Below are 144,179 nucleotides of genomic sequence, written 5' to 3'. Positions count from 1 at the left end.
CGTATCCTTGCACTATGACCCTTGGTTCTGGATCCCCCACAATTAGAACATAGAACATTACAGCACAGAACAGGCCCTTCGGCCCACGATGTTCTGCCGACCAGTTAAAAAACAATGACCCCCTAACCTAAACCAATCCCTTTTCGTCCATAAACCTATCCACGGATCTCTTAAATGCCCCCAAACTAGGCACATTTACAACTGCAGCAGGCAGGGCATTCCAATCCCTCACCACCACCACAATTAGCAACATCCACCCTGAACCTCCACTGTCTAACGCTGTTAGAATTTTATAAGTTTCTATGAAATCTCTTCTCATTCTTCTAAACTCCAGTGAATATAATCCTAACTGATTTAGTCTCTCCCCATGTGACAGAGCTGCCATCCCAGGAATCAGCCTGGTAAACCTTCGCTGTGCTCCCTCTATGGCAAGGGCATCCTTCCTCAGATAAGAAGCCTAAAACTGTACACAATACTCCAGGTGTGGCCTTGCCAAGGCCCTGTATATGCAGCAACACAGCCCTCCTCCTGTATTCAAATCCTCACACTATGAAGGCCAATTTTTCAATTCTTTCCAAGTTGATAAAACCGTCTCCACATCTGCAACTTGCTCCTGTCCATAATCCTCCAGGATATCATTGCACCTTGATTTTTGGCATTGTGAATATTCCCAGTATTGACCAGTCCACCATTTGTGGCAGTTGTCTGGCTCACAATCTCCGGAATTCCTTCCTAAACCCTTCTATCTCATGACTTCACTTTCCTGCTTTAAGACACTCTGTCAAAGTGAGTAATCTGGTGATTGTTTGTTGCCTCTCCCCCTCTTATTGACCTTCCTGCCACTGGACAGTATCTCCAGATCGATTCGATTAAACCGGTGTTGATTTGGACATGGAGGTGATTCAGGGTTAGGTGGGGGGTAGAGCAGTGGAATGTGGTTAACTAGATAGCACTAAAGTGAGTTAGCATGAATTCAATGGGTTGAATGGCCTTTGCTGTGCTGTAATGATTCTGGTTTTTTAACAGGATGCATGAATGGAAGGCCCATGGTCCATGTCGCAATCAGAATATATCCCAGTGTGAATATTTCAAGACTGCTCTTGGTTACTATGAAAAGTAAGTACCAGATGTTGTTAGAAACGTAGAAGACAGAAGCAGGAGAAGGCCATTTGGCCTTTCGAGCTTGCTCTGCCTGAAAGGGCAGGAGATCATTTCCTGGGCTGGGATTTTCAGTTCTGTTGAGGAATTCCATGCTGAGATCATTCTCGGCCCTGACCCTGTGTAAGTGATTTGCTGTGATTTTAAAATACAAGTTTCGCTCGGGGTGAGATTCGAGCCTATCACTGTCTTGGGGAATAATCTGAAGGATGGACATCTTGCTGGAATTTCATTGCCTTGCCCGCCCGAGTCTCTAAGACCCCACCCAATGGAGAATGCTGTTGTGCGAGCCTCACTAGCCCCGATTCCGGGGCAGGCATGCCAGTAAAATTCCAGCAGGAGAGTCGGCGGGACAGACTGACTGGGTTTACTGTCCAATGATGTGATGGAGCCGATGGGAGCTCAGTGGCCAATGTTGTCTCAGATTGTGTTCTATGGGTGGGCCCTCTTGAGGCTTTACCCAATACAGTTACCCGATAAGGAGCCACTCGGAATGGTGAGTAGCAATTAACACCCTGTGACACAGTAAGAAGTCTCACAACACCAGGTTAAAGTCCAACAGGTTTATTTAGTAGAAACGCCACTAGCTTTCAGAACACTGCTCCTTCATCAGATGAGTGGGGAATTAGAAAGGCAGTGCCCTGAAAGCTCATGGCTTTTGCTACCAAATAAACCTGTTGGGCTTTAACCTATTTACTGTGTTTACCCCAATCCAACAGCAGCATCTCCTCATGCTGACACCCTGTGACACTCAGTGACGCCCCCAGCGACCCCACACTGACACTCAGTGACTCCCACTGACCCCACGCTGACACCCTGTGACACTTAGTGACCTCCCCACTGACCCCACGCAGACCCCATGCTGACACTCAGTGACCCCCACTGACCCCATGCTGACACTCAGTGATCCCCACTGACCCCATGCTGACACTCAGTGACCCTCACTGACCCCACGCTGACACCCTGTGACACTGTGACTCCCCCACTGACCCCACGCAGACCCCATGCTGACACTCAGTGACCCCCACTGACCCCACACTGACACCCTGTGACACTCAGTGACCCCCACTGACCCCACACTGACACCCTGTGACACCCCCACTGACCTCATGCTGACCCCATGCTGACACTCAGTGACTCCATGCTGACCCCATGCTGACCATGTTGAAGGGCATCTTGAAAGGGCTGAGGCAGTTGAAGAGGCAGCTGTGAGGGGGTACAGCGTCATCCCTCACGCCCTCTGCCATTCTGACTCGAGAGCTTAGCACGTAACAAGGCTGTGACATGGACACAGCAGCTGGAGACGAGCCACATCCAGAACAAAGACAGAAGGGACACTACCTGAGGCATTCGCTGATGGAATGGAGCATTGCTGCCTTCAACTCATCCACAACCATCGTCAGAGTGCCACACCCTTGGCTGCTGTTTCTAAAGTTTTATTGTTTATTAACAAGATAACTCATCGCTCTGGTTGAAGATAAGTTATAGTCTATCAGAGCTGAGGGGTTTCTGATTGAAGCATTACTGATTATAGAATCATACCGTGTAGAAGAGGCCCTTTGGCCCATCAGGTCTGCACTGACACATTCAAAATATCTGAACTCCCACCTAACCCCACCTGCCCGCACTGGGCCCATAGCCCTGAATGTTGTGATGTGTGAAGTGCTCACCCAGGTAATTTATAAAGGATGTGAGGCATCCCACCTCCACCACCCTCCCAGGCAGCACATTCCAGACCCTCACCACCCTCTGGGTAAAAAGGTTTTCCTCACATCCCCCCCTAAACCTCCTACCCCTCATGACTGATCCTTCAACTAAGGGGAACAGCTGCTCTTTTTCCACTCTGTCCATGTCCCTCATAATCCTGTCACCTCGATCAGGTCGCCCCCTCAATCTTCTCTGCTCCCACAAAAAAAATCCAAGCGTACACAACCTCTCTCCATAACTTAAACACTCCATCCCAGGCAGCATCCTGGTGAGTCCCCTCTGTCCCCCTCCAGTGCAATCACATCCCTCCTATAATGTGGTGACCAGAACTGTACACAATGCTCCAATTATGGCCTCACCAAAGTTCTATACAACTCCAACATGACTTCTCTGCTTTTGTAATCTATACCTCGATTGATAAAGGCAAGTGGCCCGTTTGCCTTTTTCACCATCCTACCAACATGCCCTTGCATTTTCAGAGACCTGTGGTCAAACACGCCAAGTCCTTTTGTTTCACAGAACTTCCTAGTGTCCTACCATTCATTGAATACTTCCTTGTCAAATTACTCCTTCCAAAACGTATCACTTCACACTTTTCAGGGCTAAATTCCATCTGCTGCTTATCTGCCCATTTGATCCTTCCGTCTATATCTTACACAGAAACATAGAAAAACTACAGCACAATACAGGCCCTTCGGCCCACAAAGTTGTGCCGAACATGTCCCTGCCTTAGAAACTACAAGGCTTATCTATAACCCTCTATCTTACTAAGTTCCTTACTAAGTACTTATCTAAAAATCTCATAAAAGACCCTATCAAATCCGCCTCCACCACCGTTGCTGGCAGCCCATTCCACTCACCCACCACCCTCTGAGTGAAAAACTTACCCCTGACATCTCCTCTGTACCTATTCCCCAGCACCTTAAACCTGTGTCCTCTTGCGGCAACCATTTCAGCCCTGGGAAAAAGCCTCTGAGAATCCACTCGATCAATACCTCTCAACATCTTATACACCTCTATCAGATCACTTCTCCTTGGAGAGATAAAGGATGAGAGAAGGCCGAGCTCCCTCAACCTATCCTCATAGGCATGCTCCCCAATCCAGGCAACATCCTTGTAAATCTCCTCTGCACCCTTTCAATAGCTTCCACATCCTTCCTGTAATGAGGCGACCAGAACTGTGCACAGTACTCCAAGTGGGGTCTGACAAGGGTCTTATAAAGTTGCAGCATTACCTCCCGATTCCTAAACTCAATCCCTCGATTAATGAAGGCCAGTACACCATACACCACCTTGACCACATCCTCCACCTGCAAAGCCGATTTGAGAGTCCTGTGAACTCGGACCCTTCTGATCTGCCACACAGCTAAGAGTCTTAGCCTTAATATTATATTTCTTCATCCCATTGGACCTGCCAAAATGGACCACTACACATTTATCCGGGTTGAAGTCCATCTGCCACTTCTCCACCCAGTGTTGAATCCTATCTATGTCTCGCTGCAACTTCTGACATCCCTCCAAACTATCCACAACACCACCAGCCTTCATGTCATTGGCAAACTTACCAATCCATCCCTCCACTTCCTCATCTAGGTCATTTATAAAAATCATAAACAGCAAGGATCCCAGAATAGATCCCTGGGGCACTCCACTGGTGACTGACCTCCATGCAGAAAAAGACCCATCTACAACCACTCTCTGCCTTCTGCAGGCAAACCAGTTCTGAATCTACAAAGCAACATCCCCTTGGATCCCATGACCCCTCACTTTCTCAAGAAGTCTTGCATGGGGGACCTTATCAAACGCCTTGCTGAAGTCCATATAAACCACATCCACCGCTCTTCCTTCGTCAATGTGTTTAGTCACATTTTCAAAAAACTCAACCAGGCTCGTAAGGCATGATCTGCCTTTGACAAAGCCGTGCTGACTATTTTTGATCATACTATACTTCTCTAAATGTTCATAAATCCTGTCTCTCAGGACTTTTTCCACCAACTTACCAACCACTGAGGTTAGACTCATGGGTTGATAATTTCCTGGGCTATCTCTACTCCCTTTCTTGAATATAGGAACAACATCCGCAATCCTCCGGAACCTCTCCCGTCTCCATCGATGACGCAAAGATCATCGCCAGAGGCTCAGCAGTCTCTTTCCTCATCTCCCACAGTAACCTGGGGTACATCCCACCCGGTTCCGGTGACTTATCTTGATGTTATTCAAAACCTCCAACACATCCTCTTTCTTAATGTCCACATACTCGAGCTTTTCAGTCCGCTGCAAGCCTGCACTACAACCACCAAGATCCTGTTCCACCGTGAATACCAAAGTAAAGTATTCATTGAGCACCTCTGCTATTTCTACCGGTTCTATACAAACTGTCCCACCGTCACATTTTAAGGCCCTATTCCTTCACATCTCATCCTTTTGCTCTTCACAAACTTGTAGAATGCCTTAGGGTGTTCCTTAACCTTACCTGTCAAGGCCTTCTCATGACCCTTTCTGGCTCTCCTAATTTCCTTCTTAAGTTCCTTTCTACAAGCCGTATACTCCTCCAGATCCCTAACATTACCTAGCTCCCTGAACCTTTTGTACGCTTTTCTTTTTGACTAGATTTGTTACAACTTTCATGCACCACAGTTCCTGTAATCTACCAAAACCTCCCTGTCTCATCGGAACGTTGTCATGCAGAACTCCAGACAAACATTCCTTGAAAATCTGCCACATTACTTCGGTACTTTTCCCCAAGAACACCTCCTTCCAATTTACTCCTCTAATTTCCTGCCTGATGGCTTCTTATTTCCCCTTATTCCAGATAAACACCTTCCTAGCCTGCCTGATCCTATCTCTTTCCAATGCTATCGTGAAGGAGATAGAATTATGATCTCCATCCCCGAGATGCTCTCCCACCGAGAGATCCCACACCTGTCCTGGTTCATTCGCCAGCACCAGGTCAAGTACAGCCTCTCCTCTCGTAGGCTTATCCACGTACTGTGTCAGGAAACCCTCCTGAACACACCTAACAAACTCCTCCCCATCCAAACCCCTTACCCTAGGGATATTCCAATCGATGTTTGGGAAATTAAAGTCTCCCATCACGACAACTCTAGGATCTGTTTCCCTATCTGCTCCTCAACTTCCCTGTTACTATTGGGCAGCCTATAGAAAACACCCAGCAAAGTTATCGACCCTTTGCTGTTCCTAACTTCCACCCACAGAGACTCCGTAGACAATCCCTCCACGGCATCCACCTTCTCTACAGCCATGATACTATCCCTGATCAACAGTGCCACTCCACCACCTCTTTTGCCTCCCTCTCTGTCCCTCCTGAAACATCTGAAACCCGGTCCTTGAAGTATCCAGTCCTGTCCCTGAGACATCCAAGTCTCTGTAATGGCCACCACATCACATTCCCAAGCAGCGATCCACAATCTAAGCTCATCCACTTTGTTTACAACACTCCTAGCGTTAAAATAGACATATCTCAAACCTTCAGTCTGAGCATTCCCCTTCTCCATCACCTGTCTAACCTCCCTCTCACACTGTCGACAATCCCTCTGTATTTGTGAGCTAACCTCCTCGCTCCCAGTCACTTCATTTTGATTCCCACCCCCCAACCATTCTAGTTTAAAGTCACCCCTGTTACCTTAGCCAACCTTCCCTCCAGGGTATTGGTCCCCCTGGGAGTGCTACCCATCCTTTTTGTACAGGTCACACCTGACGAAGCCATGCTGACTCTCCCTGATCAAGCTTTGCCTCTCCAAGAGGAGATAGATGCTCTTCTTCAGAAGTTTCTCCAAGTTTCCCTATAGCCCTTCTTAAGTAGCAGAATCTTCTTGTAGTCTAAGACACTGTACCTCACTGTTACCCACTGGCCGGTCTTTGTGTCATCTACAAACTTACTAATCCTCCCCCCACCAAGTAGCCATCAATGATATTTATATAAATGATGAATAATAGGGAGCCCAACACAGATCCCTGTAGTTTGCTGCTGGACACTGACTTCCAGTCACTAAAGCAGCTTCTGTTATCACCCTCTGTCTCCTACAACTGAGCCAATTTTGAATTCACTTTATCAAATTACCCTGTATCCTGTGTGAAATTACCTTCTTTACAAGTCTCCCACGTGGAACTTTGTCAAAGGCTTTGCTGAATCCATATAAACTACATCGACTGCACTACCCTCATCTACACACCTGGTCACCTCCTTAAAAAATTAAATCAAATTTGTTAGGCATGACCTCCCTCTGACAAAGCCAATGCTGACTCTCCCTGATCAAGCTTTGTCTCTCCAAGTAGAGATAAATGCTGTCCTTCAGAAGTTTCTCCAATAGAACAAAGAACAGTACAGCACAGGAAACAGGCCCTTCGGCCCTCCAAGCCTGCGCTGCTCATTGGTCCAACTAGACCATCCGTTTGTATCCCTCCATTCCCAGTCTGTTCATGTGACTATCCAGATAAGTCTTAAACAATCCCAGTGATTCCGACTCCCCCACCCTGCTTGGCAGTGCATTCCAGGCCCCCACCACCCTCTGTGTAAAATACATCCCTCTGATATCGGAGTTATACCTCGCCCCCTCACCTTGAACCTGTGACCCCTCGTGATCATCACCTCTGACCTGGGAAAAAGCTTCCCACTGTTCACTCTATCTATACCCTTCATAATTTTATACACCTCTATTCGGTCTCCCCTCATTCACCGTCTCTCCAGGGAGAACAACCCCAGTTTACCCAATCTCTCCTCATAGCTAAGACCCTCCATACCAGGCAACATCCTGGTAAACCTTCTCTGCACTCTCTCTAAAGCCTCCACGTCCTTCTGGTGGTGCAGCAACCAGAACTGGACGCAGTACTCCAAATGTGGCCTAACCAACGTTCTATATTGCTGTAACATCAGATTCCAGTTTTTATACACCATGCCCCGTCCTATAAAGGCAAGCATGCCATATACCTTCTTCACCACCTTCTCCACCTGTGCTGCCACCTTCAAGGATTTATGGACCTGCACACCCAGATCCCTCTGTGTGTCTATACTCTTGATGGTTCTGCCATTTATTGTCTCGCTCCCCCCTTCATTAGTTCTACCAAAATGCATCACTTCGCAGTTATCTGGATTAAATTCCATCTGCCATTTCTCCGCCCAATTTTCCAGCCTTTCTATATCCTGCTGTATTCTCCAACAATGTTCATCACTATCCGCAAGTCCAGCCATCTTTGTGTCATCCGCAAACTTACTGATCACACCAGTTACACCTTCTTCCAGATCATTTATATATATCACAAATAGCAGAGGTCCCAGTACAGAGTCCTGCGGAACACCACTAGTCACAGACCTCCAACCGGAAAAAGACCCTTCGACTGCTACCCTCTGTCTCCTGTGGCCAAACCAGTTCTCTGCCCATCTAGCCACCTCATCCATGTCCACTACTATCCAAAAGTTAACAGAATTGTGATCACTATTTGCTACATGTTCCCCTACTGAAACTTTGATGACCTGACTGGGCTCATTCCCCAGTACTAGGTCCAGTATAGCCCCCTCTCTAGTCGGACTATCTACAAATTGTTCCAAAGAACCTTCCTGTACGCATTTCACAAATTCCTCTCCGTCCAGACCGCCAGCCCTGAGCACTTTACAGTCTACACCAGGGAAATTAAAGTTTCCCTGGTATAGTTTCCCTACAACCTTTCTTAAATAGCGGAACCACATTTGCTGTTCTCCAGTCATCTGGAACCTTCCCCGTGGCTAGAGAAGAATTGAAAATTTGGGTCAGAGCCCCTGCAATCTCCTCGCTTCCCTCCCATAGCAGTGTGGGACACAATTCATCTGGATCTGGAGATCTATCCACTTTCAAGGCTGCCAACAGATGGGCTGAATGGCCTCCTTCTACACTGTATGATTCTATGATCTACGATACACACCTCCAATACCTTGTCCTTCCCCACATCAATTTGCTCAAGAACCTCCCTGAATTCCACACCATCGTCCTCATTCCCTTGGGTGAAGGTGGATGTGAAGTATTCATTTAACACTCTATTAATATCCTCTGGCTCCACCCACACATTGTCCCCTTGCTCCCTAATGGGCCCCACTCTTTCCCTGGTTATCCTCTTCCCATTGATATACTGAGATATATCTTATTTTATAATTCCAATAGTACAGATGAAGGCCACTTAGCCCATCAAGTCTGCACCGACTCTCCAACAGAGCATCCCACCCAGGTCTAATCCCAGCATCCCTACACACCCACCCCATGAACTCCTCCAATCTTGGGACATGGCACGTGGGAGGAAATTGGAGCACCTGGAGGAAAGGAACTCACACAGACACGGGGATAACAAACAGACTCCACACAGACACTGACCCAAGCTGGGAATCAAACCTGGATCTCTGGTGCTGTGAGACAGCAGTCTTAACCACTGTTCCACAATGTCATCCAAATTCTTGGAATTTTCCCTACTTTTACCAGCCTGAGCTTTCTCATATCCCCTCTTTGCTTTCCTAATTGCTTTCTGAAGTTCATTTGGCCTGGGCTTGCAAAATCCTACTAACTGTCCTGGCTTGGGACAATTCACATCACTTTAACCTGTGATTATCCCTACCCTCGTCACTCACACTGTCTGTACCTGTAAAAACTTGATTACCTGTTAAAACTCGCATTCCAGCAATTATCCTGTCATTGAGTTTTTGTCTATGTATACTCTGTCCGTGAACACAACTCTCCACTCACCTGATGAAGGAGGGGCACTCTGAAAACTCGTGCTACCAAATAAACCTGTTGGACTTTAACCTGCTGTTGTGAAACTTTTTACTGAGCCCACCCCAGTCCAACGCCAGCATCTCCATAGCATGCCTATCCCAGTTAATGTTGGGAAAGTTGAAATCACCGATAGTTATTGTTTTTACACCTCCACAAACTGAGCACAGATTTACTCCTCAATATCCTGCTGACTGTCTGGGGGTGGGGGTGGGGGTCTATAATAAACTCCTAATAATTATTTCTAAGCTGTACCCACACAGCTTCATTTGATGCCTTCTCCAAGATATCATCTCTCCTTCCTGCAGTAAACTGTCTCCTTACCTAATAATGCAATGTCTTATCCTCTTTTACCCTCTCCCTCATCTTGCCTGAAGATTCTATATCCCAGAACATTGAGTTGACAATCATACCCTTCCAGAGAACAAAGAAAATTCCAGCACAGGAACAGGCCCTTCGCCCCTCCAAGCCTGCACCGACCATGAGGCCCAACTGAACTAAAACCCCCTACCCTTCCGGGGACCATATCCCTCTATTCCCATCCTATTCATGTACTTGTCAAGATGCCCCTTAAAACTCACTATCGTATCCGCTTCCACTCCCTCCCCCGGTAACGTGTTCCAGGCACCCACTACTCTCTGTGTAAAAAAAATCTGCCTGGTACATCTCCTTTAAACCTTGCCCCTCACACCTTAAACCTGTGTCCCCTCATAATTGACTCTCTCACCCTGGGGAAAAAGCTTCTGACTATCCACTCTGTCCATGCCTCTCATAATCTTGTAGGCTTCTATCAGGTCTCCCCTCAACCTCCGTCACTCCAGTGAGAACAAACAAACTTTCTCCAACCTCTCCTCATTGCTAATGCCCTCCATACCAGGCAACATCCTGGTAAATCTTTTCTGTACCCTCTCCAAAGCCTCCACATCCTTCTGGTAGTGTGGTGACCAGAATTGAACACTATATTCCAAGTGTGGCCTCACTAAGGTTCTATAAAGCTGCAACATGACTTGCCAATTTTTAAACTCAGTACCCCGGCCAATGAAGGCAAGCATGCCGTATGCCTTCTTAACTACCTTCTCCACCTGCATTGCCACTTTCAGTGACCTGTGTACCTGTACACCCAGATACCTAACAATATCCTTAAGGGTTCTGCTATTTACTGTATATTTCCTCTTTGTATTAAATCATTCAAAATGTATTATCTCACATTTATCCAGATTAAACTCCATCTGCCATCTCTCCATCCAAGTCTCCAGCTGATCTATATCCTGCTGTATTCTCTGATGGTCCTCATCTCTATCCGCAAATCCACCAACCTTTGTGTCATCCGCAAACTTACTAATCATCCAGTTACATTTTCCTCCAAATCATTTATATATATTACAAACAGCAAAGGTCCCAGCACTGATCCCTGAGGAACGCCACTTGTCACAGCCCTCCATTCAGAAACACACCCTTCTACTGCTACCCTCTGTCACCTATTAGTAAGGTGGTGGAGGCAAACACGCTAAAGTTGTTTAAGAGTAACTTAGACAGGCACATGAGTGGGTTGGAGATGGGTGGATATAGGAGATTGTTTTAAATAAGGTTCATTAGCATTGGGACGTCCCTGGTAATGTAAAAGGATATGGTATGATAATAATGTTTTTACTCTTTTCATTCACAGGTTTTAAGTCGGTCCGCCTTGTTGTCCAACGAGGGGCATACACGCGATGGGTCGTACTGGGGCTGCTCTTGGATGTTCAAGATTGGCCTAGTGCTTCATGTCGTTAGTGTGTGCCTAAACTGGACCAGATACTGGGCAAGACAACAGCTCAGTGACTATCACTGTTTGCTGGATTTGGGCCAGTGTCTGTGGGAGTTTGCGCATTCTCCCCGTGCTTGCATGGGTTTTCTCCGGGTGCTCCGGTTTCCTCCCACACCCCAAAGATGTGCTGTTAGGCTGATTGGCAGGAATAAATTGTCCCTAAATTAGTTTCCCTCAATGTGGAATGCCATAAAACAATAGATAAAGGTCATGGGTGGAGGGGGGAGCTGGTAGTGTTAAAATGGCGGCGCGGGCTCGTTGGGCCGAAGGGCCTGTTTCCTGGGCTGTTTTTGTTCTTCTTTATTACCGAGCCAATACATGACAAAGATCACAAATAGGAAGCAGTGAAATTAATGTTACTGAATGTGATGTATTTGTGTTGTCACAGGGTGTTTAAAGTTTGTAAAAACACGCAGCAAAAGGTAAGAGATCTCCAGCAACAGTTTGTTTAAGGAGGAAAGAGTTAGAAACAGCAGTAGACCATTCAGCCCATCATTCAAAGAACAGTACAGCACAGGCACAGGCCCTTTGGCCCTCCAAGTCTGTGCCAATCATGATGCCCTAACTAAAGAAAAACCCTTCTGCCGTTACTCAGTTCGTATCCCTCTATTCCCTCCCTGTTCATGCACCCACCCAGATGCCTCTTAAATGTTGCTAATGTGCCTGCTTCCACCACCTCCTCTGGCAGTGCTTTCCAGCACCCACTCTCTGCATGAAAAACTTCCCCTTAATCTGGTTTCCAATGGGGGTACCATAAGCATAGACACGGGTCAAGGGTGGAGTAGGAAAAACACATTGTTAAGATGGCTCGTTGGGCCGAAGGGCCTGTTTCCCGTGCTGTGTTGTTCTTTGTTCTTTGCACATCTCCCTTAAGTTTTAAAGTTTATTTATTATTGTCACAAGTAGGTTGAGATTAACACTGCAATGAAGCTACTGTGAAAATCCCCTCATCACCACACTCCAGCGCCTGTTTTTCTTTTATTTATTTGTGGGACATGGGCATCGCTGACTGGCCAGCATTTATTGCCCATCCCCATAAATAATAAATCCCAGAATTTATTGACTTGTCCAGAAGGCATTTGAAAGTCACCCACATTGCTGTGCCTCTGGAGTCAAATATAAGCCAGACTGGGTAAGGGTGGCAGATTTCCTTCCCTAAAGGACATTAGTGAATCAAGTGGGTTTTTCCAACAATGGTTTTATGGTCATCAGTAGATTCTTAAATCCCAGATACTTTCCATTGAATTCAAATTCCACCATTTGCTGTGATGGGATTCGAACCTGAGTCCCCTGAATATTAGCTGAGATTCTGGATTAATAGCCCAGCAATAATGCCACTAGGCCATCAGCTCTCCCACTGGGTACACTGAGGGAGAATTTAGCGTGGCCAATGCAACTAACCAGTGCGTCTTTCGGACTCTGAGAGGAAATCGGAGGAAATGCGTGGGGAGAACATACAGACAGTGACCCAGGCCAGGAATTGAACCTAGGTCCCTGATGCTGTGAAGCAGCAGTCCTAATCACTGTGCCACCGTGCTGGCCCCCTCCTGCCCCACTTTCCCTCTCTCACTTTCTCCCCTCACCTTGAACCTGTGCCCCCAGTAATTGACACGTCCACCCTGAAAAAAAGCCTCTGACTATCCACCCTGTCTATGCCTCTGACAGAGGAGAGCCGGTGGATGTGGTGTTTCTGGATTTTCAGAAGGCATTTGACAAGGTGCCTCACAAGAGGTTATTGCAGAAGGTCAGGGGACATGGAGTTGGGGGTAGGGTGTTAGTGTGGATAGAGGATTGGTTGTCAAATAGGAGGCAGAGAGTGGGGGTCAATGGGTGCTATTCGGATTGGCGGATGGTGACTAGTGGGGTGCCCCAGGGGTCGGTGCTGGGGCCTCAGCTATTTACCATTTATATAGATGATCTGGAGGAGGGAACCGAGTGTATGGTGTCAAAATTTGCTGATGACACCAAGATTGGTGGAACGGCAAATTGTGCAGAGGGTGGGGAGAGTATACAGAAGGATCTAGATAGGCTGGGCGAATGGGCCAGGAACTGACAAATGGAATTTAATGTTGGCAAGTGCGAGGTGGTCCACTTTGGTAGGAATAATGGTAGGAAGGACTATTACTTACGTGGAGAAAAACTGCAGCAGGCGACGGTGCAGAGGGACCTCAGGGTCCTTGTGCATGAGTCGCAAAAACCCAGTTTGCAGGTGCAGCAGGTGGTCAGGAAGGCAAATGGGATGCTGGCCTTCATAGCGAGGGGGATTGAATATAAAAGTAGGGAGGTCTTGCTGCGGCTGTATAGGGCATTGGTGAGGCCGCAGCTGGAGTACTGTGTGCAGTTTTGGGCGCCGTACTTACGCAAGGATATTTTGGCCTTGGAGGGAGTGCAGAGGAGGTTTACTAGGCTGATGCCGGAGTTGAGGGGGTTGAGCTATGAGGAGAGGCTGAATAAACTAGGCTTGTACTCGTTAGAGTTTAGAAGAATGAGGGGAGATCTCATTGAGACGTATAAGATGATGAATGGGATGGATAGGATAGAGGTGGAGAGACTCTTCCCGCTCAGAAAGGACAGTAGGACTAGAGGGCACAGCCTCAAGATAAAGGGGGGGCGGTTTAGAACGGAGCTGAGGAAGAACTTCTTCACTCAATCTCTGGAATCTCTGGAATTCTCTGCCCGTTGAAGTGGTGGAGGCTGCCTCGCTAAATATTTTTAAGACGCGGGTTGATGGGTTTTTGATAAGAGAGGGGATTAAGGGTTATGGGGAGAGGGCGGGAATGTGGAACTGAGCCACGACAGATCAGCCATGATCTTATTGAATGGCGGGGCAGGCTCGAAGGGCTAGATGGCCTACTCCTGCTCCTATTTCTTATGTTCTTATCAGGTCTCCCCTCAGCCTCTGTCTTTCCAATGAAAATAATCCTAGTTTATTCAAACTTTCCTCATAGTCAACACCCTCGAGACCAGGCAACATCCTGGTGAACCTTCTTTGCACTCTCTCCAAAGTTCCCACATCCTTCCATAGTATGGTGACCAGAACTACACACAATACTCCAAATGTGTTTTTATATAGCTGCAACATGATTTCCCAATGCTTGGACTCAATGCTGATGAAGGTGAGCTTGCCATCTGCCTTCTTAATCACCTTGGCCACCTGTGTTGCCATTTTTAGAGAACTGTGGACCTGCACGCCCCGATCCCTCTGTATGTTAATGTTCCTAAGGGTTCTGTTATTTACAGTGTAATTCAAACCTAAATCTGATCCTCCAAAATGCATCACCTCGAGTTCAGATTAAACTCCATCTGCCATTTCTGTACCCAAGTCTCCAATCTAAATATAGATACAGATAGTCTAAGTGAGTGGGCGAGGATCTGGCAGATGGAGTACAATGTTGATAAATGTGAGGCCATCCATTTTGGTCAGAATAACAGCAAAATAGACTGTTATTTAAATGGTAAAAATTGCAGCATGCTGCTGTGCAGAGGGATCTGGGTGTCCTTGTGCAGGAATCTCAAGGAGTTGGTTTGCAGGTACAGCAGGTAATTAAGAAGGTAAATGGAATTTTATCCTTCATTGCCAGAGGGATGGAGTTTAAAAACAGTGAGGTTATGTTGCAGCTGTATAAGGTGCTGGTGAGGCCACACCTGGAGTACTGAGTACAGTTTTGATCTCCTTACTTGAGAAAGGATATACTGGCACTGGAGGGGGTGCAGAGGAGATTCACTAGGTTGACTCCGGAGTTGAGAGGATTGGCTTATGAGGAGAGACTGAGTAGACTGGGGCTATACTCATTGGAATTCAGAAGAATGAGGGGAGATCTTATAGAAACATATAAGATTATGAAGGGAATGGATAAGATAGAAGCAGGGAAGTTGTTTCCACTGGCAGGTGAAACTAGAACTAGGGGGAATAGCCTCAAAATAAGGGGAAGCAGATTTAGGACTGAGTTGAGGAGGAACTTCTTCACACAAAGGGTTGTGAATCTGTGGCATTCCCCGCCCAGTGAAGCAGTTGAGGTTCCCTCATTGAATGTTTTTAAGGATAGATAATACAGATCAGAAAATTCAGATGCATGAGATTGAGGGTGATTTAGCAGTTTGGATCAGGAATTGGCTAGCTGATAGAAGACAGAGGGTGGTGGTTGATAGGAAATATTCAACCTGGAGTACAGTTACAAGTGGTGTGCCTCAAGGATCTGTTTTGGGGCCACTGCTGTTTGTCATTTTTATAAATGACCGAGATGAGAGCATAGAAGGATGGGTTAGCAAACTTACGGATGACACTAAAGTCGGAGGAGTTGTAGACAGTGAGGATGGATGTTACAGTTTGCAGAGGGACATAAGAACATAAGAAATAGGAGCAGAAGTAAGCCATCTAGTTCCTCGAGCCTGCCCCGCCATTCAATAAGATCATGGCTGATCTGAAGTGGATCAGTTCCACTTTCCTGCTTTCTCCCCATAACCCTTAATTCCCTTGTCTATCAGAAACCTATCTACCCGCGTCTTAAATATATTTAGCGAGGTAGCCTCCACCACTTCAACGGGCAGAGAATTCCAGAGATTCACCACGCTTTGAGTGAAGAAGTTCCTCCTCAACTCCGTTCTAAACTGCGCCCCCCCCCCCTTATCTTGAGGCTGTGCCCCCTAGTCCTGCTGTCCCTTCTGAGCGGGAAGAACCTCTCCACCTCTACCCTATCCATCATTTTATATGTCTCAATAAGACATACAAATAAGACATAGATAAGCTGCAGAGCTGGGCTGAGAGGTGGCAGATGGAGTTTAATGCGGAAAAGTGTGAGGTGATTCACTTTGGTAAGAGTAACAGGAGTACAGAATATAGGGCTAATGGAAGGACTCTTGGTAGTGTCGACGGGCAGAGAGATCTCAGTGTACATGTGTGTAGATCTCTGAAAGTTGGCACCCAGGTTGATAAGGTTGTTAAGAAGGCGTACGGTGTGTTAGCTTTTATTGGTAGAGGGATTGAATTTTGGAGCCGTGAGATCATGTTACAACTGTACAAAACTCTGGTGTGGCCGCACTTGGAGTATTGTGTACAGTTCTGGTCACCGCATTATACGAAAGATGTGGAGGCATTGGAAAGGGTGCAGAGGAGGTTTACCAGGATGTTGCCTGGTATGGTGGGAAGGTCTTATGAGGAAAGGCTGAGGGACTTGAGGTTATTTTTGTTAGAGAGAAGAAGGTTATGAGGTGACCTAATTGAGGTATACAAAATGATCAGAGGGTTAGATAGGGTGGACAGTGAGAGCCCTTTTCCTTGGATGGTGATGGCTAACACGAGGGGACATAGCTTTAAATTGAGGGGTGATAAATATGGGATGGATGTCAGAGGTAGGTTCTTTACTCAGAGGGTAGTAAGGGCGTGGAATGCCCTGCCTGCAGCAGTTGTGAACTCACCAACATTAAGGGCGTTTAAACGGTCACTGGATAGACATATGGATGATATTGGGATAGTGTAGGATAGATAGACTTTAGATTGGTTTCATGGAACATTGAGAGCCGAAGGGCCTGTACTGCGCTGTTATGTTTTATGTGCCAGATAGAATTTAATCCTGAAAAGTGTTAACCTTAAAAACTTTGAAAGGAGTAATTTGACAAGGAAGTACTCAGTGAATGGTCAGAAAGTAGGAAGTTCTGTGAAACAAAGGGACCTTGGCGTGTTTGTCCACAGATCTCTGAAAGTGAAAGGGTATGTTAGTAAGATGGTGAAAAAGGCAAATGGGACACTTGCATCTATCAATTGAGGCATAGATTACAAAAGGAGGGCGGGAGTGTTAGAGTTGTATGGAACTTTAGAACATAGAACATAGAACATTACAGCGCAGAACAGGCCCTTTGGCCCACGATGTTGTGCCGACCAGTTTTTTTTAAAAAAAAACACTGACCCACTAATCTAAACCAATCCCTTTTCGTCCATAAACCTATCCACGGATCTCTTAAATGCCCCCAAACTAGGCGCATTTACAACTGCAGCAGGCAGGGCATTCCAATCCCTCACCACCCTCTGGGTAAAGAACTTACCCCTGACATCCGTCCTATAACTACCCCCCCTTAATTTAAAGCCATGCCCCCTCGTGCTAGCTTTCTCCATCCGAGGAAAAAGGCTATCACTGTCCACCCTATCTAAACCTCTAATCATCTTATATGTTTCAATAAGATCCCCTCTTAGCCTCCTTCTTTCCAGCGAAAACAACCCCAAATCCCTCAGTCTCTCCTCATAGGACCTCCCCTCCATACCAGGCAACATCCTGGTAAACCTCCTCTGCACCCTCTCCAAAGCCTCCACGTCCTTCCTGTAATGTGGGGACCAGAACTGCACACAGTACTCCAAGTGCGGCCGCACCAGAGTTGTGTACAGTTGCAACATGACGCTGCGACTCCTAAATTCAATCCCCCTACCAATAAACGCCAAGACACCGTATGCCTTCTTAACAACCTTATCGACTTGATTCCCAACTTTCAGGGATCTATGTACACATACACCTAGATCCCTCTGCTCCTCCACACTATTCAAAGTCCTCCCGTTAGCCCTATACTCGACACATCTGTTACTCCTACCGAAATGAATTATCTCACACTTCTCTGCAAGAGAAGGATAGGATGCAGGACTGGGCGGAGAAGTGGTAGATGGACTTCAACACGGATAAATGTGTAGTGGTCCATTTTGGCAGGACCAACAGGATGCAGGAGTACAATATCAAGGGCAGGAGTCTTAGCAGTGTTGAAGAGCAGAAGGATCTTGGGGTCCGGGTCCACAGGACTCTTAAATCGGCCTCGCAGGTGGAGGATGTGGTCAAGAAGGCGTATGGTGTACTGGCCTTCGTTAATCGAGGGATTGAGTTTAGGAGTCGGGAGGTAATGCTGCAACTTTATAAGACCCTTGTCAGGCCTCACTTGGAGTACCGTGCGCAGTTCTGGTCGCCTCACTACAGGAAGGATGTGGAAGCTATTGAAAGGGTACAGAGGAGATTTACAAGGATGTTGCCTGGATTGGGAGGTATGCCTTATGAAGTTAGGTTGAGGGAGCTGGGTCTCTTCTCCCTGGAGAGACGAAGGTTGAGAGGCGACCTGATAGAAGTTTATAAAATGTTGAGAGGAATAGATAGGGTGGATTCTCAGAGGCCATTTCCCAGGGCTGAAATGGTCACTACAAGAGGACACAGGTTTAAGGTGCTGGGAAGCAAGTACAGAGGAGATGTTAGGGGTAAGTTTTTCACTCAGAGGGTGGTGAGTGAGTGGAATCGGCTGCCGTCGGGGGTGGTAGAGGCGAACTCACTGGGGTCTTTTAAAAGACTTCTTCATGAGTATATGGGATTTAATGGCATTGGGAGTTACAGATAGTTCTATGGCCTGGTAGATGTGGATATGTTCGGTACAACTTGTGGGCGGAAGGGCCTGTTTGTGCTGTAGTGTTCTATGTTCTATCTTCTATGTTCTATATAACCCTATCAACCTGGGTGCCAACTTTCAGGCATTGATGCACATGGACACCGAGATCTCTCTGCCCATCCACACTACCAAGTAGCCCTATATTCTGTACTCCTGTTACTCCTTCCAAACTGAATCACCTCACACTTTTCCGCATTAAACTCCATTTGCCACCTCTCAGCCCAGCTCTGCAGCTTATCTATGTCCCTCTGCAAACTGTAACATCCATCCACACTGTCCACAACTCCTCCGACTTTAGTGTCACCCGCAAATTTACGAACCCATCCTTCTACACCCTCATCTAGGTCATTTATAAAAATGACAAACAGCAGTGGCCCCAAAACAGATCCTTGAGGTACACCACTTGTAACTGAACTCCAGGTTGAATATTTCCCATCAACCACCACCCTCTGTCTTCTATCAGCTAGCCAATTCCTGATCCAAACTGCTAAATCACCCTCAATCCCATGCCTCCATATCTTCCGCAATAGCTTACTTTGGGGAACCTTATCAAACGTTTTACTGAAATCCATATACACCACGTCAACTGCTTTACCCTCATCCACCTCTTTGGTCACTTACTCAAAGAACTCAATAAGGTTTGTGAGGCATGACCTACCCGTCACAAAACCGTGTTGACTATCCCTAATCAAATTATTTCTTTCTAGATGATTATAAATCCTATCCCTTATAATTCTTTCCAAAACTTTGCCCACAACAGAAGTAAGGCTCACCAGTCTATAATTCCCAGGATGGTCTCTACTCCCCTTCTTGAACAAGGGGACAACATTTGCTATCCTCCAGTCTTCTGGCACTATTCCTGTAGACAATGATGACCTAAAGATCAAAGCCAAAGGCTCTGCAATCTCCTCCCTAGCCTCCCAGAGAATCCTAGGATAAATCTCATCCGGCCCAGGGGACTTGTCTATATTCATACTTTCCAGAATTGCTAACACCTCCTCCTTATGTACCTCAATCCCGTCTAGTCTAATAGCCTGTATTTCAGTATTCCCCTCAACAACATTGTCTTTCTCCTGTGTGAATACAGGAGAGAGAAAGAGTGAGACTCGATACAGAGGGCGAAAGGGACTGGGATCAAGTGGAAAAGAGATTGGGATAGACAGAGAGAGGGAGACTGGGATAGAAAGAGAGGGAGACTGGGATAGAGAGAGAGGGAGACTGGGATAGAGAGAGAGGGAGACTGGGATAGAGAGAGAGGGAGACTGGGATAGAGAGAGAGGGAGACTGGGATAGAGAGAGAGGGAGACTGGGATAGAGAGAGAGGGAGACTGGGATAGAGAGAGAGGGAGACTGGGATAGAGAGAGAGGGAGACTGGGATAGAGAGAGAGGGAGACTGGGATAGAGAGAGAGGGAGACTGGGATAGAGAGAGAGGGAGACTGGGATAGAGAGAGAGGGAGACTGGGATAGAGAGAGAGGGAGACTGGGATAGAGGGAGAGGGAGACTGGGATAGAGGGAGAGGGAGACTGGGATAGAGAGAGAGGGAGACTGGGATAGAGAGAGAGGGAGACTGGGATAGAAAGAGAGGGAGACTGGGATAGAAAGAGAGGGAGACTGGGATAGAAAGAGAGGGAGACTGGGATAGAAAGAGAGGGAGACTGGGATAGAAAGAGAGGGAGACTGGGATAGAAAGAGAGGGAGACTGGGATAGAAAGAGAGGGAGACTGGGATAGAAAGAGAGGGAGACTGGGATAGAAAGAGAGAGACTGGGATAGAAAGAGAGAGAGACTGGGATAGAGAGAGAGAGAGACTGGGATAGAAAGAGAGAGAGGGAGAGACTGGGATAGAGAGAGAGAGAGGGAGAGACTGGGATAGAGAGAGAGAGAGACTGGGATAGAGAGAGAGAGAGAGAGACTGGGATAGAGAGAGAGAGAGAGACTGGGATAGAGAGAGAGAGAGAGAGACTGGGATAGAGAGAATGGGAAAAGAAAGAGAGAAAGACTAGGATAAAGAGTGAGAGATGCTGAGGGGATGAATGCTCGGTGGGGGAGGAATGCTGGTGGGGTGAGTGCTGGGACAGGGAATGGGTCATCTAAATGGCAGATGGAGTTTAATTTCGATAAACGTGAGATGATATTTTGGTAGGTCGAATCAGGGCTGGACTCAGTTAACGGTAGGGCATTGGAGAGAGTTATAGAACAAAAAGATCGAGGAGTACAGGTTCATAACTCCTTGAAAGTGGAGTCACAGGTCTAACTATTGGAGAAATTTCAGAAGGAGAGCATCTCTCTCCACTTGGAGAGGCAAAGCTTGATCAGGGATAGTCAGCATGGCTTCATCAGAGGGAGGTCATAGCTAACATTTGAATGTACCAGTTATGACTCCAACCAGTGGAGAGTTTGCCCCGGGATACCCATTTTTCCATAGTCAGTCTAAACTTCATGATCCAATGATCACCATTCCCTCAATGTTGCCCACTGACATCCGATCTACTCAGCCCATCTCGTTCCTAGCTCCTCCTGCCTCGCTCAACTGGACTCACTCTGCTGTAGAAAATCTTCTTGAATACAACTCCATCATAACCTCCCTGCTCTTATCTTCACAACCTCGGCTAATTAAGGCAAGTATCCCACATACCTTCTTCACCACCTCATCCCCCTGTCCTGTTGCCTTCAGGGATCTTTAGGCATGTAGCCCAAGGTCTCTCTGGTCCTCTGTACTTCCCAGCATCCTGCCATTCATTCTGTATTCCTTTGTGTGGTTAGTCCTCCCGAAATCCAGCAGTTCACACTCTGTAGGGTTAAATTCCATCGGCTGCTGTTCTGTCCATCTGACCAGCCCGTCTATATCGTCCTGTAATCTGAGGCTTTCCTCCTCGCTATTTACCAACAATATTTGTTTCTTCTGTGAAGTTAGTGATCACTCCCTCCGTATTCACACCTAGATCATTAATGTATACACAAACCGGGGGGTGGGGCCAGCACCGATCCGTGTGGAACACCACTGGACACAGGCTTCCATTCACACTAACAACCTCCTACCGTCTCCCTCTGCCTCCTGCCACTCAGCCCCGGGTTCCACAGGCTTTTCATCTTCTTGACCAGTCCCCATGCAGGATCTTGTCAAAAGCCTTACTGAAGTCCAGATAGACTACGTCACCTGCACTGCTCTCCTCTACACACTGCTCACCTCCACAAAAATTCAATCACATTTCTTAGCTCTGACTTCCCCTGACAAAGCCATGCTGACTCTCCTTGAGGTCTGAGATCTCTCTGACGTCACATACCAACCCACTCAAGAGCAGCTTCTTCCCTGCTGCTGTCATACTTTTGAATGGACTTACCTCACATTAAGTTAATCTTTCTCTACATCCTAACTATGACTGTAACACTACATTCTGCACTGTCTCGTTTCCTTCTCTATGAACGGTCTGCTTTCACTGTATAATGCACAAGAAGCAATACTTTTCACTGTATGTTAATACATTGACAATAATAAATCAAATCAAAACCAACATAAAACACAACTTTGTCCTTCTCGCGCCTCTGAACCCGCCCACTGCTAATGGGAGTGGGACGTGAACATAAGAGCATGAAACCAGGGCCTTTATCTCAGGCAGAGGAACATCTCACCTTAACACTGAGACCCATTAGTCTCCATGTCTTCTCTAACTTGACTATAACAGAGGACCATCATTCAGTATTAATTTTCATCTGTTATTTTTATAGGTGGAAAAATGTTTGGAAGATCAAGGGTTCAAACTTCAAGTGAGTTCAGCTGTTCAATGTTTAAACAGGACTCAGAGACTGAAACAGTGTGAGAGTGAGAGTGAACAACACCAGGGTCAGACGGCCTGGGCATGGGAGATTAGTAGTGCCTGGGAGGGGGGGGTGACAATGGATGGAAGGATTATTGGAATATGATTATAAAATGAGGAAAAAAAGAAATCTGATAATTGTAACTGTATTCTAGTGCAAGGACAAGTTATTTTTAAACTAGACATGAAACAAGTGAAATTGGCTGCACTGATGGAACGAGGGCTGGGATAGGCTCATGAGCCTAGCAACACTGGAAATAAATGAATAAGTGAATGCAAGCAGGCTTTTTCCACTGAGGCTAGGGGAGAAAGAAAACCAGAGGGCCTGGGTTAAGGGTGAAAGGAGAAAAGTTTAAAGGGAATATTGGGGGGGGCTTTTTCACGCAGCGAGTGGTGGGAGTGTGGAATGAGCTGCCGGATAAAGTGGTAAATGCGGGGTCACTTTTAACATTTAAGAAAAACTTGGACGGGTTCATGGATGAGAGGGGTGTGGAGGGATATGGTTCAAATGCAGGTCAGTGGGACTAGGCAGAAAAATGGTTTGGCACCGACAAGAAGGGCCAAAAGGCCTGTTTCTGAGCTGTAATTTTCTATGGTTCTAAATGTTTGCATGAGGCAAGTTGGTAACAATGGGAGCCGGAGCAAATTCTGCATTTATATTCTAAAAACTGAGCTCATATAATTAAGAGTAACTACTGAGAAGATTAGTTCAGATTAGAGGTGATCAGAAGGAAGAACAGTCTATCAGAGGCAAATTTACCCTATGCTAGGGAACTATTTTGAGAGGACAGCGGGAAGCTGTGTCCACTTCCAACAAGCTGTGACTGGAGAAAGCCTGATTGAGAAGCCAGCTGTCTCTATCCTAAATTGGAAGCAACTCCAAAAGAGAGAGGTGCCTAGTGTGGGAACCATTGCTGGATGCTGCCTATAGTTTTAAAACCTGAAGGATGTTGTTTGAGGAGGTGTAACTCTGAGGTTCGGGAAATACAGGGTTTTGAAGTGGATACTGTTTATAACTGTCAGGTGAGTAAAGTGTCTTTCTCATCAATTTTTGAGTTCTGTGTTTAATAAACGTTTTAGTTAGTTATCCTCCTCTGCTCTTCACACTGTTCTTCACATCACACTGATTCATTCAACATTGCTCAGAGCCTGTGCTGCAAACACCCCTTTCACATCAGCCCTTTACAATGGTACAATGGGCAGGAGGGGGGGTGCTATTAGGCTGATTGGAGGTAATAAATTGTCCCTAAATTAGTTTCCCTCAATCTGGATTGCCATAAAAACAATAGATAAGGGTCATGGGTGGAGGGGGGACTGGTAATGTTAAAATGGCGGGGCGGGCTCGTTGGGCCGAAGGGCCTGTTTCCCGGGCTGTTTCCGTTCTTTGAGCGTTGACAGCAGGCAGGAGGGGATCAGTGGGTAGGGGTGAGAGTGGGTGGGGGGTAAGAGTGGGTGAGGGTGGGGGGGTGACAGTGGGTGGAGATGAGGTGGGGGGGGGGGTGAGAGTGGGGGGGTGAGAGTGGGTGGAGATGAGGGTGGGTGGTAAGAGGGGGCAGGATAGGTGTCAGTGGGTGAGGATGGGGGAATGAGACTGAGTGGGAGTGAGTGTGGGTGGGGGGGTTATAGTGGGTGGGAATAAGGGTGGGGTGTGAGAGGGGGCAGGAGAGGCGTGAATGGGTGGGGATGACAGTGAGTGGGGGTGAGGGTGGGGGGGTGAGAGTGACTGGGGGTGAGGGTGGGGGGTGACAGTGGTTGGGTGTGAGGTTCGGGGGGTGACAGTGGGTGGAGGTGAGGGTGGGGGTGAGAGTGAGGATGGGGGGTGAGATTGGGTGGGGTGAGAGTGTGTGGGAGTGAGGGTGGGGCGGTGAGTGTGGGTGGGGGTGAGGGTGGGGGTGAGGGTGGGGCGGTGACAGTGGGTGTGGGTGAGGGTGGGTGGGGTGAGGGTGGGTGGGGGGTGACAGTGGGTGGGGGGTGAGGGTGGGGGGGTGACTGGGGAGTGACAGTGGGTGGGGGGGTGACAGTGGGTGTGGGTGAGAGTGGGTGGGGGGGTGACAGTGGGTGTGGGTGAGGGTGGGTGGGGTGACAGTGGGTGGGGGGTGAGGGTGGGTGGGGTGACAGTGGGTGGGGGGTGAGGGTGGGGGGGTGACAGTGGGTGTGGGTGAGGATGGGGGGTGACAGTGGGTGGGGGGTGAGGGTGGGGCGGGGTGACAGTGGGTGTGGATGAGGTTGGGGGGGTGACAGTGGGTGTGGGTGAGATTGCATGATCTGTGATCTGTGGGGTGGGAGCAATTCTCTCCCCCGGAACCTCCACACTCTCCCCCGGAACCTCCACACTCTCCCCCGGAACCTCCACACTCTCCCCCGGAACCTCCACACTCTCCCCCGGAACCTCCACACTCTCCCCCAGTTTCCATTCACAGAAATCCCCAAATCCTCAGACAGATTGATATTCATGTGTTCTTTGACAGATTTTGCCACTGATATTTCCCAGGAATTGCTGGGTATTTTCATCATGTTTTTACTTCTTGTTACAGGGAAAAAAAGGAGAAATTAGAATCTGGAATCTTACCCGCGGAAATAACTTGAAGCCCATCAAGTCCATCAAATGTCCCAAAATGGACAACTAACTGTGATGCTGCCATTGCTTTGCTGCAACTGCAAACTGAACCCTCACTGAAAACAGCGTGAGAGGGAGAGGGAGAGATAGATAGAGGGTGGACAGTGAGTTAGGAACAGAGTGAGAGACAGACAGAGAGAAGGGGGAAGGGAGAGAGAGACAGAAACCATAGAAATCCATAGAAACCCTACAGTACAGAATGAGGCCATTTGGCCCATCAAGTCTGCACCGACAACAATCCCACCCAGGCTCTATCCCTACATATTTACCTCCTAATTCCTCTAACCCTCATAAACCCACTAATCCCTCTAATCTACACATCCCGGGGCACAAAGGGGCAATTTAGCATGGTCAATCAACATAGCCCGCACATCTTTGGACCGTGGGAGGAAACCGGAGCACCTGGAGAAAACCCATACAGACACAATGAGAATGTGCAAACTACACACAGACAGAGATCCAAGACAGGAATCAAACCCAGGTCCCTGGAGCTGTGAAGCAGCACTGTGCTAACACACCACCCCTAATGGGGGAGAGAAGTGGGGGAGAGAGACACAAGGAGGAGAGAGAGGGAAAGAGAGAGAAAGGAGGAGGGGGAGGAGAGAGAGATGGGGGGAGTAATAGAGAGGAAGAGAGTAGGGAGAGAAAGAGGGCAAGAGAGAGGGGGAGAGAGAGAGATAGTGGGGGACAGAAGGTGAGAGAGTCAGAGACGTGGGAGACAGGGATACAGAGGGGTAAAGAGGGGGAAGAGAGAGAAAGGAGGAAAAGGGGGGAGAGAGAGATAGAGAGGGACTGTGAGTGAGGTACAGAGAAAGAGAGAGAATGAGGAACAGAGAGAGAAAGAAAGATGGAGGGAGAGAGTGGATGGACATTCCTGTGACCAGGGAGAGCTAACATTGATGCTTCAGCAGTGCTAGTTGCTTTGTTCGAATCTGAATAAAAAGTTGCATTTCTCTGTGGTGTTGCTGTCCTTTCACAATGATGGAGAGAACGGAGACCCTGGAAATAGGAATGTGAGACACTCAGAGGGATGGAGCCTCATGGTTAGTGAAGGAGAGAATCATATTGAAAAGGATAACAGGAGAATATACTGCACCAAAACTACAACAAGTTCTAGAAATCAGCAAAGAATGATTGAGGGAGAATTTGAGTCTGAGAGAAAGCTGGCCAGATATAGAAAAGCATTTCTTTAAAAAGGGAACGATTAGCACATAGAACATTCCAGCGCAGTACAGGCCCTTCGGCCCTCAATGTTGCGCCGACCAGTGGAACCAATCTAATCACCCTCTAACCTAAACTATTCCAATGTTATCCATATGCCTATCCACTGACCATTTGAACGCCCTTAAAGTTGGCGAGTCCACAACTGCTGCAGGCAGGGCATTCCATGACCTTACTACCCTCTGAGTAAAGAACCTACCTCTGACATCCGTCCTATAATTACCACCCCTTAATTTAAAGCTATGACCCTTCGTGTTAGCCATCACCATCCCAGGTAAAAGGCTCTCACTGTCCACCCTATCTAACCCTCTGATCATCTTGTATGCCTCAATTAGGTCACCTCTTAACCTTCTTCTCTCTAATGAAAATAACCTCAAGTCCCTCAGCCTTTCCTCATAAGACCTTCCCACCATACCAGGCAACATCCTGGTAAACCTCCTCTGCACCCTTTCCAATGCCTCCACATCTTTCTTATAATGCGGCGACCAGAACTGTACGCAATACTCCAAGTGCGGCTGCATCAGAGTTTTGTACAGTTGCAACATGGCCTCTCGGCTCTGAAATTCAATCCCTCTACCAATAAAAGCTAACACATCGTACGCCTTCTTAACAACCTTATCAACCTGGGTGCCAACTTTCAGGGATCTATGCACATGTACACCGAGATCTCTCTGCTCGTAGACACTACCAAGAGTCCTTCCATTAGCCCTATATTCTGTAATCATGTTACTCCTTCCAAAGTGAATCACCTCACACTTTTCCGTATTAAATTCCATTTGCCACCCTCAGCCCAGCTCTGCAGCTTATCTATGTCCCTCTGCAAACTGTAACATCCATCCTCACTGTCTACAACTCCTCCGACTTTAGTGTCATCCACAAATTTACTAATCCATCCTTCTACACCCTCATCTAGGTCATTTATAAAAATGACAAACAGCAGTGGCCCCAAAACAGATCCCTGAGGTACACCACTTGTAACTGAACTCCAGGTTAAATATTTCCCATCGACCACCACCCTCTGTCTTCTATCAGCTAGCCAATTCCTGATCCAAACTGCTAAATCACCCTCAATCTCATGCCTCCATATCTTCCGCAATAGCTTACTGTGGGGAACTTTATCAAACGCTTTGCTGAAATCCATATACACCACATCAACTGCCTTACCCTTATCCACGTCTTAGAACATAAGAAATCTAAGAACATAAGAAATAGGAGCAGGAGTTTGGTCACCTTCTTAAAGAACTCAATAAGGTTCGTGAGGCACGACCTGCCCTTCACAAAACCGAGTTGACTATCCTTAATCAATTTAATCAAAGAACAAAAACAGCCCGGGAAACAGGCCCTTCGGCCCAATGAGCCCGCGCCGCCATTTTAACATTACCAGTTCCCCCCTCCACCCATGACCTTTATCTATGCTTATGGCATTCCACATTGAGGGAAACTAATTTAGGGACAATTTATTACCTCCAATCAGCCTAACAGCACATCTTTGGGGTGTGGGAGGAAACCGGAGCACCCGGAGAAAACCCACGCAAGCACGGGGAGAATGCGCAAACTCCCACAGACACTGGCCCAAATCCATGTGTCTGCACAGCAAACAGTGATAGTCACTGAGCTGTCGTCTTGCCCAGTATCTGGTCCAGTTTAAGCACACACTAACGACATGAAGCACTAGGCCAATCTCGAACAACCAAGAGCAGCTCCAGTACGACCCATCGCGTGTATGCCCCTCGTTGGACAACAAGGTGGACTGACTTAAAACCTGTGAATGAAAAGAGAAAAACATTATTATCATACCATATCCTTTTACATTACCAGGGACGTCCCAATGCTAATGAACCTTATTTAAAACAATCTCCTATATCCTCCCATCTCCAACCCACTCATGTGCCTGTCTAAGTTACTCTTAAACAACTCCAGCGTGTCTGCCTCCACCACCTTGCTTGGCAGAGCATTCCATACCCCCACTACCCTCTGTGTGAAATACCTCCCTCTAATATCCGTGTTATACCTCTCCCCCTCAATCTCGCTAAGTTAGGGGTTCCATTCATAGACACGCAGGGTAGAATAGAACATAGAACACTACAGCACAAACAGGCCCTTCGGCCCACGAGTTGCGCCGATCACATCAACACCTACCAATCTATAGACCTATCTATAACCCCCAATCCCATAAAACCCCATATACTCATCCAGAAGTCTTTTAAAAGACCCCAGCGAGTTCACCTCCACCACCACTGACGGCAGCCGATTCCATTCACTCACCACCCTCTGAGTGAAAAACTTACCCCTAACATCACTTCTGTACTTGCCTCCCCGCACCTTAAATCTGTGTCCTCTCATAGCGACCATTTCAACCCGGGGAAATAGCCTCTGAGAATCCACCCTATCTATTCCTCTCAACATTTTATAAACTTCTATCAGGTCGCCTCTCAACCTTCGTCTCTCCAGGGAAAAGAGTCCCAGCTCCCTCAACCTATCTTCATAAGGCATGCCTCCCAGTCCAGGCAACATCCTTGTAAATCTCCTCTGTACCCTTTCAATAGCTTCTACGTCTTTCCTATAGTGAGGCGACCAGAACTGCGCACAGTACTCCAAATGAGGCCTGACAAGGGTCTTATAAAGTTGCAGCATTACCTCCCGGGTGTAGGTGTAGGGTGATGTGGCGGCGCGGGCTCGTTGGGCCGAAGGGCCTGTTTCCCATGCTGGGTTGTTCTTTGTTCTTTGTTCTCATCCTAAGCCCGTGGCCTCTCATACTGTGCATTTCTAACATAGGAAATAGCTTACCTCTGTTTACTCTATCTATACCCTTCATAATCTTATATATCGCTATTAGATCCCCCCTCAGTCGGCGTCTTTCAAGGGAAGAGAGCCCCAATCTGCTCAATCTTTCCTCATACCCCAGTCCTTCCATACCAGGCAATATTCTGGTAAACCTCCTCTGCACTCTCTCCAGAGTCTCCACGTCCTTCCGGTAGTAAGGTGACCAGAACTGGACGCAGTACTCCAAATGCAGCCTAACCAACGTTCTGTACAACTGCAACATTAGACTCCAGCTCTTATATTCTATACCCCTTCCTATAAAGGCTAACATACCATAGGCTTTCTTCACCACACTCTCCACTTGTACTGCCACCTTCAGAGACTTGTGCACTTGCACCCCCAGGTCTCGCTGCGATTCTATACTCCTTACGGGCTTACCCTTTATCATATAACTCCCCCTACATTATTCCGGCCAAAATGCATCACCTCACATTTATCCGGATTAAACTCCATTTGCCATGTATCTGCCCAATCAACCAGCCTATCAATATCCTGCTGTATTGCCAGACACTGCTCCTCACTGCCCGCCAATCCAGCCATCTTGGTGTCATCAGCAAATTTGCCGATCACACCACCTACTCCCTCTTCCAAATCATTTATATACACGACAAAGAGAAGAGGTCCCAGTACTGAGCCCTGCAGCACACCACTAGTGACAGGCCTCCAGCTAGAAAAGGACCCCTCCTACTACTCTGACTCCTCTTTGCAAGCCAGTTCTCTACCCATCTAGATACCTGGCCTTGTATCCCATGAACTTTAATCTTCTGTACCAGCCTACCATGAGGGATTTTGTCAAACACCTTACTGAAATCCATATAGACGACATCAACGGCTCGTCCTTCGTCGACCGTTTTTGTCACCTCCTCAAAAAATTCTACCAGATTTGTAAGGCAAGGCTTCCCCTTTACAAAGCCATGCTGCGTATCCTTAATCAGATCGCAATGCTCTAAGTGCTCATACATCCTATCCCTAAGAATCCTCTCCATCAACTTACCTACCACTGACGTTAAGCTCACCGGCCTATAGTTACCCGGGCTATCCCTCCTACCCTTTTTAAACAACGGTACCACGTTCGCTATCTTCCAGTCCTCTGGGACCTCACCTGTGTCCAAAGAAGAGACAAAGATTTGCGTCAGAGGCCCAGCAATCTCATCCCTCGCCTCTCTAAGCAGTCTAGGATAAATGCAATCAGGCACCGGAGATTTATCAGTTTTAGTGCCAGCTAAAAGCCCTAACGCTTCTTCCCTCGTAATCGATAGTTCCTTCAAATCTTTCTAGATGATTATAAATCCTATCTCTTACAATTCTTTCCAAAACTTTGCCCACAACAGAAGTAAGGCTCACTGGTCTATAATTCCCAGGGTTGTCTCTACTCCCGTTCTTGAACAAGGGGACAACATTTGCTATAGGGTCAGTTGAGGGTCAGTCAGGGGGTGAGGTCGGGGACAATCAGGAGGGAACATACCAACCTCGAGTCTCGCTCGTTCCCACAGACTCTCCGATCTGTCCCTTTAACTATGGAATCCCCAGTCACTAATCCTGTTCTCTTCTTCCCCCTTCCCACCTGAGCATCAGGGACAGGCTCTACTCCCGAGACCTGTACCCCATGGCTTACCCCCGTTGAGTTGTCCTCCCCAACAGCATCCAAAACAGAGGACTTGTTTTGGAGAGGAACAGCCACGGGGGGATCGCTGCTCTGACTGCTTCTTACCCTTTCTAGCAGTTACCCACCTATCACTTTGAGGAGTAACTACCTCCCTGTAACTTTTATCAATAACTGCCTCTGCTTCCGGAATGAACCTTAGTTCCTCCAGTTCCAGCTCCAGGTCCCTAACACGGTCCTCAAGGAGCTGGAATTGGATGCACTTCCTGCAGGTGTAATCAGCCGGGACACGACCAGTGTCCCTCACCTCAAACACCCCACAGGAGGAACATCGCACTGCCTGCACTGCCATCCCTGTTACGTCCCTTACCAAGGAGTGAAAGAAGCTTACCTGCTCTCACACCGAGTCTTTCTTTTAGGTTAGAGGAGGGGGGAGGGTGGGATACTCTACACGTGTACAGTATCGGGATTCTTCATCGTTCCAATTTATTGGGGGGAGAAAAAAAACACAAAAAAAAACTTTCCCAGGCCCCTCTGCGCCCTACTACTTCCAGTTTCCGGTTTTAAACTTCAAAAAAAATCTCTCCGATAAAAAGGTAAGTTAAAAAATCAAGCTCACTTGCCCTCAGCGCTCCTCTCAGTCAGGGTGTGAGGTCAGGGTCAGTTAGGGGGTGAGGGTGGGGGGGTGAGGTCAGGGTCAGTTAGGGGGTGAGGATGGGGAGGTGAGGTCGGGGTCAGTAGAGTGAAATTGGGGTAGTTGAGGGTGAGGTTGGGGGTCAGCCAGGTCAAAGAACAATACAGCACAGGAAACAGGCCCTTCGGCCCACGATGTTGCACCGACCAGTTACAAAACAATGACCCTCCAACCTAAACCAATCCCTTTCCATCCATAAACCTATCCACGGATCTCTTAAACGCCCCCAAACTAGGCGCATTTACAACTGCAGCAGGCAGGGCATTCCAATCCCTCACCACCCTCTGGGTAAAGAACCTACCTCTGACATCTGTCCTATAACTACCCCCCCTTAATTTAAAGCCATGCCCCCTCGTGCTAGCTTTCTCCATCAGAGGAAAAAGGCTATCACTGTCCACTCTGTCTAAACCTCTAATCATCTTATATGTTTCAATAAGGTCCCCTCTTAGCCGCCTTCTTTCTAACGAAAACAACCTCAAATCCCTCAGTCTCTCCTCATAGGACCTCCCCTCCATACCAGGCAACATCCTGGTAAACCTCCTCTGCACCCTCTCCAAAGCCTCCACATCCTTCCTATAATGTGGGGACCAGAACTGTACACAATACTCCAAGTGCGGCCGCACCAGAGTTTTGTACAGTTGCAACATGACGCTGCGGCTCCTAAATTCAATCCCCCTACCAATAAACACCAAGACACCGTATGCCTTCCTAACAACCCTATCTACTTGATTCCCAACTTTCAGGGATCTATGTACACATACACCTAGATCCCTCTGTTCATCCACACTATTCAGAGTCCTACCGTTAGCCCTATACTCTACACATCTGTTATTCCTGCCAAAGTGAATTACCTCACACTTTCCCGCATTAAACTCCATCCTCCACCTCTCGGCCCAGCTCTGCAACCTGTCCAAGTCTCCCTGTAGACTAAGATACCCTTCCTCACTATCTACCACACCTCCGACTTTGGTGTCATCAGCAAATTTACTAATCCACCCAACTATACCCTCATCCAGATCATTAATAAAAATTACAAACAGCAGTGGCCCCAAAACAGATCCCTGAGGCACACCACTCGTAACTGAACTCCATGTCGAATACTTACCATCAACCACCACCCTCTGTCTCCTATCTGCTAGCCAATTCCTGATCCAATTTCCTAGATCACCCCCAATCCCATACATCTGCATTTTGTGCAGAAGCCTTCCATGGTGAACCTTATCAAACGCCTTACTAAAATCCATATATACCACGTCAACTGCCTTACCCCCATCCACCTCTTTGGTCACTTTCTCAAAAAACTCAATAAGGTTAGTAAGGCACGACCTACCCTTCACAAAACCATGCTGACTATCTCCAATCAATTCATTACTCTCCAAATAACTATAAATCCTATCCCTAATAATTTTTTCTAAAACCTTGCCCACAACAGAAGTGAGACTCACTGGTCTATAATTCCCGGGGAAGTCTCTGTTCCCCTTCTTAAACAATGGGACAACATTCGCTAACCTCCAATCTTCTGGCACTATACCTGTGACCAACGACGACCTGAAGATCAGAGCCAGAGGCTCTGCAATCGCCTCCTTGACCATTCCTGCGCCAAACAGGAATAAATAACTTCTGGAGTTCAACTATTCATTCTTTCAATGCCTGCCATTGCCTGTCCATTGTCTGTCCTTTCAGTAACGTTTCCCAGTCCATCATGGTCAATTCATGCCTCACACCATCATAGTTCCCTTTACTGAGATTCAGGACCCTGGTCTCAGAATCAGCAACACCACTCTCCACTTTAATAAAGAATTCTACCATATTATGGTCACTCATCCCCAAGGGTTCTGTCACAACTCGATTGCCAACTAATCCACCCAGTCCAAGATGGCCTGCTCCTTTGTTGTTTCCTCAATGGATTGTTCCAGAAATCCATCCCGTATACACTCCAGAAATTCCTCCTCTATTGGACTGTGATTAATTTGACTCTCCCAACCTATATGCAGATTGAAGTCGCCCAAAATCACCCATGTTCCTTTAACATGTACATCTCTGATTTCCTGTCTGATGCTTTTTCCAACATTACCACTACAGTTTGGTGGTCTGTATACCACCCCCAACAATGTTTTTTGCCCCTTGTTGTTTTTTAACTCGACCCATACAGATCCCACATCATAGAACATAGAAAATAGAACATAGAACATTACAGCGCAGAACAGGCCCTTCGGCCCACGATGTTGCGCCGACCAGTTTTTTTTTTAAAAAAAACACTGACCCACTAATCTAAACCAATCCCTTTTCGTCCATAAACCTATCCACAGATCTCTTAAACGCCCCCAAACTAGACGCATTTACAACCGCAGCAGGCAGGGCATTCCAGTCCCTCACCACCCTCTGGGTAAAGAACCTACCCCTGACATCCGTCCTATAACTACCACCCCTTAATTTAAAGCCATGCCCCCTCGTGCTAGCATTCTCCATCCGAGGAAAAAGGCTATCACTGTCCACCCTATCTAAACCTCTAATCATCTTATATGTTTCTATAAGATCCCCTCTTAGCCTCCTTCTTTCCAGCGAAAACAACCCCAAATCCCTCAGTCTCTCCTCATAGGACCTCCCCTCCATACCAGACAACATCCTGGTAAACCTCCTCTGCACCCTCTCCAAAGCCTCCACATCCTTCCTGTAATGTGGGGACCAGAACTGCACACAGTACTCCAAGTGTGGCCGCACCAGAGTTGTGTACAGTTGCAACATGACGCTGCGACTCCTAAATTCAATCCCCCTACCAATAAACGCCAAGACACCGTATGCCTTCTTAACTACCTTATCTACTTGATTCCCAACTTTCAGGGATCTATGTACACATACACCTAGATCCCTCTGCTCCTCCACACTATTCAAAGTCCTCCCGTTAGCCCTATACTCAACACATCTGTTATTCCTACTGAAATGAATTACCTCACATTTCTCCACATTAAACTCCATCCGCCACCTCGTGGCCCAGCTCTGCAACCTTTCTAAGTCACCCTGCAAACTATGACACCCTTCCTCACAATCTACCACACCTCCGACTTTGGTGTCATCAGCAAACTTACTAATCCACCCAACTATACCCTCATCCAGATCATTAATAAAAATTACAAACAGCAGTGGCCCCAAAACAGATCCCTGAGGCACACCACTCGTAACCGAACTCCATGACGAATATTCACCATCAACCACCACCCTCTGTCTCCTATCTGCTAGCCAATTCCTGATCTAAGTACCTAGATTACCCCCAATCCCATACATCTGCATTTTCTGCAGAAGCCTTCCATGGTGAACCTTATCAAACGCCTTACTAAAATCCATATATACCACATCAACTGCCTTACCCCCATCCACCTCTTTGGTCACTTTCTCAAAGTGTCACTTTCTCATCTACGCTAATATCATTCCTCAATATGTGTCAATATCATCTTTAATCAACAATGTAACTCCACCACCTTTTCCTTTCTGTCTGTCCTTTAAATAATATTCCAATTTTTAAGTTCATGTTTCCCTGCAGTATATGCCATCTGCTACCTACTTACCCACTCACCAAACCTGTTCATCTTTGTGTCCACCCCACAGCTTACATTCCCATGTCCATCAGGAGCAGAGCCAAGTTCTAAAGTTAGGGGGAGCAAGCACATTAGAAAGGCACCATGACACATACCAAATAATTTTAAATTCGTTATACATTTTTATTTTGTATTTAAAATCAAAACATAATAAAAACACATGTTATTTAATTATTTTATACATTTTAAACATGAAATGAAAACAAAATGAAGCAATATGAAAAAGGTACGAAGCAACCACAACAGCCTCTTTCATCTAGGCTTCATTCTAGCAAAGTTATCGATGACTTTATTATAACCTACCTCCATTGTCTTTCAATGGAGATCAAAGCTAACCCAATCTATCCTCACCCATTGTAGATTGAAGGTAGGACTTTATGTGTTTGAGCCGGTGAAAGGATCGTTCCACAACTAGACTGGTTATTGGTAAGGTCAGAAAAATGTGATACAATGTGGACAGGTTAGGATAATCACCAAATCTATTCACTCAACCAATCTTGGCTGGTGGTGTCCATCAGCGAGGGACCTTAGTCTTGACTACCCGTTCATCACGGTGGCAGCAAATGTATGTCCTTTGTGGCCTCTGCAATTACCTCATGACTGCATGCCCTCTCGGGAGATTGCATGCCTTCCTCGCTGCCTGGAGTCCTCACATCCGTATCACATCCCACAATTGCAGTACACAGATCAAGGACTTCAGATCTCGGGAAGAGATCTGAGGGGCCAGTGAGGAACACCCCGTTGGAAAGGCGCTACTTTTGAGGAATGTGCTCAGGGGCAGCAGTCGCTCCCCCTTCTCCCCATCTAGCTCCGCCTCTGATATCCATACGGGATATCTGACATCTCCTCAGGAAATGCTAGCAGATCCCAATGCAGCATGGACTCAGCATGGACCTTGGGCCATTCCAACTGTAAAAGATAAATGAATTGATAGAATGGGATGTTCAGACAGGTCAATGGTTTAAATAGGTAGACTTTGTTTACATAGGACAATAACAGAATGAGGCCAGGACGTGTTACTGCGATTCTAGGAGCTTCCAGGGTCATTGGGCGTTCCAGTCTGACCAGCGTCTCGGTGAACCTTTGGCCTGAGGCAGACTGTGTTCATTGTCTGTCACCGTTAATGGCTTCTCCCACCAGTCTGGTCTGCTCAGACGGCAGTATATACAGGGCATGGTCACTCCCAATCTTCCAGATTTTAGTATAGTCCAGTCCAGAGGGCCGCAGTGGGTCCTCAGTCGCACTAGTCTTGGCTTCCTGTTCCTCTGGCCTCAATGCCAATGCTAACCCACAGCCCCCAGCTGGCACCAAGACATACTGCATGAGATCAATATCCAGTGACCAAGTGGACACTGCCTGCTGTATCTGCTCAATCCCGGAGCTCTGTTTGTGGACTTGCCCAGCCAGTTCTTGGCCAAAGCAATCAGCCTGAGCTCGCCGGTGGGGAACTGCCCGTGCGCTCTTGGCTCTCAGGACAGGAGATGAATGGGAACTCATTCCCATTGGCCTGGAGGAAGATGAGGAAAAGCTCTGGCTATCCTCCTTGCTCAACACGATGTCCTCTTCCTGCAGGTATGTTCCAGACCTTTCCATGGGATTTCTCAGCAGCACTGTGTCCAGACTGCTCTCTGGACAGAGGGTCACAGGGTCACAGCTCCCAGGTTTCGGACCCCAATCTGCATCCATGGGCTCCACCATCCTGCCCAGAATCGCATCACTTACACCTCCCTGTAATTCCACCATTGCCATGATGTCCTCCACCTCATCAACACGCTCTTCCTCAATGTCCTCCAGAAAGGTGAATGGCGGAAAAGAGATTCCTCCCAAAAAATCAGCACACCACCCAGTCTGGAAAAGACAGGGAATCAAATCAACTCAAAAAACAATCAACAGAGCGGCACTCCCTCAGCACTGACCCTCTGACAGTGCGGCACTCCCTCAGCACTGACCCTCTGACAGTGCGGCGCTCCTTCAGCACTGACCCTCTGACAGTGCGGCACTCCCTCAGCACTGACCCTCTGACAGTGCGGCGCTCCCTCAGCACTGACCCTCTGACAGTGCGGCGCTCCCTCAGCACTGACCCTCTGACAGTGCGGCGCTCCTTCAGCACTGACCCTCTGACAGTGCGGCACTCCCTCAGCACTGACCCTCTGACAGTGCGGCGCTCCCTCAGTACTGACCCTCTGACAGTGCGGCACTCCCTCAGCACTGACCCTCTGACAGTGCGGCGCTCCCTCAGCACTGACCCTCTGACAGTGCGGCACTCCCTCAGCACTGACCCTCTGACAGTGCGGCACTCCCTCAGTACTGACCCTCGGACAGTGCGGCGCTCCCTCAGCACTGACCCTCTGACAGTGCGGCACTCCCTCAGCACTGACCCTCTGACAGTGCGGCACTCCCTCAGCACTGACCCTCTGACAGTGCGGCACTCCCTCAGCACTGACCCTCTGACAGTGCGGCACTCCCTCAGCACTGACCCTCTGACAGTGCGGCACTCCCTCAGCACTGACCCTCTGACAGTGCGGCGCTCCCTCAGCACTGACCCTCTGACAGTGCGGCGCTCCCTCAGCACTGACCCTCTGACAGTGCGGCGCTCCCTCAGCACTGACCCTCTGACAGTGCGGCGCTCCCTCAGCACTGACCCTCTGACAGTGCGGCGCTCCCTCAGCACTGACCCTCTGACAGTGCGGCGCTCCCTCAGCACTGACCCTCTGACAGTGCGGCGCTCCCTCAGCACTGACCCTCTGACAGTGCGGCGCTCCCTCAGCACTGACCCTCTGACAGTGCGGCGCTCCCTCAGCACTGACCCTCTGACAGTGCGGCGCTCCCTCAGCACTGACCCTCTGACAGTGCGGCACTCCCTCAGCACTGACCCTCTGACAGTGCGGCACTCCCTCAGCACTGACCCTCTGACAGTGCGGCACTCCCTCAGCACTGACCCTCTGACAGTGCGGCACTCCCTCAGCACTGACCCTCTGACAGTGCGGCACTCCCTCAGCACTGACCCTCTGACAGTGCGGCACTCCCTCAGCACTGACCCTCTGACAGTGCGGCACTCCCTCAGCACTGACCCTCTGACAGTGCGGCGCTCCCTCAGCACTGACCCTCTGACAGTGCGGCGCTCCCTCAGCACTGACCCTCTGACAGTGCGGCGCTCCCTCAGCACTGACCCTCTGACAGTGTGGCGCTCCCTCAGCACTGACCCTCTGACAGTGCGGCGCTCCCTCAGCACTGACCCTCTGACAGTGCGGCGCTCCCTCAGCACTGACCCTCTGACAGTGCGGCGCTCCCTCAGCACTGACCCTCTGACAGTGCGGCGCTCCCTCAGCACTGACCCTCTGACAGTGCGGCACTCCCTCAGCACTGACCCTCTGACAGTGCGGCACTCCCTCAGCACTGACCCTCTGACAGTGCGGCACTCCCTCAGTACTGACCCTCTGACAGTGCGGCACTCCCTCAGCACTGACCCTCTGACAGTGCGGCCACCCTCAGCACTGACCCTCTGACAGTGCGGCACTCCCTCAGTACTGACCCTCTGACAGTGCGGCACTCCCTCAGTACTGACCCTCTGACAGTGCGGCACTCCCTCAGCACTGACCCTCTGACAGTGTGGCACTCCCTCAGCACTGACCCTCTGACAGTGCGGCACTCCCTCAGCACTGACCCTCTGACAGTGCGGCACTCCCTCAGCACTGACCCTCTGACAGTGCGGCACTCCCTCAGCACTGACCCTCTGACAGTGCGGCACTCCCTCAGCACTGACCCTCTGACAGTGCGGCACTCCCTCAGCACTGACCCTCTGACAGTGCGGCACTCCCTCAGCACTGACCCTCTGACAGTGCGGCACTCCCTCAGCACTGACCCTCTGACAGTGTGGCACTCCCTCAGCACTGACCCTCTGACAGTGCGGCGCTCCCTCAGCACTGACCCTCTGACAGTGTGGCACTCCCTCAGCAATCCCTTAGCACACAGCGAGGTAATGTTACAGCTGTATAAGGTGCTGGTGAGACCACACCTGGAGTACTGTGTACAGTTTTGGTCTCCTTACTTGAGAAAGGATATACTGGCACTGGAGGGGGTGCAGAGGAGATTCACTAGGTTGATTCCGGAGTTGAGAGGGTTGGCTTATGAGGAGAGACTGAGTAGACTGGGGCTATACTCATTGGAATTCAGAAGAATGAGGGGAGATCTTATAGAAACATATAAGATTATGAAGGGAATAGATAAGATAGAAGCAGGAAGTTGTTTCCACTGGTGGGTGAAACTAGAACTAGGGGGAATAGCCTCAAAATAAGGGGAAGCAGATTTAGGACTGAGTTGAGGAGGAACTTCTTCACACAAAGGGTTGTGAATCTGTGGAATTCCCTGCCCAGTGAAGCAGTTGAGGTTCCCTCATTGAATGTTTTTAAGGAGAGATAAATTGTTGAACAGTAAAGGAATTAAGGGTTATGGTGACGGGCGGGGTAAGTGGAGCTGAGTCCATGAAAAGATCAACCATGATCTTATTGAATGGGGGAGCAGGATCGAGGGGCTGAATGGCCCACTCCTGCTCCTAGTTCTTATGTTCTTATCTTTCCTCAGTCTTGTTTCAATATAATCTTTGATCAACAGTTCAACTCCACCAGCTTTTCCTTTATGTCTGACTTTCCTAAACACTGAATAACCCTCTAAGTTTGCACGAGATAACTTTAAATTCCAGATTTATTGACGGGACGAGGTTATAAGAACATAAGAACATAAGAAATAGGAGCAGGAGTAGGCCATCTAGCCCTTCGAGCCTGCCCCGCCATTCAATAAGATCATGGCTGATCTGTCGTGGCTCAGTTCCACTTTCCCGCCCTCTCCCCATAACCCTTAATCCCCTCTCTTATCAAAAACCCATCAACCCGCTTCTTAAAAATATTTAGCGAGGCAGCCTCCACCACTTCAACGGGCAGAGAATTCCAGAGATTCACCACCCTATGAACAGCCCCATGTGTGAGACGCAGCCCTGTGCATGAGACCAGCTTCCAAGCACAAGACATGACCCCAGACATGAGACCCAGCTCTGGGTGTAACCCGTGGTCTGGACGTAAGGTGCGGTCCTGGGCCCACTTCCAACATGTGGCCATTGAGCGGTGCAGTCTGGCTCTGACCCTGTGACAGAGAGTGCCCCTGACCCCAGGAGCTAGTGTTGGCTCTCTGACCCTTAACCTTGCAGCTGAAACAGGCAACTTGGTGCCCCCCGACCTGCGACTTTGCTGATTACCTCGATATCAAAGTCTTTAATCCTGGGCACGGGGATTTTGGCAGAAAGTAGCTTTTCACCCTGAAAATACAACAATCACAGAATGAACCGTGACATCCATCCTCTCCCACACTCAGCAACAGCTTCACACTCATCCAGATTCTCACTCCCCTCCACCCCCACCCCACCGCGCTACGCCCCTTTCTCCACCCCCTCGCTCCCTCCCCCCTCCCTTCCCCCCCCCACCCTTCCCCCCTCCTTCCCCCCCCCCACTCTCTCCCTTCCCCCCTCCCTTCCCCCCCCCACTCTCTCCCTTCCCCCCTCCCTTCCCCCCCCCACTCTCTCCCTTCCCCCCCTCCCTTCCCCCCCCCCACTCTCTCCCTTCCCCCCTCCCTTCCCCCCCCCCACTCTCTCCCTTCCCCCCTCCCTTCACCCCCCCACTCTCTCCCTTCCCCCCTCCCTTCACCCCCCCACTCTCTCCCTTCCCCCCTCCCTTCACCCCCCCCACTCTCTCCCTTCCCCCCTCCCTTCACCCCCCCCACTCTCTCCCTTCCCCCCCCCACTCTCTCCCTCCCCCCTCCCTTCCCCCCCCCCCACTCTCTCCCTTCCCCCCTCCCCTTCACCCCCCCCCACTCTCTCCCTTCCCCCCTCCCTTCCCCCCCCCCACTCTCTCCCTTCCCCCCTCCCTTCACCCCCCCACTCTCTCCCTTCCCCCCTCCCTTCACCCCCCCACTCTCTCCCCTTCCCCCCTCCCTTCACCCCCCCCACTCTCTCCCTTCCCCCCTCCCTTCACCCCCCCCCACTCTCTCCCTTCCCCCGTCCCTTCCCCCCCCCACTCTCTCCCTTCCCCCCTCCCTTCACCCCCCCCCCACTCTCTCCCTTCCCCCCTCCCTTCACCCCCCCCCACTCTCTCCCTCCCCCCTCCCTTCACCCCCCCCACTCTCTCCCTTCCCCCCCCACTCTCTCCCTTCCCCCCCCCACTCTCTCCCTTCCCCCCCCCACTCTCTCCCTTCCCCCCTCCCTTCACCCCCCCCACTCTCTCCCTTCCCCCCTCCCTTCACCCCCCCCACTCTCTCCCTTCCCCCCTCCCTTCACCCCCCCCCACTCTCTCCCTTCCCCCCTCCCTTCACCCCCCCCCACTCTCTCCCTTCCCCTGCTCTCCCTTCTTTCCCCCTCCCTCTCTCCCTCCCATGCTTTCTCCCTCCCCCCCCTTTCCCCCCTCTCTCTCTCTCCCTCCCCCCCCTTTCCCCTCTCTCTCTCTCCCTTTCCCCACTTTCCATTCTGGAGGAGCTGAGCCTGTGGAGTTCTCTACCACAGAAAGTCGTGGAGACCAAATCATTCAATGTATTTAAGAAAGAATTAGATAATTTCTAGGCTGTAAAGGTGTTGAGGGCTAAGGGGAGAGCGCTGAAGTGGGCTGTTGGGGAATCGTGGAGCAGCTCCTGCTTCCTGTTTCGATGTTCTATCAGAGGGTCAGGGGGTGTGACAGGGTCAGGGGGTCAGGGGGTGTGTCGGGGTTGGGGGTCAGGGGGTATGTCGGGGTCAGGGGGTCAGAGGGTATGTCGGGGTCAGGGGGTATGTCAGGGTCAGGTGGTATGTCGGGGTCAGGGGGTATGTCGGGGTCAGGGGGTATGTCGGGGTCAGGGGGTATGTCGGGGTCAGGGGGTATGTCGGGGTCAGGGGGTATGTCGGGGTCAGGGGGTATGTCGGGGTCAGGGGGTCAGAGGGTATGTCGGGGTCAGGGGTCGCTGACTGGGACAGTAAACTCGGGAGTGTGTGGTTTTATGTTCTCCAGTCAGTGGCTGCTCTCCACTGACCAATCGAATGTTGATCATTTACCTGTCAAACTTCACGATGAAGATAACAATGAGAGTGAGGCCGAGGAGACAGGGCACGATGGTGATCCCAGTCCGCAGAGAACTCAGTGTTGTACCCACAACTGTCAAGCAAGAAGGAGCTGATTAATATCCACACAGTCTCCGCTCAAACTCCCTGTTTTATTACCAGTTCATTCCCAAGATTTACACTGACCTCTGCACTTAGCAATTCTCACCTCAGTAAATCCCCTCAGTCTAACTTCACCAACTAGAACAATGTTAGAACTAATAATGTGAAAATAGCAGGCACCCAATCTCATCCAGCAGAATGGTGAAGCAGAAATCATATCCACCAAATTTACTAGTGTTTCTGAGAAAGTATCAGCAAGAGTTAGATAAAGGGGAACCACTCAATGTCTGCCCAGTGTCCCCCTCTCACACTCTCCTCAAGGTGCTGTCTGTCTGTCCCACTGTCCCTCTCTCACACTCTCCTCTTGTATGGGTGGGATTTTGAGAAATTGTACTCATTGAGTCATAGAGGTTTACAGCATGGCTTGCCCACAGAAGGCAGAGAGTGGTTGTGGATGGGTCTTTTTCTGCATGGAGGTCAGTCACCAGTGGAGTGCCCCAGGGATCTGTTTTGGGACCCTTGCTGTTTGTCATTTTCATAAATGACCTGGATGAGGAAGTGGAGGGATGGGTAGGTAAGTTTGCTGATGACACAAAGGTTGGAGGTGTTGTGGATGGTCTGGAGGGATGTCAGAAGTTGGAGCGAGACATTGATAGGATGCAAGACTGGGCGGAGAAGTGGCAGATGGAGTTTAACCCAGGTAAGTGTGTGGTGGTTCACTTTGGCAGGTCACATAGGATGGCAGAATATAATATTAATGGTAGGACTCTTAGCAGTGTGGAAGATCAGAAGGATTTGGGGTCTGAGTTCATAGGATGCTCAAATCAGCTACGCAGGTAGAGGATGTGATCAAGAAGGCATATGGTGTACTGGCCTTCATCAATCGAGGGACTGAGTTTAGGAGTCAAGGGATAATGTTGAACCTGGTCAGACCCCACTTGGAGTACTGTGCACAGTTCTGGTCGCCTCATTACAGGAAGGATGTGGAAGCTATTGAAAAGGTGCAGAGGAGATTTACAAGGATGTTGCCTGGATTGGGGAGCATGCCTTATGGGGATAGGTTAAGGGAGCTTGGCCTTCTCTCATCCTTTGTCTCTCCAAGGAGAAGTGATCTGATAGAGGTGTATAAGATGTTGAGAGGTATTGATCGAGTGGATTCTCAGAGGCTTTTTCCCAGGGCTGAAATGGTTGCCACAAGAGGACACAGGTTTAAGGTGCTGGGGAATAGGTACAGAGGAGATGTCAGGGGTAAGTTTTTCACTCAGAGGGTGGTGAGTGAGTGGAATTGGCTGCCAACAGTAGTGATGGAGGCGGGTTCGATAGGGTCTAATAAGAGACTTTTAGATAAGTACATAGAACTTAGTAAGATAGAGGGTTATAGGTCAGCCTAGTAATTTCTAAGGTTGGGACATGTTCGGCACAACTTTGTGGGCCGAAGGGCCTGTATTGTGCTGTAGTTTTTCTATGTTTCTATGGAAACAGGCCCTTCTTGTCCATGCTGCCTTTTATTTTGATGATTATACTAATCCCAATTTCCCACATTTGGCCCATATCCCTCTGTACCCATCGTACCCATGTAACTATCTCAATCCTTTTTAAAAGATAAACATTTGGACAAAATGGGAAAAGACTATCTACCTGTCAATGTCCCTCATTATTTTATAGACCTCTATAAGATCACCCCTCAGCCTCCTACGCTCCAGAGAAAAAAGTCCCAGTCTATCCAGCCTCTCCTTATAACTCAATCCATCAAGTCCCAGTAGCATCCTAGTAAATCTTTTCTGCACTCTTTCTAGTTTAATAATATCCTTTCTATAATAGGGTGACCAGAACTGTACACAGTATTCCAAGTGTGGCCTTACCAATGTCTTGTACAACTTCAACAAGACGTCCCAACTCCTGTATCCAATGTTCTGATGTGGAGATGCTGGGGTTGGACTGGGGTAAACACAGTAAGAAGTCTCACAACACCAGGTTAAAGTCCGACAGGTTTATTTGGTAGTAAACGCCACTAGCTTTTGGAACGCTGTTCCTTCATCAGGTGAGTGAGTGAGTTCTGGTCACAGAGCATATAAAGACACACTCAGTTTACAGAATACTGATTAGAATGTGAGTCTTTACAACTAATCAAATCGTAAAGGTACAGACAATGTGTGTGGAAGGAGCACTGATCACAGGTTAAAGAGATGTGTATTGTCTCCAGACAGTACAGTAAGTGAGGTTTTGCAAACTCAGGCAAGTCACGGGGGTTACAGATAGTGCGACATGAACCCAAGATCCCTGTTGAGACCGTCCTCATGTGTGCAGAACTTGGCTGTCAGTCTCTGTTCAGCGACTCTGTGCTGTCGTGTGTCGTGAAGGCTGCCTTGGAGAATGCTTACCCGAAGGTCAGAGGCTGAATGCCCGTGACCACTGAAGTGTTCGCCAACAGGAAGGGAACAGTCTTGCCTGGTGATTGTCGAGCGATGTTCATTCATCCATTGTCGTAGCGTCTGCATGGTCTCCCCAATGTACCATGCTTCGGGACATCCTTTCTTGCAACGTATCAGGTAGACAATGTTGGCCTTTATATGCCCTGTTTGTGATCAGAACTCTCCACTCGCCTGATGAAGGAACAGCGCTCTGAAAGCTAGTGGCGTGTGCTACCAAATAAACCTGTTGGACTTTAACCTGGTGTTGTGAGACTTCTTACAATGTTCTGACCAATGAGGTTTTAAGAAAATGAAACCTGCGATAAGGAGACGTGAATACCTATTGAAGGAAATAGATATGTAACTGAGTAATGAGTGGCTGTATGGAAATCCCTGAAGACCACCTCCAGTGTCAGGGCTGGAGGAAGGTGTGAACATTTCGAATCAGAGGCAGTGACACAGTGTAAAATGTGAGGGATTTGTGTCTGAGGAAACACTTCCTTTCTGATCCCCCGTTTTGGTTCCACATCAATTGTCAAGTTGTTGAGTTTATCTTAAACGAGTGTGTGACTGGGGTGACATTTCCTGGATTCTGATCGTTAAAATCTACATGGGTGTCTGTCCTCTGGTTTAATTGTTTTCTCGGAACTCTGCAGGTTTCTTGGTGAGGGTTTTCTACAGGACTCTTTTAATGATGTAATTCTAATCTTTGTGCTTAAGTTCTGTTTGTTTTTAATGTATATTTAAAACTCCTTAACGCTCGAAAGGAGCGACTGGAGTTCTGTGCTTTGGGGGGTCAGTGGCTCCTCCTCCTCATTTTGAGAAATAAAACAGGGTTATGATCAGTGAAACAGACCCCAGGCTGTGACTTCCTCAGCAATAATCTCAGACTAATCACATTACAGGAAATTTAGGAGAATCCACCACATCTAGGAGTGCAGGAGATTCCAGACACTCTATTCACCAGGATCACCCCCTATCTGTGACAGTTAGTGTAGATAATCAGTCTGACCTGGAGGGTAACTCACCACAGGGGGTCCTGATGCTGGCAAGGGGACTCCATTCACTCCAGAAGCCGTGATCGTCTTTGCAGCGAACTTGGACAACATACAGGGAGTCTGGCTGGAAACTGAAGATAGTGAACTGAAGCTCACGGCCAACATAAAAATACTGCGGAGGCAGAGGAGAGGGTGTTAGAGAGAGAGGAGGGGGTGTTAGAGAGAGAGGAGGGGGTGTTAGAGAGAGAGGAGAGGGTGTTAGAGAGAGAGGAGGGGGTGTTAGAGAGAGAGGAGAGGGTGTTAGAGAGAGAGGAGGGGGTGTTAGAGAGAGAGGAGGGGGTGTTAGAGAGAGAGGAGGGGTGTTAGAGAGAGAGGAGGGGGTGTTAGAGAGAGAGGAGGGGGTGTTAGAGAGAGAGGAGGGGGTGTTAGAGAGAGAGGAGGGGGCGTTAGAGAGAGAGGAGAGGGTGTTAGAGAGAGAGAGAGAGACACAGAGAGGAGGGGGTGTTAGAGAGAGAGGAGGGGGTGTTAGAGAGAGAGGAGGGGTGTTAGAGAGAGAGGAGGGGGTGTTAGAGAGAGAGGAGGGGGTGTTAGAGAGAGAGGAGGGGGTGTTAGAGAGAGAGGAGGGGGTGTTAGAGAGAGAGGAGGGGGTGTTAGAGAGAGAGGAGGGGGTGTTAGAGAGAGAGGAGGGGGTGTTAGAGAGAGAGGAGGGGTGTTAGAGAGAGAGGGGGTGTTAGAGAGAGAGGAGGGGGTGTTAAGAGAGAGAGGAGGGGGTGTTAGAGAGAGAGGAGGGGGTGTTAGAGAGAGAGGAGGGGGTGTTAGAGAGAGAGGAGGGGGTGTTAGAGAGAGAGGAGGGGGTGTTAGAGAGAGAGGAGGGGGTGTTAGAGAGAGAGAGAGACACAGAGAGGAGGGGGTGTTAGAGAGAGAGAGGGGGTGAGAGGCGATGATTTGGTTGTGTTTGATTTGTCTAATTCCCAGCCTGTTCTTTGAGCTGCAGCTGATGAATGTGAGCTGTGACAGGGAGCTGCGGGAATCTGCTGTGGGCTCAGACTCACCATCAACAGATCCAGGCAGCGGGTGACCGAGGGGATCATCCAGCCCAACACCCTGCCCCTCCACGGGGTTACATTCACAGCCAGCTCTCTGGGGTGGGGCAGAGGGTGGGGGTGGGGGTGAGGCAGGGGGTGGGGCAGGGTGAGGGGCTGGGGGTGGGGGTGAGGGTGAGGGGCTGGGGGTGGGGGTGAGGCACGGGGCAGGGGCAGGGCTGATCACGGTGATAGGCTGCTTTGAGCCGCTGGTTCCTGGACAATGTGAGTGGAGAATCCCGGTCGGCACCAACTCCCTCCTCGTGTGGTCACTCTCTGGGCAATCTCTCCCAGAGTTTCTCTCTGGGCTGTAACCTCTGTGAGAAACTCAGCATCGCTGTTCTGTTAGTTAACCAGATCCATCCCAACCCCAGTCACATCAATGCAGACTGTCTCCTTCAGCAGGTTGTGGATGTGACCACTCAGTCAGTCTGCTCACACTACAGCCTCGGCACAGAGGGATCTGTGTCCCGGGGGGGTGGGGGGGAGCAGACACAGAAAGAGAGTGAGATCCAGGGGACATTCTCCACAAGAGAACCCAGGGTGACTATGTCTAACACTGGGGGATCAGGGACAGGGTTTCAGGGAATTCCTGTCTGTTTTATTACTTACTCAACTCTGCTTTATCCAGCTTATTGTTTTATAAATAAGGTCTAACAGAGTATCCTTACTAATCACTAACTGCACCTCAACAAGGATCTCCACTTCCCTGTTTACTTTAATCTGTGCTGCTTCCTAATAGCACACAGGCTTCACACTGCTGATTCTGTCAAAGATGTGCAGGTTTGGTGGATTAGCCGTGGTAAATTAGTGTCAGGGGATTAGCAGGGTATAAAAGGTTATGAACATAACCCAATCCCATCACACAAACCAGCCTCCCATCCACTGACTCCGTCTACACTTCCTGCTGCCTCGGGGAAAAGCAGCCGGGATAATCAAGGACCCCCCACACCCCCCCCCCCCACACACACCCCGGACATTCTCTCTTCCACCTTCTTCCTTTAGGAAAAAGATACAAAAGTCTGAGGTCCCGTACCGACCGACTCAAGAACAGCTTCTTCCTGCTGCTGACAGACTTTTGAATGGACCCACCTCACATTAAGCTGATCTTTCTCTACACCCTCGCTGTGACTGTAACACTACTCTCTTATTTCCTTCTCTATGAACGGTATGCTTTGCCTGTACAATGCACAAGAAACAATATTGTTCACCATATACTAATACGTGTGACAATAATAAATCAAATCAAATGAAGTATGTGGGGTTTGAGGGATAGGGTCTGGGCTGGATTGTGGTTGGTACAGACTTGATGGGCTGAATGGCCTCCTGCACCATCACGATTCTATGATTTCCCGACAGGGAAAATTTAAACCAGCCAGTGAGACAGAGAGAACAATACCAGAGAATGATTAAACATTGCATCGAGTTCAGAGACAGCAGGTAGATTAGAGTGAGGTTTGGAGGTTTATCACTTGTTACTGGGTTGTGTTACTCACTCACTGCTGACAATGGACAGACACACAGAACAACCTTTACCTCCCATTCACTCTGCTGGTTGGCTGTCAGACGTAATTCATACTTCAGGTTCATCCAACCGGACAGCAGGTCAGGGAGAAGCGGGGGTGACCACCGAGCCAAGGGGGAGGATTTCCCATTGCTTTGCTTCATCTCCACACTCACATTGACTGGAGGGTCGGGTTGAACTGTAAAGGAGGTGCAGAGACTCAGGGACGAGTTTCCCACCTCATCGCGCCCCATTTCCACTCAGGTGAGTCATAAACCCGGGAATGAGCGGATGAGCGGGAACGCTGGCCATTTTCACACCCATTCCCATCCCATGGTCACTCCATCACTGGAGGCATTTCATTGTAATCACCACAAAAACTCACCTCATCGTCCCTCCGAGCTTCAGGGTTTAAAACAAAAGGGCAGCATGGACAAGTTGGGCCGAAGGGCCTGTTTCCCTGCTGTAAACCTCTCTGATCTGATCACCTCACTGACTCAAACAACTCCATTCATAGCAGCTACAACCAGTGGGGAGGTGGGTCCCGATGCCCACAGGCTCCGTGCCGTGGGGGGGGGAGGTGGGTCCCGATGCCCACAGGCTCCGTGCTGTGGGGGGGGGGGAGGTGGGTCCCGATGCCCACAGGCTCCGTGCTGTGGGGGGGGGGGAGGTGGGTCCCGATGCCCACAGGCTCCGTGCTGTGGGGGGGGGGGGGAGAGGTGGGTCCTGATGCCCACAGGCTCCGTGCTGTGGGGGGGGGGAGGTGGGTCCCGATGCCCACAGGCTCCGTGCTGTGGGGGGGGGGGGAGAGGTGGGTCCTGATGCCCACAGGCTCCGTGCTGTGGGGGGGGGGAGGTGGGTCCCGATGCCCACAGGCTCCGTGCTGTGGGGGGGGGGGGTAACAGAAGAATTGTTGCGTTCTGGGTTGGGTTGGGGGGGGTGGCCTGCGTTGTCCTGTCGGGGAGGAAGGACAGTGTGAGGCCTGTGTCTGAACACGGGTCCTTGCTCTGTAAGCAATGGTGAGGCAGAGTTCATACGGGTGAGGGGGGGGGGGGTTAGCAGCACAGCCTGGGGGGGGCAATGGGGGTGGAAGGGATGGGGGCGATGAGTGTGATGGGGGTGGGGATTGGGGCAGTGGGGACAATGGGGTGGGAGGGGTGGAAGATGAGTGTGGCGGGGGTGAGGGGTGGGGATGGGGGCGGTGGGAGGGGCAATGGGAAGTTGGGGGGGGTGTTGAAAATGAGACACTACAAAAGCTGGGGTAGGAGTGTTGCAGGTTGCTGTCAGGGCTGTGGGGGTGAGGGGCACTCTGCGATCAGGGGAGGGAGCGTGGGAGGGTGCTGGCGGGGGGGAGGGAGCGTGCCCGGGGGGGGGGGGGGGGGGGGATTGTGGGAGGGTGCCGGGGGGGAGGGAGCATGCCCGGGGGTGGGGGGGGAGGGTGCCGGGGGACGGGGGGGGCGGTCCTTGCAGAGGTTGAAACTATGGGGGAGGGTCTCCAATGTCCATGGAGGGTACGGCGAGGCAGTGTCTGGGGTGGAGACGGGGGAGCTGGCAAGACAGCTGCTGTTTATAACGAACATGCACACGCGCATTGGAGCCTCTTATGCAGACTGTTGGCTCTCGGGCAATCTAGGCCCCAGAGCATGCAACCTACTGGATTTTATTGTCTATATGGATAGCATCGCAGATTAGAACTCACCCAAAAACTCCATCTCAAACTCTCTCACTTTCGTGTCCACCTTGGACTTTCTTTGCGAAGATCAACTCCTCAGGCTGACACTGAGGGAGCGCCGCACTGTCAGAGGGTCAGTACTGAGGGAGTGCCGCACTGTCAGAGGGTCAGTGCTGAGGGAGTGCCGCACTGTCAGAGGGTCAGTGCTGAGGGAGTGCCGCACTGTCAGAGGGTCAGTGCTGAAGGAGTGCCGCACTGTCAGAGGGTCAGTGCTGAGGGAGTGCCGCACTGTCAGAGGGTCAGTGCTGAGGGAGTGCCGCACTGTCAGAGGGTCAGTGCTGAGGGAGCGCCGCACTGTCAGAGGGTCAGTACTGAGGGAGTGCCGCACTGTCAGAGGGTCAGTGCTGAGGGAGTGCCGCACTGTCAGAGGGTCAGTGCTGAGGGAGCGCCGCACTGTCAGAGGGTCAGTGCTGAGGGAGTGCCGCACTGTCAGAGGGTCAGTGCTGAGGGAGTGCCGCACTGTCAGAGGGTCAGTGCTGAGGGAGTGCCGCACTGTCAGAGGGTCAGTGCTGAGGGAGCGCCGCACTGTCAGAGGGTCAGTGCTGAGGGAGCGCCGCACTGTCAGAGGGTCAGTGCTGAGGGAGCGCCGCACTGTCAGAGGGTCAGTGCTGAGGGAGCGCCGCACTGTCAGAGGGTCAGTGCTGAGGGAGCGCCGCACTGTCAGAGGGTCAGTGCTGAGGGAGTGCCGCACTGTCAGAGGGTCAGTGCTGAGGGAGCGCCGCACTGTCAGAGGGTCAGTGCTGAGGGAGCGCCGCACTGTCAGAGGGTCAGTGCTGAGGGAGTGCCGCACTGTCAGAGGGTCAGTGCTGAGGGAGTGTCGCACTGTCAGAGGGTCAGTGCTGAGGGAGTGTCGCACTGTCAGAGGGTCAGTGCTGAGGGAGTGTCGCACTGTCAGAGGGTCAGTGCTGAGGGAGTGCCGCACTGTCAGAGGGTCAGTGCTGAGGGAGTGTCGCACTGTCAGAGGGTCAGTGCTGAGGGAGTGTCGCACTGTCAGAGGGTCAGTGCTGAGGGAGTGCCGCACTGTCAGAGGGTCAGTGCTGAGGGAGTGCCGCACTGTCAGAGGGTCAGTGCTGAGGGAGTGCCGCACTGTCAGAGGGTCAGTGCTGAGGGAGTGTCGCACTGTCAGAGGGTCAGTGCTGAGGGAGCGCCGCACTGTCAGAGGGTCAGTGCTGAGGGAGTGCCGCACTGTCAGAGGGTCAGTGCTGAGGGAGTGTCGCACTGTCAGAGGGTCAGTGCTGAGGGAGTGCCGCACTGTCAGAGGGTCAGTGCTGAGGGAGTGCCGCACTGTCAGAGGGTCAGTGCTGAGGGAGTGCCGCACTGTCAGAGGGTCAGTGCTGAGGGAGTGCCGCACTGTCAGAGGGTCAGTGCTGAGGGAGTGCCGCACTGTCAGAGGGTCAGTGCTGAGGGAGTGCCGCACTGTCAGAGGGTCAGTGCTGAGGGAGCGCCGCGCTGTCAGAGGGTCTGGGTAACCTCTCAATTGGAAACAAGGTCTAATCAAAGTGGACCGGGAGCTGATATTTGTTGGAAAATCCAGAGCAATAGGAGTCATTCCGAATGGGAATAGGGAGAGTACAATCCCACCATTTTCCCATGGAAGTGAAGGGCGGGAGGAAAAAGCCCAAAGAATGCAGGATGTGACACGATAGACAGGGTTTGTTAAACACTGAAATGGGAGACTTCTGCCAGATACAGGGATCTTAAAACAGTGAGTACCCCGGGAGGAGTATAGAAAGTGTAGGAAGGTACTTAAAGAATAAATAGGGAGAGCAAAGAGGAGGTATAAAAAACACTGGCTCGCAAATTAACGAAACCCCCAAAGTGTTAATTATATTCAGGGTCAGAGTGTAACCGGGGAAAGACTCGGGCCCCACATGGCGATGTGTGTGTGGAGCTGGGAGATGCAGTGAAAGTTTAAATGAGGAGGACACTTTAGGTGTAGAAAGCAGGGTGGGGACTGTGATCTAACTGAGCAGATTAGCATTGAGAGGGAGGAGGTGTTAGTGTGTTTACATAAGAACATAAGAAATAGGAGCAGGAGTAGGCCATCTAGCCCTTTGAGCCTGCCCCGCCATTCAATAAGATCATGGCTGATCTGTCATGGCTCAGTTCCACTTTCCCAGCTTCTCCCCATAACCCTTAATCCCCTTGCCTATCAAAAACCTATCAACCCGCGTCTTAAATATATTTAGCGAGGCAGCCTCCACCACTTCAATGGGCAGAGAATTCCAGAGATTCACCACCCTTTGAGTGAAGAAGTTCTTCCTCAACTCCGTTCGAAACCGCCCCCCCTTTATCTTGAGGCTGTGCCCCCTAGTCCTACTGTCCTTTCTGAGCGGGAAGAGTCTCTCCACCTCTATCCTATCCATCCCATTCATCATCTTATACGTCTCAATGAGATCTCCCCTCATTCTTCTAAACTCTAACGAGTACAAGCCTAGTTTAGAACATAGAACATAGAACATTACAGCGCAGAACAGGCCCTTCGGCCCACGATGTTGCGCCGACCAGTTACAAAACAATGACCCACTAGCCTAAACCAATCCCTTCTCGTCAATAAACCTATCCACGGATCTCTTAAACGCCCCCAAACTAGGCGCATTTACAACTGCAGCAGGCAGGGCATTCCAATCCCTCACCACCCTCTGGGTAAAGAACCTACCCCTGACATCCGTCCTATAACTACCACCCCTTAATTTAAAGCCATGCCCCCTCGTGCTAGATTTCTCCATCAGAGGAAAAAGGCTATCACTGTCCACCCTATCTAAACCTCTAATCATCTTATATGTTTCAATAAGATCCCCTCTTAGCCACCTTCTTTCCAGCGAAAACAACCCCAAATCCCTCAGCCTCTCCTCATAGGACCTCCCCTCCATACCAGGCAACATCCTGGTAAACCTCCTCTGCACCCTCTCCAAAGCCTCCACATCCTTCCTATAATGTGGGGACCAGAACTGCACACAGTACTCCAAGTGCGGCCGCACCAGAGTTGTGTACAGTTGCAACATGACGCTGCGACTCCTAAATTCAGTCCCCCTACCAATAAACGCCAAGACACCGTATGCCTTCTTAACAACCTTATCTACTTGACTCCCAACTTTCAGGGATCTATGTACACATACACCTAGATCCCTCTGCTCATCCACACTATTCAAAGTCCTCCCGTTAGCCCTATACTCGACACATCTGTTATTCCTACCAAAGTGAATTACCTCACACTTCTCCACATTAAACTCCATCCGCCACCTCTCGGCCCAGCTCTGCAACCTGTCTAAGTCTTCCTGCAAACTATGACACCCCTCCTCACTATCTACCACACCTCCGACTTTGGTGTCATCAGCAAACTTACTAATCCACCCAACTATACCCTCATCCAGATCATTAATAAAAATTACAAACAGCAGTGGCCCCAAAACAGATCCCTGAGGCACACCACTCGTAACCGAACTCCATGATGAATATTTACCATCAACCACCACCCTCTGTCTCCTATCTGCTAGCCAATTCCTGATCCAATTCCCTAGATCACCCCCAATCCCATACATCTGCATTTTCTGCAGAAGCCTACCATGGTGAACCTTATCAAACGCCTTACTAAAATCCATATACACCACGTCCACTGCCTTACCCCCATCCACCTCTTTGGTCACTTTCTCAAAAAACTCAGTAAGGTTAGTAAGGCACGACCTACCCTCCACAAAACCATGCTGACTATCTCCAATCAACTCATTACTCTCCAAATAACTATAAATCCTATCCCTAATAATTTTTTCCAAAACCTTGCCCACAACAGAAGTGAGACTCACCGGTCTATAATTCCCGGGGAAGTCTCTGTTCCCCTTCTTAAACAATGGGACAACATTCGCTAACCTCCAATCTTCCGGTACTATACCAGAGGCCAACGACGACCTGAAGATCAGAGCCAGAGGCTCTGCAATCACTTCTCTTGCCTCCCAGAGAATCCTGGGGTAAATCCCATCCGGACCAGGGGATTTATCTATTTTCAGACCCTCCAGAATATCCAGCACATCCTCCTTATCAACTGTAACATTGTCAATTCTACTCCCCTGCAACCCAGTGTCCTCCTCAGCTATATCCATGTCCCCCTGCGTGAACACCGAAGAGAAATATTGGTTCAATGCCTCTCCAATCTCTTCCGGTTCCACACATAATTTCCCTCTGCTGTCTATAACTGGCCCTAACCTTGCCCTAACCAACCTTCTGTTCTTGACATACCTATAGAACGCCTTAGGATTCTCCTTAACCCTATCAGCCAAAGTCTTCTCATGTCCTCTTTTAGCCCTTCTTAGCTCACTCTTCAACTCCCTCCTAGCCAATCTAAAGTTTTCTAGTGCACTACCCGAGCCCTCTCGTCTCATCCGAACATAAGCCTCCTTTTTCCTCTTAACCAACGAAAAAACTTTTTTGGTGCACCACGGTTCCCTAGCCCTACCAATTCCACCTTGCCTGACAGGGACATACCTATTACGGACTCGCAGTAGCTGCTCCTTGAAAAAACTCCACATTTCAGACGTTCCCAGTCCCTGTAATCTCCTAGTCCAACCTATGCTTCCTAATTCTCTCCTAATAGCCTCATAATTACCCTTCCCCCAGCTAAAACCACTAACCCGAGGTTCATTCCTATCCCTTTCCATCACTAAGGTGAACGTAACCAAATTTATTCAGCCTCTCCTCATAGCTCAACCCCCTCAACTCCGGCATCAGCCTAGTAAACCTCCTCTGCATTCCCTCCAAGGCCAAAATATCCTTGCGTAAGTGCGGCGCCCAAAACTGCACACAGTACTCCAGCTGCGGCCTCACCAGTGCCCTATACAGCTGCAGCAAGACCTCCCTACTTTTATATTCAATCCCCCTCGCTATGAAGGCCAGCATCCCATTCGCCTTCCTGACCACCTGCTGCACCTGCAGGCTGGGTTTTTGCGACTCATGCACAAGGACCCTGAGGTCCCTCTGCACCGTCGCCTGCTGCAGTTTTTCGCCATGTAAGTAATAGTCCTTCCTACCATTATTCCTACCAAAGTGGACCACCTCACACTTGCCAACATTAAATTCCATTTGCCAGTTCCTGGCCCATTCGCCCAGCCTATCTAGATCCTTCTGTAGACTCTCCCCACCCTCCGCACAATTTGCCGTTCCCCCAATCTTGGTGTCATCAGCAAATTTCGACACCATACACTCGGTTCCCTCCTCCAGATCATCTATAAAAATGGTGAATAGCTTTGAAAGTGGATAAATCCCCAGGGCCAGATGAGATGTATCCCAGGCTGCTGTGAGAGGCACGGGAGGAGATGTTCATTTTTAATTCCTCTCTAGCTAAAGGAGAGGTGATGTGGTACCATTATTCAAGAAGGGAAGTCGGGAAAACTCAGGTAATTCCAGTCCAGTGAGTCTAACAGTGATTGGAAAATGATTGGGAAACATTCTGAGGGACAGAATTAATCTCCACTTGGAGAGACAAGGATTAATCAAGGAGAGTCAGCATGGCTTTGTCAGGGGAAGTCAGAGCTAAGAAATATGATTGAATTTTTGTGGAGGTGAGCAGTGTGTAGAGGAGAGCAGTGCAGGTGACGTAGTCTATCTGGACTTCAGTAAGGCTTTTGACAAGATCCTGCATGGGGACTGGTCAAGAAGATGAAAAGCCTGTGGAACCCAGAGTAATATAGGAACATAGGAATTAGGAGCAACACCTCACACTTATCTGTATTGAAACCCATTTGCCAATCCTTGGATCATTTCTCGAATGAGGAACATAGGAATTAGGAGCGAGAGCCGCTAATTCAGCTCTTCGAACCCACTCTGCCATTCTATATGATCACGGCTAATCTCCATCTCATCCTAAATCCACTTCCCTGCCTTTCCCCATTGCCCTTCATCCTGCTTTTGATCAAATATTTATTTATCTCTTCCTTGAATCCACTGATTGATTCTGCATCCAGTGCTCTCTGGGGCAGTGAGTTCCACAGACTCACAACCCTCTGTGAGAAACAACTTCTCCTTATCTCTGTCTGGAACCTTCCCCCTCTTACTCTACAACGATGATCTCTTGTTCTAGACTGTTCCAGAAGGGGGGAATATTTGGATAACATTGACTTTATCAATCCTGTTGAGTATTACATATGTATATATAGATATTTAACTATATTTTATATTTTCTATATCTGAATCAAATCCCCCCTCCTTATTCTTCTGTATTCCAGCCCAACTTACTCAATGCTTCTCATATGACAGCCCCTTCAATCAATCGAGTGAACCTTTTCTGAACTGCCGCCAGTGCCACTGCACCCTGCCTCAAAACTGAACACAATACTCTAAGTGTGGTCTCACCAATGCTTTATACAATTGGAACAACACTTCTCTATTCTTATATTCTCGACCCTTTGCAATAAATGCTAAGGTTCCACTGGTCTTCTTTATAACATAATGTACCTGCATCCCCACTTTCTGAGATTCATGCACGAGGACACCCAAATCCCTCACAGACACTTTTTGAACCTGTTTCCCATTTAAATAGTAATTTGCCCTTTTATTTTTCCAGCCAAAATGGATTTATCCACATTAAACCCCATCTGCCAAATTCTAGCCCATTCCCCTCGCCTGGCAATATCCATCTGTAAACTTCTAATCTCCTCCTCACAGCCTGCTTTCCCACCTATTCCCATGTTGTCGGCAAATTTCATGAGTCTGTAGTTTTCCGAGTGTTAGGAAGTTGCTTCCATTGGCACGGGAATGCAGCAATGTAACAGGCATGCTGGGTTTCTGAGGACATGGAAAGCTAGGGGTGTCATGCTGGGTTTGTCTGTGGGATAGTGGGACCTTGCTCCTAGGATTCCTGAATGAATTGGACTGTGCGTCCAATCCTCTTCTCCACAGCCACAATCCTGAGCACCCTCTCCTGTGATCTCTCTCTTCCTCTTCCTCTCTCTCTCTCATGCTGGTTTGATTACCTCTCACTATTCCCTCCTGGTTGCTGGAAATCTGTCCTGGTTTTACCAGTTGGGAAACTCCACTTTAAGGAAAAGCTGGAGAACAGAGCCAGGGATCAGCGCCCAGTTGATCCACTGAGATATTGTTGTGGTTGTATTTGCTATTCCCAGCTGTGGTGATAGCACACCAGCAGTAACACTGCCCGTTCTGGGAACAGTCACACCCTGGCTCATTCCCCGGGCCTTCACCAATCAGAGGCAACCTGCTTAGCTTGGATTTGAACAGTTTGGGCAGTTAACTGTTCCATGCTGCATTCTCTATGGCAACACCTCCACCAATCAGAGTCCACGTGCCAACCAATCAGCGTTCTCTTCTCACAAGCAGAAATTGCTGTATCCCTTTTCCATTTGAAAGATATTTGTGGCTGATCTGATGAGTGCAAGATGGAAAACTTTGACCTGTCCATTCTTTCAGCCATACTCCAGCTCCGTAAGACCAAATGACAAAAAGAGAAGAATAAAATAAAGAACAGGAGATTCAGCTGCTGAATAAATACACTTGGAACAATAAGTGATTAGAAAGGAGACACCTGGGATCAGAGAGGAGCTAAACCACTCAACAAAGGGGAAATATGAACTTACTTTATAAAGTAACAGAGATCAGAATGTCCAACTATTTCATAAGGGTTTGAGGAACAAGGGAATTAACCATGAAGGGATCAGTAGGATAAAGGTGCCAGGTGAGCCTAGACTGTGATTTAACCACTCCCCAGGCGAGGGACGAGGCAGGCTCTTCCTGAGTAATCCCAGCTGGTGTGGGAATTGAACCCACGCTGGCACTAACCAGCCAGCTGAGCTAAACCTACCCCCCGTGCTGCATCACCCCAATTAACCCAACATCACGGACACTGGAGGAGAAATAGCAGAAATATGAAACCAATAATTTTCTGTGTTATTTACCAGGTGAGTGCAATAAACCAGGTACTGAATACTGAGAAACCCAATCAGATAAATCTATTTAAAACATCAAAAAGGATGTATTAAATAAACTAAATAAACATTGAGGATGAAGACCCTGGTTCAGTGAATCAAGCAAATGGAAAAGAATGGAGGGAAGGGATAACAGAGGCATCGCTTCACACATTTCATCATTAATTAGAGAAAGGGGTCATGTCAGAGCTCTGGTGGGTAGCTCTGTTTAAGAAGGGATGTAACATAAAGCAGCCAGTTTATCATCAGGAGAAGGGAAATAATATAATCCTTACTGAAGGAGAGAATAGAGGGACATCTCAAACTGAGAAATAAAACAGCAAAGGGCATGAATTTCAGAAGGAAAATCTTGCTTGTCCAACCTTGGTGACATTTTTGAGACAGTGAGAGTAGACAGTAGTAATGATGTAGATGTAATTTATCTGGATTTTAAAACCGGATTTCAATAAGGTGCCGCAGCAATGAATAAGGTTAGAGAAAGTGGATTCTGGGGAATAGCAGTAGGAGTGTTTGTTAGCTGGCTTCAATACAGAAAGCAGAGAGTAGGAGTAAAGGTAGGAAGTGAATTTCTCCAGGGATCAGTGCTGGGGTCACTGCTGTTCACAATTTACATTAACCATTTACACTTTGCAAAAACACTCAGCCTAAATTTACAGATGATACCAACATGGAGGCTAGTTAATACTGAGAACAATAACCTCTCCTTACAGGAGGGACATGAATAAAGTTCAGATTGAGAAAATAGTCAGTAAATGAAGTTGAGCACAGGTAAATGGGAGGTAGCAGTTTAGTAGAAGAACAGGGAGGTTATTTATTAGTCAGAAGTATCGGTGGGTAGAGGAACAAAGAGCCACAGAGTAAAAATACACCAATCACTGAAAATAAAAGCAAAATATTACAGATACTGGAAACCTGGAATAAAAACCAAAATGCTGGAAAAACTCAGCAGGTCTGACAGTGTCTGTGGACAGAGAAACAGAGATAATGGTTCAAGTTGGGATGACCCTTTGTCAGAGCTGAGGAAGCTATCAGAACAGCTGGGAAGGTTCTGGTAGTTTCTGTTCCTTATAAACTAAAAATTACTCAACAGGTTAGCAAGGCCACGGGAATTACAAAACAAACACTCAGCTTTATTTCCACAGGGTTAGAATTGAAAAGCAGGGGAATGATATTAAAGCTTTATCGAACCATGCTGGGGCCACACCTGGAGAATTAAGTAAAGTTTTTGCCCTTTGATTATAAGAAGGTTATACAGGGACTGGAGACCAGAGGAAATTTACAACGACGTTAGCAGAAATCTGTGGGTTTATTTGTCAGGAAAAGATTGCCAGTCTGGGCCTCCGGTTGCTTGGAAAAAGAAGATCCGGCTGAAATAATAGTGATGATTAGAATGACGGAAGGTTTTAACAAAGTGGATACAGAGAGAATGTTTCCTGTTCTGGGGAAGGGCTGAGCTGGAAATCATCAATATCAGCTCCTCACCAAGAAACTGCCAGGTAGATAGCAGGGCAGAACTCACGGTGCCCCAGCTGAATGTACACTCACAACAAGCAGAAAGACTGAGACAGGCAGCAAGGTGACCACAGCTGGGAACTGAAGATCCAACGCCTATCTGATATTGAAGAATAGGTAATAAGGAAGAGGAGGTGGTCTGACACTGTGAATCGAGAGTAAAATCAGCCCATTAATGAGAGATGATCTTACATCAAAAAACCCAGATATCAGGTCAGTCTAGGGGAAGGAAGGGAAGGGAAGAGTAGTGTGGGGCATGGTATAAACCAGGGCGGTGAGTGTAACCAGGTAAAACATGCAGATTTCAGTCTATATCATCCACTGGGGAAAACTAATTAACATTAGTAATGAGAAGGTTGAATAGATAAAGATGACTGTTTTTGATAGACAAGGGAATTAAGGGTTATGGGGAGAAAGCGGGAAAGTGGAACTGAGCCACGACAGATCAGCCATGATCTTATTGAATGGCGGGGCAGGCTCGAAGGGCTAGATGGCCTACTCCTGCTCCTATTTCTTATGTTCTTATGACTTTCTCGAGCAGTATGTTCAGGAACCCACTGGAGAATGAGTAATTTTACACCTCCCATCCTGAGTTGCCCTAGAACTGAGCTCATGTCTCACTCGGTTGAGATTCAGCCACATTGCTGTGGCTCTGGAGTCACCTGTAGGCCAGACCAGGTAAGGACGGCAGATTTCCTTCCCTAAAGGACATTAGTGACCCAGATGGGTTTTTCCAACAATCGACAATGGTTTCATGGTCATCAGGAGATTCTTAATTCCAGATATTTTTTATTGAATTCAAATTCCACCATTAGTCTGTGGGCAGCCAATGGCTGGTATTTTAAGAATTAATACAAGGTTTGTGGTGAATTTACATTTGTCTGAAGCACAAATGTACAGCGAGTAAAATGATCTGACATTGGCTAACAACAGGAATTTAAGATTGTATTGAATCAAAGAGGCTTATAAAGCTGCCAAAATATGAGTAGGCCTCAGGACTGGGCAGACTGAGCAATCAGCAAAGAGAACCAAGAAACTGATAAAGAGAAACCGTCAGAATTCTCACAGCAGCAGGTTAAAGTCCAACAGGTTTATCTGGAATCACGAGCTTTCGGAGCGCTGCCCCTTCATCAGCTCAGTCACTCATCTGACAAAGGGGCAGTGCTCCCTTAGAGGTGTTTGCTACCAAATAAACCTGTTGGACTTTAACCTGGTGTTGTGAGGTTTCTGACTGTGTTTACCCCAGTCCATCACTGGCCCCTCCACATCGTGTGTCCACACAGACAGGTCAAGCTTTGAATGAGCCAATCCACCAGCAACCACAGCCCAGGGCAGATCAGGGCACACACACCCCAATCTAAACTAAGAGTAGTGGGCGAGAAGAGGATTGGGAGAGGTTTAAATGTCAACAAAGATTTGACAAAGAAGTTGATAAGGAAGGGTAGGAGAAACTATGAAGCTGGGCTAGCGCTTAATATAAAAAAGGATAGCAAGAGTTTTTATAAATATATAAAAAGGAAGAGGCTGGCTAGGGTGAACGTTGGTCCCTTAGAGGATGAGAAGGGGGACTTAGTGGTAGGGGATGGGGATATGGCTAAGGTATTGAATAACTTTTTTGTTTTGGTCTTCACGGAGGAGGACGTGAATAATTTGCCGGGTGTTAGAGATGGAAAGGTGGTAGGACTGGAGGGTCTCGATGACATTACTGTTACTAGAAAGGCGGTGCTCGACAGACTGGAGGGGCTGATTGTGGACAAGTCCCCAGGACCAGATGGAATGCATCCGAGGGTTCTGAAAGAAATGGCGGAGGTTATAGTGGATGCCTTGGTGGTTATTTTCCAGACGTCGCTGGATTCCGGGGAAGTGCCGGAAGATTGGAAAACGGCTAATGTTACGCCGTTGTTTAAGAAGGGTGCCAGGCAAAAGGCGGGGAATTATAGGCCGGTTAGTTTAACGTCTGTTGTAGGTAAAATGTTAGAATCTGTCATTAAGGAGGAAATTGCGAGGCATCTTGAGGGGAATTGCTTGATAGAGCAGACGCAGCACGGTTTCATTAAAGGGAAGTCGTGTCTGACAAATTTACTGGAGTTCTATGAGGATGTGTTTAGGGCAGTGGATAGAGGAGAGCCGGTGGATGTGGTCTTTCTAGATTTTCAGAAGGCGTTTGACAAAGTGCCTCATAAGAGGTTATTGCAGAAGGTCAGGGGACATGGAGTTGGGGGTAGGGTGTTAGCGTGGATAGAAGATTGGTTGTCAAATAGGAGGCAGAGAGTGGGGGTCAACGGGTGCTATTCGGATTGGCGGATGGTGACTAGTGGGGTGCCCCAGGGGTCGGTGCTGGGGCCTCAGCTATTTACCATTTATATAGATGATCTGGAGGAGGGAACCGAGTGTATGGTGTCGAAATTTGCTGATGACACCAAGATTGGGGGAACGGCAAATTGTGCGGAGGGTGTGGAGAGTCTACAGAAGGATCTAGATAGGCTGGGCGAATGGGCCAGGAAATGGCAAATGGAATTTAATGTTGGCAAGTGTGAGGTGGTCCACTTTGGTAGGAAGAATGGTAGGAAGGATTATTACTTACGGGGCGAAAAACTGCAGCAGGCGACGGTGCAGAGGGACCTCGGGGTCCTTGTGCATGAGTCGCAAAAACCCAGCTTGCAGATGCAGCAGGTGGTCAGGAAGGCGAATGGGATGCTGGCCTTCATCGCGAGGGGGATTGAATATAAAAGTAGGGAGGTCTTGCTGCAGCTGTATAGGGCATTGGTGAGGCCGCAGCTGGAGTACTGTGTGCAGTTTTGGGCGCCGCACCTGCACAAAGATATTTTGGCCTTGGAGGGAGTGCAGAGGAGGTTTACTAGGCTGATGTCGGAGTTGAGGGGATTGAGCTATGAGGAGAGGCTGAATAAACTAGGCTTGTACTCGTTAGAGTTTAGAAGAATGAGGGGAGATCTCATTGAGACGTATAAGATGATGAATGGGATGGATAGGATAGAGGTGGAGAGGCTCTTCCCGCTCAGAAAGGACAGTAGGACTAGGGGGCACAGCCTCAAGATAAAGGGGGGGCGGTTTAGAACGGAGTTGAGGAGGAACTTCTTCACTCAAAGGGTGGTGAATCTCTGGAATTCTCTGCCCGTTGAAGTGGTGGAGGCTGCCTCGCTAAATATTTTTAAGACGCGAGTTGATGGGTTTTTGATAAGAGAGGGGATTAAGGGTTATGGGGAGAGGGCGGGAAAGTGGAACTGAGCCACGACAGATCAGCCATGATCTTATTGAATGGCGGGGCAGGCTCGAAGGGCTAGATGGCCTACTCCTGCTCCTATTTCATATGTTCTTATGTTCTAAACAACCCCACCCCCATGGAGACGGAAACACCCCCTCCCTCCACAGACACAGTGTCCCCTTTCCCCCCAGGGAACCCTCACCTACATCCCAAACCTCCCCAATGGAAGATCCCTTTTGTCAGAAGCAGTGCCCAGAATTGATGCTCTCCCCCCCGGGGGTGAAGGAGTGGGGGGGGGGGGGTGGGGGGGTGGTGATGCTGTCCTTATCTCTGTGCCCCAGCAGCTTCTGTTCACCAACTCCCCACTTAGTAAAAACCTGTTGGGACTCTTGGCCATGTGACAGAGGGGGTGGGGGGCAGATTTCATTCCTACGTGGGGGTGAGGGGGTGAGGGGGGGTCACTCCAGCAGGAGGCTCTGCTACATATATCAAAATGGGTTCAGATAGTCTCCTATCATTTCATGGTGCGGTGTCTGCTCTCTCAATGCAGGACAGAGCAATTGGGGAAATCCCACTGGTATGAAAGCAGTTTTGGGACTCATTCAATTCTCTGTCCCCACCCCTAGTCCCACCCTCAAAACCGGGGGGGGAGGGATTCTTCCCCCCTCCCCCATTGACCTGTCTTCACAGAGGGAGCTAGAGAAAATCTCCCAGGAATACTAAAGAATCAAATGACCAGTGAGATTGAGAAATCAGGATTTGTATAAAAAGTAAGTGTGAAAGAAGCAGTCCGTGTCCAAACTCCCTCCCTAACAGCACAGTGGGTGTACCTACACCTCAGGGACTGCAGCCATTTAAGAAGACAGCTCACAGTCAGCCTCTGAAGGGAATGAGGGGTTGGCAGTAAATGCTGGTCTAACCAGTAACACCACATCCCTTGTAGGGATAATGAATGAGGGAGTTGGAGCCCTGGCTAAGCTGTATCTGGGTGAAGAGAGGGTTCTGGTGTGATGACAGTGGTGAAGCACTCTGTAGTTGAAGAGCAATGCTTACACACCAATATAGGTGACGTCGATGAAGACGGGATCTGATTGGCTGTGGTTGACTCCGTTAGTAGCGATGATGGTGATGGTGTAGATGGTCCAGATGGAGGTGTGGTTCCTGTCGAAGAAGCAGCTATTGGGGCCCATGGTGAGGTAGTCTGGACATTCCAGCTCCACCTCGTTCCTGTTCATCAGAACACATCAAATCAGCACGCAGACCCCACACCGACTGCACCCAAACTGACCCCCCCGACCCTGCCCTCACCCCCCTGACCCCCCAACCCTGCCCTGACCCCCCCCGACCCTGCCCTCACCCCGCCCTCACCCCCCTGACCCCCCAACCCTGCCCTGACCCCCCCCCGACCCTGCCCTCACCCCGCCAACCCTGCCCTCAACCCCCGACCCTGCCCTCACCCCCTGACCCCCCCAACCCTGCCCTGACCCTGCCCTGACCCCGCCCTCACCCCCCCGACCCTGCCCTGAGTGGCCTTCATAGCGAGGGGGATTGAATATAAAAGTAGGGAGGTCTTGCTGCAGCTGTATAGGGCACTGGTGAGGCCGCAGCTGGAGTACTGTGTGCAGTTTTGGGTGCCGCACTTACGCAAGGATATTTTGGCCTTGGAGGGAGTGCAGAGGAGGTTTACTCGGCTGATACCGGAGTTGAGGGGGTTGAGCTATGAGGAGAGGCTGAATAAACTAGGCTTGTACTCGTTAGAGTTTAGAAGAATGAGGGGAGATCTCATTGAGACGTATAAGATGATGAATGGGATGGATAGGATAGAGGTGGAGAGACTCTTCCCGCTCAGAAAGGACAGTAGGACTAGGGGGCACAGCCTCAAGATAAAGGGGGGGCGGTTTAGAACGGAGTTGAGGAAGAACTTCTTCACTCAAAGGGTGGTGAATCTCTGGAATTCTCTGCCCGTTGAAGTGGTGGAGGCTGCCTCGCTAAATATTTTTAAGACGCGGGTTGATGGGTTTTTGATAAGAGAGGGGATTAAGGGTTATGGGGAGAGGGCGGGAAAGTGGAACTGAGCCACGACAGATCAGCCATGATCTTATTGAATGGCGGGGCAGGCTCGAAGGGCTAGATGGCCTACTCCTGCTCCTATTTCTTATGTTCTTATGACCCCGCCCTCACCCCCCTGACCCTGCCCTCACCCCTCCCTGACCCCAACCTCACCCCACCCTGACCCTGCCCTGACATCACCCTCACCCCACGTCACCCTCGCCCCACCCTGATCCTTACTTGATGCCCACCCTCACCCCATTCTCACCCACCCTGAACTCCCCCCCCCAAACTCCCTCCATACCCCTTCCTGACCCTATCCTGACTCCAGCCTGGGCGAGTGAGGGTGCGGGGGGTTTGGGGAAGTTTGGGGTGGGGTGGGGTGGGGTGGGGGGTTGGTGAGGCTACAAGAAGACATTGTGTGTCTGTTGATGTCCCGCTCACAGCCAAAACTCCGGAACTTTCTAAACTGCGATGCTGGGCACTCAAGATGTCTTTACCAACCAGCATGTGGAGGGCCCGCATCCGACTGACCCCCCCCCACCCCCCAGGGCCCGCATCCGACTGACCCCCCCCCCAGGGCCCGCATCCGACTGACCCCCCCCCACCCCCCAGGGCCCGCATCCGACTGACCCCCCCCCCAGGGCCCGCATCCGACTGACCCCCCTCCCAGGGCCCGCATCCGACTGACCCCCCCCCCACCCCCCAGGGCCCGCATCCGACTGACCCCCCCCCGGGGCCCGCATCCGACTGACCCCCCCCCCCGGGGCCCGCATCCGACTGACCCCCCCCCCGGGGCCCGCATCCGACTGACCCCCCCCCCCGGGGCCCGCATCCGACTGACCCCCCCCCAGGGCCCGCATCCGACTGACCACCCCCCCCAGGGCCCGCATCCGACTGACCCCCCCCGGGGCCCGCATCCGACTGACCCCCCCCCCGGGGCCCGCATCCGACTGACCCCCCCCCGGGGCCGCATCCGACTGACCCCCCCCCCAGGGCCCGCATCCGACTGACCCCCCCCCCAGGGCCCGCATCCGACTGACCCCCCCCCAGGGCCCGCATCCGACTGACCCCCCCCCCAGGGCCCGCATCCGACTGACCCCCCCCCCAGGGCCCGCATCCGACTGACCCCCCCCCCACCCCCCAGGGCCGCATCTGACTGACCCCCCCCAGGGCCCGCATCCGACTGACCCCCCCCCCACCCCCCAGGGCCCGCATCCGACTGACCCCCCCCCCCACCCCCAGGGCCCGCATCCGACTGACCCCCCCCAGGGCCCGCATCCGACTGACCCCCCCCCAGGGCCCGCATCCGACTGACCCCCCCCCCCACCCCACAGGGCCCGCATCCGACTGACCCCCCCCCCACCCCCCAGGGCCCGCATCCGACTGACCCCCCCCAGGGCCCGCATCCGACTGACCCCCCCCCCAGGGCCCGCATCCGACTGACCCCCCCCCCGGGGCCCGCATCCGACTGACCCCCCCCAGGGCCCGCATCCGACTGACCCCCCCCAGGGCCCGCATCCGACTGACCCCCCCCCAGGGCCCGCATCCGACTGACCCCCCCCCAGGGCCCGCATCCGACTGACCCCCCCCCCACCCCCCAGGGCCCGCATCCGACTGACCCCCCCCCCACCCCCCAGGGCCCGCATCCGACTGACCCCCCCCCAGGGCCCGCATCCGACTGACCCCCCTCCCAGGGCCCGCATCCGACTGACCCCCCCCCACCCCCAGGGCCCGCATCCGACTGACCCCCCCCCAGGGCCCGCATCCGACTGACCCCCCTCCCAGGGCCCGCATCCGACTGACCCCCCCCAGGGCCCGCATCCGACTGACCCCCCCCCCAGGGCCCGCATCCGACTGACCCCCCCCCCCGGGGCCCGCATCCGACTGACCCCCCCCCGGGGCCCGCATCCGACTGACCCCCCCCCCGGGGCCCGCATCCGACTGACCCCCCCCCCGGGGCCCGCATCCGACTGACCCCCCCCCAGGGCCCGCATCCGACTGACCACCCCCCCCCAGGGCCCGCATCCGACTGACCCCCCCCCCGGGGCCCGCATCCGACTGACCCCCCCCCGGGGCCCGCATCCGACTGACCCCCCCCCCAGGGCCCGCATCCGACTGACCCCCCCCCCCAGGGCCCGCATCCGACTGACCCCCCCCCAGGGCCCGCATCCGACTGACCCCCCCCCAGGGCCGCATCCGACTGACCCCCCCCCCCAGGGCCCGCATCCGACTGACCCCCCCCCCCACCCCCCAGGGCCCGCATCTGACTGACCCCCCCCCAGGGCCCGCATCCGACTGACCCCCCCCCCCACCCCCCAGGGCCCGCATCCGACTGACCCCCCCCCAGGGCCCGCATCCGACTGACCCCCCCCCAGGGCCCGCATCCGACTGACCCCCCCCCCCACCCCCCAGGGCCCGCATCCGACTGACCCCCCCCCCACCCCCCAGGGCCCGCATCCGACTGACCCCCCCAGAGCCCGCATCCGACTGACCCCCCCCCCAGGGCCCGCATCCGACTGACCCCCCCCCCGGGGCCCCGCATCCGACTGACCCCCCCCAGGGCCCGCATCCGACTGACCCCCCCCAGGGCCCGCATCCGACTGACCCCCCCCCCAGGGCCCGCATCCGACTGACCCCCCCCCCAGGGCCCGCATCCGACTGACCCCCCCCCCAGGGCCCGCATCCGACTGACCCCCCCCCCAGGGCCCGCATCCGACTGACCCCCCCCCCCACCCCCCAGGGCCCGCATCCGACTGACCCCCCCCCCAGGGCCCGCATCCGACTGACCCCCCCCCCACCCCCCAGGGCCCGCATCCGACTGACCCCCCCCCAGGGCCCGTATCCGACTGACCCCCCCAGGGCCCGCATCCGACTGACCCCCCCCACCCCCCCAGGGCCCGCATCCGACTGACCACCCCCACCCCCCAGGGAATTCCCATTGGCCCCTAGGCCAGAACCCTTCATCAGCATTCTCAACGTCATTGGAGCCCTCGCAATGACCATTCCCCACTGCCTCTCTCCCCCCCCCCCCGCCTCTCTCCCCCCACTCTGCCTCTCTCCCCCCACTCTGCCTCTCTCCCCCCACTCTGCCTCTCTCCCCACCTCCTGCCTCTCTCTCCCCCCCCCCCCGCCCCCTGCCTCTCGGCTCCGTGGGGATGAGTTTCTGGAACTCGCTGCTCCCCTCTCTCTGCCTTGTTGGATGTCGGGATGTGCTGTGGTTTTCTGTCCTGTGGGTCAGACTGGGTGGGACTGACTCCCAGGGGAGGGCTCTCTGTCCAGGGGTCACCCTCTCCACCCTCAGTAATTGGGCCTGGTGCAATCTGCTCTAATAGTCAGTCAGGGAGTTTTACAGACTCACAGACGGTCTCCTGGGGTCCGTGCTCTGCCACAGGTTTCACCGTCTTCTTGATGATTGGAGAAGATTGTTCCTCTCCAGCCCCACACTCCTGACCTGGGGTCACCTGGTTTCAGGTCCTCCTCGTGGATCTCCTGGGCCAGGGAGTGGGATACGGAGAGGGTTATTAGACCCAAATGCTTCCCCTATTGCACGGTTCCATTCACAGCCAGGTATCCCTGTGGAGACCTCGTGTTTTCCAGCAGCAGGAATGAGGCCTGTTTTCTATAACCAGGGAGTGCAGTGAGGAAGGAGCAACATCAGTTCAATCCAGTTGGATCTTTGTGTTGGAGTGCTGCACATTCTATTAATGAGATTACTCTGGGGTTCATTAACAGGATGTAGAGCATAGAACATAGAACACTACAGCACAAACAGGCCCTTCGGCCCACAAGTTGCGCTGATCATATCCCTACCAGGCCTATCTATAACTCCCAATCCCATTAAATCCCATATACTCATCCAGAAGTCTTTTAAAAGACCCCAGCGAGTTCGCCTCCACCACCACTGACGGCAGCCGATTCCACTCACTCACCACCCTCTGAGTGAAAAACTTACCCCTAACATCACTTCTGTACTTGCCTCCCCGCACCTTAAATCTGTGTCCTCTCGCAGTGACCATTTCAACCCGGGGAAATAGCCTCTGAGAGTCCACCCTATCTATTCCTCTCAACATTTTATAAACCTCTATCAGGTCGCCTCTCAACCTTCGTCTCTCCAGGGAGAAGAGTCCCAGCTCCCTCAACCTATCTTCATAAGGCATGCCTCCCAATCCAGGCAACATCCTTGTAAATCTCCTCTGTACCCTGTCAATAGCTTCCACATCCTTCCTGTAGTGAGGCGACCAGAACTGCGCACAATACTCCAAGTGGGGTCTGACAAGGGTCTTATAAAGTTCCAGCATTACCTCCCGATTCCTTAACTCAATCCCTCGATTAATGAAGGCCAGTACACCATACGCCTTCTTGACCACCTCCTCCACCTGCGAGGCCAATTTAAGAGTCCTGTGGACCCGGACCCCAAGATCCTTCTGCTCCTCAACACTACTCAGACTTCTGCCCTTGATAGTGTACTCCTGCATCCCGTTGGTCCTGCCAAAATGGACCACTACATTTATCCGTGTATAAATCAGAAATATCTGGGACACTTGCTGTGAGGGATGTGTTAACCCAGTTTTAACTTTGCCAACTGCTTTGAAGGCTGTTCCTACATTTTCCATTTGCCCCACACGCAGATAGGGGCACAGCTGGCAGTGCCAGGCCCAGTGGAGTCTGAGGCAGGAGGGACAGATACCCAGGATGGCCAGCTCCCTGTGTCTGGGTTCAGTCTCACCAGGATGGGGATTCACTTTGCAATCTAGACTCACTCACACCCACACGTCCTTACCCCTCGACACTGTACCACAGGCTGTAATTAGTCAGAGATGCTCCATCCACAGCTGGTTCCCACCAACAGGTGAAGGTTTCTTTATCAGCAGAACGGCAGTGTGAAAGGCTTGGTTTCTCTGAAGCTGTGAGAAGGTAAACATTGAGACAGAAACTCAGGGGGCAGCGTGTGACCAGAATCCAGCTCGAGGTGAGAAGTGTGAACTTACCGCAGGCTGCAGATTGGAGCAGGGCACAGAGAGACAGGAACAGGCTCAGGGCAATCGCAGGGAACCTCCTGCCCCACCTCCACTTCAATAGCTGAGAACACAAAACAGCATCAAACCCTCACTCCACCAACCTCACACACTCATTCCTCAACCCTCACACATTCACACCCTCAAACTCTCCAAACCTCAAACCCTCAGCTCTCTAAAATTCAACCTATCCAACCCTCACACCTCAAACATAAACCCCTCAAACACTCACACCTCGAACATAAACCCCTCAAACACACTCACCTCAAACATAAACCCCTCAAACACTCACACCTCAAACATAAACCCCTCAAACCCTCACACCTCGAACTTAAACCCCTCAAACACTCACACCTCGAACATAAACCCCTCAAACACTCACACCTCGAACATAAACCCCTCAAACACTCACACCTCAAATATAAACCCCTCAAACACACTCACCTCGAACATAAACCCCTCAATCACTCACACCTCAAATATAAACCCCTCAAACACACTCACCTCGAACATAAACCCCTCAAACACACTCACCTCAAACATAAACCCCTCAAACACTCACACCTCAAACATAAACCCCTCAAACACTCACACCTCAAATATAAACCCCTCAAACACTCACACCTCAAACATAAACCCCTCAAACCCTCACACCTCGAACATAAACCCCTCAAACCCTCACACCTCAAACATAAACCCCTCAAACACTCACACCTCAAACATAAACCCCTCAAACCCTCACACCTCGAACATAAACCCCTCAAACACTCACACCTCGAACATAAACCCCTCAAACACACTCACCTCGAACATAAACCCCTCAAACACTCACACCTCAAACATAAACCCCTCAAACCTCAAACATAAGTCCCTCAAACCCTCACACCTCCAACATAAGTCCCTCAAACCCTCACACCTCAAACAAACTCCTCAAACCCTCACAGCTCAAACATAATCCCCTCAAACACTCACACCTCAAACATAAACCCCTCAAACACTCACACCTCAAACATAAACCCCTCAAACACACTCACCTCGAACATAAACCCCTCAATCACTCACACCTCAAATATAAACCCCTCAAACACACTCACCTCGAACATAAACCCCTCAAACACTCACACCTCGAACATAAACCCCTCAAACACTCACACCTCGAACATAAACCCCTCAAACACTCACACCTCGAACATAAACCCCTCAAACACTCACACCTCGAACATAAACCCCTCAAACACTCACACCTCAAATATAAACCCCTCAAACACTCACACCTCAAACATAAACCCCTCAAACCCTCACACCTCAAACATAAACCCCTCAAACCCTCACACCTCAAACATAAACCCCTCAAACACTCACACCTCAAACATAAACCCCTCAAACCCTCACACCTCGAACATAAACCCCTCAAACACTCACACCTCGAACATAAACCCCTCAAACACACTCACCTCGAACATAAACCCCTCAAACACTCACACCTCAAACATAAACCCCTCAAACCTCAAACATAAGTCCCTCAAACCCTCACACCTCCAACATAAGTCCCTCAAACCCTCACACCTCAAACAAACTCCTCAAACCCTCACAGCTCAAACATAATCCCCTCAAACACTCACACCTCAAACATAAACCCCTCAAACACTCACACCTCAAACATAAACCCCTCAAACACACTCACCTCGAACATAAACCCCTCAATCACTCACACCTCAAATATAAACCCCTCAAACACACTCACCTCGAACATAAACCCCTCAAACACTCACACCTCAAACATAAACCCCTCAATCACTCACACCTCAAATATAAACCCCTCAAACACACTCACCTCGAACATAAACCCCTCAAACACTCACACCTCGAACATAAACCCCTCAAACCCTCACACCTCGAACATAAACCCCTCAAACACACTCACCTCGAACATAAACCCCTCAAACACTCACACCTCAAACATAAACCCCTCAAACACTCACACCTCGAACATAAACCCCTTAAACACTCACACCTCGAACATAAACCCCTCAAACACTCACACCTCGAACATAAACCCCTCAAACACTCACACCTCGAACATAAACCCCTCAAACACTCACACCTCGAACATAAACCCCTCAAACACTCACACCTCGAACATAAACCCCTCAAACACACTCACCTCGAACATAAACCCCTCAAACACACTCACCTCGAACATAAACCCCTCAAACCTCAAACATAAGTCCCTCAAACCCTCACACCTCCAACATAAGTCCCTCAAACCCTCACACCTCAAACAAACTCCTCAAACCCTCACAGCTCAAACATAAACCCCTCAAACACTCACACCTCAAACATAAACCCCTCAAACCTCAAACATAAGTCCCTCAAACCCTCACACCTCCAACATAAGTCCCTCAAACCCTCACACCTCAAACAAACTCCTCAAACACTCACACCTCAAACATAAACCCCTCCAACTCACAGCCCTCAAACCCTCCAACAATCCAACATCAACTCCTCACACATTCAAACCTCAAACCCAAACCCCTCGAACAAATCTAAACCTCTTAAACCCTCAAAGCTCAACAATCCATCCTCCACAATCGCTCCAACAAATTGGAACTTTCCAGTCACCCTGATCCATCACATTTCTACAAATCTCAAAATCAATCAGAGTCCTTTAATAAATCAAACCCTTCAGATACCAACCCATCGAAAGATTCCACAGTCTCAAACCCACTCTCTCTCTCACCATCACTTCCTCCACCTCTTTCTATCTACTTGCACTTTCCTGGGTTTTTCTGTTCGTCTCTGACAGGTTTTTGAACTTTCCTCTTCCTTTCTCCCTCAGAATCTCTCTCTCTCTCTCTCTCTATCCCCCAGTGTCTTCTTCATTCTATTTTTCCCTCTTTATCTTTGCTATTTCTCAGTCTCTCTCTCTCTCTCGGTTTATCTTCCTTTACAGATATTCTCTGATTCACTTTCCTCAGTTCCTGTGAACTCTGGCTCTGCTCTGGGTACAAGACTCACTCCTGTCTACCTGGGCAGAGGTGTGATAGAAGTTCTTGCTCACCATACTGGCTGCTGTATCTCGGGGTGATGTTAGGAGAACTCGGTGGCTGAAGGAACATTAAGCAGGTGAGATGTCTGAATACTTTAAAGGAGGTCAGGTATACTTAGAAAATCTATGTCTGGATTGGCTAGACCAGTATCTATGGTGACTAGCTACATTTTGGCTGCCGTAGCAACCAATTTGCAGGATTCAATGTTATTGGATCATTGGTAATATAATCTTATGTTTTTAAACTCAACAGGTACATCAGCTGGGCTGGAAGTTCATTACAGACCTTTAACAAGGCCACTTACCCCCCAGCTTAAACCTCTGCCCTCTGGTCTTAGACATCTCTGTCATGGGGAACAGATTCTCACAATCTTCCCGATCCAAACCTCTCATTATTTTCCATACCTCTGTCAGCTCCGGGGGGAAAACAAAGCCAGCCTATCCAATCTCTCCTCATAGCTGAACCTTGCCACCCCAGATGTTGGTGACTCTCCATTGCACCCTGTCCAGTGCGATCACATCTTCCCGATAGTGAGGCAACCAGAACGCCACACAATATTCCAGCCATGGCCTCACCAATGTCTTATAGACCTGTACCAGGACTTCCAGCTCCCATATTCTATACCCTGGATAATGAAGGCAAGGATTTTGTATGCCACCTTCACCCACTGTCTACCTATGCTGCCACCTTCAAGGATCTATGGACTTTTAAAAATATACATTTATTAGTCACAAGTAAGGCTTACATTAACACTGCAATGAAGTTACTGTGAGATTCCGCCAGTCGCCACAGTCCAGCGCCTGTTCAGGTCAATGCACCTAAACCAGCATGTCATTTGGACTGTGGGAGGAAACCGGAGCACCCAGAGGAAACCCACGCAGACATGGGGAGAACATGCAAACTCCACACAGACAGTCACCCAAGCTGGGAAATGAACTCAGGCCCCTGGCACTGTGAGGCAGCAGTGCTAACCACTGTGTCACTGTACCCGGGTCCCTGGCGCTGTGAGACAGCAGTGCTAACCACTATGTCACTGTACCCGGGTCCCTGGCGCTGTGAGACAGCAGTGCTAACCACTGTGTCACCGTGCCTGGGTCCCTGGCACTGTGAGACAGCAGTGCGAACCACTGTGTCACCGTACCCTGGTCCCTGGCACTGTGAGACAGCAGTGCGAACCACTGTGTCACTGTACCCGGGTCCCTGGCACTGTGAGACAGCAGTGCTAACCACTGTGTCACTGTGCCCGGGTCCCTGGCACTGTGAGGCAGCAGTGCTAACCACTGTGTCACTGTACCCGGGTCCCTGGCACTGTGAGACAGCAGTGCTAACCACTGTGTCACTGTGCCCGGGTCCCTGGCACTGTGAGACAGCAGTGCTAACCCACTGTGTCACCGTGCCTGGGTCCCTGGCACTGTGAGACAGCAGTGCTAACCACTGTGTCACTGTGCCCGGGTCCCTGGCACTGTGAGACAACAGTGCTAACCACTGTGTCACTGTACCCGGGTCTCTGGCGCTGTGAGACAGCAGTGCTAACCACTGTGTCACCGTGCCCGGGTCCCTGGCGCTGTGAGACAGCAGTGCTAACCCCTGTGTCACTGTACCCGGGTCTCTGGCGCTGTGAGACAGCAGTGCTAACCACTGTGTCACCGTGCCCGGGTCCCTGGCACTGTGAGACAGCAGTGCTAACCACTGTGTCACCGTACCCGGGTCCCTGGCACTGTGAGACAGCAGTGCTAACCACTGTGTCACCGTACCCTGGTCCCTGGCACTGTGAGACAGCAGTGCTAACCACTATGTCACTGTACCCGGGTCCCTGGCACTGTGAGACAGCAGTGCTAATCACTGTGTCACCGTGACTCAGACACCAAATTCCCTTTGTTCCTTAGTACTCCCTCGGGCCATTCATTGTATAAATGTTACCCTGAATAGACATCCCAAAATCCTCACACTTATCAGGATTAAATTCCATCTGCCATTCTATCTGACCGACTAACCACCTGAACAATATCAGTCTGCTGCCTCAGACTATCCTCCTCACTGTCAACATAGACTCAGAGAGGTTTACAGCAGGGAAACAGGCCCTTCGGCCCAACTCCTCCATGCTGCCTTTTTTTTCCCAAACCTCTAAGCTAATCCCAATTGCTTGCATGTGGCCCATATCCCTCTATACCCATCGTACCCGTGTAACTGTCTAAATGCTTTTTAAAAGACAAGATTGTACCCGCCTCTACTACTACCTCTGACAGCTTGTTCCAGACACTCACCACCCTCTGTGTGAAAAAATTGCCCCTCTGGACACTTTTGTATCTCTCCCCTCTCACCTTAAACCTGTGCCCTCTAGTTTTAGACTCCCCTACCTTTGGGAAAAGATATTGACTATCTAGCTGATCTGTGTCCCTCATTATTTTATAGACCTCTATAAGATCACCCCTCAGCCTCCTACACTCCAGAGAAAAAAGTCCCAGTCTATTCAGCCCCTTTGGTAGATTGAACCAGGGTAGGACTTACTCAGTTAATGGTGGGGCATTGGGGAGAGTTACAGAACAAAGAGATCTAGGGGTACAGGTTCATAGCTCCTTGAAAGTGGAGTCACAGGTGGACAGAGTGGTGAAGAAGGCATTCAGCATGCTTGGTTTCATCGATCAGAACATTGAATACAGGAGTTGGGACGTCTTGTTGAAGTTGTACAAGACATTGGTAAGGCCACACTTGGAATACTGTGTACAATTCTGGTCACCCTATTATAGAAAGGATATTATTAAACTAGAAAGAGTGCAGAAAAGATTTACTAGGATGCTACCGGGATTTGATGGATTGAGTTATAAGGAGAGGCTGGATAGACTGGGACTTTTTTCTCTGGAGTGTAGGAGGCTGAGGGGTGATCTTATAGAGGTCTATAAAATAATGAGGGACACAGATCAGCTAGATAGTCAATATCTTTTCCCAAAGGTAGGGGAGTCTAAAACTAGAGGGCACAGGTTTAAGGTGAGAGGGGAGAGATACAAAAGTGTCCAGAGGGGCAATTTTTTCACACAGAGGGTGGTGAGTGTCTGGAACAAGCTGTCAGAGGCAGTAGTAGAGGCGGGTACAATTTTACCTTTTAAAAAGCATTTAGACAGTTACACGGGTACGATGGGTATAGAGGGATATGGGGCAAATACGGGCAATTGGGATTAGCTTAGGGCTTTGGGAAAAAAAAGGGCAGCATGGACATGTTAGGCCGAAGGACCTGTTTCCATGGTGTAAACCTCTCTGACTCTATAACTCTATGACACTGATGTTCCCTTCTTGAATAAAGGTAGCACATTCGCTAACCTCGAGTCATCTGGCACTTCAGCTACGGCCAGTGAATTTAAATATCTCTGTCAGGGCACGTCCCTTGCCTCCCCTATCAGCCTGGCACACATCTCATCAGACCCAGGGGATTTCTGTACCTTTATACCCACTGGAACATCTAAGACCTCCTCCTTATTAATCTTAATATCCTCTAGAACTTCAGCGACCCAGCTGAAATGTCCAGCTGAAATCTCTTTCTCCTGAGAGAAAAATATTCATTTTACACCTTGCCCGTATCTGCTGGCTCCATTGCACAGTGTGTCAGTTTGGTCTCTAATGGGCCCCACTCTCCCCCTGGTCATCGCTTACTCTGAATATATCAATAAAATACTTTGGGGTTTTCCCTCATCTTTCTGCCAGTGATATTTCATCATCTCTCTTTACCCTCCTGATTTCTATTTTAAGCACCTCCCCCCTCCACACTCTCTCTACTCCTGAAGCCCCCCCCCCGTCCCTCTTCTAGTGTTTTATCCTGACCACATGCTTCCGTTTTTGTTACTCAGCCCTCACTATCTCTCGATATCCAGGATTCCCTGGACTTGCTGTCCTTCCCCGTCACTTTTACAGGAAGGTGCTGGCCTTCAACTCTCATTATTTCACTTTAAAACTCCCACTTTCCAAAGGTAGATTTTGCAGCAGGAGAAGATCCGTTTACCCGAGCCTTTTGAACGATGTTGAAATTGGCCGTCCCCCAATTCCAACACTTGATTTCTGGACTATCCTGACCCTTCTCCAGAATGACTTTGAATTTTACAGAGTTACGGTCCCGATCCCAAAATTCTCACCCACTGACACTCTGACCACTTTCCGGGATTCATCCCCTGGGATTGGGTCTCACACTGGATTCATTCCCTGGGATTGGGTCTCACACTGGATTCATCCCCTGGGATTGGGTCTCACACTGGATTCATTCCCTGGGATTGGGGCGGCACAGTGATTAGCATATTGCCTCACAAAGCCAGGGACTCAGGTTCGATTCCAGCCTCAGGTCACTGTTTGTGTGGAGTTTGCACATTCTCCCCATGTCTACGTGGGTTTTCTACGGTGCTCCAGTTTCCTCCCACAGAGCAAAGATGTGCGGGTGAGATTGATTGGTCATGCTAAATTACTCCTCAGCGTCAGACTGAATAGGTGAGTTTACGGGAATAGGGCCTGGGTGGGATTGTGGTCAGTGCAGACTCGATGGGCCAAATAGTCTCCTTCTGCACTGTAGGGATTCTATGGATTGGGTCTCACTCTGCCTCATCCTCAGCAGCACTATCTACACACTGGCACTAAAAGCTCTCTGGGATACATTTTAAAAGTTCCAGTCCGTCTAATCCTTTCGCACTCAGGCAATCCCGGTTAATATTGGTAAAGTTGATATTCCCCTCTTACCATAACCCTATTCATAGAATAGAATCATAGAATCACAGATTCCTCTTCTATTCCTCTCACACCTCTCTGTGATTTGCCTGAATCTGCTCCTCTATCTCCCTCTGACTGCTGGGAGGCCTGTAGTATAATCCCAGCAAAGTCATCGCCCTTTTTTTTCCTAAACTCTACCCATATGGCCTCAATTGAATAACTTCTAAGACATCCTACCTCATTACTGCAGTGACAGGCTTGTTGGAACCACAAAGATTCACTTTCCAATTCACTACACTGGAGACAAGGGAGAATGATGTGAGTTGTTGTTGGGTGATTGCAGCGAGTAGTTTGAGGCAGGACGAAAGTGACTGTCAAAAGCAGGAGGAAGCTCTGAATGGTGTTTGAACCGGAATTTGAGATCTGGGGTAAGACACCGAAAGATTCTGTTATTTCTTCAAAGTTAATGAGATCACAGCAGAGGCAAAGCAACAAGTGATATTTCTCACGGCTTGGTGAGGAACCTGACATCAGCTGAAGCACCATATATACTTTTGATCAGTTAGTACAATTGTTTTCCCCATAACCCCTGATCCCCTTATTAATCAAAACCCTATCTATCTCTGTATTAAAGACACTCAGTGACCCGGCCTCCACAGCCTTCTGAGGCAAAGAGTTCCACAGATTCCCCACTCTCTGGCTGAAGAAATTCCTCCTCATGTTTGTTTTAAAGGATCGTCCCTTCAGCCTGAGGTTGTACCCTCTGGTTCTAGTTTTTCCTACTTGTGGAAACATCCTCTCCACATCCACTCTATCCAGGCCTCGCAATATCCTGTAAGTTTCAGTAAGATCCTCCCTCATCCTTCTAAACTCCAACGAGTACAGACCCAGAGTCCTCAATTGTTCCACATACGGCAAGCTCTTCATTCCAGGGATCATTCTTGTGAACCTCCTCTGGACCCTTTCCAAGGCCAGCACATCCTTCCTTAGATATGGAGCCCAAAACTGTTCACAATGCTCCAAATGGGACCTGACCAGAGCCTTATACAGCCTCAGAATTACATCCCTGCTCTTGTATTCTAGCCCTCTCGACATGAATACTAACATTGCATTTCCCTTCCTAACTGCAGACTGAACCTGCACGTTAACCTTAAGAGAATCCAAGATTGTCTTAAAGGACTCTCAAGTCCCTTTGTGTTTCTGATTTCCAAAGCATTTTCCCATTTTGGAATTAGCTGAGAAGCCCAATGAGAGATCTGGATTGTATCGTTAAACCGGGTCCAACTCAACAAGGTGCCACTGAGAGAAATATCCCTGATGGTTAATGGCAGATCTCTCACAATGGAAGTGGATACAAGAGCTACAGCCAAAGACCCAGGGAAGCAAACATTCTGAAAGCTCCAAAAAGATCTGCAACACCTGAGGCTGAGTCATTCAGAAACCACTGTGTCCACGGACACAGGAGGGACTCTGAAGATAGTGGAATCAGCAACGGTAATGCTGTCCTACAGAAACCAAGCAGCACAATTTCCTGTTCTCGTGATTGAGGATCATTCCAGGCTGATTGAAGAGAAAATCAGATTGGCTGGAGGTATGGAATATTCAGGATGGAGGTTTCAGGAGTTACTTTTCAGATTCTCTGAGGATTTCCGAAAGGGACTAAAGGCAACATTTATTTGTGCCCCAAAGCAATAACAACATTCCTTCAGGCTCATCCATTGCTTCATGGTAAAGTAGAAAGGGAGTTTGGAAGATTAGAAGACTTAAATGTCATAAAACCTAAAGAGTTTGTGAATGGGCTGCACCGATAGTCCCTGTCGTGAAGCCAGATAATGCTGTAAGAATCTGTGCCGGTTATAATGTTACTCAGCTGTTATCAACTCCTTCCAGACCCAGTGTGACAAAACCAAAGGACAGGAAACAACTCAGATTCACTGAACAAACTTCCATCCATTTCACACTTTAGGTACCAAGCTTTAGCTTACAACAGTTGCAACACCATCTGCAAATGACACTAACCATGCCTCCTAAATGTTCACCCATGTCATTAATTTAAGGGTGGCACAGTAGTGCAGTGGGTTAGCACTGCTGCCTCTCAGTGCCAGGGACCCGGGTTCGATTCCTGGCTTGGGTCATTGTCTGTGTGAAGTCTGCACGTTCTCCCTGTGTCTGCATGGGTTTCCTCTGGGTGCTCCAGTTTCCTCCCTCATTCCAAAGATGTTATGTTTCTTTTTGCCAATATTTTATTTCTGCTGGTTTAATTTCTTTAACAGTTGCTAGGTTACTGTCCATTTCCAGTCTGTTGCTTATGTTTTGTGCGTGTCACACATGAACAATGTGGTTCGAGGTTAATGGATTTGAGAATCGGAGGGTGAGTTTGGCTAATCATAATCTCAGGGAACAAAGTTCATAACCAGTGACAGCAGCCGGAACAAGTTCAGAAGAATCCCATTCAAACAAGGTCACTGAGAGGCCAACTGGCCAAAAAACTCCCAACAAATCGAGCTGCTGTTGGACTTTCCTTAACCTTGTTAAATTAAAGCTGTTTTGTCAAATGTGAAAGTTAATTGCTGTGTGGCAGCAGAATAAAAGCTCCTTCAGTGAACGGCAGGATCGAATTCTCATCGTCCATTGCATCAAGTATTCCCAGCAGAAATTCCAGCTAAACAGGAGGGAGAGGAGCTGGAGCAGGTCATTCACCCACCAAACCCTTCTCCCCCAGTCAGGCGGTGGGTGGTCTGTCCTCGACACCGTGTCCATCAGGACTAACACCAGCCTCCGGTACACACTGAGGAAAGCAAGGCCACGCACCAACACCTCCACCGCCCCCCCCCCCCCCCCCCAAGGAAAATCTTCCTCACCCCAAATAGAAAATCCTTCCTTTTAAACCCTCAGGATGGCACACTGAGGGTGCACAGGGGGCATTTCCAGCCCATTGTTTAATTCCTCTTGTGACACTAATAAATAAACTTTTAAAAAAGCTTTAAAAGCCTCTGGGTGAAAACATTTTTTTCAAATCCCTTCAAATCCCCCATTCCTTCCTGTAAACAAATGTTCCCTGATTATTGACCCCTCTTCCTGCACCCCTCACAGAGTCAGAGAGGTTTACAGCATGGAAACAGGCCCTTCAGCCCAACTTGTCCATGCTGCCCTTTCTTTTTTTTAAACCCCCTAAGCTAATCCCAATTGCCCGCATCTGGTCCATATCCCTCTATACCCATCGTACCCATGTAACTGTCTAAATGCTTTTTAAAAGACAAAATTGTACCCACCTCTACTACTGCCTCTGGCAGCTTGTTCCAGACACTCACCACCCTCTGTGTAAAAAAATTGCCTCTCTGGACACCTAACCTATGCCCTCTAGTTTTAGACTCCCCTACCTTTGGGAAAAGATATTGACTATCTAGCTGATCTGTGTCCCTCATTATTTTATAGGCCTCCATAAGATCACCCCTCAGCCTCCTACACTCCAGAGGAAAAAAGTCCCAGTCTATCCAGCCTCTCCTTATAACTCAATCCATCAAGTCCCGGTAGCATCCTAGTAAATCTTTTCTGCACTCTTTCTAGTTTAATAATATCCTTTCTATAATAAGGTGACCAGAACTGTACACAGTATTCCAAGTGTGGCCTTACCAATGTCTTGTACAACTTCAACAAGACATCCCAACTCCTGTATTCAATGTTCTGATCGATGAAACCAAGCATGCCGAATGCCTTCTTCACCACTCTGTCCACCTGTGACTCCACTTTCAAGGAGCTATGAACATGTACCCCTAGATCTCTCTCTTCTGTAACTCTCCCCAATGCCCTACCATTAACTGAGTAAGTCCTGCCCTGGTTCAATCGACCAAAATGCATCACCTCGCAGTTATCTAAATTAAACTCCATCTGCCATTCGTCAGCCCATTGGCCCAATTGATCAAGATCCTGTTGCAATTGGAGATAACTTTCTTCACTGTCCACTATGCCACCAATCTTGGTGTCATCTGCAAACTTACTAACCATGCCTCCTATATTCACATCCAAATCATTAATATAAATGACAAATAACAGTGGACCCAGCACTGATCCCTGAGGCACACCGCTGGTCACAGGCCTCCAGTTTGAAAAACAACTCTCTACAACCAACCCTCTGGCTTCTGTCAAGAAGCCAATTTTCTATCCATTTAGATACCTCACCCTGGATCCCGTGAGATTTAACCTGATGCAACAACCTACCATGCGGTACCTTGTCAAAGGCCTTGCTAAAGTCCATGTGGACAACATCAACTGCACTGCCCTCGTCTAGTTCCAATATCCAGATCTGAACATGCTAACCCCAGTGCTGGAATTTTACTGTCCCCCATCCAAGGCCTATGGAGAATGCCGTTCTGCACCTCGCCCTCACCAATTTGGAGGCAGACAGTAAAATTGTGGTCCGGATGGGGTTTAAGCCGAGCTGTGTATAACTGGGAGAAAATGTCTACATCTCACACCAGCTACTCACATGGAGATCATCTGATCCTTAGCTACTGTCAACGGCCAATCAACTAATAGTGATTTCTGTAGTTGTACCATTACATCTCTCTGTTCACCCACAGCACCCAGCTTCTCTCTCCTGTCCCTGTCTCTCTCCCTCTGTCTGTATCCCTCTCTCTCTCTCTCTCTCCCTCTGTCTCCCCTTATGTTGAGAGGAATAGATAGGGTGGATTCTCGGAGGCTATTTCCCAGGGCTGAAATGGTCACTACGAGAGGACACAGATTTAAGGTGCGGGGAGGCAAGTACAGAGGAGATGTTAGGGATAAGTTTTTCACTCAGAGGGTGGTGAGTGAATGGAATCGGCTGCCGTCAGTGGTGGTAGAGGCAAACTCACTGGGGTCTTTTATGAGACTTCTGGATGAGTATATGGGATTTAGGGTTACAGATAGGCCTGGTAGGTAGGGATAGGATCAGCACAACTTGTGGGCCGAAGGGCCTGTTTGTGCTGTAGTGTTCTATGTTCTGTCTCCCTGCCCTCTATCTGTCTCTATCTTCCTCTGACTGCCTCTCTCCCTGTCACTATCTCCACCTATCTCTCTCTCTCTCCCTCTGTCTTCCTCTTCCTCTATCTATCTCTCTCGCTTTATCTGTCTGTCTGTCTCTCTCTCTCTATCTGTCTTTCTCCCCGTCTCTTTTTCTCTCCGTCTCTCTCTCTCCCTCTATCTGTCTGTTTCTCTCTCCCTGTCTCTCTCTCTGTCTCCCTCTATCTGTCTCTCTCCCTGTATCCCTCCCCCTCTCTATCTCTCTCCCTCTCTCTGTCTCTCTCCCTGTCTCTTCCTCTCTCCCTCTATCTGTCTCTCTCCTTGTCTCTCCCTCTGTCTCTCTCCCTGTCTGTCCCTCTGTCTCTCTCCCTGTCTGTCCCTCTGTCTCTCTCCCTGTCTCTCCCTCCGTCTCTCTTTCTCTCTCTCGACACTATTTTCCTTTCCTTTCCCAACCCCCCTCTGCTTTGTGAGATTTTATTATTGTATAAAGTTCACTGCAAGGTTTGGTTAAAGTTTCAGCCAGTTTTTTATTGGTGAGTTTGCTCACCGCCCCCTTCTCCTGTGGATCTGTGGGGAATGCGGAGTGTCCAGTACCTCGGGACAATGGCCCCGTTACTGCGCTCACTCTTTGGAACAGGAGTGAAGGGCCAGATAGCGGCAATCAGCCTGAGGACATGGCGGACATTCACCACGGGTAAACCAGCACCAAGGGGAATAAACCAGATTCCTAACAGGGAATCCTGTCAAACACTGCCCAGGAAAGGGATTGGAGAACGGGACACAGAGCCCAACTGTTTCTCTCACAGGCTCAATCACTCCAACTTAGATTATTCATGGTATAGGGAGAGAGTGGAGCAGTGGGATTAGTTTGGGGATTGATACAGGGCTATGGGGAGAGAGCGGGGCAGTGGGATTAGTTTGGGGATTGATACAGGGCGATGGGGAGAGAGCGGGGCAGTGGGATTAGTTTGGGGATTGATACAGGGCTATGGGGAGAGAGCGGGGCAGTGGGATTAGTTTGGGGATTGATACAGGGCGATGGGGAGAGAGTGGAGCAGTGGGATTAGTTTGGGGATTGATACAGGGCTATGGGGAGAGAGCGGGGCAGTGGGATTAGTTTGGGGATTGATACAGGGCTATGGGGAGATAGTGGGGCAGTGGGATTAGTTTGGGATTGATACAGGGCTATGGGGAGAGAGCGGGGGGCAGTGGGATTAGTTTGGGGATTGATACAGGGCGATGGGGAGAGAGTGGGGCAGTGGGATTAGTTTGGGATTGATACAGGGCTATGGGGAGAGAGTGGGGGAGTGGGATTAGTTTGGGATTGATACAGGGCTATGGGGAGAGAGTGGGGAGTGGGATTAGTTTGGGATTGATACAGGGCTATGGGGAGAGAGTGGGGCAGTGGGATTAGTTTGGGATTGATACAGGGCTATGGGGAGAGAGCGGGGCAGTGGGATTAGTTTGGGGATTGATACAGGGCTATGGGGAGAGAGCGGGGGCAGTGGGATTAGTTTGGGGATTGATACAGGGCTATGGGGAGAGAGTGGGGCAGTGGGATTAGTTTGGGATTGATACAGGGCTATGGGGAGAGAGTGGGGAGTGGGATTAGTTTGGGATTGATACAGGGCTATGGGGAGAGAGTGGGGAGTGGGATTAGTTTGGGATTGATACAGGGCTATGGGGAGAGAGCGGGGCAGTGATTATTAAACATTGGGAGTGATGGGCTGAAGTTTAAATGATTGTGAATGTTTTCCTAGTTTGGTTTTCCAACAGACTGACTTAAGTTTACCCTTTCCCATCTAGTGAGCAAATCGTTTAGTATCTGTGATGAAAATCGAATTGTGGATAAACTCAGCAGGTTTGTCAGCCTGTGTTCCAGGAGAAACTGGGTTAATGTGTGTCTAATAGAACTGTTTGTTTGAGCTGTTTTCTGATGCGTGTTACATTGTTGGTGAGAATTCTTGGGTAACTGCCTGTAGAAACTCTCATGACTACAATCGCTGGACTGCCAAATATTTTTATTTTGTTTGTTGATGGGGGTGGGTGTCACTGGCTGTGATGTGGAGATGTTGGTGTTGGACTGGGGGAAACACTCTCACTGGCTGGGCCAGCACTCATTGCCCAAGAGCAGTTAACAGTCACCCACATTGCTGTGGGTCTGGAGTCACATTAGGCCAGACTGGGTAAGGACGGCAGATTTCCTTCCCTAAAGGGACATCAGTAACCCAGAAGGGTTTTTCCCACAAGCGACAATGGGTTCACGGTCATCAGGAGATTCTTCATTCAAGATTCTTACTGAATTCAAATTTCACTACCTGCCTTGGTGGGATTCGAACCGTTATCCTGGGTTTCTGGATTACTAGCCCAGTACAGTTCCATTATGCCACTGCTCGCTCATCTCTCTCTCTCTCTTAGTTATCACAGTAAAGAGTCCCACAACACCAGGTTAAAGTCCAACCGGTTTATTTGGAATCACGAGCTTTCGGAGCACTGCTCTGTGAGTGACTGACCTGATGAAGGAGCGGTGCTCCGAAATCTCGTGGTTCCAAATAAACCGGTTGGACTTTAAGCTGGTGTTGTGGGACTCCTTCCCATGCCCACCCCAGCCCAACCCCAACATCTCCACATTTTAATGATCACACTAACTGAGACTTCCTCTATCGCAGGTCTGAGATCCACATCCCCAGCATCGCCCGAGAGAGATTTCCCCAGGATGCCTCACTGTGAGATCCAACCAGAGAAATATCAGGTCAGACACAGAGACCCACACAGACAGACTGACACAGATAGAGACAGAGACCCACACAGACAGACTGACACAGATAGAGACAGAGACCCACACAGACAGAATGACACAGATAGAGACAGAGACCCACACAGACAGACTGACAGAGACACACACAAAGGTAGAGACTAACAGACAGCGATAGAGAGAGGGAGAAATAGAGAGAGACACAGATACAGATACAGCTGAAATAGCCCCTCAGGAGGTCAGTGTCCCTTCACCAGATTCCCTTTATTTACAAACTCAATCCCACTCCTCCGGTCAGTTCAGGGACACAGTCCGAATCCGGACAGTCACTCTGACATTCCTCTCTGTGTACACTGGCGAGACACTGTGATTGGGCAGGCAATCGTTACTGCAATCAGGGAGCTCATACTCCAAGAGGCCTACCTCCTGAACCTCGCTGAGGTCATTATAACCCCTCCCCTCCCCCCGTTCCCCCGTCCAAGGAACCTCGGCGGTTTGTGAACCTCACTGGTCTCTTGCACCAGGTCTGGGTCTACGGGACAGTCCCCGCCTCTCCCACCCTCGGTGCCGGAGTTCCGGGTCTACGGGACAGTCCCCGCCTCTCCCACCCTCGGTGCCGGAGTTCCGGGTCTACGGGACAGTCCCCGCCTCTCCCACCCTCGGTGCCGGAGTTCCGGATCACTCCCTTCCTCGGGGAAGCAGAGGATTAGACACAGCTTTGTCAGTCGTGTCCATTTCAGACTCAGAGGTTGTAACTGGTGATGGAGAGTTGGGCCTGGGGCGTCTCTCCTCCATTCTCAGCCCTCTGGGTTGAGTCAGCTCCAGGACAATCTGGGATTTTGTGGCCCCCATCTGTTCCAGATGTTTTTCTGGGTGGCCTCACTCACGTGAATTCTGTCGGGTACCAGCCCCCGTCCGAGAGGCAACTGGTCCTGGGGGAGCCTTGGCATAATTCTTTACCCAAACCTTTTCACCGGCCTCCACTGTCTTTGTCACGGTCTTTGTGTTGGGTTCTTGTTGCTTTTTAAAGTCTGCGCCATTCTCTCTGCGAGGCCATTCGATGGATGGGACTGTCCCATCCTGATATCTCAAATCCTCTTCCACTTCAAGAACCTGGTGAGCTCCCAGTTATTCCATCGTCAGAGACCAGCACCTCCTGGAACCCACGTGTCCAAACGGAGATGTAAAGTTTCCCTGTTGTTATTACTGTGTTCCCCGGATTCGGACAGGATTTCACTCAACTGACCATTTGCTGAGTGGAAAATGTATCCCAATCCAGGTGGATTTTTCTCAGCCAGTTTCACCCATCAGGCTCGAGTCATCCTCTTCCTTATTGTGAATGATAAACTAATTACATTGCATAAAAGACAGGAACAAAGGTTGTTCCCACAACTCCCAGAGATTCCCCTATATCAGTTCAGTCTTGCCAAAATCTTGATTTAAGTTAAGGATTAGAGTCCAGTGCAGATTTACTGAACATTGATTCTCTAACCACTGATACGGTCACACCTACATCACCCACCGTTAATACTGGATGTCTATTTAATCTTAGTTATCTTTCATTGGGTCCAATTGCTCTGTTTATTTCATAGAACCCTACAGTGCAGAAAGAGGCCCTTCAGCCCATCGAGTCTGCACCGAACACAATCCCACCCAGGCCCTACCCCCATATCCCTACATATTATACCCACTAATCCCTCTAACCTACACATCCCGGGACACTAAGGGGCAATTTCTTAGCACGGCCAATCAACCTAACCCGCACATCTTTGACTGGGAGGAAACCGGAGCACCCGGAGGAAACCCACACAGACATGGGGAGAATGTGCAAACTCCACACAGACAGTGACATAAGAACATAAGAAATAGGAGCAGGAGTTGGCCATCTGGCCCTTCGAGCCTGCCCCGCCATTCAATAAGATCATGGCTGATCAGTCGTGGCTCAGTTCCACATTCCCGCCCTCTCCCCATAACCCTTAATCCCCTCTCTCATCAAAAACCCATCAACCTGTGTCTTAAAAATATTTAGCGAGGCAGCCTCCACCACTTCAACGGGCAGAGAATTCCAGAGATTCACCACCCTTTGAGTGAAGAAGTTCCTCCTCAACTCCATTCTAAACCGCCCCCCCTTTATCTTGAGTCCTACTGTCCTTTCTGAGCGGGAAGAGCCTCTCCACCTCTATCCTATCCATCCCATTCATCATCTTATATGTCTCAATGAGATCTCCCCTCATTCTTCTAAACTCTAATGAGTACAAGCCTAGTTTATTCAGCCTCTCCTCATAGTTCAACTCCCTCAACTCCGGTATCAGCCTAGTAAACCTCCTCTGCATTCCCTCCAAGGCCAAAATATCCTTGCGTAAGTGCAGCGACCAAAACTGCACACAGTACTCCAGCTGCAGCCTCACCAATGCCCTATACAGCTGCAGCAAGACCTCCCTACTTTTATATTCAATCCCCCTCGCTATGAAGGCCAGCATCCCATTCACCTTCCTGACCACCAGCTGCACCTGCAGGCTGGGTTTTTTGCGACTCATGCACAAGGACCCCGAGGTCCCTCTGCACTGTCGCCTGCTGCAGTTTTTTCGCCACGTAAGTAATAGTCCTTCCTACCATTATTCCTACCAAAGTGGACCACCTCGCACTTGCCAACATTAAATTCCATTTGCCATTTCCTGGCCCATTCGCCCAGCCTATCTAGATCCTTCTGCAGACTCTCCACACCCTCCGCACAATTTGCCGTTCCACCAATCTTGGTGTCATCAGCAAATTTCGACACCCTACACTCGGTTCCCTCCTCCAGATCATCTATATAAATGGTAAATAGCTGACCCGAGCCAGGAATGGAACCCAGGACCCTGGAGCTGTGAAGCAGCAGTGCTAACCACTGTGCTACCGTGCCACCCATTATTGCTGTCTGTCAGATGTCGGTGGACTTTCCAGGGTGTGTCCTCTCCTGGACACTGGCCTACGTGTCATTTTCCTGCTCCAGCTCCACACACCGGCAGCAGTTACAATGCCTTCCAGGAGGGATTCAGAAGGGACTCTTGACTGGTCAAAGCTGGGTTTTGCTTTGGGATGGTCCTGCAGACAGACGTGGGTTATATTCAGATACTTCCTGAGGGTGGCTAGGTGATTGCCTGAACTCAAGTGGTGGTCCCCAAACTCTCTCGAGTGTCCACATCCATCAGGAAACCTTGTAGCTTTTATACCCCACTTGCTGCATTTTCCAATGATAAGGCCTGCTGTAGCACCTGTATGAAGTCCAGTTGGACTGCAGCTAACAGCGGTTTCTGGATAGTTATGTTCTTTATCTCACATACTAAATGGTCTCTAAACATCTCATTAAGCGTTAACCCAAATTTACATGCTTTTATCAGTCATCTCAACCCTGCTCAGAAACCCATTACAGACTCCTCCATCTCCCAGACTACCCAGGAAAACCACTTCCTTCTCAGGGTGAGAGGTGGCTTAGAATAATAGTATTCCCTCACCAGGTCTGCCAATTCCTGGAAGGTTTTGGTATCTGGTGCCTCCGGGAAGGTTAAACTGTGAATAACGGCCAATGCCAACAGTCATAGAACACAGGAAAACTACAGCACAAACAGGCCCTTCGGCCCACAAGTTGCGCTGATCAGATCTCTACCTACTAGGCTTACCTATAACCCTCAATCCTATTAAATCCCGTGATAGAATCGTAGAAAAGGTCCACAAAAGGTCATAAAGGTTGATTCTTTGCTTTTCATCCGTCCCAGTGACCATGAGCCCTAAAAAAGTAACACATGCATTCCCCATTCAGGGCCCAGTCCCCCACAGCAGGGTCAACAGAGTTCAACGTCCCAAACAGAGGTTTGATATCAGAAACTGGCTCCCCGCCCCCCCCCCAGTGCATCACAGCTGTTAGCCAGCAAGTTCCTCAGGGTCACTCTTTTTGCTCACTGCCACTGAACTAACTCCTCAGAGGCCAGTGTTCCTTCACCAGATCCCCTTCATTTACAAACTCCACTCCACTCAGGATACTGAGACCCTGGTCAAGAGAAAGAAAGAGACACATGCATAGGCAGCTGGGGTGAAGTGAATCCCTTGAAGAATATAGAGGGTGTAGGAGTAGAGTTAAGAGAGTAATCAGGGGGGCTAAAAGGGGACACGAGATTGTTTCGGCAGATACGGCAAAGGAGAATCCAAAGAGCTTCTACAAATACATAAAGGACAAAAAAATAACAAGGGGGAGAGTAGGGCCTCTTAAAGATCAACAAGGTCATCTATCAATAAGGGGTAATCAAGAAGGTAGACGAGGACAGTGCACATGGACTTTAGCAAGGCCTTTGACAAGGTACCACATGGTAGGTTGTTACATAAGGTTAAATCTCACGGGATCCAGGGTGAGGTCTCTAAATGGATACAAAATTGGCTTCTTGACAGAAGCCAGAGGGTGGTTGTAGAGAGTTGTTTTTCAAACTGGAGGCCTGTGACCAGCGGTGTGCCTCAGGGATCAGTGCTGGGCCCACTGTTATTTGTCATTTATATTAATGATTTGGATGAGAATATAGGAGGCATGGTTAGTAAGTTTGCAGATGACACCAAGATTGGTGGCATAGTGGACAGTGAAGAAAGTTATCTCCAATTGTAACGGGATCTTGATCAATTGGGCCAGTGGGCTGACGAATGGCAGATGGACTTTATTTTAGATAAATGTGAGCTGATGCATTTTGGTAGATTGAACCAGGGCAGGACTTACTCAGTTAATGGTTGGGTGTTGGGGAGAGTTACAGAACAAAGAGATCTAGGGGTACAGGTTCATAGCTCCTTGAAAGTGGAGTCACAGGTGGACAGAGTGGTGAAGAAGGCATTCAGCATGCTTGGTTTCATCGATCAGAACATTGAATACAGGAGTTGGGACGTCTTGTTGAAGTTGTACAAGACATTGGTAAGGCCACACTTAGAATATTGTGTGCAATTCTGGTCACCCTATTATAGAAAGGATATTATTAAACTAGAAAGAGTGCAGAAAAGATTTACTAGGATGCTACCGGGACTTGATGGATTGAGTTATAAGGAGAGGCTGGATAGACTGGGACTTTTTTCCTCTGGAGTGTAGGAGGCTGAGGGGTGACCTTATAGAGGCCTATAAAATAATGAGGGCCACAGATCAGCTAGATAGTCAATATCTTTTCCCAAAGGTCTAAAACTAGAGGGCACAGGTTTAAGGTGAGAGGGGAGAGATATAAAAGTGTCCAGAGGGCCAATTTTTTCACACAGAGGGTGGTGAGAGTCTGGAACGAGCTGCCAGAGGCAGTAGTAGAGGTGGGTTCAATTTTGTCTTTTAAAAAGCGTTTAGACAGTTACACGGGTACGATGGGTATAGAGGGATATGGGCCAAATGTGGGCAATTGGGATTAGCTTAGGGCTTTGGGAAAAAAAGGGCAGCATGGACGAGTTGGGCCGAAGGGCCTGTTTCCATGCTGTAAACCTCTATGACTCTAATGTTTCAGGGACACAGTCCAAATCCAGATGGTCAGTGGACCTGACACTCCTAAAGTTATATACAGGTGAGGCTCCCTGATTGGACAGGCAACTCAATCACACACATCTTCGGACTGTGGGAGGAAACCAGAGCACCCGGAGGAAACCCACACAGACATGAGGAGAATGTGCAAACTCCACAGAGACAGTGACCTGAGCCGGGAATCGAACCCAGGGCCCTGGAGCTGTGAAGCAGCAGTGCTAACCCACTGTGCTACCGTGTCGCCCTTATTAGTGATAGGCAGCATGGATTTGTGTGGGAGAGGTTGTGTCTCACAAAATGGATTGAGATTTTGAGGCAGTGACAGAGATGATTACTGACGGCAGGCGGTGGATGTTGTTTACATGGACTTTGATAAGGTCCCTCATGGTGCAGGTGAAGTCACATGGGATGGACAGTGAGCTGGTAAGATGGTTATAGAAGATGGAGTAACGGTGTAGGGGTGTTGTTCTGACTGGTAATTTGGGACCAGTGATGTTCTCCAGGGATCGGTGTTGGGACCCCTGTTTGTAAGAGATATAAATGATTTAGGGGAGAATGTAGATGGTCTGATTCATAAGTTTGCGGATGATACAAAGACTGGGGAAGCTGCAGATATTGAGGAGGATTGTCAGAGGATGCAGAAGGATATAGATAGACTGGGGACTTGGGCAGAGAAGTGGCAGATGGAATTTAATCTGGAAAACCTGACGCATTTTGGAAAGTCTAATGCAGGAGGGAAATATATTGTAAATAGTAGAACCCAATAGAAGTATTAGCACAGAGGGATCCAGATATACAGATCCATAGTTCCCTGAAAGTGGGAACACAAGTGATTAAGGTGATCAGGAAGGCATGTGGCATGTCTACCTTCATTGGTCAGTCTTGTTGCAGCTGTATAGACCTTAGTTAGGCTGCACTTGGAATTTTACATCCCGTTCTGTTCACCACACTACCAGAAGGATGTGGAGGCTTTGGAGAGGGTACAGAAAAGATTTACCAGGATGTTGCCTGGTGTGGAGGGCATTAGCTATGAGGAGAGGCTGGAGAAACTTGGTTTGTTCTCACTGGAGTGACGGAGGTTGAGGGGAGGCTGATAGAGGTTTACAAAATGGGATGTTTTACCCTGCTGTTGGGAGGGGTTTAAATTAATTTAGCAGGGGGAGGGGACACAGACCGTGAGCAGAATAAGGGCACGGAATCATCGAGTAAAACAAACCAGTCCGAGGGAGTGCGGCTGGATGGAGTTTCAGGGGAGTGAGGCCAGGCTGGATAATCTGTACATTAACACCCGGAGAATTCCAGGGAAAAACGGATGAGTTAAGGACAATGATCGACAGGTGGAAATGTGATATTGTAACCATCAGAGAGACATGGTTAAAGGACACAATTAACAAGTTAATATTCCGGGATATAGAATCCTCAGGTGAGACAGAGGAGAGGGTAAAAGAGGAGGAGGCGTTACATTATTAGATAAGGAGACAGTTTACTGCAGGAAGGAGAGATGATATATTGGAGAAGGCATCAAATGAAGCTGTGTGGGTACAGCTTAGAAATAATTATTAGGAGTTTATTATAGACCCCCACCCCCACCCCCAGACAGTCAGCGGGATATTGAGGAGTAAATCTGTGCTCAGTTTGTGGAGGTGTAAAAACAATAACTATCGGTGATTTCAACTTTCCCAACATTAACTGGGATATACACAGTGTTAAGGTGTTGGATGGAGTAGATTTTGTGAAAATCAGTATGTGGAGGGTCCACAGGGAGGGAGCTGTGCTGGACCTGGATCTGGGGAATGAAGCCAGACAGGTGGTTGAGGTGGTGATGGGGGAGCATTTTACTGATAGCGATCACAACACGGTACAATTTAAGCTTGTTATGGACAAGGAAATAGACACATTGGAAGAAAGGTTTTGGATTGGGGGAGAGTGGATTTTAATAAAATAAGACAGGATCTGGCCAAGGTAGACTGGGCAAAGAAGTAGCAAATGGACTTCAACCCAGATAAATGTGTGGTGGTTCATTTTGGCAGGTCCAATGGGATGAAGGAATTTAATATTAAAGGGCAGGAGTCTTAGTAGTGTTGAAGAGCAGAAGGATCTTGGGGTCCGGGTCCAAAGGACTCATAAATCGGCCTCGCAGGTGGAGGATGTGGTCAAGAAGGCGTATGGCGTACTGGCCTTCATTAATCGAGAGATTGAGTTTAGGAGTCAGGAGGTAATGCTGCAGCTGTATAGGACCCTTGTCAGACCCCACTTGGAGGACTGTGCGCAGTTCTGGTCGCCTCACTACAGGAAGGATGTGGAAGCTATTGAAAGGGTGCAGAGGAGATTTACAAGGATGTTGCCTGGATTGGGAGGCATGCCTTATGAGGATAGGTTGAGAGAGCTCAGTCTTTTCTCCTTAGAGAGAAGGAGGATGAGGAGTGACCTGACAGAGGTGTATAAGATGTTGAGAGGTATTGTTTGGGTGGATTCTCAGAGGCTTTTTCCCAGGGCTGAAATGATTGCCACAAGAGGACACAGGTTTAAGGTGCTGGGGAGTGGGTACAGAGGAGATGTCAGGGGTAAGTTTTTCACTCAGAGGGTGGTGGGTGCGTGGAATCGGCTGCCAGCAACGGTGGTGGAGGTGGATTTGATAGGGTCTTTTATGAGACTTTTAGATAAATACATGCAACTTAGTAAGATAGAGGGTTATAGATAAGCCTTGTAGGTAGGGAAATGTTCAGCGCAACTTGTGGGCCGAAGGGCCTGTTTTTGGTGTAGTTTTTCTATGTTCTAAATTGTCCCATTGGTAATACGCAGTATGGGTTCATGAAGGGCAGGTCACGTTTGACTAATTTGGTGGAATTCTTGGAGAACATTACGTGTGCAGTGGGCAGTGGGGAACCTGTGGATGTGGTGTATCTGGATTTCCAGAAGGTATTTGACAAGGTGCCGCACCAAAGACTGCTACATAAGGTGAAGGTGCAGTGTTATGGGTAATGTATTAGTGTGGATAGAGGATTGGTTAACTAACAGAGAGCAAAGAGTGGGGGTAAATGGGTGTTTTTCTGGTTGGTGATCAGTGACTAGTGGTGTGCCTCAGGGATCAGTGTTGGGACCACAATTGTTTACAATTTACATCGATGGTTTGGAGTTGGGGACCAAGTGTAGTGTGTCAAAATTCACAGATGACACTAAGATGGGAGGCAGAGCAAAGTGTGCAGAGGATACTGAAAGTCTGTAAAGGGATATAGATAATCTAAATGAGTGGGCGAGGGTCTGGCAGATGGAGTACAATGTTAGTAAATGTGAGGTCATCCATTTTGGTCGGAATAACAGCAAAATGGATTATTATTTAAATGGTAAAAATTGCAGCATGCTGCTGTGCAGAGGGATCTGGGTGTCCTTGTGCAGGAATCTCAAGGAGTTGGTTTGCAGGTACAGCAGGTAATTAAGAAGGCAAATGGAATTTTATCCTTCATTGCCAGAGGGATGGAGTTTAAAAACAGTGAGGTTATGTTACAGCTGTATAAGGTGCTGGTGAGGCCACACCTGGAGTTACTGTGTACAGTTTTGATCTCCTTACTTGAGAAAGGATAAACGCACTATTCTGTCTCTATAAATGTCACTAAGCAGAGAGAAACAGACACAGAGGCAGACAGTAAGTGCGGTGGATAATTCAGGCACTTTGAGGAGGGGAACGAGGGGGTTGATTGAAAGGGGGAGGATGGAGAGTGAGAGAGGAATGTTATGGGAGTTAGACCAAGGGATAGTGAGGGGTATCGAGGGAGAGCAGTTGGTGGGGAGGGTCAGTCTGGACATGGGGGGATTACTGAGGCTGCTGTGTGTTCTATCTGCAGGGTCTCTCCTACGATGCAATCATGAGGATACGGAGAGAGAACTTTTCACACTTTGAGATGACTTATTACAGTAAGCCCCTACTAGTCCACCAGGGACACATGCAGTGGCTGTGGGATGTGGAGGGTCGCAGGTACCTGGATTTCTTTGGGGGAATTGTTACCATCAGCGTTGGACACTGCCACCCGTGAGTATCCAATGTTTCAGTCTCTGGGGAATGGGCTGGATGAAATCCGGATGTGACTATCACCTCTTGTTCAGCTGGTGTTTTTCCTGAATCCAGTTCACGGCACAGATCCATTCTGACCTCCCTGAAGCCACTTTCGCCGGTTCATTATTCTCACTGGAGAGTTCTTCGTCCTTTTCCATAGTCAGACTAAACTCGGGATACAATGATCACTATTCCCTAAATGCTCCCCAGTCACACTCAATTTCCTCAGCCTACCTCATTCCCATCTGGTTTGGGGGGATGGGGGGGGTGGTTACGTGAATGATGAGGTGACAGAAGAGTTTGTGGATAGTGTGGGGTTGAGTTTGGGGGAGGGTATGGGGGGGTGAGGGTGTTAGGGGGTTGGTGAAGAGGCTGGGGGAATGAGAGGGAGTGTAGCAGGGGAGGGGGATAATGAGGGGTGTGGGTGGGAGTGAGGGTGTGAAATGGGATTAGGGATAGAGGGGGTGGGTGGGAGATGGGGTGACTGAGGGCGGCAGCTGGGAGGTGGGAGCTGGGGGGTGTGGATGAGGGTAAGGATGGGGGAGGGGGTGAGTGTGGGGGGAAGAGGGCTGGGGGGTGTGGGAGAGGCTGGGGGTGAGAGTGGGGGGCTGATATATGAGGGTGAGGAAGCAGATGGGGTGAGGGTGTGGGAAAGGGGGCTGGAGGTTGAGAGATGAGGGGTGAGGGTGGGGGAGGGGGTGAGTGTGGGGGGAAGAGGGCTGGGGGAGGGGGGTGGGGGAGGGGGTGAGTGTGGGGGGAAGAGGGCTGGGGGAGAGGGCTTGGGGGTGGGGGAGAGGGTGAGTGTTTAACGCGGTTTTACTCTCTCACTGACAGGGTGGTGACGGCTGTGGCACAGGAACAGTTGGGGCGTCTGTGCCACACAACCAACATCTACCTACACCCCCACATTCACCAATACATCAAACAACTCAGCAACCTGCTCCCCGAACCACTGAAGGTACAGGGGAGGGGGGAGGGGAGGGGGCAGGTGAGGGGGTGGAGTAGGGCCTCAGGTGGGGATAAGGGAAGGGATGAGGGTGGGGGTGAGAGTGAGGGTGGGGGAGGGGTGGAGATGGGGTTAGGGAGGGGGTGAGGGTAGGTGAGGAGATGAGGGTGAAGGTGGATGTGGATGTGAGGGAGGGTGTGGGGTATCACTTACGTGGAGAAAAACTGCAGCAGGCGACGGTGCAGAGGGACCTCGGGGTCCTTGTGCATGAGTCGCAAAAACCCAGCTTGCAGGTGCAGCAGGTGGTCAGGAAGGCGAATGGGATGCTGGCCTTTATAGCGAGGGGGATTGAATATAAAAGTAGGGAGGTCTTGCTGCAGCTGTATAGGGCATTGGTGAGGCCGCAGCTGGAGTACTGTGTGCAGTTTTGGGCGCCGCACCTGCGCAAGGATATTTTGGCCTTGGAGGGAGTGCAGAGGAGGTTTACTAGGCTGATACCGGAGTTGAGGGGGTTGAGCTATGAGGAGAGGCTGAATAAACTAGGCTTGTACTCGTTAGAGTTTAGAAGAATGAGGGGAGATCTCATTGAGACGTATAAGATGATGAATGGGATGGATAGGATAGAGGTGGAGAGGCTCTTCCCGCTCAGAAAGGACAGTAGGACTAGGGGGCACAGCCTCAAGATAAAGGGGGGGCGGTTTAGAACGGAGTTGAGGAGGAACTTCTTCACTCAAAGGGTGGTGAATCTCTGGAATTCTCTGCCCGTTGAAGTGGTGGAGGCTACCTCGCTAAATATTTTTAAGACGCGGGTTGATGGGTTTTTGATGAGAGAGGGGATTAAGGGTTATGGGGAGAGGGCGGGAATGTGGAACTGAGCCACGACAGATCAGCCATGATCTTATTGAATGGCGGGGCAGGCTCGAAGGGCTAGTTGGCCTACTCCTGCTCCTATTTCTTATGTTCTTATGTTGGGAAGGGGATGAGGGAGGGGGAAGGGTTGGGGGTGGGCTAGGAGTGGATGGGGGTTCCCGGGTGTTATGCTGAGTGTTTCTTTCTCTCAGGTTGGGGTGGGGGTGGAGATGGGCTGAGGTTGGGGGTGGGGATGGGGATGGGGATGGGGATGGGGATGAGGTTGGGGGTGGGGGTGGGGGTGGGGGTGGGGGTGGGGGTGGGGGTGGGGGTGGGGGTGGGGGTGGGGGTGGGGGTGGGGGTGGGGGTGGGGGTGGGGGTGGGGGTGGGGGTGGGGGTGGGGGTGGGGGTGGGGGTGGGGGTGGGGGTGGGGGTGGGGGTGGGGGTGGGGGTGGGGGTGGGGATGAGGTTGGGGGTGGGGATGAGGATGAGGTTGGGGGTGGGGATGGGGATGGGGATGAGGTTGGGGGTGGGGATGGGGGTGGGGATGAGGTTGGGGGTGGGGATGGGGATGAGGTTGGGGGTGGGGATGGGGATGAGGTTGGGGGTGGGGGTGGGGATGGGGATGAGGTTGGGGGTGGGGGTGGGGTTAGGGTTGGGGGTAGGGGGGTTCCCGGGTGTCATGTCGAGTGTTTCTTTCTCTCAGGTTGTCTATTTGGTGAACAGCGGCTCTGAAGCGAATGACTTGGCTCTGCAGCTAGCCCGATCCTACACACACAACCATCACATCATCACCCTCAGGTAACACTCACTAACCCCAATCCTCCAACCACCCTGCTACCCCCTCAGTCCCTCTCATCCCCAAGTTTGTAAGGAAGCCCTACTGGATGCTCCTGGAACAGTATATAGATAGTCCAGCTGGGAAGGGGCCATACTGGACTTGGTATTGGGGAATGAGCCTGGCCAGGTTGTCCATGTTTCAGTAGGGGAGCAGTTCAGGAACAGTGATCACAATTCAGTCAGCTTTAAGGTACTGATGGATAAAGATAAGTGTAGTCCTCAAGTGAAGGAGATTAATTGGGGGAAGGTTAATTATAACAGTATTAGACAGGAACTGAAGAATGTAGATTGGGGGCAGATGTTTGAGGGTAAATCAACATCTGGCATGTGGGAGGCTTTCAATAAGAACTAGGAGCAGGAGTCGGCCATCTGGCCCCTCGATCCTGCTCCCCCATTCAATAAGATCATGGCTGATCTTTTCATGGACTCAGCTCCACTTACCCGCCCACTCACCATAACCCTTAATTCCTTTACTGTTCAAAAATGTATCTATCTTTGCCTTAAAAACATTCAATGAGGGAACCTCAACTGCTTCACTGGGCGGGGAATTCCACAGATTCACAACCCTTTGTGTGAAGAAGTTCCTCCTCAACTCAGTCCTAAATCTGTTTCCCCTTATTTTGAGGCTATTCCCCCTAGTTCTAGTTTCACCCACCAGTGGAAACAACTTCCCTGCTTCTATCTTATCCATTCCCTTCATAATCTTATATGTTTCTATAAGATCTTCCCTCATTCTTCTGAATTCCAATGAGTATAGCCCCAGTCTACTCAGTCTCTCCTCATAAGCCAACCCTCTCAACTCCGGAATCAACCTAGTGAATCTCCTCTGCACCCCCTCCAGTGTCAGTATATCCTTTCTCAAGTAAGGAGATCAAAACTGTACACAGTACTCCAGGTGTGGCCTCACCAGTACCTTATACAGCTGTAACAGAAGTTTAGCAAGGCCTTTGACAAGGTACCGCATGGTAGGTTGTTGCATCAGGTTAAATCTCACGGGATCCAGGGTGAGGTATCTAAATGGATAGAAAATTGGCTTCTTGACAGAAGCCAGAGGGTGATTGTAGAGAGTTGTTTTTCAAACTGGAGGCCTGTGACCAGCGATGTGCCTCAGGGATCAGTGCTGGGTCCACTGTTATTTGTCATTTATATTAATGATTTGGATGAGAATATAGGAGGCATGGTTAGTAAGTTTGCAGATGACACCAAGATTGGTGGCATAGTGGACAGTGAAGAAAGTTATCTCCAATTGTAACGGGATCTTGATCAATTGGGCCAGTGGGCTGACGAATGGCAGAGGGAATTTAATTTAGATAAATGGGAGGTGACCTAGGGGTACATGTTCATATTGAAGTTGTACAAGACATTGGTAAGGCCACACTTGGAATACTGTGTGCAATTCTGCTCACCCTATTATAGAAAGGATATTATTAAACTAGAAAGAGTGCAGAAAAGATTTACTAGGATGCTACTGGGACTTGATGGATTGAGTTATAAGGAGAGGCTGGAGAGACTGGGACTTTTTTCTCTGGAGTGTAGGAGGCTGAGGGGTGATCTTATAGAGGTCTATAAAATAATGAGGGGCACAGATCAGCTAGATAGTCAATGCTTTTTCCCAAAGGTAGGGGAGTCTAAAACAAGAGGGCACAGGTTTAAGGTGAGAGGGGAGAGATACAAAAGGGTCCAGAGGGGCAATTTTTTCACACAGAGGGTGGTGAGTGTCTGGAACAAGCTGCCAGAGGCAATAGTAGAGGTGGGTACAATTTTGTCTTTTAAAAAGCATTTAGACAGTTACATGGGTAAGATGGGTATAGAGGGATATGGGCCACATGCGGACAATTGGGATTAGTTTAGGGGTTTAAAACAAAGGGCAGCATGGACAAGTTGGGCTGAAGGGCCTGTTTCCATGCTGTAAACCTCTCTGGGTCTATGACTCTAAATACAGAGAAACGAAGAATGTTGTGAGAAGGGGAAATTGAAGGAAAATAATTTCACCGATAGGATTAGTGCTGGAGAAATGAATGAAACTGAACACAGACAAATCCTTGGGGCCCGATAACCCCAGATTCTAACACCCTGGAGCCCATTATAAAGGTCATGCTAAGGGGACATAGAAACATTCTGACAGTCAGGAGACTTCAGGAAGATGAGCAGTCCCATACCTCATCTTTACCTGCCATCCCAAACCCTTTTCCAGAACTGTGCAGTCCCACTAGTTCTCCAGTGTTGACTCCTGGTTTCTATGCCTCAAAATCCACCTTCCCATAATCATGTGAGTATAAATGCATCTATTGCTGTTTCAAGATGTGAACTGTTTTACATACGCATGAATTACTGTATATTTCTAGTGCCATAAGTTATCTGTTAATTTTATGATGGCTGCAAGAAAGTTTTAAATGCATATTTTGAACTTGTATCGCAAACAATGCAAATTATTCGCATTTGGGAATGTGAAGGTAATCGGAGGTCATCAACGTGGAGAAAAAGGCAACTCCTCTTTAAGATTTGGTGCCAGATGTTTGTAAATAATGGTGCTTCCTTTCAGTGTTCCCACCTCCATGAGTATTTTTAGAGTTCATCTTCATTGATTAAGTCATTTATGTAATTTGGTTATATTATATAACAAAGTTTAGTTGAAATGCTTCCTGACTGCTGTTGGATATTCTGAATAGGAGTTGCTTTTTCAAAGTCTGAAAGTGATTGCTGAGGAATCGATGATTTGTTAGAGCCGTTAACGATACACTGTGCCCATCTGAACACAGATATAATGTGCTGGCATCGATCTGATTTGGTAACAAGCACACTGACATATTGAAGCAGTGCCTCACACAACTTGAGAAGGTGAGAGGGCATGGGATCCAAGGGCCTTTGGCCTTGTGGATCCAGAACTGGCTTGCCTGCAGAAGGCAGAGAGTGGTTGTGGATGGGTCTTTTTTCTGCATGGAGGTCAGTCACCAGTGGAGTGCCCCAGGGATCTGTTCTAGGACCCTTGCTGTTTGTCATTTTCATAAATGATCTGGATGAGGAAGTGGAGGGACGGGTTAGCAAGTTCGCTGATGATATGAAGGTTGGTGGTGTTATGGATAGTCTAGAGGGATGTCAGAAGTTGCAGCGTGACATAGATAGGATGCAGGACTGGGCGGAGAAGTGGCAGATGGACTTCAGTGCAGATAAATGTGTAATGGTCCATTTTGGCAGAACCAACGGGATGAAGGAATACAATATCAAGGGTAGGAGTCTTAGCTGTGTTGAGGAGCAGAAGGATCTTGGGGTCCGGGTCCACAGGACTCTTAAATCGGCCTCGCAGGTGGAGGATGTGGCCAAGAAGGCGTATGGTGTACTGGCCTTCATTAATCGAGGGATTGAGTTTAGAACATAGAACATAGAACATTACAGCGCAGAACAGGCCCTTCGGCCCACGATGTTGCGCCGACCAGTTACAAAAACAATGACCCACTAGCCTATACCAATCCCTTTTCGTCCATAAACCTATCCAGAGATCTCTTAAACGCCCCCAAACTAGACGCATTTACAACTGCAGCAGGCAGGGCATTCCAATCCCTCACCATCCGCTGGGTAAAGAACCTACCCCTGACATCCGTCCTGTAGCTACCCCCCCTTAATTTAAAGCCATGCCCCCTCGTGCTAGCTTTCTCCATCCGAGGAAAAAGGCTATCACTATCCACCCTATCTAAACCTCTAATTATCTTATATGTTTCAATAAGATCCCCTCTTAGCCGCCTTCTTTCCAACGAAAACAACCCTAGATCCCTCAGTCTCTCCTCATAGGACCTCCCCACCATACCAGGCAACATCCTAGTAAACCTCCTCTGCACCCTCTCCAACGCCTCCACATCCTTCTTGTAATGCGGGGACCAGAACTGCACACAGTACTCCAAGTGCGGCCGCACTAGAGTAGTGTACAGTTGCAACATTACACTGCGACTCCTAAATTCAATCCCCCTACCAATAAATGCCAAGACACCGTACGCCTTCTTGACAACCTTATCTACTTGATTCCCAACTTTCAGGGATCTATGTACACACACACCTAGATCCCTCTGTTCATCCACACTATTCAAAGTCCTCCCGTTAGCCCTATACTCGACACATCTGTTGCTCCTACCAAAGTGAATTACCTCACACTTCTCCGCATTAAATTCCATCCGCCACCTCTCGGCCCAGCTCTGCAACCTATCTAAGTCTCCCTGCAGACTATGACACCCTTCCTCACAATCTACCACACCTCCAACTTTGGTGTCATCAGCAAATTTACTAATCCACCCAACTATACCCTCATCCAGATCATTAATAAAAATTACAAACAACAGTGGCCCCAAAACAGATCCCTGAGGCACACCACTCGTAACTGCACTCCATGATGAATATTTACCATCCACCACCACCCTCTGTCTCCTATCTGATAGCCAATTCCTGATCCAACTTCCTAGATTACCCACAATCCCATACATCTGCATTTTCTGCAGAAGCCTACCATGGTGAACCTTATCGAACGCCTTACTAAAATCCATGTATACCACATCAACTGCCTTACCCCCATCCACCTCTTTGGTCACCTTCTCAAAAAACTCAATAAGGTTAGTAAGGCACGACCTACCTGCTACAAAACCATGCTGACTATTTCTAATCAATTCATTACACTCCAAATAACTATAAATCCTATCCCTAATAATTTTTTCTAAAACCTTGCCCACAACAGAAGTAAGACTCACCGGTCTATAATTCCCGGCAAAGTCTCTGTTCCCCTTCTTAAACAATGGGACAACATTCGCTATCCTCCAATCCTCCGGGACTACACCAGAGACCAATGACGACCTGAAGATCTGAGCCAGAGGCTCTGCAATCACCTCCCTAGCCTCCCAGAGAATCCTAGGGTAGATCCCATCCGGACCAGGGGACTTATCTATTTTCAGCCCCTCAAGAATTTCCAGCACATCCTCTTTATCAACCGTAATACTGTCTATTTTACACCCCTGCAACCCAATGTCCTCCTCAGCTATATTCATGTCCCCCTGCGTGAACACCGAAGAGAAATATTGGTTCAATACTTCTCCAATCTCCTCGGGTTCCACACACAACTTCCCCCTGCTGTCTGTAACTGGCCCTAATCTTGCCCTGACCAACCTTCTGTTCTTGACATACCTATAGAACGCCTTAGGATTCTCCTTAATCCTATCAGCCAAAGTCTTCTCATGTCCTCTTTTAGCCCTTCTCAACTCACTCTTCAACTCCCTCCTAGCCAATCTAAAGCTTTCTAGTGCACTATCTGAGCCCTCCAATCTCATCCGAACATAAGCCTCCTTTTTCTTTTTAACCATCGACTCAACTCTTTTAGTGCACCACGGTTCCCTAGATCTACCAAATCCACCATGCCTGACAGGGACATACCTATCAAGGACTCGCAGTAGCTGCTCCTTGAAAAAACTCCACATTTCAGATGTTCCCAGTCCCTGTAATCCCCTAATCCAATCCATGCTTCCTAATTCACTCCTGATAGCCTCATAATCGCCCTTACCCCAGCTAAAATTGCTGACCCGAGGTTCATGCCTATCTCTTCCCATCACTAAGGTGAACGTAACCGAATTGTGGTCACTATCACCAAAATGCACACCAACTTCCAAGTCTAGAACCTGGTCTGGCTCATTTCCCAGCACCAAATCCAATATAGCCTCACCTCTAGTTGGCCTGTCTACATACTGAGACAAAAAACCTTCCTGCACGCTTTGTACAAACACTGACCCCTCTAGCGAGCTAGAACTATAGCAACTCCAATCAATATTCGTAAAGTTAAAGTCCCCCATAACAATTACCCTATTACTTTCACTCCTAACCAGGATTGTCTCCGCAATCCTTTCCTCAACCTCTCTAGAACTTTTAGGAGGTCTATAAAAGACTCCCAACAGGGTGACCTCTCCTCTCCTATTTCTAATCTCCGCCCATACTACCTCAACTGACAAGTCCTCATCAAACTTTCTCTCCGACACTGTGATACAGTCCTTGACTAGCAATGCTACCCCACCCCCCCTTCTACCTTCTTCTCTACTCCGACTAAAGCATTTGTACCCCGGAACCTGCAACATCCATTCCTGACCCTGCTCTATCCATGTCTCAGAAATGGCCACAACATCAAAGTCCCAGGTACTGATCCACGCTGCAAGTTCATCCACTTTATTGCGAATACTCCTCGCATTAAAGTACACGCATTTCAAACCCTGCTCCGCCCCACCCCCACTATGCCGTGCCTTGCATTCCCCAACTATGCCCCCCTCACTTTCACCCCCTTTCCTCACTATCCCTCCCCCCCTCCGAATCAGTTTAAACCTTCCTGCATCGCTTTTGCAAATTTACCCCCCAGGATATTGATTCCCCTCTGGTTCAGGTGTAGACCATCCCTCTTATAGAGGTCCCACCTTCCCCAGAATGAGCCCCAATTGCTCAAGTACCTGAACCCCTCCCTCCTGCACCATCCCCTCAGCCACGAGTTCAAACTTTCCCTCTCCCTATTCCCCTCTAAACTATCCCGTGGCACAGGCAAGAGTCCAGATATAACTACTCTTTCTGACTTCGCCTTGAGTTTCCACCCCAACTCCATAAATCTTTGCTTAATATCCCCTTCCCTTAATCTCCCTATGTCATGTGTCCCCACATGAACTATAACTTGGGGTTGATCTCCCTCTCCCCTAAGAGTCCTGAATACTCTGTCCGATACATCCTGGACCCCAGCCCCTGGTAGGCAACACACCAGCCCAGAGTCCCTACCCTTACCTCCAACTCTCCTATCCGTCCCCATAACTGTGGAGTCCCCAATCACGAGGCCCAATCTCTTACCCCTAACCACCTGAGGCTTGCCAATAGGCTCACCCCCAGAGACCTGCTCCCTTTGGCTATCCCCAGTTGATTTCTCCTCAACTGTAGCCTCCAGGACCGAAAACCTATTTTGGAGGGGAACAGCCCCAGGGGATTGTCCCCCCAACTGCTTTTTGCCCCTCTTCCTGGCAGTGACCCAAGACTTATTCCTAGGAGTGACTATCTCCTTATAACTCCTTTCTATGTCCTGCTCCACTTCCCGAATTATACGGAGCTCCTCTAATTCCCCTTCCAGCTCCTTTACACGCTCCTCCAGAAACTGCAATCTAACACACTTCCCACAAGTAAAATCACCTGAAACACTGTGGGAGTCCCTCACTACATACATCCCACAGGAGATGCAGCTTACAGCCTGAACTGCCATCCCTGAATCAATTACCAGCAGAAAAGTAAAAATATAAAAAAAAAACTTCCCTCACACTTATAATTAGGTTAGAGGAGGTGGAAGGGTGGGATTCTCTACCAGTGTAGAGAATCGGGAATCCTCTCTGCACTAATTTATAGTGTTAGGGGCACGAGAAAAAAAAACTACAACTACCGGTAAGCGTCCTAGTGACGACTTCCGGTTTCTAACTAATTTAAAAAAAAACCGCCGAAACTCGCGACTTAACACTAAAAATAAAAAGTTAAACGGAATAAACAGAAAAATATACCTTATTTTTGCCTCCTCGCACGCCCAAAAATCGCTGCCTCTCGACTCAGCTCCACAGGAACAATGAGTTTAGGAGTCGGGAGGTAATGCTGCAACTTTATAAGACCCTTGTCAGGCCTCATTTGGAGTACTGTGTGCAGTTCTGGTCGCCTCACTACAGGAAGGACGTAGAAGCTATTGAAAGGGTACAGAGGAGATTTACAAGGATGTTGCCTGGATTGGGAGGCATGCCTTATGAAGATAGGTTGAGGGAGCTGGGACTCTTCTCCCTGGAGAGACGAAGGTTGAGAGGCGACCTGATAGAGGTTTATAAAATGTTGAGAGGAATAGATAGGGTGGATTCTCAGAGGCTATTTCCCAGGGCTGAAATGGTCGCTACGAGAGGACACAGGTTTAAGGTGCTGGGGGACAAGTACAGAGGAGATGTCAGGGGTAAGTTTTTCACTCAGAGGGTGGTGAGTGAATGGAATCGGCTGCCGTCGGTGGTGGTAGAGGCAAACTCGCTGGGGTCTTTTAAGAGGCTTCTAGATGAGTACATGGGATCTAATGGCATTGAGAGTTATAGATAGGCTTGGTAGGTATAGATGTGATCGGCGCAACTTATGGGCCGAAGGGCCTGTTTGTGCTGTAGTGTTCTATGTTCTAAAATAGTGACGGGATTGGATAAGGTCAATGTGGATTTCGAAAAGCAAAGTCATGTTTAGCAGAGCTGCTGGAATTTCCGAGGATGGACCCATAGAACATTCCAGCGCAGTCCAGGCCCTTCGGCCCTCGATGTTGCGCCGACCAGTGGAACCAATCTAATGACCCTCTAACCTAAACTATTCCAATGTTATCCATATGCCTATCCACTGACCATTTGAACGCCCTTAAAGTTGGCGAGTCCACAACTGCTGCAGGCAGGGCATTCCACGCCCTTACTACCCTCTGAGTAAAGAGCCTACCTCTGACATCCGTCCTATAATTACTACCCCTTAATTTAAAGCTATGTCCCCTTGTGTTAGCCATCACCATCCGAGGTAAAAGGCTCTCACTGTCCACCCTATCTAACCCTCTGATCATCTTGTATGTCTCAATTAATTCACCTCGTAACCTTCTTCTCTCCAACGAAAACAGCCTCAAGTCCCTCAGCCTTTCCTCATAAGACCTTCCCACCATACCAGGCAACATCCTGGTAAACCTCCTCTGCACCCTTTCCAATGCCTCCACATCTTTCTTATAATGCAGCGACCAGAACTGTACGCAATACTCCAAGTGCGGCCACACCAGAGTTTTGTACAGTTGTAACATGATCTTACGGCTCCGAAATTCAATCCCTCTACCAATAAAAGCTAACACACCGTATGCCTTCTTAACAACCTTATCAACCTGGGTGCCAACTTTCAGGGAGCTATGCACATGTACCCCGAGATCTCTCTGCTCATCAACACTACTAAGAGTCCTTCCATTAGCCCTATATTCTGTACTCCTGTTACTCTTACCAAAGTGAATCACCTCACACTTTTCCATATTAAACTCCATCTGCCACCTCTCAGCCCAGCTCTGCAGCTTATCTATGTCCCTCTGCAAACTGTAACATCCATCCTCACTGTCTACAACTCCTCCGACTTTGGTGTCATCAGCAAATTTACTAATCCATCTTTCTACACCCTCATCTAGGTCATTTATAAAAATGACAAACAGCAGTGGCCCCAAAACAGATCCTTGAGGTACACCACTTGTAACCGAACTCCAGGTTGAATATTTCCCATCAACCACCACCCTCTGTCTTCTATCAGCTAACCAATTCCTGATCCAAACTGCTAAATCACCCTCAATCCCATGCATCTGCATTTTCTGCAGTAGCCGACCATGGGGAACCTTATCAAACGCTTTGCTAAAATCCATATACACCACGTCAACTGCCTTACCCTTATCCACCTCTTTGGTCACCTTTTCAAAAAACTCGATAAGGTTTGTGAGGCACGACCTACCCTTCACAAAACCGTGTTGATTATCCCTAATCAATTTATTTCCCTCTAGATGATTATAAATCCTATCTCTTATAATTCTTTCCAAAACTTTGCCCACAACAGAACATAGAACATAGAACATTACAGCGCAGAACAGGCCCTTCGGCCCACGATGTTGCGCCGACCAGTTACAAAAACAATGACCCACTAGCCTATACCAATCCCTTTTCGTCCATAAACCTATCCAGAGATCTCTTAAACGCCCCCAAACTAGACGCATTTACAACCGCAGCAGGCAGGACATTCCAATCCCTCACCACCCTCTGGGTAAAGAACCTACCCCTGACATCCGTCCTGTAGCTACCCCCCCTTAATTTAAAGCCATGCCCCCTCGTGCTAGCTTTCTCCATCCGAGGAAAAAGGCTATCACTATCCACCCTATCTAAACCTCTAATCATCTTATATGTTTCAATAAGATCCCCTCTTAGCCGCCTTCTTTCCAACGAAAACAACCCTAAATCCCTCAGTCTCTCCTCATAGGACCTCCCCACCATACCAGGCACCATCCTAGTAAACCTCCTCTGCACCCTCTCCAAAGCCTCCACATCCTTCCTGTAATGCGGGGACCAGAACTGCACACAGTACTCCAAGTGCGGCCGCACTAGAGTAGTGTACAGTTGCAACATTACACTGCGACTCCTAAATTCAATCCCCCTACCAATAAACGCCAAGACACCGTACGCCTTCTTAACAACCTTATCTACTTGATTCCCAACTTTCAGGGATCTATGTACACACACACCTAGATCCCTCTGTTCATCCACACTATTCAAAGTCCTCCCGTTAGCCCTATACTCGACACATCTGTTGCTCCTACCAAAGTGAATTACCTCACACTTCTCCGCATTAAATTCCATCCGCCACCTCTCGGCCCAGCTCTGCAACCTATCTAAGTCTCCCTGCAGACTATGACACCCTTCCTCACAATCTACCACACCTCCAATTTTGGTGTCATCAGCAAATTTACTAATCCACCCAACTATACCCTCATCCAGATCATTAATAAGTAAGGCTCACCGGTCTATAATTCCCAGGATGGTCTCTACTCCCCTTCTTGAACAAGGGGACAACATTTGCTATCCTCCAGTCTTCTGGCACTATACCTGAAGCCAATGACAACATGAAGATCAAAGCCAAAGGCTCTGCAATCTCCTCCCTAGCCTCCCAGAGAATCCTAGCGTAAATCCCATCCAGCCCAGGGGACTTATCTATATTCATACTCTCAAGAATTGCCAACACCTCCTCATGTACCTCAATCCCGTCTAGTCTACTACCTGGTATCGCAGTATTCTCCTCGACTACACTGACTTTTTCCTGCGTGAATACTGACGAAAAATACTCATTCTGTGCCACTCCTATCTCTTCAGGCTCCACACACAACTTCCCACTGCTGTCTCTGACTGGCCCTAACCAATCTTTTATTCTTGACATACCTGTAGAAAGCTTTAGGATTTTCCTTGATCCGATCTGCCAATGTCTTCTCATGTCCTCTTCTAGCTCTTCTTAACTCTCTCTTTAGTTCCTTCCTGGCTAATTTCTAACTCTCCAGTGCCCTAACTGGGCAGCATGGTAGCACAGTGGTTAGCACTGCTGCTTCACAGCTCCAGGGTCCTGGGTTTGATTCCCGGCTCGGGTCACTGTCTGTGTGGAGTTTGCACATTCTCCTCGTGTCTGCGTGGGTTTCCTCCCACAGTCCAAAGATGTGTGGGTTAGGTTGATTGGCCGTGCTAAGAAATTGCCCCTTAGTGTCCAGGGATGCGTAGGTTAGAGGGATTAGTGGGTATAATATGTAGGGATATGGGGGTAGGGCCTGGGTGGGATTGTGGTCGGTGCAGACTCAATGGGCCGAAGGGCCTCTTTCTGCGCTGTAGGGTTTCTATAACTGAGCCTTCACGTCTCATCTTTACATAAGCCTCCTTCTTCCTCTTCACCAGAGATCCAACTTCCTTAGTACACCACGGTTCCCTCGCTCGACCACTTCCTCCCTGCCTGACAGGTACATATTTATCAAGGGCTCGCCGTAGCTGCTCCTTGAATAAGCTCCACATTTCAGTTGTTCCCAGCCCCTGCAATTTCCTACTCCACCCTATGTATCCTAAATCTCGCCTAATAGCCTCATAATTACCTTCCCCCAGCTATAACTTCTACCCTTCGGTATATACCTATCCCTTTCCATCACTAAGGTAAACGTAACCGAATTGTGGTCACTATCACCAAAGTGCTCACCTACCTCCAAGTCTAACACCTGGTCTGGTTCATTATCCAGTACCAAATCCAATGTAGCCTCACCTCTTGTTGGCCTATCTACATACTGTGTCAGGAAAACCTCCTGTGCACATTGGACAAAAACTGACCCCTCTAACGAGCTTGAACTATAGCTTTTCCAATCGATATTTGTTAAGTTAAGGTCCCCCATAACAATTACCCTGTTACTTTCGCACCTATCCAAGATCATCTTTGCAATCCTTTCCTCTACATCTCTGGAACTTTTTGGAGGCCTATAAAAAACTCCCAGCAGGGTGACCTCTCCTTTCCTGTTTCTAATTTCAGCCCATACTACCTCAATAGACAGGTCCACATCAAACATCCTTTCTGCCACCGTAATACTGTCCACGCCTCCCCCTCTTCTACCACCTTCTCTGCTCTGACTGAAACATCTGAACTCCGGAACCTGCAACAACCATTCCTGTCCCTGCTCTATCCATGTCTCTGTAATGGCCACAACATCGAAGTCCCAGGTACCAATCCAGGCTGCAAGTTCATCCACCTTATTGTGTATGCTCCTCGCATTAAAGTATACACACTTCAAACCACCCTCCCACCTGCCAATACACTGCTGTGACCTAGAAACCTTATCCATGACCTCCCTATTCTCATCCTGCTGTACATTGGAGCTACAATTCAGGTTCCCATCCCCCCTCTGAATCAGTTTAAACCCTCCCGAATAGCATTGGCAAATTTTCCCCCCAAGATATTAGTTTCTCTCTGGTTCAGGTGCAGACCATCCCTCTTGTAGAGGTCCCACCTACCCCAGAATGAGCCCCAATTATCCAAGTATCTGAATCCTTCCCTCCTGCACCATTCCTGTAGCCACGTGTTCAAACGCTGTCTCTCTCTATTCTTCTCCTCGCTATCCCGTGGCACGGGTAACAAACCAGAGATAACAACTCTGTTTGTTTTAGCCCCCAGGTTCCACTCTGACTCCCTGAATTTCTGACTTACATACTCATCCCTTTTCCAACCGATGTCATGGGTGCCAATGTGAACCACAACTTGGGGCTGGTTCCCCTCCCCCTTAAGGATCTCAAACACTCGATCGGAGACATCACGGACCCTGGCACCTGGGAGGGAACATACCAACCTCGAGTCTCGCTCGTTCCCACAGACTCTCCGATCTGTCCCTTTAACTATGGAATCCCCAGTCACTAATCCTGTTCTCTTCTTCCCCCTTCCCACCTGAGCATCAGGGACAGGCTCTACTCCCGAGACCTGTACCCCATGCCTTACCCCCGTTGAGTTGTCCTCCCCAACAGCATCCAAGGACTTGTTTTGGAGAGGAACAGCCACGGGGGATCGCTGCTCTGACTGCTTCTTACCCCTTCAAACAGTCACCCAAGTATCCTCATTTCCAGGAGTAACTACCTCCCTGTAACTTTTATCAATAACTGCCTCTGCTTCCGGAACGATCCTTAGTTCCTCCAGTTCCAGCTCCAGGTCCCTAACACGGTCCTCAAGGAGCTGGAATTGGATGCACTTCCTGCAGGTGTAATCAGCCGGGACACGACCAGTGTCCCTCACCTCAAACACCCCACAGGAGGAACATCGCACTGCCTGCACTGCCATCCCTGTTACGTCCCTTACCAAGGAGTGAAAGAAGCTTACCTGCTCTCACACCGAGTCTTTCTTTTAGGTTAGAGGAGGGGGGAGGGTGGGATACTCTACACGTGTACAGTATCGGGATTCTTCACCGTTCCAATTTATGGGGGTCCAGAGAAAAAAAAACTACTACTCAGACCTCCCTGTGACTACTTCCTGTATCCGGTTTAAAATTTTTAAAAAACTGAAGATGTTAGTTAAAAAAACACAGTAACTTACCCACAAGCTCTCCTCTCACCAGTCGCTGCCTCACTGATGTGCCCCCAAGGAACAATGACCCAGCAGAATAGACAAGGGGGAATCTGGTGACCTGGTGTGTTCAGACCCTCAGGTTTGTCCAAGAGACTGCCGGCAAGGATTGAGAACTGATTAACGGGCAGGAAAGAGAGGCGGAATAAATGGGTCTTTTTCAGAGTGACAAGTGGTGATCAGTGAGACACCACGGAGAGCAGAAGCTGACCCCAGCTATTCACAACATTCCTCGACGGTCTGGATGTGGGAACCGAGTGTAATATCACTACATCTGCCGACGAGATAAAATTCGGTGAGAATGTGGGAGACGGAGAGGATGTTAAGAGGTTTCAAGATGATTTAGACAAGGAAATGGATAGATTTCTCAACCAAAAAGATGGAGCATGGGGTGAAAGCAGGAGTTTGGCATTGAGATCAAGGATCAGATAGACTGGGAGAGCAGGCTCGATGGGCTGAATGGCCCTCTCCGGCTCCTGTTTTCTATCTTTCTATGACACTGATCTCTGCAGAGTCTGAGTGGATAACTGGGTGATTTCAGAGACCAGGCTGAGGGAGGACACTCTGGTCCAAGTTTCACAGGGGATCATTTCCCTCTCGTTCTTCCCTCCACAGTGGAGCCTATCACGGATCCAGTATTGCGACCACGGGACTGACATCCATATCCAGCTGGAAGTACAAACTGGCATCTAATTCCGGCTGCCACCCAGTGAGTATTCATCACCCAAACATCAACCAGGGAGAGGGAGACAGGGAGAGACACGGAGAGGGAGACAGAGAGAGACACGGAGAGGGAGACAGAGAGAGACACGGAGAGGGAGACAGAGAGAGACACGGAGAGGGAGACAGCGAGAGACACGGAGAGGGAGACAGAGAGAGACACGGAGAGGGAGACAGAGAGAGACACGGAGAGGGAGACAGAGAGAGACACGGAGAGGGAGACAGAGAGAGACACGGAGAGGGAGACAGAGAGAGACACGGAGAGGGAGACAGAGAGAGACACGGAGAGGGAGACAGAGAGAGACACGGAGAGGGAGACAGAGAGAGACACGGAGAGGGAGACAGAGAGAGACACGGAGAGGGAGACAGAGAGAGACACGGAGAGGGAGACAGCGAGAGACACGGAGAGGGAGACAGAGAGAGACACGGAGAGGGAGACAGAGAGAGACACGGAGAGGGAGACAGAGAGAGACACGGAGAGGGAGACAGCGAGAGACACGGAAAGGGAGACAGAGAGAGACACGGAGAGGGAGACAGAGAGAGACACGGAGAGGGAGACAGAGAGAGACACGGAGAGGGAGACAGAGAGAGACACGGAGAGGGAGACAGAGAGAGACACGGAGAGGGAGACAGAGAGAGACACGGAGAGGGAGACGGCGAGAGACACGGAGAGGGAGACGGCGAGAGACACGGAGAGGGAGACGGCGAGAGACACGGAGAGGGAGACGGCGAGAGACACGGAGAGGGAGACAGAGAGAGACACGGAGAGGGAGACAGAGAGAGACACGGAGAGGGAGACAGCGAGAGACACGGAGAGGGAGACAGAGAGAGACACGGAGAGGGAGACAGAGAGAGACACGGAGAGGGAGACAGCGAGAGACACGGAGAGGGAGACAGCGAGAGACACGGAGAGGGAGACAGCGAGAGACACGGAGAGGGAGACAGCGAGAGACACGGAGAGGGAGACAGCGAGAGACACGGAGAGGGAGACAGCGAGAGACACGGAGAGGGAGACAGCGAGAGACACGGAGAGGGAGACAGCGAGAGACACGGAGAGGGAGACAGCGAGAGACACGGAGAGGGAGACAGCGAGAGACACGGAGAGGGAGACAGCGAGAGACACGGAGAGGGAGACAGCGAGAGACACGGAGAGGGAGACAGCGAGAGACACGGAGAGGGAGACAGCGAGAGACACGGAGAGGGAGACAGCGAGAGACACGGAGAGGGAGACAGCGAGAGACACGGAGAGGGAGACAGCGAGAGACACGGAGAGGGAGACAGAGAGAGACACGGAGAGGGAGACAGCGAGAGACACGGAGAGGGAGACAGAGAGAGACACGGAGAGGGAGACAGCGAGAGACACGGAGAGGGAGACAGCGAGAGACACGGAGAGGGAGACAGCGAGAGACACGGAGAGGGAGACAGAGAGAGACACGGAGAGGGAGACAGAGAGAGACACGGAGAGGGAGACAGAGAGAGACACGGAGAGGGAGACAGAGAGAGACACGGAGAGGGAGACAGAGAGAGACACGGAGAGGGAGACAGCGAGAGACACGGAGAGGGAGACAGAGAGAGACACGGAGAGGGAGACGGCGAGAGACACGGAGAGGGAGACGGCGAGAGACACGGAGAGGGAGACGGCGAGAGACACGGAGAGGGAGACGGCGAGAGACACGGAGAGGGAGACAGAGAGAGACACGGAGAGGGAGACAGAGAGAGACACGGAGAGGGAGACGGCGAGAGACACGGAGAGGGAGACGGCGAGAGACACGGAGAGGGAGACAGAGAGAGACACGGAGAGGGAGACAGAGAGAGACACGGAGAGGGAGACAGAGAGAGACACGGAGAGGGAGACAGAGAGAGACACGGAGAGGGAGACAGAGAGAGACACGGAGAGGGAGACGGCGAGAGACACGGAGAGGGAGACGGCGAGAGACACGGAGAGGGAGAAGGCGAGAGACACGGAGAGGGAGACGGCGAGAGACACGGAGAGGGAGACAGCGAGAGACACGGAGAGGGAGACAGAGAGAGACACGGAGAGGGAGACGGCGAGAGACACGGAGAGGGAGAAGGCGAGAGACACGGAGAGGGAGACAGAGAGAGACACGGAGAGGGAGACAGCGAGAGACACGGAGAGGGAGACAGAGAGAGACACGGAGAGGGAGAAGGCGAGAGACACGGAGAGGGAGACAGAGAGAGACACGGAGAGGGAGACAGAGAGAGACACGGAGAGGGAGACAGCGAGAGACACGGAGAGGGAGACAGAGAGAGACACGGAGAGGGAGACAGAGAGAGACACGGAGAGGGAGACAGAGAGAGACACGGAGAGGGAGACAGAGAGAGACACGGAGAGGGAGACAGAGAGAGACACGGAGAGGGAGACAGAGAGAGACACGGAGAGGGAGACAGAGAGAGACACGGAGAGGGAGACAGAGAGAGACACGGAGAGGGAGACAGCGAGAGACACGGAGAGGGAGACAGCGAGAGACACGGAGAGGGAGACAGCGAGAGACACGGAGAGGGAGACAGCGAGAGACACGGAGAGGGAGACAGCGAGAGACACGGAGAGGGAGACAGCGAGAGACACGGAGAGGGAGACAGCGAGAGACACGGAGAGGGAGACAGAGAGAGACACGGAGAGGGAGACAGAGAGAGACACGGAGAGGGAGACAGAGAGAGACACGGAGAGGGAGACAGAGAGAGACACGGAGAGGGAGACAGAGAGAGACACGGAGAGGGAGACAGAGAGAGACACGGAGAGGGAGACAGAGAGAGACACGGAGAGGGAGACAGAGAGAGACACGGAGAGGGAGACAGAGAGAGACACGGAGAGGGAGACAGAGAGAGACACGGAGAGGGAGACAGCGAGAGACACGGAGAGGGAGACAGCGAGAGACACGGAGAGGGAGACAGCGAGAGACACGGAGAGGGAGACAGCGAGAGACACGGAGAGGGAGACAGCGAGAGACACGGAGAGGGAGACAGCGAGAGACACGGAGAGGGAGACAGCGAGAGACACGGAGAGGGAGACAGCGAGAGACACGGAGAGGGAGACAGCGAGAGACACGGAGAGGGAGACAGCGAGAGACACGGAGAGGGAGACAGCGAGAGACACGGAGTGGGAGACAGAGAGAGACACGGAGAGGGAGACAGAGAGAGACACGGAGAGGGAGACAGCGAGAGACACGGAGAGGGAGACAGCGAGAGACACGGAGAGGGAGACAGCGAGAGACACGGAGAGGGAGACAGCGAGAGACACGGAGAGGGAGACAGCGAGAGACACGGAGAGGGAGACAGCGAGAGACACGGAGAGGGAGACAGCGAGAGACACGGAGAGGGAGACAGCGAGAGACACGGAGAGGGAGACAGAGAGAGACACGGAGAGGGAGACAGAGAGAGACACGGAGAGGGAGACAGAGAGAGACACGGAGAGGGAGACAGAGAGAGACACGGAGAGGGAGACAGAGAGAGACACGGAGAGGGAGACAGAGAGAGACACGGAGTGGGAGACAGAGAGAGACACGGAGAGGGAGACAGCGAGAGACACGGAGAGGGAGACAGCGAGAGACACGGAGAGGGAGACAGCGAGAGACACGGAGAGGGAGACAGAGAGAGACACGGAGAGGGAGACAGAGAGAGACACGGAGAGGGAGACAGAGAGAGACACGGAGAGGGAGACAGAGAGAGACACGGAGAGGGAGACGGCGAGAGACACGGAGAGGGAGACGGCGAGAGACACGGAGAGGGAGACGGCGAGAGACACGGAGAGGGAGACGGCGAGAGACACGGAGAGGGAGACGGCGAGAGACACGGAGAGGGAGACGGCGAGAGACACGGAGAGGGAGACAGAGAGAGACACGGAGAGGGAGACAGAGAGAGACACGGAGAGGGAGACAGAGAGAGACACGGAGAGGGAGACAGAGAGAGACACGGAGAGGGAGACAGAGAGAGACACGGAGAGGGAGACAGAGAGAGACACGGAGAGGGAGACAGAGAGAGACACGGAGAGGGAGACAGCGAGAGACACGGAGAGGGAGACAGAGAGAGACACGGAGAGGGAGACAGAGAGAGACACGGAGAGGGAGACAGAGAGAGACACGGAGAGGGAGACAGAGAGAGACACGGAGAGGGAGACAGAGAGAGACACGGAGAGGGAGACAGCGAGAGACACGGAGAGGGAGACGGCGAGAGACACGGAGAGGGAGACAGCGAGAGACACGGAGAGGGAGACAGCGAGAGACACGGAGAGGGAGACAGAGAGAGACACGGAGAGGGAGACAGAGAGAGACACGGAGAGGGAGACGGCGAGAGACACGGAGAGGGAGACGGCGAGAGACACGGAGAGGGAGACGGCGAGAGACACGGAGAGGGAGACGGCGAGAGACACGGAGAGGGAGACAGAGAGAGACACGGAGAGGGAGACAGAGAGAGACACGGAGAGGGAGACAGAGAGAGACACGGAGAGGGAGACAGACAGGCATGAGACAGAGAGAGAGAGAGAGAGAGAGAGCGCGAGGTCCTGCTCGAATCAAATCCTCACTGGGGTACAGGCCCCCCTCCCACACTGAGCGGGGTACAGGCCCCCCTCCCACACTGAGCGGGGTACAGGCCCCCCGCCCACACTGAGCGGGGTACAGGCCCCCCGCCCACACTGAGCGGGGTACAGGCCCCCCTCCCACACTGAGCGGGGTACAGGCCCCCCGCCCACACTGAGCGGGGTACAGGCCCCCCGCCCACACTGAGCGGGGTACAGGCCCCCCTCCCACACTGAGCGGGGTACAGGCCCCCCGCCCACACTGAGCGGGGTAGAGGGGGATAAGGTTTGTGCTGTTTTCAGGTTCATTGGAGAGATTGCAGCCTGTCACAACATTAATCCTGATTGGTTTATAACTGCACAGCAAGATCCCAGTTTGGAATCCTGGCTCACATTATTGTTACTTTTTATTTTGAAAGATGGAGGCACGGAGTCACATGAGCATTAATTAGTTTTAACAAGAAGAAAAAAGCAATTATTTAATATGAGAATATGATGCTGCTTTATTCCCAGTTTTAGCTGAACAACTGCATTCAGCAGGTTCTGAGATCCACGCGGATTATAAACTATATCCTAAACTGCAATGAACACAGTCCCTTTTAAACACACAGATTGACTGTGGTCAAATACACCGTCCACTCTGAACCCAGGTTAGTGTCCATCCCCCCACGGCCTGATCATGGCCCAGACAAGCATTCCTGGATTCCCAGGCAAGCACCCACCCCGCAGCAGTGACAATCCCCCCCACCACCACCACCCCAGCAGACACCCACCCCCCCTCCTTGGAGGCAGACGCCTCCCCCCCTACCTCTTCCCTGGCAGGCCACTCTTCCCCAGCCCAACCTGATCGATCCCAATGCAGAGTGGCATTGGGAACCCCCACCCTCACCCATTGCCCCCATGCCCCACCCTCAGCTGGCCCTGCCCACAATCCCCACCCCGTTGACTTTGCCCCTTGGCCCCATCCAATGCCTGAAGGGCAGTGCCAAGGTGCCCCCTGGGAATGAGTACTTTGCCCTTTGAACACTGCCAAGATGCCCAGGCCCAGGGGCACCATCCCCCTGCCACCTGTCCCTCTGGGGGGCTCCGACTGCCCCTCCTCCCCTTCACTCCAGTGGGATCTCCCGCTGGTTCCCTGAAAGTGGGGAGCTACTGTAAATCCCATTGGAATGTAATTATACTGGCAGGCTGCGAGGTGCTATTGGACCCGGAGAATTCAGTCCCGGGCCTGGTAATCACTTTCCTGCTGTCCCGCTGGTTTCCAGGGTGTTCCTGACCCGCCAGATTTCCCAGCCCAACCCACCAAAAAAATCAGCAGGTCAGAATGGGAGAATCCTCTCTCCAGGTTTTCTGAATGACACTTTGAAACAAAGCTTCCATTCCACAATTAACAGCGATTCCAGACTGAGGTTTCACACAAACCGCTTTGGAACCAAGAACAGGCCCTTCGGCCCACCAATCACATAACCCTTTCTAAAGGCCTTTTGCCTCTCTGTGGTCCGTATTCCTCTATTCCCGGCCTCTTCCTGGATCTGGCAAGATGTCTCAAACATTGCTATTGTATCTGCTTTGCCTGCCTCCTCTGGCAGCCCATCCCAGGCACTTAGCGCCGCCGTCTGTGTAAAACATACTTGCCTCTCACATCTCCTTTAAACTTTCTCCCTTTTACATTAAACCTGCGCTCCCACTAATTGACAATTCTATCCTGAGAAAAAGACACCCACTATCCATTCTTCTCAATCTCACAATCAGGTCTCCCCTCAACTTCCGACGTTCCAGTGAGAACAAACCAAGTTTCTCCAATCTCTCCTCATAGCTAATGCCTTCCAAGCCAGGCAGCATCCTTTTAAACCTTTTCTGTATCCTCTCCAAAGAGTCCACATCTTTCTGATGGTGTGGCAACCAGAGTTGTATGTGAATGTGGCCTAACTAAAGGTCTATACAGCTGCACATGCCTTGCTAATTTTTATACTCTGTGCCCTGACCAAGGAAGGTAAGTATGCTGTACATGTTCCTGATCATCTCAGCCACTTGTGTTCCCACTTTCAGGGAACTATGGACCTGTATATCTGGATCCCTCTGTGCTAATACTTCTATTGGGTTCTACTATTTACAATATATTTCCCTTCTGCATTAGACTTTCCAAAATGCGTCAGGTTTTCCAGGTTAAATTCCATCTGCCACTTCTCTGCCCAAGTCCCCAGTCTATCTATATCTTTCTGCATCCTCTGACAATCCTCCTCAATATCTGCAGCTTCCCCAGTCTTTGTATCATCCGCAAACTTATGAATCAGACCATCTACATTCTCCCCTAAATCATTTATATCTCTTACAAACAGGGGTCCCAACACCGATCCCTGTAGAACATCACTGGTCCCAAATTACCAGTCAGAACAACACCCCTACACCGTTACTCCATCTTCTATAACCATCTTACCAGCTCACTGTCCATCCCATGTGACTTTACATTCTGCACCATGAGGGACCTTATCAAACGCCTTGTTAAAGTCCATGTAAACAACATCCACCGCCTGCCGTCAGTAATCATCTCTGTCACTGCCTTAAAATCTCAATCCATTTTGAGAGACACAACCTCTCCCACACAAATCCATGCTGCCTATCACTAATAAATCCAATATTTTTCCAGATGTGAGTAAATTCCACCTCTAAGAATATTCTCCAATAATTTCCTGACCTTGATGTAAGGCTCACTGGCCTGTAATTTCCTGGATAATCCCCCAATGCCCTTAAACAAAGGAACATCATTGGCTGTTCTCCAGTCCTCTGGGACCTTCCCTATAGACAGTGAGGATTTTGCCCTGCCCACCTCCTCCTGGCAGTGTTGAGAGATGTTCATTCAACTAAAACCAAATTCAAAAAGTCTTTCTACCTCTAAAGGGCCCAGTTGCTTAGCAACAGTCACATGTTTTTGCTAGATTTACTTTTCACATTGTAGCCCTCTCTAAGCACAATAGAAGCACAGTCTGAACCGAGCCAACCCCCACTCATACAAACACCTTTGTCCAGGATGAGTCTAACTAGAGGTTTTACCCTTCCAGACACAGAAACATTAAATTAAACCCTTTAAAACAATACCTTTCTACTAATATTGACCAATATAAATCTCTTAAAACTACCTTTGTTTCCTCACGTCTTTCCTTTTTCCAGACTATGTGTCCAGATGTTTTCCGAGGGATATGGGGTGGGAGCCAGTGTCGAGATTCTCCAGTCCAAACACTACGCTCCTGTAACTGCTCAGCTGGTAGGTTCACAGTCCTGGTGTTTGTGCAAATGGGCATGTGTATATTTGTGTGTGCGTGTGTGTCTGTGTGATCGTACAAAACAGGAGCAGAAGTAGGCCGTTCAGCCCCTCGAGCCTGCTCCACCATATAAAGAACAAAGAACAGTACAGCACAGGAACTTCTGCCCTCCGAGCCTGCACAGACCATGATATCTGCCTAAGTTAAATCTGTATATACTTATAGAGCCCATATCCCTTTTCCCATCCAATTCATGTATCTGCCTTGTTGCCCCGTAAATGCTGCTATCGCACCTGCTCCCACTACCTCCCCCGGCAGCGAGTTCCAGGCACTCACTACTCTCTGTGTAAAAAATCTGCCTCATACACCTTCTTTAAACCTTGTCCCTCACACCTTAGAATATAAAACATTCCAGCGCAGTACAGGCCCTTCGGCCCTCAATGTTGCGCCGACCAGTGGAACCAATCTAATGATCCTCTAACCTAAACTATTCCAATGTTATCCATATGCCTATCCACTGACCATTTGAACACCCTTAAAGTTGGCGAGTCCACAACTGCTGCAGGCAGGGCATTCCACGACCTTACTACCCTCTGAGTAAAGAACCTACCTCTGACATCCGTCCTATAATTATCACCCCTTAATTTAAAGCTATGTCCCCTTGTGTTAGCCGTCACCATCCGAGGTAAAAGGCTCTCACTGTCCACCCTAACCAATCCTTTGATCATCTTGTATGCCTCAATTAGGTCACCTCGTAACCTTCTTCTCTCTAATGAAAATAACCTCAAGTCCCTCAGCCTTTCCTCATAAGACCTTCCCACCATACCAGGCAACATCCTGGTAAACCTCCTCTGCACCCTTTCCAATGCCTCCACATCTTTCTTATAATGCGGCGACCAGAGCTGTACGCAATACTCCAAGTGCGGCCACACTAGAGTTTTAAACCTGTGCCCCAGTAATTGACTCTTCCACCCTGGGAAAAAGCTTCTGACTATCCACTCTGTCCATGCCTCTCATAATCTTGTAGACTTCTATCAGGTCTCCCCTCAACCTCCGTCACTCCAGTGAGAACAAACCAAGTTTCTCCAACCTCTCCCCATAGCTAATGCCCTCCATACCAGGCAACATCCTGGTAAATCTTTTCTGTACCCTCTCCAAAGCCTCCACATCCTTCTGGTAGTGTGGTGACCAGAATCGAACACTATATTCTAAAGTTGATGACTGATCTGTTTGTGTTAAGTCCCACATTCTCATCCACTGCTGATAGCCTTTGATTTCCTTGTCTAACAAGAATTTTATCGACTTCCACTTTACAAATGTTCAGTGATGCCACATCTACTGCATCAGAGGCAGAGGATTACAGAGTCACACGACCCTCAGAGATAATAACGTCTCCCCTTCACTGTCGTATTAAAGGTTACCCCTAATTTTAAACCTGGTTCTGGATTCACCCACCAGAGGAAACATCCTTCCAGTGATCACCTTGTCAATCCCATTCAGGATCTTGTACAATTCAATAAACCCACCCCTCACTCTTCTAAATTCCAGCAGAAACAGCTCCCACCTTTCCAACCTATCTTAATTAGTCAGCCCATCATTCCTGGTGTCAATCCAGTAAACTTCCTCTGAACCGTTTCCACTCTGTTTCTGTCCTTCCTTAAATAAGGAAACTAAAACTGCACACCGTATTCAAGATTGTTTGGAATTAATTTTTAACGGCCCGTGGGCTTCGCTGGATGGTCAGTATTTATTGCCCATCCCTAGTTGCCCTTGGAGGGCAGTTGAGAGTCACCCACATTACTGTGGGTCTGGAGTCACTTGTAGGCCAGAGATGGAAACACAGAAACCAGAAGCAGGAGGGGGCCACTCGGCCCTTCAATCCTGCCCTGCCATTCATTTTGATCATGGCTGATCATCAAATTCAATATCCTGATTCCCCCTTCCCCCCCCCCCATATCCCTCCATCCCTTTAGCCCCAAGAGCGAAATCTAATTTCTTCTTGAAATCAGGCAATATTTTGGTCTCAGCTACTTTCTGTGGGAGTGAATTCCACACATTCCCCACCGTCTGGGTGAAGAAATTTCTCCTCAGCTCAGTTCTAAAAGGTTTACTCCTTATCCTCAAACTATAACCCCTAGTTCTGGACTCCCCCACCATTGGGAACATTCTTTCTGAATCTACCCAGTCTAACCCTGTTAGAATTTTATAAGTTTCTATGAGATCCCCTCTCACTCTTCTAAACTCCAGTGAATATAATCCTAACTGTCTCTCCTCATATGACAGACCTGCCATCCCAGGAATCAGCCTGGTAAACCTTCACTGTTCTCCCTCTAAAGCAAGGACATCCTTCCTCAGATAAGGAGACCAAAACTGTACACAATACTCCAGGTGTGGCCTCACCAACGCGCTGTACAATTGCAGCAAAACATCCCTATCCCTATACTCAAATCCTCTCACTATGAAGGCCAACATACCATTTGCTGCTTTACTGCCTGCTGTACCTGTATTATATATTTAAGTGGGTGCAGATTGCTTTAGAGCTGATCACATGATTTGATGCTGCTGTCATTAGGGTGTTGCAGAAGCTGCAGTTTTACTTTCAGTTTCAGTCTGACAAGGCAAGAGCTTTGAGAATAAATCTCTTCTCGTTAGCTTAAACTGCGCAGGTGAGGGTGAACAAAAAACAAGGAAAAGAACAGCACAGGAACAGGCCCTTCGGCCCTCCAACCCTGTGCTAATTAAGATGCTCTAACTAAACTAAAGAAAAAACCTTTTCCCCTACTCAGTCCGTATCCCTCTATTCCCTCCCTATTCATCTAGCCATCCAGATGCCTCTTAAATGTCACTAATGTTCCTGTTTCCACCATCTCTCCTTGCAGCACCCACTCTGTGTGAAAATCTTCCCCTGCACATCTCCCTCAAACTTCCCCCCCGCTCATCTTGAACCTTTGTAATTGACACGTCCACCCTGAAAAAAAAGCCTCTGACTATCCACCCTGTTTGTGCCTCTCCTAATTTTGTAGACCTCTATCAGGTCTCCCCTCAGCCTCTGTCTTTCCAATGAAAATAATGCTCATAGCCTACACCCTCGAGACCAGGCAACATCCTGGTGAACCTTCTTTGCACTCTCTCCAAAGTTCCCACATCCTTCCATGGTATGGTGACCAGAACTACACACAATACTCCAAATGTGTTTTTATATAGCTGCAACATGATTTCCCAATGCTTGGACTCAATGCTGATGAAGGTGAGCATACCATCTGCCTTCTTAATCACCTTGGCCACCTGTGTTGCCATTTTTAGAGAACTGTGGACCTGCACGCCCCGATCCCTCTGTATGTTAATGTTCCTAAGGGTTCTGCTATTTATCGTATAACTCACATCTAAATTCAATCCTCCAAAATGCATCACCTCACATTTGTCCGGTTTAAGCTCCACCTGCCATTTCTGCACCCAGTCTCCAATCTATCGATATCCTGTTGGATCCTCTGACAACCCCCGGCACCATCAGCAACTGCACCAATCTTTGTGTCATCCACAAACTTACAAATCAGACCACCCACATTTTCCTCTAGATCGTTTATATATAGTACAAACAACAGCGGTCCCAGCACTGATCCCTGTGGAACATCACTAGCTACAGATCTCCATTCTGAAAAACACCCTTCCACCGCTGCCCTCTATCTTCTATAACCAAGCCAGTTCTGTATCCATCTAACCAGCCCACCCCAATCCCATGTAATTCTAGTTTTTGTACCAGTCTGCCACATGGGAGTTTGTCAAACACCTTACTAAAGTCCATATAAACCACATCCACAGCCCTTCCCTCATCAATTATCTTTGTCACCTCTTCAAAGAACTCAATCAAGTTAATGAGATATGACCTTCTCCGTACAAAACCATGCTGCCTGTTACTAACTAGTTCATTTTCCTCCAAATGTGCATCTATCCTGTCCCTCAGTATCTTCCCCAAAGGCTTTCCCACCACTGATGTCAGGCTCACCGACCTATAATTTCCAGGGTTATCCCTGTTTCCTTTCTTAAACAAGGGAACAACATTGGCTATTCTCCATCCTCTGGAACCTCAACTGTGATCAGAGAGGATGTGAAGATGCATTTCAATAACTGATCTTTAAAAGTTTCCCACATGCTGGATGTGGATGTGCCCTCAAATAGCTGCTCCCAATCCACATTCCTAGTTCATGTTAAAGTTGGATGTAATTGGCCCTGGTCCAATTAAGCACTCTCACCTGAGGGCCTCTCCTGTTCTTATCCATGACCACCTGAAATCTTTTGGAATTATGGTCGTGAAGCCCAAAATGCTCCCCCACTGAAACACTGATCACCTGGCCCAGTTCATTCTCCAATACCAAGTCTAGTGTAATTCCCCTCCCTGGTTGGATTATCAACGTACTCTATCAAAAAGCCCACCTGGACACATCTAACATTGCCCTCCATCTGATCCCCTAGCTGTTAGGGATTCCCAGTCAACATGGGAGCGGTTAAAGTTACTCACCACAACCACCCTGCTTATTTCATACCTTTTCAGTATCTGGCTACACAACTCCTATTTCATTCAGGCTGTTGGGAGATCGATAGTACAGTCCTAACATTCACCCTTCCTATTCCTGAACTCCACCCATAATGCCTCATAACAAGATCCCTCCAATGTCCTCCATTAGCACGTGTGATCCACCCCTTAATCAGCAATGTAATTCTCCCACCTCGTTCCTCCTTCTAACCTGAAATAAATAACAATGGACCAGAATATTAAACAGTCTCTCCTTTAACCAGTGTGAGTTTCTATGTGTGTGTGTGGAGCTGGGGTTAAGGGCAGATTGAGGGGGTTGGTGGGGGTGAGGGGGTCGAGGAGTGCAGGTGCTGGCTGCCATCAGGAGAATGTTGTCTGATAGTTTGGGTAAGCTTGTGTTACGCTCTCTCTGGGGAGGGGGCTGGATCCAGTCATTGAGGCCATTCTTCCCCTCAGACCAGTGTCAGGCCAAGGATCACTACATTGGACAACTTTACAGCACTCTTCAAACTGCCGTACCCGATGAGGTGGCTGGATTCATCGCTGAACCCATACAGGTAGAAACCAGACATAAACTCACAAACCACTGTTACATCTGCACTAGAACTGGGGAATCAACGGGAAGGGGGTTTGGGTCCATTGGGATTGTGTACAGTGGGAGTGAATGGGAAGGGATTTGGGATTGGGATTGTGTACAGTGGGAGTGAACGGGAAGGGGTTTGGGATTGGGATTGTGTACAGTGGGAGTGAACGGGAAGGGGTTTGGGTCCATTGGGATTGTGTACAGTGGGAGTGAACGGGAAGGGGTTTGGGTCCATTGGGATTGTGTACAGTGGGAGTGAACGGGAAGGGGTTTGGGTCCATTGGGATTGTGTACAGTGGGAGTGAACGGGGAGGGGTTTGGGTCCATTGGGATTGTGTACAGTGGGAGTGAACGGGGAGGGGACTGGGATTGTGTACAGTGGGAGTGAACGGGAAGGGGTTTGGGTCCATTGGGATTGTGTAGAGTGGGAGTGAACGGGAAGGGGTTTGGGATTGGGATTGGGATTGTGTACAGTGGGAGTGAACGGGAAGAGGTTTGGGTCCATTGGGATTGTGTACAGTGGGAGTGAACGGGAAGGGGATTGGGTCCATTGGGATTGTGTACAGTGGGAGTGAACGGGAAGGGGATTGGGTCCATTGGGATTGTGTACAGTGGGAGTGAACGGGAAGAGGTATGGGTCCATTGGGATTGTGTACAGTGGGAGTGAACGGGAAGAGGTATGGGTCCATTGGGATTGTGTACAGTGGGAGTGAACGGGAAGGGGTTTGGGTCCATTGGGATTGTGTACAGTGGGAGTGAATGGGAAGGGATTTGGGATTGGGATTGTGTACAGTGGGACTGAACGGGAAGGGGTTTGGGATTGGGATTGTGATTGTGTACAGTGGGAGTGAATGGGAAGGGGTTTGGGTCCATTGGGATTGTGTACAGTGGGAGTGAACGGGAAGGGGTTTGGGTCCATTGGGATTGTGTAGAGTGGGAGTGAACGGGAAGGGGTTTGGGATTGGGATTGGGATTGTGTACAGTGGGAGTGAACGGGAAGGGGATTGGGTCCATTGGGATTGTGTACAGTGGGAGTGAACAAGAAGGGGTTTGGGTCCATTGGGATTGTGTACAGTGGGAGTGAACAGGAAGGGGTTTGGGTCCATTGGGATTGTGTACAGTGGGAGTGAACGGGAAGGGGATTGGGTCCATTGGGATTGTGTACAGTGGGAGTGAACGGGAAGGGGTTTGGGATTGGGATTATGTACAGTGGGAGTGAACGGGAAGGGGTTTGGGATTGTGTACAGTGGGAGTGAACGGGAAGGGGATTGGGTCCATTGGGATTGTGTACAGTGGGAGTGAACGGGAAGGGGATTGGGTCCATTGGGATTGTGTACAGTGGGAGTGAACGGGAAGGGGTTTGGGATTGGGATTGTGTACAGTGGGAGTGAACGGGAAGGGGTTTGGGATTGTGTACAGTGGGAGTGAACGGGAAGGGGTTTGGGATTGGATCCTGAACATCTCTGGTCATCCATGGTTCTCTGGACTTGTTATTCCTACTATCCCCCCCTCCTCCCCCCAGAAGGAATATGTTGGGCTTGCACCCTCCCCATTTCTTTTTGAATGACCCCCACTGCTCTTCTGTAGATTTTCCCATTAATAACTGTTCCCAGTCTACCTTGGCCAGATCCTGTCTTATTTTACTAAAATCCACTCTCCCCCAATCCAAAACCTTTCTTCCAATGTGTTTATTTCCTTGTCCATAACAAGCTTAAATTGTACCGTGTTGTGATCGCTATCAGTAAAATGTTCCCCCATCACCACCTCAACCACCTGTCTGGCTTCATTCCCCTGATCCAGGTCCAGCACAGCTCCCTCCCTGTGGACCCTCCACATACTGATTTTCACAAAATCTACTCCATCCAACACCTTAACACTGTGTATATCCCAGTTAATGTTGGGAAAGTTGAAATCACCGATAGTTATTGTTTTTACACCTCCACAAACTGAGCACAGATTTACTCCTCAATATCCCGCTGACTGTCTGGGGGTGGGGGTGGGGGTCTATAATAAACTCCTAATAATTATTTCTAAGCTGTACCCACACAGCTTCATTTGATGCCTTCTCCAATATATCATCTCTCCTTCCTGCAGTAACTGTCTCCTTATCTAATAATGTAACGCCTCCTCCTCTTTTACCCTCTCCTCTGTCTCACCTGAGGATTCTATATCCCGGAATATTGACTTGTTAATTGTGTCCTTTAACCATGTCTCTCTGATGGTTACAATACCACATTTCCACCTGTCGATCATTGTCCTTAACTCATCCGTTTTTCCCTGGAATTCTCCGGGTGTTAAGGTACAGATTATCCAGCCTGGCCTCACTCCCCTGAAACTCCATCCAGCCGCACTCCCTCGGACTGGTTTGTTTTACTCGATGATTCCGTGCCCTTATTCTGCTCACGGTCTGTGTCCCCTCCCCCTGCTAAATTAATTTAAACCCCTCCCAACAGCAGGGGAATGGGAAGGGGATTGGGATTGTGTAGAGTGGGAGTGAACGGGAAGGGGTTTGGGATTGTGTAGAGTGGGAGTGAATGGGAAGGGGTTTGGGATTGTGTAGAGTGGGAGTGAATGGGAAGGGGTTTGGGATTGTGTAGAGTGGGAGTGAACGGGAAGGGGATTGGGATTGTGTAGAGTGGGAGTGAATGGGAAGGGGTTTGGGATTGTGTAGAGTGGGAGTGAATGGGAAGGGGTTTGGGATTGTGTAGAGTGGGAGTGAATGGGAAGGGGTTTGGGATTGTGTAGAGTGGGAGTGAATGGGAAGGGGTTTGGGATTGTGTAGAGTGGGAGTGAACGGGAAGGGGATTGGGATTGTGTAGAGTGGGAGTGAATGGGAAGGGGTTTGGGATTGTGTAGAGTGGGAGTGAATGGGAAGGGGCTTGGGATTGTGTAGAGTGGGAGTGAACGGGAAGGGGTTTGGGATTGTGTAGACTGGGATGGCAATTATGAAATGGAATGTGTTACGGTGAATGTGCCGTGGTTTGGTGCTGTTATATTCCCAATAACAACTGGGATTGGTCAGCGTGTGAATCACTGTCCCAATTCCCGCTCCTCAGAGTTTGGTGATTGGCCGGAAGTGGCCGTGTCCCCAGTTCTCCATCAACATCGGAATGAGCCCATTTCACACTGACTGGCCAATGAGAGGCTGCCGGACATCCAGACATCCTAACATTCCAACCTCCGGACATTCGGACATCCCAACATCCGGAGATCCCGACATCCAGACATCACAACCTTTGGACATTCCGACATCCGGATATCCCAACATCACAGCATCCTGACATCCCAACATGTGGAAACCTGGACGTCCAGGCATTCCGATAACCAGACGTCTGGACATCCCGACATCTGGACATCACCATTCAGGAGCTGGGCTTAGTCAGGATGTTCTTAATGAGACATCATCCACTTGACACACTACTGACCCTGAGCACAAACCCACCCACCCCCTCCCTCACCTCCACCTTCACCCCCAGCCCACCCTCTCCCCTACTCCTTCCTCCTTCCCCACACTCACCCCCTCCCCTTCCCTCGTCCCCCTCTCCCCACCCCCTCCCCTGTCTGGGTGTGTGAGAGCTGTACCCTGTCTCTCTCTCTGCTGGGTGTGATATTATTGAACAACGGGTATGTAGAGTTTGCAGACACTGGGAAGTATTAACTGATTGGATCCTCTCTGTCTGTCAGGGAGTTAACGGAACCGTGCAATATCCCAAAGGATTCCTGAAGGAAGTCAGTGAGATTATCCGAGAGAGAGGAGGGGTATACATTTCCGATGAGGTAAGGAGGCAGTTTCCTGTGAGGGGTCTGGATGTTTTTGATGTGATTTGGGAGTATTACAGGATATTAAATATTGATACCAGCTAAACGATTCCCGAAATTGGGAATTCTGTTAGACCAGAAGATGTGGGATGGAAGTAAGCCATTCGGCCCATCGAGCCTGTTCTACCTTTCAATGAGATCATGTGTGATCCGATGTGATCATTCCCAACTCCAATTTCCTGTCTTATCTGAGGTTTCATCAGGAAATTCCATGAGATTTTTGGGAAGGTGAAAAGGTTTCCCTGTTGGAAGAGTAACAATGTCCCTGGATCCAGGAGGATGGCATTCTGGTTAAAACAGGAAGGTTTATTTTCGGACGTTGTCTTTTTGTTTATTCGAATGTTGAGGAAATATAAGGTCAATGAAGGGGTCAGGTGACAGGTTCTGGTCTCTGTCTTACCCAAGTGGTTTAATGGTTACAGATCACACTCAGAAAGAGAGCCAGGGGTCTGTGTTACCCGTGGAGTCATGGAACTGGTGATAGAATCAGAGAGGTTTACAGCATGGAAACAGGCCCTTCGGCCCAACTTGTCCATGCTGCCTTTTTTTTTAAACCCTAAACTATTCCCAATTGCCCGCATTTGGCCCATATCCCTCTATACCCATCGTACCCATGTAACTGTCTAAATGATTTTTTAAATAATTGTAGCCGCCTCTACTACTACCTCTGGCAGCTTGTTCCAGACACTCACCACCCTCTGTGTGAAAAAATTGCCCCTCTGGACACTTTTGTACCTCTCCCCTCTCAACTTAAACCTATGCCCTCTAGTTTTAGACTCCCCTACCTTTGGGAAAAGATATTGACTATCTAGCTGATCTGTGTCCCTCATTATTTTATAGACAAATTTGATTGAGTTTTTTGAAGGAGTAACCAAGAAGGTAGATGAGGGCAGTGCAGTTGATGTTGTTTACATGGACTTTAGCAAGGCCTTTGACAAGGTACCACATGGTAGGTTGTTGCATAAGGTTAAATCTCACCGGATCCAGGGTGAGGTATCTAAATGGATATAAAATTGGCTTCTTGACAGAAGCCAGAGGGTGGTTGGAGAGAGTTGTTTTTCAAACTGGAGGCCTGTGACCAGCGATGTGCCTCAGGGATCAGTGCTGGGTCCACTGTTATTTGTCATTTATATTAATGATTTGGATGAGAATATAGGAGGCATGGTTAGTAAGTTTGCAGATGACACCAAGATTGGTGGCATAGTGGACAGTGAAGAAAGTTATCTCCAATTGTAACGGGATCTTGATCAATTGGGCCAGTGGGCTGACGAATGGCAGATGGAGTTTAATTTAGATAAATGTGAGGTGATGCATTTTGGTAGATTGAACCAGGGCAGGACTTACTCAGTTAATGGTCGGGCATTGGGGAGAGTTACAGAACAAAGAGATTTAGGGGTACAGGTTCATAGCTCCTTGAAAGTGGAGTCACAGGTGGACAGAGTGGTGAAGAAGGCATTCAGCATGCTTGATTTCATCGGTCAGAACATTGAATACAAGAGTTGGGATGTCTTGTTGAAGTTGTACAAGACATTGGTAAGGCCACACTTGGAATACTGTGCACAGTTCTGGTGAGACAGTGCATCCTACCATCTTTGTTGTGTGAGGCACAGTGACACAGTGGTTAGCACTGCTGCCTCACATCAACAGGGACCCAGGTTCAATTCCCGGCTTGTGTCACTGTGTGTGTGGACCATTACACCATAAGATATAGCAGCAGAATTAGGCCACTCGGCCAATCGAGTCTGCTCCACCATTCAATCATAGCTGATATTTTTCTCATCCCCATTCTCCTGCCTTTTCCCCATAACCCCTGATCCCCTTATTAATTAAAATCCTATCTATCTCTGTCTTAAAGATACTCAATGACCTGGCCTCCATAGCCTTCTGAGGCAAAGAGTTCCACAGATTCACCACTCTCTGGCTGAAGAAATTTCTCCTCATGTTTGTTTTAATCATTTTAGTCTGAGGTTGTGCCCTCTGGTTCTAGTTTTTCCTACTTGTGGAAACATCCTATCCACATCCACTCTGTCCAGGCCTCACAGCATTTTGTAAGTTTCAATAAGATCCTCCCTCATCCTTCTAAACTCCAACGAGTGCAGATCCAGAATCCTCAACCGTTCCGCATACGACAAGCTCTTCATTCCAGGGATCATTCTTGTGAACCTCCTCTGGACCCTTTCCAAAGGCCAGCACATCCTTCCTTAGATATGGGGCCCAAAACTGTTCACAATGCTCCAAATGGGACCTGACCAGAGCCTTATACAGCCTCAGAATTACATCCCTGTTCTTGTATTCTAGCCCTCTCGACATGAATGCTAACATTGCATTTCCCTTTCTAACTGCCGACTGAACCTGAACATTAACCTTAAGGGAATCTTGGATAATGACTCTCAAGTCCCTTTGTGTTTCTGATTTCCTAAGAATTTTCCCATTTGGAAAATAGTCTGTGCCTCTATTCCTCCTTCCAAAGTGCAGAACCTCACACTTTTCCCCATTATATTCCATCTGCCAGTTCTTTGCCCACTCTCCTAACCTGTCCAAGTCCTTCTGCAGCCCCCCTGCTTCCTCATTGCTACCTGTCTCTCTACATATCAGATTTACGAATTACCTGAAGCAGAAACGCAGTGTAAACAGAACCGGAACAATCGGGATAAATCATTGGATCACATTTCTAGGTTCATAGAGAAGTGGACAAATTGCATTTTGTATTTGAAAGAATGGGAGAATTCTGGACATTTGTTGTTTGGTTATTTTAAATGTCAGGAATTAGCTGTCGCCAGTTTCCTTTCAATAGAAAACTTACACTGACACCAAACATCTTTAAAACAAAATCTCTTTCTGCTTCCAAGCTATTCCAAAGATAGAGGCAGCTCCACAGAGCAGAGACCTCACTCAGCAATTCAAAAATATATATTTCAAATTGAAGCAACTTATTTCATTTCAGTTCTGTTCCAAACAATGTAATTCTACACAGACAGATCGTACTAGAAACAGATGGCTCTTTAGATCAGATATTCCACTCAGTAAAAGAAGCACAATCTGTGTAATTCTACACTGACAGACAGACTCTGTAATACCTGTTCACTGGTGTCAGATATCCCTGTCTGGTTAGTGATCCACAAGCACTCTGATATTATTCTCATTCCCAGTGAATGTTATTTCAGAGCGATCGCTGTCCAATCTAACCATGATGTGGAGATGCCGGTGTTGGACTGGGGTAAACACCACTTGCCTCATAGCTAAGACCCTCCATACCAGGCAACATCCTGGTAAACCTTCTCTGCACTCTCTCCAAAGCCTCCACGTCCTTCTGGTAGTGTGGTGACCAGAGCTGGACGCAGTACTCCAAATGTGGCCTAAGCAGCGTTCTATATTGCTGTAACATCAGATTCCAGTTTTTATACTCTATGCCCCGTCCTATAAAGGCAAGCATGCCATATACCTTCTTCACCACCTTCTCCACCTGTGCTGCCACCTTCAGGGATTTGTGTACTTGCACACCCAGATCCCTCTGTGTTTCTATACTCCTGATGGTTCTGCCATTTATTGTCTCGCTCCCCCCTCCATTAGTTCTTCCAAAATGCATCACTTCGCATTTATCTGGATTAAATTCCATCTGCCATTTCTCCGCCCAATTTTCCAGTCTATCTATATCCTGCTGTATTCTCCAACAATGTTCATCACTATCCGCAAGTCCAGCAATCTTTGTGTCGTCCACAAACTTACTGATCACACCAGTTACACCTTCTTCCAAATCATTTCTATATATCACAAACAGCAGAGGTCCCAGTACAGAGCCCTGTGGAACACCACTAGTCATAGACCTCCAACCGGAAAAAGACCCCTCCACTGCTACTCTCTGTCTTCTATGGCCAAGATGTGGGAATGCCAGCGTTGGACTGGCGTAAACACAGTAAAAAGTCTGACAACACCAGGTTTTAGTCCAACCGATTTATTTGATAATACAAGCTTTCGAGGGGACTCACCCATCTAGCTAGCTCACCCTTTATCCCGTGAGATTTAACCTTTTGCACAACCTGCCATGAGGGACTTTGTCAAACGCTTTACTAAAATCCATATAGACGACATCCACGGCCCTTCCCTCGTCAATCGTTTTTGTCACCTCCTCAAAAAACTCCACCAAATTTGTGAGGCATGACCTCCCTCGTACAAAACCATGCTGTCTGTCACTAATGAGATTATTCCATTCTAAATGCGCATACATCCTATCGCTAAGAATCCTCTCCAACAATTTCTCTACCACAGACGTCAAGCTCACCGGCCTATAATTACCCGGGTTATCTTTACTACCCTTCATAAACAACGGTACCACATTGGCTATCCTCCAATCCTCAGGGACCTCACCTGCGTCCAGTGAAGAGACAAAGATTTCTGTCAGAGGCCCAGCAATTTCATCTTGTCTCCCTGAACAGTCTAGGATAGATGCCATCAGGCCCTGGGGATTTGTCTGTCTTAATGTTTCCTAAAAAACCTAACACTTCCTCCATTGTAATGGAGATTTTCTCTAACGGGTCAACACCTCCCTCTGAGACACTCCCAGTCAACACGTCCCTCGCCTTTGTGAATACTGTTGCAAAGTATTCATTTAGGATCTCCCTTATTCCCTTGGGCTCTAAGCATAATTCCCCTCCTTTGTCCCTGAGAGATCTGATTTTTTTTCCCTGACAACCCTCTTGTTCCTAACTTATGAATAAAATGCCTTTGATTCTCCTTAATCCTGTCTGCCAAGAACATTTCATGACCTCTTTTTGCCCTGTGGATGTGGTATGTGTTGATTTTCAGAAAGTTTTTGGTAAAGTCCCACGAGAGGTTAGCAGATGGGATTATGGGGAATGTATGGACATGGATTGAGAACTGATTAGCAGACAGGATTTATTACCAGAGTCTCACAGAGAAATGGTTTGGAGTCTGCTGGCTCCACATTCCAGAGATGGCGATATTAGTTTGACCCATGACCCCATGCGATGTCCTTTGCAGGTTCAGACCGGATTTGGCCGCCTGGGGAGTCATTACTGGGGATTCCAGACTCACGGAGTGAAACCAGATATCGTCACCATGGCAAAGGGAATTGGCAATGGATTTCCCATGGGTGCTGTGGTTACTACACCTGGTGAGTTCATTGGGCAAGCATAGTTCAAAGGTCAGGGGTTAAACAGACTCAAGGCACCTGTGACAGGGAACAAAGGACAAAGAAAATTCCAGCACAGGAACAGGCCCTTCAGCCCTCCAATCCTGCACCGACCATGCTGCCCCCGACTGAACTAAAACCCCCTACCCTTCCGGGGACCATATCCCTCTATTCTCATCCTATTCATGGATTTGTCAAGATGCCCCTTAAAACTCACTACCGTATCCACTTCCACTCCCTCCCCCGGCAGCGAGTTCCAGGCACCCACCACCCTCTGTGTAAAAAATCTGCCTCGTACATCTCCTTTAAACCTTGCCCCTCACACCTTAAACCTGTGCCCCAGTAATTGACTCTTCCACCCTGGGAAAAAGCTTCTGACTATCCACTCTGTCCATGCCCCTCATAATCTTATAGACTCCTATCAGGTCTCCCCTCAACCTCCGTCACTCCAGTGAGAACAAACCAAGTTTCTCCAACCTCTCCTCATAGCTAATGCCCTCCATACCAGGCAACATCCTGGTAAATCTTTTCTGTACCCTCTCCAAAGCCTCCACATCCTTCTGGTAGTGTGGTGACCAGAATTGAACACTATATTCCAAGTGTGGCCTCACTAAGGTTCTATAAAGCTGCAACATGATTTGCCAATTTTTAAACTCAGTGCCCCGGCCGATGAAGGCAAGCATGCCGTATGCCTTCTTGACTACCTTCTCCACCTGCATTGCCACTTTCAGTGACCTGTGTACCTGTACGCCCAGATCCCTCTGCCTATCAATACTCTGAAGGGTTCTGCCATTTACTGTATATTTCAGTACCAAGGATGTTGACAGTGGGGGATTCAGTGATGGTTACACCATCAAAGGGGCAGTGGTTAGAGTGTCTCCTGTTGGTGATGGTCATTGGCACCACACAACTGCCAGGCAATGCTACTTACCACTTGTCAGCCCAAACCTGGATATTATCCAGGTCTTGTTGTATTTTGAGATGTGAATATCTGTGGGAAGAGAAACAGGTTTAATGTCCTGAGTCAATCAGACATTTCAGTAGCTGTGACACAAAGATAGGGGAAGGAAATTTGAACCCCGATTCTCTCCACAGGCAGATTTCTGGTTCAGATTTCCACTGTCTGCACTGATTGTGTGTTGTGAAAACTGTCTCCATAAACTATATGTAAACTCAGTGTGATCATAGAGCATAGATACAGCCCTTCGGCCCATCGAGTCTGTGTGACAATACCCACCACTACACGCACACTAATCCCATTTTCCAGCGCTTGTCCCATATCCTTGAATGTTTTGATATTTCCAGCGCTGATCCGTATATTTTTTTAAAGGTTGTAGGATTTCCAGCCTTCAATACCCTCCCAGGCAGCACATTCCAGATTCTCACCACCCTCTGAGTGAAAAAGCTTCCTCTCAAATCCCCCCTGAATCTCCTGCTCCTTACCCTAAAACTCTGACCCCTGGTGACCCCTATTGACCCCTCACCCAAGGAGAAAAGCTGCTCCTTATTCCCCCTGTCCACACCCCTCATAATCTTATACACCTCAACCATGTCCCCCCTCAGCCTTCTCTGCTCCAGAGAAAACAATCCCAGCCTATCCAATCTCTCCGTATCGCTCAAATGCTCCGTCCCAGGTAACATCCTGGTGAACCTCCTCTGTATCCCCTCGAGTGCTATCACCTCCTTCCTACAGTGAGGTGAGTGGAACTGCACACAGTACTCCAGCTCTGGCCCAACCAACACTCTGTCCAACTCCAACATTCCCTCCTTGCTCTTATACTCTGTACCACGACTGATAAAAACAAGTGTCCCATCTGCCCTAACTCCCTGTTCACCTGCTCTGCCACTTTCAGGGATCAGTGAATAATGACCCCAAGATCCCTCTGAGCTTCCCAGTGTCCTGTCATTCATTAAATACTCTCTCATCTTGTTCCTTCTTCCAAAGTGCATCACCTCCCACTTGTCAGGATTAAATACCATCAGCCACTGCTCACCCATCAGCCCAACCCAGCTATATCTTCCTGTAATCTCTGATCATCTTCACTATTAACCACCTCTCAATCTTAGTGTCTTCTACAAACTTGCCTCACATTCCTCCACATGATCATCGATATTGTTTATCTGATGTTTGGTCGCTCTGATTGCTGGTGTTTGTGTTTCTCCTTCACTGGGTTTTTTAGAAATTGCTGCTTCAATGTCCCACGCAACATTCAACACATTCGGAGGGAACTCATTGGCCTGTGTGATTGGATCCACTGTCCTTGAGGTCAGATTCCCAACATCAAATCTTCCATTTATTGGGAAGGAGAGACGGGGCCAAAATCCTCACAGTGTATGGAGTGAGGGCGCGGGGCGGGGGGCGCAGGGTGGGGGGGCGCACAGAGCGGGGGGGGCGGGGGGGCGCACAGAGCGGGGGGGGCGGGGGGGCGCACAGAGCGGGGGGGGCGGGGGGGGCGGAGGGTGCACAGAGCGGGGGGGGCGCACAGGGCGGGGGGGCGCACAGGGCGGGGGGGGCGCACAGGGCGGGGGGGCGCACAGGGCGGGGGGGGCGCACAGGGCGGGGGGGGCGCACAGGGCGGGGGGGGCGCACAGGGCGGGGGGGGCGCACAGGGCGGGGGGCGCACAGGGCGGGGGGGCGCACAGGGCGGGGGGGGCGCACAGGGCGGGGGGGGCGCACAGGCGGGGGGGGCGCACAGGGCGGGGGGGCGCACAGGGCGGGGGGGGCGCACAGGGCGGGGGGGGCGCACAGAGCGGGGGGGCGGGGGGGCGCACAGAGCGGGGGGGCGGGGGGGCGCACAGAGCGGGGGGCGGGGGGGCGCACAGAGCGGGGGGGCGGGGGGGCGCACAGAGCGGGGGGGCGGGGGGGCGCACAGAGCGGGGGGGCGCACAGAGCGGGGGGGCGCACAGAGCGGGGGGCGGGGGGGCGCACAGAGCGGGGGGGCGCACAGAGCGGGGGGGCGGGGGGCGCACAGAGCGGGGGGGCGCACAGAGCGGGGGGGCGCACGGGGTGGGGTGAGGCTGTGACCATGTCTCTCTCTGTGTCTCTCTCGGAAGGTGATCGAGGCGGGGGGGTTGATGGGACGGTGCGAGGCTCTGGGAAATCATCTGCTGCTGGAACTGGCTAAACTGCGGCAGGAATTCCCGATGGTCGGAGACGTCAGGGGGAAGGGGCTGATGGTCGGCGTGGAGATGGTGAAAGATAAGGTGTGTGACCCTCAACCGGGGCGGGGGGGGGGGGGGGGGTGAGAGAGATCTTGTGTGTGTGTGTGTGTGTGTGTGTGTGTGGTGTGTGTGTGTGGGCAGTAATTGTGGGGATCAAGGGGATTTTGGGAGCACTGGTTTACTAAGTCTCAGTGAAACCCCATCCCCCACAATGTGAACACTCCCCAGTGCGAAGCCCCCCTCCAGTGCGGCACCGTCCCCAGTGCAAAGCCCCCCTCCAGTGCGGCACCGTCCCCAGTGTGACCCCCACCCACACAATGTGAATGCCAGAACCCTAGCTGCTGATTGGATTCAGTGATGTCTCTGTTCATTGACAGGAATCCCAGGATCCTCTCCCTGCGAAGGAAATAGATGAGATTTGGGAAGATTGCCGGGAAATGGGATTGCTCCTGGGGAAAGGTGGAATGTACGAACAGGTAATGGATCGAGCCCACCCCCCCACCCAATCCTTTCTCCAATCACCCAGACACGAAACTCAGAATTTTCCCAAAAATATTCCAAGTTTTATCACAGCAAGAAAACAGGATTCCTCCGAGGCATTCTCTCGGTCGAGTTCAGCATTCCCTTGGTACTCCGACAGCTGGGAGACTCATGTCGGTATGAGGGTGGGCTTAAATATGTTGTTGAAGCCGGCTGCAGAGTGCTGGGGGTGCCATTGCGCAGGTTCCCTGATCTCCCACACAGTGTACAGGGAGATCGCCTGCCACTCCCCCACCACCGACATGGGAGCTGCCCCCAATCGCTCACCGTGCTGATCTGCCAGCCACCCCCCTCCTCCCTCAAATTGCTGTCCCAGCCAATTCCCATCCCCACCTATCCCAATCACAGAATTACCCCACCCTCTTGACAGTACAGTTCCTGGTGGGCAGTGCCAGGCTGCCACTGCCCAAGGGGCACAGCCCAGCCCAGCCCCCGACAACCAGAGCGCTTCAATGATCTGCCGACAGTCTCCAGGACTCACCAATTACATTTAAATAAAGTATTGAATATTTAAATCAGCACGAACCCAATTCTCCGTCTCTTTCCTAATTGAGCATGGCATTGAGCTGCACCATTCTAACCTTGTGTCAGACACTGACAGATCTGCTGAGGTTTCACATTTTCTGTTCTTATTACAGAATTCTAGCGCCTGCATTATTTATCATTTAAATCAATTTAGCTTTACTCTGTATCTAACCCCGTGCTGTCCCTGTCCTGGGAGTGTTTGATGGAGGGACAGTGTAGAGGGAGCTTTACTCTGTATCTAACCCCGTGCTGTCCCTGTCCTGGGAGTGTTTGATGGGGGACAGTGTAGAGGGAGCTTTACTCTGTATCTAACCCCGTGCTGTCCCTGTCCTGGGAGTGTTTGATGGGGACAGTGTAGAGGGAGCTTTACTCTGTATCTAACCCCGTGCTGTACCTGTCCTGGGAGTGTTTGATGGAGGGACAGTGTAGAGGGAGCTTTACTCTGTATCTAACCCCGTGCTGTACCTGTCCTGGGAGTGTTTGATGGGGGACAGTGTAGAGGGAGCTTTACTCTGTATCTAACCCCGTGCTGTACCTGTCCTGGGAGTGTTTGATGGGGGACAGTGTAGAGGGAGCTTTACTCTGTATCTAACCCTGTGCTGTACCTGTCCTGGGAGTGTTTGATGGGGGACAGTGTGGAGGGAGCTTTACTCTGTATCTAACCCCATGCTGTAGCTGTTCTTTGACACTATCCCCATTGTGTTATTTACAGACATTCCGGATTACGCCTCCAATGTGCATCACTGAAGAGGATATTGATTTTGCTGTGGATGTTATACGAGTGGCCATGCAGAACCATGTCGAGAGAAGATCTAAAGCGTTATAGAGTGCAGATTATCAAACATTGTCAAGTATAACTGAAATTTACACAGAAGTGATCTCCTTCATTTCACTTTACTTCCATTGCCCAAACACATTGTTAAAAATTACCCTGACTATAACTTCACGGGCAAATCAGATAACTATCTAAATTTCAATCAAAACACTTGGTCTGGCTCACACAGTGCCCCCATCCTGCTCCAGTGCTGACTGATAGAGATTGGCTCTCAGTGATATGTTCACATCCTCATTTTCAAATCAGACACACTTTTCCCCCTCCCTCTCTCTGGAACCCCCCCCCCCCCGAGTCTCCTCAAACCTGCCCTCCACCAGTTCTGACCCACTGAATATCCCTCTTTATAATCACTCATTGTCGGCTATAACTTCCGTTGGCTTGATCCTTAGTTCCGGAATACCCTCCCTGCCCTTCTTTGCTCAAACTCAAATCATTTTAACAGATAAGGTGTTGAATGTTTTTTGTGGTTACGCCACACCCTGAGATCTCTAACATGGAGCATGCTCTGTACGTTCTGAGCTATCTACAATGTCCAACAGCGGGTCGAACACGCCTGCCCCATTTCCGTTCTGTGACTACCATTCCCTTCCTGTTTTTATCCTGACACAGTGTTACCTAACCCTTTAGCCCTGACCTGTGCTGACCTTGCCGGTCTGTCTGTCCAATAACCTACAGGAAGGCCACCAGAACAGTCAAGAGTTTTACAGCACAGAAAGTGGCCCTTCTGCCCATCCTGACTGTGCCAATCATCAAACACCAATCGATTCGAATCAAAACACTTGTCATTTCATTCCCAAACTATCAATGTTACCTTCAAGGAGCTTTTAAATCGATAACTGCTTCTATAATTGAGATTAATATAGGATTTTTACCTTTCAGTTACTCTGTGACTCTTGCTTCTTGCGAACGTTTCTCTGTTATATCAGATTGTTGCGTATTTCAAATGTTGTTTGAACACCTTACCCTTGGGTTATTTCCTCAATCATCACTCTCAGGCTCTCCACACGTCTAAGGAGCAATTTAGCATGTCCAGTCCACCTGCACATCTTTGGACTGTGGGAGGAAATTGGAGTGTCCAGAAGAAACCCGCACAGACATGGGGAGAACGTGCAAACTCTACACACTGATCCAAGCTGAGAATCAAACTTGGGCCCCTGGCACCGTGAGACAGCAGTGCTACCCACTGTTACCTGGGACAGAGCATTTGAGCGATACAGATTGTTTTCTCTGGAAAAGGGAAGGCTGAGGGGGTACATGATTGACGTGTATAAGATTATGAGGGGTGTGGACAGGGGGAGTAGGGAGCAGCTTTTCTCCTTGGGTGAGGGGTCAGAGTTTTCACAGTGATAGACATCCAGAGTTCTCTGGGCTCATTGCTCCTACATTTGCCCCGAAAGGGATGTTGTGACTGCATCCTCCCCTCTTCCGTTTGGAGCACCCACCGCCCCACACTGCTTTACTGTAGATTTTCCTCACATTGGCCAGATTTTTAAAATTCATTTGTGGGACATGGGTGTCGCTGGTTGGTCAGCATTTATTGCCCATCCCTAGTTGCCCCTGGAGGGCAGTTGAGAATCACCCACATTGCTGTGGCTCTGGAGTCACCTGTAGGCCAGACCAGGTAAGGATGGCAGATTTCCTTCCCTAAAGGATGTTAGTGAATCAGATGGGTTTTTCTGACAACCGTCAATGGTTTAAAGATCATCAGTAGATACTTAATTCCAGACTTTTCTTATTGAATTCAAATTCCACCATCTGCTGTGATGGGATTCAAACCCAGTTTCCCAGAACATTAAATAAGTTTCTAGATTAATTGCCTAGTGGTAACATCACTCAGCCGCTGCTGCCTCCTGCCTTAATAAAATCTGCCTTTCCCCAATCCAAAACTGCTTTTTGCAGTCCATCTTTTTCCAGCAAACTAAAATTGTACTGTGTTGTGATCGCTATCGCTAAAATGCTCCCCTACTGGCACCTCAACCACCTGTCTGGCTTCATTCCCCAGAGTTAGACCCAGCACTGCCCCATTCCTTTTTGGACTCTCTACATATTGACATAAAATGTTCTCCTGCTGAGATTTTTAAAAATCCACCATTTCTAAGCCCTTAACACTGTGACTGTCCTAATTGATTTTGGGAAAGTTGAAATTCCCTTGTATAATTCCCCCATTATTACTCTTACACAGCCCTGTGACCTATTTACTGCTCTATCTCCAGCTGACTCTTTGGGGTGTTACAATACAGTCCCAGTAACATGGCTGCCCCATGTTATATTTCTAAATTCTACTCACAAAGCCTTGTTTTGACCCTTCCAAGATATCACCTCTCCTGACTGCAGTAACTGACTCCTTAATTAACACAACGCCTTCTCCTCTTTCACTCCATCCTGTCTCACCTGAAGATTCTGGATCCCAGAATGCTGAGTTACCAAGCCGGTCCCTTTCTCAACTATATCTTTGTGATGGTGACGTATTCACAATTCCACTTATCAATCCAGGTCCATTATCCATTTTACCGATAATATTCCTGACATTAGTAGCCCCCTTACCTTACTCACTTGGAACTCAGCATGGGTGAACTCCCTGTCTTGGTTCCTTTACTATAGTAAGCTGTGTTCCCATTGTATTAACACTCTGTGTCCACACCACAACCCCCACCCCCGCACTCCCCAAACTAGTCTAAGCTCCTCCCAACAGTACCAGCAAACCTACCCGTGTTGGCCCCAGTGTGGTTCAGACAGACTGTTCCGTTTGTACGTATCCCACCCTTCCTCAGGAATGCTCCCAATGATCCAGGAATATTAAACCCTCCCTCCTCACCAACTCTTCAGCCAATCTTTCATCTGTCCTATTTCTGTGCTCAGTAGCCGGTGGCACTGGGAGTAATCCAGAGATTACAGCCTTTGAGGGGCTCCTGGAATTCCTGCTGCAAAATCTCATCATTCATTCAACCAACTGTGGTGTTACCGTGACCTCTGATTTATTTCTGTGGGTTACGCAGTTAGTGACACGGAGAGTTTGTTATATATAATCTCCAGGGGGGGGGGGAAACAAATCATGTACTTTGAGAGAATGGGGGCTCTCAGCAGCACCACGAACAGGAGCTGGTTCAATGCAGTTTGGACACATCAGTGGCTCAAGGGAAGGCATCCTGGAAGTTACCACGGATGGGACTGCATGCGATGGTCAGCATTTAATCTCAGGGAAGCGGAGATTCACTTTGAAACCCAGCTTTCTCCTCTTGCTGCTTAATGAGAATGTAGAAATGGGAAAGTGAATAAGGGATAGGACCTGGTTGGGATTGTGGTCGGTTCAGACTTGATGGGCCAAATGGCCTCCTCCACTGTTGGAACTCTACGATAAAATTAATTTAAAAACATCTTCAATTTGATAAGCAGCTGTAAATAACAAAAATTGAACTGACAGAGAAGTATGTTGTGACACTGTCAGAGGTCAGCCTCAAAACACTTACAGCAATAAACATCATCCAAAATCTAACCAGCAACCCAGCACAACTGAAAAACTAACACCTAATTAAACCCCAAACCAAAATGTTTTGTGCGTGATAGTCTCAGATGTGTACTTGGAGACGGGAATCTCTGTGATCAGTTGTTGATGCACTTACTGTAATGAGAATTACGAAAGCAGTTTTGCTGTTGCTGTGGGAGATGTGGCTAAGACTATAACTCACAAAAGGATAATGAAGTGTGGGGTTTCAGCATATCAGCTCCAAGAAGATTAATTTAAGGACCATGTTCCCAAACAGAAGTGGAGCTGTGCAAGGCCATTGCTCCTTTTGCTACATATAAATAGATTGTGGAATCAGTAACAGACTGCCCAGCATGGTAAACCACAGTGAGGGTGATCGAAATCACCCACAGCATTCTCACTGTAACATCATTGCAGTGTTAACATAAGCCTACTTGTGACAGTAATAAACATAAAAAACATGACAGGATTAGGAAGGTGTGAGGGAAGAGATTGGGAGAAACAATGTGGGGTCAATGACGTGGTTCTGTAGAGTGTGCAGGAACCGGGTGACCTGGGAGTATCTGTGATCTTTGCGAGTGAACAGAAAAGCATTTGGGATTCTGGGTTTGGTAAACAGAGGCAGAGAGTATCAGAACAGAGAATAGTACCAGAGGCTGCACAGAATTTGAGTGTTGCTGAAGAGAGGGAGATGTTACTGAAGTTTTTCATCTTTCACTCATCAGGACAAACACAAGAATGCCAAATTTCAAACAGGATAAAACAACCTGATTGGTTAACAAGTCAACTTTGGTGTTACCATAGGGAATGCAATGGGGCTGTTGAGGGGAGTACAGTAGGATGAGAGAGGAATTGGCGAATGTGGACTGGGGGAGCGCGTTGGAAGGTAGGTCTGCTGAGGAGCAGTGGAGGATTTTTAAGGAGATCTTTCTTGGTGCTCAGCAGAAATTTATTCCAATGGTCAAAAAGGACCGTAGGAGGAGAAGTAATAAGCCGTGGATAACGAAGGAGGTGAAGGAAAGAAAAGCGGAGGCGTTTAAGAGTAGCTAAGAGTAGTGGGCGAGAAGAGGATTGGGAGAGGTTTAAATGTCAACAAAGATTGACAAAGAAATTGATAAAGAAGGGTAGGATAAACTATGAAGCTGGGCTAGCGCTTAATATAAAAAAGGATAGCAAGAGTTTTTATAACTATATAAAAAGAGGCTGGCTAGGGTGAACGTTGGACCCTTAGAGGATGAGAAAGGGGACTTAGTGGTAGGGGATGGGGAAATGGCTGAGGTCTTGAATAACTTTTTTGTTTCGGTCTTCACGGAGGAGGACGTGAATAATTTGCCGGGTGTTAGAGATGGAAAGGTGGTAGGACTGGAGGGTCTCAATGACATTACTGTTACTAGAGAGGCGGTGCTCGACAGACTGGAGGGGGCTGATTGTGGACAAGCCCCCAGGACCGGATGGAATGCATCCGAGGGTTCTGAAAGAAATGGCAGAGGTGATAGTGGATGCCTTGGTGGTTATTTTCCAGACATCGCTGGATTCCGGGGAAGTGCCAGAAGATTGGAAAACGGCTAATGTTACACCGTTGTTTAAGAAGGGTCCCAGGCAAAAGGCGGGGAATTATAGGCCTGTTAGTTTAACGTCTGTTGTAGGTAAAATGTTAGAATCCGTCATTAAGGAGGAAATAGCGAGGCATCTTGAGGGGAATTGCTTGATAGAGCAGACGCAGCACGGTTTCGTTAAAGGGAAGTCGTGTCTGACAAATTTACTGGAGTTCTATGAGGATGTGTCTAGGGCGGTGGATAGAGGAGAGCCGGTGGATGTGGTCTTTCTTGATTTTCAGAAGGCGTTTGAC

The 144,179-nt window shown here is 49.5% G+C and overlaps 1 protein-coding gene across 2 annotated transcripts; it reads left to right on the top strand.

The window, feature by feature from the left end:
• The first annotated feature begins 83,112 nt into the window (after positions 1–83,112).
• Positions 83,113–139,129, top strand: agxt2 (alanine--glyoxylate aminotransferase 2). Of its 2 annotated transcripts, XM_080183018.1 has the most exons (14): positions 83,118–83,261; positions 85,237–85,319; positions 94,671–94,855; positions 95,714–95,837; positions 97,381–97,475; positions 111,804–111,897; positions 119,611–119,704; positions 124,690–124,790; positions 128,501–128,593; positions 133,634–133,766; positions 135,965–136,050; positions 136,839–136,988; positions 137,324–137,422; positions 138,724–139,129. In XM_080183018.1, the coding sequence occupies exons 1-14, from the start codon at positions 83,144–83,146 to the stop codon at positions 138,835–138,837; spliced, it is 1,569 nt and encodes a 522-aa protein (XP_080039144.1). In that variant the 5' UTR covers positions 83,118–83,143; the 3' UTR covers positions 138,838–139,129. The 2 variants fall into 2 exon arrangements, with proteins under 2 accessions (XP_080039145.1, XP_080039144.1); XM_080183019.1 differs by lacking the exons at positions 111,804–111,897; positions 124,690–124,790 and having other exon boundaries at positions 83,113–83,261.
• Positions 139,130–144,179: the final 5,050 nt, after the last annotated feature.

The sequence above is a fragment of the Carcharhinus amblyrhynchos genome, unplaced genomic scaffold, assembly GCF_965287045.1.
Source record: "Carcharhinus amblyrhynchos unplaced genomic scaffold, sCarAmb.v2.hapA chromosome_117, whole genome shotgun sequence".
NCBI lineage: Eukaryota > Metazoa > Chordata > Chondrichthyes > Carcharhiniformes > Carcharhinidae > Carcharhinus > Carcharhinus amblyrhynchos.
Note: the sequence above shows the minus strand (reverse complement) of the source record. Positions and strands in the feature narration are given on the sequence as shown.

Excerpts from the sequence above, each read along its gene's own strand:
- agxt2 (XM_080183018.1), top strand. The coding sequence starts at position 83,144 with ATGCGGAGTGTCCAGTACCTCGGGACAATGGCCCCGTTACTGCGCTCA. Across the intron at positions 133,767-135,964 it reads TGCTGTGGTTACTACACCTG|AAATTGCTGCTTCAATGTCC; the intron begins GTGAGTTCATTG and ends TGGGTTTTTTAG. Across the intron at positions 136,051-136,838 it reads TTGGATCCACTGTCCTTGAG|GTGATCGAGGCGGGGGGGTT; the intron begins GTCAGATTCCCA and ends CTCTCTCGGAAG.